This window comes from Harpia harpyja, chromosome 20, assembly GCF_026419915.1.
Source record: "Harpia harpyja isolate bHarHar1 chromosome 20, bHarHar1 primary haplotype, whole genome shotgun sequence".
Classification (NCBI taxonomy): domain Eukaryota; kingdom Metazoa; phylum Chordata; class Aves; order Accipitriformes; family Accipitridae; genus Harpia; species Harpia harpyja.
In genome coordinates, this window is record NC_068959.1 from 6,867,040 (window position 1) to 7,005,212 (window position 138,173).

The 138,173-nt window shown below is 52.0% G+C and overlaps 5 protein-coding genes across 12 annotated transcripts; 3 read left to right on the forward strand and 2 right to left on the reverse strand.

Moving 5' to 3' along the window:
* Positions 1-14,823: 14,823 nt before the first annotated feature.
* On the forward strand, positions 14,824-36,572 carry HMGXB3 (HMG-box containing 3). Of its 5 annotated transcripts, none has more exons than XM_052816296.1 (20): positions 14,824-15,094; positions 15,828-15,975; positions 16,388-16,562; positions 17,009-17,572; positions 18,222-18,320; positions 21,011-21,142; positions 23,225-23,637; positions 23,997-24,172; positions 24,468-24,565; positions 25,110-25,208; positions 25,771-25,920; positions 27,583-27,884; positions 29,359-29,486; positions 30,115-30,246; positions 30,511-30,695; positions 31,291-31,510; positions 32,606-32,739; positions 33,145-33,261; positions 33,692-33,901; positions 34,497-36,572. In XM_052816296.1, exons 1-20 carry the CDS (start codon positions 14,986-14,988, stop codon positions 34,965-34,967), a joined length of 4,062 nt encoding a protein of 1,353 aa, XP_052672256.1. In that variant the 5' UTR covers positions 14,824-14,985; the 3' UTR covers positions 34,968-36,572. The 5 variants fall into 5 exon arrangements, with proteins under 5 accessions (XP_052672256.1, XP_052672257.1, XP_052672258.1 ...); XM_052816300.1 differs by lacking the exon at positions 14,824-15,094 and adding an exon at positions 15,172-15,438; XM_052816297.1 differs by lacking the exon at positions 25,110-25,208.
* A 547-nt stretch (positions 36,573-37,119) lies between these two features.
* CSF1R (colony stimulating factor 1 receptor) lies at positions 37,120-58,417 on the reverse strand. Of its 2 annotated transcripts, XR_008239491.1 has the most exons (22): positions 58,200-58,417; positions 53,001-53,246; positions 51,921-52,205; positions 51,241-51,377; positions 50,317-50,476; positions 49,259-49,448; positions 48,101-48,216; positions 47,711-47,831; positions 46,819-47,009; positions 46,150-46,262; positions 43,955-44,081; positions 43,359-43,463; positions 42,916-43,026; positions 42,485-42,647; positions 41,808-41,908; positions 41,544-41,662; positions 40,671-40,793; positions 40,438-40,549; positions 40,023-40,122; positions 39,291-39,396; positions 37,316-38,740; positions 37,120-37,281 (listed from the first exon to the last, which is right to left on the reverse strand). XR_008239491.1 is itself a non-coding variant. In XM_052816302.1 (21 exons), the coding sequence occupies exons 1-21, from the start codon at positions 58,246-58,248 to the stop codon at positions 38,609-38,611; spliced, it is 2,907 nt and encodes a 968-aa protein (XP_052672262.1). In that variant the 5' UTR covers positions 58,249-58,417; the 3' UTR covers positions 37,120-38,608. The 2 variants fall into 2 exon arrangements, 1 of the variants encoding a protein (XP_052672262.1); XM_052816302.1 differs by having other exon boundaries at positions 37,120-38,740.
* A 4,073-nt stretch (positions 58,418-62,490) lies between these two features.
* On the reverse strand, positions 62,491-97,314 carry PDGFRB (platelet derived growth factor receptor beta). Of its 2 annotated transcripts, XM_052816646.1 has the most exons (24): positions 96,903-97,314; positions 96,578-96,731; positions 82,670-82,747; positions 80,858-81,154; positions 80,166-80,435; positions 79,751-79,878; positions 79,234-79,408; positions 78,470-78,662; positions 78,142-78,257; positions 77,479-77,605; positions 77,112-77,323; positions 76,251-76,345; positions 75,826-75,958; positions 75,310-75,414; positions 75,091-75,201; positions 74,557-74,710; positions 73,011-73,177; positions 72,626-72,744; positions 71,281-71,403; positions 69,739-69,850; positions 69,360-69,459; positions 69,135-69,240; positions 68,400-68,638; positions 62,491-67,895 (listed from the first exon to the last, which is right to left on the reverse strand). In XM_052816646.1, exons 3-24 carry the CDS (start codon positions 82,716-82,718, stop codon positions 67,745-67,747), a joined length of 3,282 nt encoding a protein of 1,093 aa, XP_052672606.1. In that variant the 5' UTR covers positions 82,719-82,747; positions 96,578-96,731; positions 96,903-97,314; the 3' UTR covers positions 62,491-67,744. The 2 variants fall into 2 exon arrangements, with proteins under 2 accessions (XP_052672606.1, XP_052672605.1); XM_052816645.1 differs by having other exon boundaries at positions 96,578-97,314.
* An 8,093-nt stretch (positions 97,315-105,407) lies between these two features.
* CDX1 (caudal type homeobox 1) lies at positions 105,408-118,131 on the forward strand. Its single transcript, XM_052772060.1, has 3 exons — positions 105,408-105,834; positions 117,554-117,699; positions 117,925-118,131. The coding sequence occupies exons 1-3, from the start codon at positions 105,408-105,410 to the stop codon at positions 118,129-118,131; spliced, it is 780 nt and encodes a 259-aa protein (XP_052628020.1).
* Positions 118,132-124,635: 6,504 nt separating this feature from the next.
* On the forward strand, positions 124,636-138,068 carry SLC6A7 (solute carrier family 6 member 7). 2 transcript variants are annotated; one of them, XM_052816515.1, is made up of 14 exons: positions 124,639-124,970; positions 130,642-130,822; positions 131,519-131,650; positions 132,223-132,457; positions 132,897-133,035; positions 133,316-133,450; positions 134,132-134,235; positions 134,818-134,942; positions 135,329-135,441; positions 135,523-135,654; positions 136,022-136,121; positions 136,479-136,579; positions 136,720-136,887; positions 137,846-138,068. In XM_052816515.1, the coding sequence occupies exons 1-14, from the start codon at positions 124,938-124,940 to the stop codon at positions 138,056-138,058; spliced, it is 1,911 nt and encodes a 636-aa protein (XP_052672475.1). In that variant the 5' UTR covers positions 124,639-124,937; the 3' UTR covers positions 138,059-138,068. The 2 variants fall into 2 exon arrangements, with proteins under 2 accessions (XP_052672474.1, XP_052672475.1); XM_052816514.1 differs by having other exon boundaries at positions 124,636-124,970; positions 135,329-135,654.
* The last annotated feature ends 105 nt before the right edge of the window (positions 138,069-138,173 follow it).

The window sequence follows — 138,173 nt, forward strand, 5'->3', positions numbered from 1 at the left end:
ATAATTATTGTTCCCTATTACAGGCTGCTCTAAGAGATCTCAAGAGTCCCAGAGTCTCTTACAAACTTCCAAGCTTGACAAAGCACATTGAAATTTGCAGAGCAAAGGTTGTGTGTGCTTTGGACACAGGAGGCTCTCCAAGCAGTAGAAATTTTGCCTCTAAAACACTTAGTTTGCTCTGAAAATTCCTTTGCATTTGATTTCCAAAGCATGAATGTCTGTAACAAGCTAATGCGTGTAAAGAGAGCAAAGGTTTGGGCTTTTTACTTTTCCTTGTCTTAAGGCAATACATACAGCCAGCATTTAGATCAATGCTGGGTCCTTCGGTCAGGGCTCTGTTAGAATCAAAGACGTGACACACTCCTGTGTACGCCTGTTCTTCATCCTGCTCCTATAAAGGCCAGATCCATCCCCTCGCGGCCCTCTGCCCTGCAGTAACATGTGCCCTCTCCCATTACCCACGGCAGCCCAAGTGAACAACATCAAATGGCACATGTTTTATTCAATATGCCCACAAATGTATCGGCAGAAACATTGCTCCGAGCTTTTCACAAAGGCTCTGTAGGGAAATACCTACTAGACCAGGAAAGAAGCGGTTCCTCTAACATATGCTAATACAAGAGGGGCTGGAGTGCTATTCTGCTGAAGGAGGTCACAGACAGCTCAGCGTTTCCTTTGATATCAGGTGTTAATCTTATCATTGTTACAGCTAACATGGTCTGAAACCAAATTAGGCTTTGTTTGGGCAGGAGCTGTGGACTTGGCGTTTTCTTTGTGTGTCTTTGTCTTTCGGCTCATTTATTGGGTGATTTTACCAGCGTCTCTGAATGTGCTGGGTTTTAAATAAGGCCTCAGGATCAGCTAACCTGGTGAAAATCAGGAATTACTGCAATAATCCAGAAAAAAGAAAGGATTCTGGGTTCATATGGGTGAGCAGAATTTGGTCCCTTGCAGTTGAAAAAACAGAGCTTTGTCTTCCTTTCAGTTTTCCCTTATCTAGCTTGAGATTCTTCAAGTGCCAAAAATAATATTGCATATTACTGCCAGAACATTTATCTTCTCTTTGAGCTCATTTCAGAGAACGGATTTGTTCAGGAGGGCCTGGGAGGGGAAGAAGCCTAGGTTTTTAAAGCTCATCGTTATCTCTAGTCTCAGTGTTTTGTAAGTTAAAAGACAAATCAGAAAAAGACAAAGTCACTCACACATGCCAAGGGAGGTACCAATTTATCTTCAGACAACAGATTTAATTTTCTACCCAGACACCCCAGCACCCTTTGCTAAAGTGTTGTATGTATATGGGGCTGAATGAGGTTGTGGGAGGAAAGCATTTTTCTGCTGCTAATAGCAATACCTTAGTGTCACTCATGATTTATAGCCAGCAAAGAATGCTTTTTCTGGTCTATGTTCTGCTCAGTGTAATGAGTACAGAAGGAATAGTGTGGATGCCTCATGGAGCTCACAGGAGGAGATCTTCATTAGTTCAGTCCTCTCCAGTGTGGCAGCAAAGACCGTGAACATTAGAGGAGAAACACTTTTGTTTATAACTAGCTTATTGAAGTGCACAAGCATGGAGTTGTCACCGTGTCACTCTGCTAATCTGTCACAAACTTCCAGACACTGTTTGTCTTCAGGATGCGCGGGCAGCTCAGCTACAAGGTGATTCTCCTTGCTGCTGTGTGGAAGGAAGAATGAAAACAGGTCACAGAACAAGATTTCAAGATATTCGGGACAGGATGAGCCCCTGGATGAAATCTGGAGGTTAATACGGTCCTTTATGGAACGTGGGGTAGATTGTTGGCTCTATTGGGAGCAGGATGAGTAACATCAAAAGGGGAATGAACTCTGCCATGGTGCAGGAAGAACAGAGCCTCTATCAGACTAGAGACAAATAAGAAATAACAGCAAACCTGGAGCCATCATGGCCAGTATTCTGCCTTAGATAGAAGCAATAAAAGATACTGTTTAGGGAAAGTATGCTAACTTGGCCACTTTAGTGGTCCATTCCTCTCATACCCCTAGCAGCAGCCACAACTGTTATATTAGAGATGTCTAGACCATTTAGTATCCATTTCTAGACTTTTTGTTTGTGATTTTGTCTAATCCCTCCCTGATTCTGACAATTCTGACTGCTTCCACAGCCTCCTGTGGCAGCCAGTTCGAGAAGTTCTCTCCCCATGGTGTAAAAAAGTACTTTTATCTGTTAAAACCAATCCCCTACTAGTTTCAGCAAATGCCCTCCGGTTCCGGTACTGTGGGACTTGCTGAATAGCAGCTGAACCAGTGCTTACCCAGTGCCTTCTTCATTTTGTAAATCTTGATGCCTGCTCCTTCTCCAGCTTTCTCCTCTCCTAGCTCAAGTCACATCTTCTCCTAAGGCAGCTTCTTCATCCCTGATCATCTTACTTTCTCTTCTGTGGACCTCCTCTAGTTCCACATATATCACAATGGGCTGAATTTTGCTCATAATTCCTGTGAAGGAGTGGGATCTATCTATCAGCTTTGTTCCAACCTTGCTTGAGATCAACCATATGAGTGCTTTTAAGTATGTGTGGGGGAAGGACACCTCTTGATAAAATGTCAGGCTGCCTCTCCCTGGCTGCAGCATCATTGTATTCTTAACGAAATCTCATTACACTGGTCACTGAGTCAGTTCAGTGAATCACAAAATGCGTCCCCAGTTTTGTTTTTGAAGACGAGAGCCACAAGGGCAGTCAGATCCCTACCTCACCTTGAACTCTGTATCTGGCAGATTTATCCAGAGGCAGGACTGGAGTCCAAATGATCCTGATCCCGGACTAGCGTCCTAAATCACAGCTTCATCTGCCCATTCTACAAAACAGAAAAACAAAGAATTGTACATTTCAGGAAAAGAGTGATGAGTTTTTGTTACTTGGCAACTGTCGCTCCCACATATTTTGGAAGAATTTGAGAACACCCTGCGCCTCTCAGAAATTAACCAGCTTAGGTGAGGAGGAAGGGAACTGGCAGCAGGTCCCCAAAACTTTGAGCTGGGAAGATCTCTTGGGGCTCGTGGAAGCAAAAAGTGCTTTATGTCTGCATGCTCCTCAGCTTGTCTCCTCAACGTGACTGTCTGCATCAGTTTCTGGGCTCTTCATGGTGAAATAATCCATTGTTCTGCCATTTCTGTCTCGCAGAAGCATTTCACAGCCATCTGAATGTGCTCTAATCCACCTGCCAGCTGCAATCAGCACACAGCACGGTTGCATTCCTGTCAGCCAAGATTTGAGCACCAGAAACAAAAACCTTCAAAAGAGGAATCAGCAAGAGATCTGTGTGTGAAAACTGTGGAGGGGGCAGTCAAACCTGAGGGCTTGGTGAAAGTACACACAGTGATAGCAAACCAAGGCAATGAGGCCAGAGTAAAATTTGACTTGCTTTCTGCAGTGGCAATTGACTTCAGACAGGAATTCAGACATGATTATTAAAACAATAATTTAGGGCTTCAGTTGCTGGGAGCTAATCTCCAAGGTTGAACTCAGCAGATGGCTGTGTAAGTAGACCCCAGCTAATGCATTTATGCAGTGGTTCAGCATTTTTGGTCCAGTTTTGTTACTGACAACTTTGCTATGTGAAATCCCATTTCTTCTTCCTAGGTTAGATAAAAGAATCTAGTGGTTTCAAAGTGCAGATCTCAACTCTCCGAGACAACCCTGCAGTACCCAATTAAGTAAAGCTAAGAGAGCAAAACTAGCATGGCAAGAACTGATTGAAATTGTCTGTTGCTTCAAGGAGTGCAATAACATGAGATTGCTATGGTGGCAAAGAGGTCTTACTAAAGCATAGGGTTCACTGGTCTTTGTAAGGTCTGCCTGGCACCGCAGTCCTTCGTTGTGTGAAATTCCAATTGGCCTCATGGAAAATCAGTGAGAGTTGGGTCATTAATGCCCAACAGTTTGTTTGGAATCCTGGTCTTTGTAATTATGTCATTAAAAGGACATGAGCTAATCTCACTGCAACCCAAGCAGCTAGAACAGCCTGGCAAGCACTCTCTTTGAAATGCAGCTATTAAAGTACTTCTCATAGATTTCCCAGACAGCAGGGAGATGTTCTGGGTATTTTAATCATATACATGCTGTAAGAATAGTATAAGAAAAGATCATAGGAAATAAATGGGAGTTTATTTATTTGGCTCTGGCTAAACCATTCCTGATTGCAGAGTGTCTCACCTCTTCCAAGGCTCCTGCAATGGAGATTTCATCCGCTCCCTGCAGAGTCTATTCTGAGCCCTTCCTAATGTTTAACCAATAAATCTCTCTTACTGCAATCTCTTACTTCTTGTCTCCTGGCAGACACAGATAATAGTTTATTACCTTCTATACAGCACCTTTACATTTTTAAAGGATATTATTATGCACCTCTTCCCTCCCCTCCAGACTAAGACAAGTCATTTTTTTCTGTCCTTCCTCAAAGGTCTCATTTGCTGTACCTCTGTTTGTTCTTGCTGTTCTCCTCTGGACTTTCTGTGTTCAACAGCCAGTAGTTCTGCAGGTAAACAAAAGGACTGAAGGAGGTAAAAAGGTTCTGCAGAAATGTTAGATTCTCTGAGCAATCACTCCATATATTGGAATACATAATGGGGAACTGCTCTTTTCCAAACACAGTCACTGCCTCTACACTATGGCAGGAGACCAGGGTCTTTGTTTCGCTGTCAGCAGAGCTATTTCCATGTTCTGACTCATTAACAGCTGTTTCTACACGGGTAAAAGCAGCAGCACTTTGCAGTGTTATTCAAGCCCTCACAGGTGAAAACTATAAGGGAAAAGTTTCCCTACAAGTTGCATCAGTCAAGTGGAGTTTCGCACCTCGTGGGTGTTGCCTCGTGTTTGCAGCTCTGGCTGTGTCTATAGCATGACCATGCACGTGGCCCTGTTCTCCAGGACACAGGGACACAAGTGACAGGAGGTCACAGTCATCATGTCCAAACTTGCCTTTCCCAAGGAACCTGGTGCCTCGCAAATGTGTCTCCCTCTGAGTCAACCTCAGAACTATTTCTTGTGCTACTTGGCAGCTGTCTGCACTCCCCATCCCTGCTGTGAGCGCAGCAGTCTCTTCCTTACCCCTTCTAATTTACAAACAGGCCCAGGGAACCTTCAGGCTGTGGCTGGACCTCCAGTCTTGGATCCAGTGGCACTGGTGGAAGAGGTTGCAGTCCCCAGCCCCACCGAGGTGCCTGAGCAAACAGCTTGGCCAGCAGACCAGCAACACAGGGGCAGTGCCGACATCTCACTGTCCCTGGTATCCCCCATTCAGGGGACCTTGAATTGCTACTTCTTCCACTTTGCCTCGAAGAACACCACTTATATCATATTTCCTTGTATTGTGGATAGAAAGTAATATTCTTTTCAGTTAGTTCTCTCTTCCAGCTTTGTCAAATCCTAGATCTTAAACTGCTGAGCCGTGCTTTCCTCTTCTGTGAAACAGGACAAGTGCAGCACCCAGAGGCTTGTAAAACATGTCGTATGTGCCAGCTGAATAGCGCTACTGCAGTAAAAAGCATTATAATTGAACACATCTTACAATAATTATGTTTCCATCAGTCGTGTATTAAGGAGGCAGACCTTACTTGGAAAGTGCTTTAAATACTCAGGGAAAAACAACTTTTGAATTCTCAGGGGTAAATATTTATTCCAGGCTCTCAAAAAAGTAATGATTTGTGAATCCAGGTGTGGGAGGGTTTTTTAATGGCGACAGTGCCTGGAATTTTTAGTAGCAGCATCTACTACTTTCAATGTGGAGTATGAGTATTGACTGAAGGATGACCACAGGCTTTGCTCTACTGCTCATAAGCATTTCTGAATTGTTTGGACAAGAATGATTCTAAAGAAATACCAACACAGTTGTTTTCTGTTCCAAGGAAGCTAATTAAAAAAAGCAATTTTTAGCCAGTTCTTGTTGTCTTGTGCTGTCTCGTGCTTCCCTCCCTGACGATTGCTAAGATGTGCAATTAGAAGAAGGAGCTTCCTCTGCTGAAACCACTTTGGAAGAGTACAAGCTCTGGGCTGCAGCATCAGTGAACAGCCTGAAGAGGAGGATGGGGCACCCTCGCTACAAAGCAAATTTACAACGTTGTGTGCATACCCCAGGAATCAGCAAGACAAAAAATTAAATTTAGGAGCAGCATGGAGGTGACCTCCTGAGGCAGAACATCTATCACAGCCAGACTGGGAAGGTAGAAAGCAACCTGCTGTCATGGCTTTTATGATCAGGTCATTTCTTCATTAATCTGTGATCCATGTTGCATCAATTATTAATGGAGACATTTATTTCTCCTTTTTTTAACATAATACTTCCCCCCCCCCCCCACTTGCAACCCTTTTATTCAGGGGTCTCAAAGTGGCTCACGATCACCAGAGGCTGGAGTCTACCCTGGGAAGTGTTTGAACTGCTCCTTGTGGAAGTGTGAGTTGCACAAATATATTTGCAAGTAGTTCAGTGAGCCACAAAACAAGGACAGCCAGGTTTCCTAATGGCCTTATGCCTGCTGCCTGTCTTTCTGGTGTCTAATAATGTGTCAGCTCACACAAGTGGCACTCTCTACCTGCTGTGTTCTTGCACAAAACTTTTCAAATACAACATTGTGGAGACCTTGACTCCCCTGTCAAGTATTGTTGAAATTCATCAAGTGGTTTAAAAGTTCAATGGGGCTTTCTACCCCATTGGCACTTCATGAATTTTGGAGCCATGGGGCATGAGGGTAATTGGCTTTCTAGGGAACTGTATCTTAAAGTTACCGTTCATCACAGGACACCCCAAAAGATGTCAGTTTTTATGTGAGTGTTAGCAGCCCCTTCTTGTCTTTTTCCTTAGAGGCTCTTGTGTGTACCCCCCTGGAATTTTTAACCTACTTCTCCACTATTAAAGAAAAATCACAAGTCTGAGCTCTGGCTGAGCCTTTTCATTATCAAGCACTAATAGGCATGGCACCAGCCGCACGAGAGTCCTGTCAAATGGAAGAGCTGGGGCAGAATCTCCTTGTTCCCTCCAGTGCACTCGTTACTGTTTTGTCTCTTCAAGTTCTGTTTCAAGTCATGGGTTCCCCTCGGTTCCTTATAGAGCCATTCCATAGATGAATGCATCCTGCTCTGAGAAGGTGCTTGCTATTTCTCAGCATATATCTCCCCTTTGTTACAGTCTTTGTATCAGGTCTGGTCATGCCCCCATGTATTCTGGTATTTCTGGTACCCTGCACCGTCTTAGAAATAAACGAATAATCTCCTTCCTCACATGCGCACCTTTCACTGTGCCCACCCAAAAACCAGAATGCCAGTTCTGTGGCAAGAATTCTTCACTTATGCATTCAGATGACCAGTGATCTATAAAAGCAAGTTAAAAATGAGGTTCCTAAACAGAATTTAATAGATCCTTGTTGTTGCTGTGGTCGTAACTCAGTGCAGATTTGATGTTTTCAATCCAGAGTTGCAAGGATATGCACTCTTTTATCAGTCCATTTTGATTTAAAAATTCTTATCTCTGTTAGGCATTAGGTTAGCTCAACCTGCTGTATTAATAAACTGTCTCTTGGATGTTTGTAGCCCTTTTAGGACTTCTTGAGTTTCATGGTTAGCAGAATGCTATACAGAGCTCATTCCTTCTATTCCCATGTGGTTGTGCTAATAAATGGGAGATAGATGCCTTCTGGCATGAACAAACAGGTGCAGCCCCTACAGTGTGACAAAGAAATGATTTTGGCTGGGACTTTCCTGCGGTATATTATCAGAGGGGATCGTATAAACAAGCCAGCACTTGTTAGAAGGAAGCATGGGGATGTGACTTCATTCCTGGATATCATCCTACTTCACAGTCCACAAAACCTCTGTAAGACACCGGAGCTCTGAAGGCTGGAGGCAGCTTGACTGTGTCTCTGCATGTGAACTGTGCTGCTAAGGGTCTGTTCAGGGACCCTCCAGAGTGATAAATATGCCAAGTCACTCCAAGGTATTATATGAAAAGAGACCCTGGCACCGGGTTCTGCTTGCCAGAGACTTGCAGACATTTAGAAATGCTCTGTCGTGCAAGCTGAGCCACAGCTCAAAGTTCTTTTAATTCTTGTAAACAATAGACAACTGCTAAATGTGATAAGGCAAGGGTTTCAGCTCAAAATGGACTAGGGAACAGGGAAGGGAGGGGCGAGAGACAGTAGCCAGATACCAGGTAGGACGTGCAGATGTTAAAGCTTTGATGTTCTCCCCTTCAGTGGAAAGAGTGGAGACAAGATTAACAGTATTGCACTCACTAATGGTATTATCCTGTTCAAAACACCAGGAGATGCCGTTGTTCTGAATGTCACTGCGAAAACATGAACTATCAGTGTACTTGATTCTCCACTCAGTTGCTCTGTTTGAAACCAGATTAACATCACAGAGTCCAGGATTGCACCTTTTGTATTTGACAGTTGGAGCTGTTTTTTATATTCAAGAAAACTGCCTCCTTGCTGGGGTGTGTGGCACTTCAGTACTTGTCACAGTGTGGTGTAAGCCCTCAGCTACCACTGAAGGGGAAGCTGGAGGATTTCTTTCCTAGTCATGCTGCTGAAGGTCCAGCAGTGGTACACACTGTCAGCACCCCAGACGTACCTCAAACGTAACATGAGAGCAAACCAGATCCTTGTTTTTTCACACACACTGCAGAGCAGGAGAATGAGCAAGAGTCTGGACGGATTCACATGTACTCTACATATCCCAGACTGGCTGTACCACTATCTGAGCTCTTTCCAATATAGCACTAAGTGATTCACATCTCTCCTGTTGTTCTTTCTCCCACTGTATCTCCAGGGGAAGATGTGAGTGCAAGGAGCGTGTTGTTCTGGTGGCTATCTTTTAAAAAAATGTGTATTTAATTATCTTCCAGGAGGCAAGATTAAAAAAAGAGCCTCATTGCTTTGGGACCAGGAATTAGTGCAGTTTATTCCTGAGGGAGCTCATTTTGCAACCCCAGCTCTGCTGTCTCCCACCCAGTCAAGCTTTACTCTTTATTGCAGTCAACCAGCTGTGCCGTGCCAGGAGAGAAGCTGTTGGCTCTTGCTTTCACTCCCGGCACTGTGCTGCCTTTTACTGTATGTCCACGCTTCAGTGAAAAGTGTGGCCATAACTTCTGTCAACCTTTCTGAGTAAGCTTTAATCTAGAAGAGGTGAGGACTGTGACAGTGAGGCTCAGTCTTCCTGAGGAATCTTACCCAGCTCCTTCAGAGGAGCTTGCTGCTGCAGCTACACAGCTACCAAATCCTTACCCATGCCGGCTAATTTACAGCCGTGTGCATGATGTGGGTCTTTTGTCTGCATTGTAGACAAAGACTTTAGATAGTCTCAGCCAGAAAATATGGGCCAAGACCTTGACTCGAAGATTCCCTTTCCTCGCTGGCTGTGCATTTCTGAGAAAGAATTAAGTTACGGTGCTGGGCCACTCTGGAGTCCTGCTGGCTTGGTGACAGCTGTGGTTATGGGCAGCGGTGGTGAGAGGTGCAGTTTCACAGGGATAGGAATAGACATTTTTCTGAATCCAGTTCACTGGTCTTGGGCCAGGAATATTTTAGGGCATCCCAAAAGTCACGCATGGCTGTTCTGAACTCTCAGGGATGCAGGTGTGCAGAAAGACATAGGATACAGGTGGAGAAAGACTACAAATTTCATTATTGTATGGTCATTCCCTGTTTGTTAACCTGGGACTGCTTTTTTTTTCCCCCCAAACTGACTGAGGTGGGGTTAGAGTCAATGATCTGTGTCAACCAGTGAGTGACTTCAGTGGGTTTGTGAGATATCAATCTTCAGGTATTCTTTTCCATCTCTTTGCACTTCAGTTTTTTCATCATTAAAATGGTGAGTGAAAAGCAGTGTTTACCCACCTCACCTCACATACCTAATTACTGCCATCGAGTAGGTTTCACTACTGTTGCTGGTAAAGTGTCATATTAGAGCTGCAACCCCAAATGCCAAGTCTTTGAGTAGCTTTTCCTTCACGAACCACATAGACCAAGTCAAACTTGTCATATTTAACAGGCTTGACACAGAGGACACTAATTTCATAAGGCAATGCTTTCATAAGGGGCAGCTCCTTCCTAGTGAACATATTTACCACTCAGCGAAACACATTTCTGTACTTCACAATCTGTGAAAGGGCCTGAGCAAACACACTGCTTTGGAAACAACAGAAATACCCAACATGGATCAAAATCATTAACATGCTCGTTAAAGAAAGGAGGCAGTTATCTTGATTGATTTCAGAAAAATGTTACATGCTACTTAACAAAACTGTAACAAAATAGAGCAATACATCCTGTTGGAGAGAGCAGCACAGCAGAAATGCTGGAAAAGAATAATACTTCCGCAGCTGCAAACAGCAGGAAGGACAGCATTCATGTGTCTTCTGGGGATGAGCTGTCAGGCTCAGCACACAGCCCTGTGCTGGCTCCATCTTGTACTCTCATTTACTACCACGAAGATAATGACTCCTTCCTCTCATGCAGGCGCTGCTCTTGTCAGAGCGCAGACCCACCATGCCGGCACGGCCTGCCCCTGCGCTAGCTGGCAGTCTTGCCTGCTCTGGAAGGGACTGCAGAGCCGCTGCACATCAGGGACGCCTGCTTTCTGCAAGGCTGGTTCTTCTGCAGCTGCCTCAGGGCCTGGGCACTGTCATGAGTGTGCCACAGAAGGACTGTGCAGCACCTCAGGGCTCCAATGGTTTTTTTCTGCAAGCAAATAGCAAATGCAACTTACACATAGCGGGAAAAAACTCAGAATCTGTTTCTTGAGGCCTCTCTGGGGAAAACTCCTGCAAAAACAGGGACAACGACACATTATTTCTGTTGTTCCTGGGAAAAGAAATGAGTAGGACAGAAATGTTTATTTAAAGAAAATATATTCAGGACCCTATAAAGTGTCAGACCTAGTCAAGACTCTGCCTTTAATAGCCACCAGCACTGTATTCAGCCCTCTCTAATAGACTCTTATGGTTATAAGGGGAGCTTTTCCTAGTCCTTTAGAGAGTGGTGAGTTTGCTCTTTAAACAGGAAGTTGTTTAGCTCCTATTTGTTTATCCTGATGCAGTTTTCTAGATGGGTGCATCATCCATGTGAAGTTTTAGTGGGTTTTGGATACCTGCTGATGTACTGTGCTGGTCTGTGATCAACTGGCAGCAAAACTGGAGGTATTTCTTCCTGTGAGCTTTGAATGGTTATGCTTCAATTTCACTTTCCAAATCTGAATGAAATTAGAATTTTCCATTTCAAAAGCTAACCCCTTTACTTTATCGGCAATAAAGAAGGAATGGGAACGCTTGCCTAGCCTGTTCTGTACTGTTCATTATTTTACACAAATGTATAACTAGGTTTCTCCTCTCCTTCATAAACTCTCTACAGACAGTCTTTTTAACTGTGCCTCTTCTCAAAGCTTTCATTATTTTCATCACATAACATAGAACACTTTTATACCTCATTTAGTAGAAAACCGTGTAGAGATCAAATTTTAGTTTAAAATACGAAGGTCACCTCTAAGCCTTGTTAACAATTTTACTGAAATAACTCGAATAGAGAAGTAATATGAATCATTGCTTCTATTTTATTGTTTAGGAAAAACGGAATAAATATCTTGAAAATGTTTTATGTAACCTTTTTGAAAGAAACGTATTTCACTTACTGTAAAATATGAGCTAGTTTGACTGCTGTTGAATAGATTGTTGGGATGGTTACTCAGAAACCACAGCAATTTCAAAGAGAGGCGGGTTCTGTTTTATAAACACAGAAACCCCAGGTACTAGCTGTGGCTGTAGCAGCCTTGCAGAGAGATTGAAATTTTTATGATCCTGGAAGATTAAATGAGAGGTTGGTACAATAACTCTATTGGTTTAACGGCTGCTTTGTTTTGGATGAAACAAGAAGATACCATTTGCTACCTAAATCAAGTGTATCACTTTTGGTCCCTTTTCTTGTGCGATAATTTCATGCTATGAGTTACCTGTTCAATAAAGATAGCCACATTTAAGAGCCAAAGTTTTGTTGTTTTGTACCCCCCTCACCCCCAGAAACCTGTGTATATAATTAGAAACACTGAAAATGTTAACATTTCAGAGATCCCTGATGTTTGGTCTTGCAAACAGCTCCCAAACATACCAGAATTCATGAGAAATATAACAAATCCCTTCTTGCTTTTCCACTGGTGCCATTTTAAAAATAGTAACATCTTTATTGCAACATTTCTGAGGGAAAAGGGGCTCCTTTACCCTTTTACAGACAGACAGATGCTCCTTCTTTGTCTCCAGTCCTCTGACTGCTGCTCTATCATGCTGTTACAGTTATTATCAGCACAAAGACCACGGATGGCAGGGTGAAATGGGAGCTATAGCAGATGTGTGCAGAGTCACAGAGGAACCAGTTCAGTGTGTTTTTACTCTCAAAGGAAAGCATGACCTCATGATCACCAGTGTAGTGTCCTAGCAAATCTCAGGGAGGTTTAAAATGACTTAGAGGGACTAATTAAAGCTGTCCCTGGTGACTATAGCTGATAATGGGTCCACCTGACTGCTCCTATATCTCCTGCACACCTCCCTCACCAAGGACAAGGCTCTGTAGGTCCCATCGAGGTTTTAAGCCCTCCAGCTTCCCCGTGAAAACGACCCCCCAAAGTTCTTGGCAGTGTTTTCCTCCTTGCTGGTGTGCTGTCTCAATCTCGCATAGCTTTTGTTTCAGGGGCTGGTGTCATGAAAGCCTCTTGGAAACTGGTGCTGTTTGAGGGCTGACACGGGGATGATGTCAAATCACACTCAGAAAAGACGCCTCAGCCCCACGTTACTTGCATGACAACATTGTGTTGATTGAATAGGAGAAGGGATTGCGCCTTGGAAGGCTTTGCAGATGAGGGAGCTGGAGGTGGATGAAACTAGTAATAATCTGCTATGATTTCTCATCTATTTAAGCAGGCTCTGAAGTCAACTCTTCAAAAGAAGACGCTGGTACCTGCTGTAGTTCCGTGTGCCTGGCTGTCTTTTGAACTCCTTCAAAGTTGCCCTTGTACTTTATCAGGGAAATGAAGAGGGAGATCCCTGTGTAATCTCCATCGTTACCTTTCATTTCTTGAGGTAATGATGCATAAAGTGTCCTGGGGGGAGAGTGCCTTTCCCCTCCTGACACAGCAGGTACTCCTTTGTGACTTTCCTCAGGCTTACAATAAGACACCGCTACATAACAGCTTCCCTCATTTCTCAAAGTACTATTACAGCATCGTTAAAATAATTTACATGCTGTTAATATCATTTTTCTGAGATAAAGCCATATGTCCATGGAAGAGTCAAAATGCCCAATTTAGGAAAGAGTTTGAGTTTTTAACGCCATCGACAGCATGCACGCTGTGAGAAACTCCTCCATGAATGACAAGGGAAACACAGCTGCTTTCCTTCAAGTTTTTTTCTTTTGAATTATTTTTTCAGTTGTTCATTAGTCCTGTAAAGCCAATCAGCCTTTTTCTTCCAAATATTTGGCTAGGTAATAAATCCAACAAAATTCTAGCAGTTGTATATTGATCCGAATAAAAGTATGGCGCTTCGGAAAAGTACATGGGTTGCGTGAAGCCGCACAGCGTTTGACACAGAACAGACAGTTTGCCACCAATTATTGCGCATAAACACTAGCAGAGCACATAAATGGCTGCAGGACTTCAGGAGAATAAATAACGGGTTGCAGATTTAATACTGGCTGTCGTATCACTGCTTTGTGGGTTTTATTAATGACTTACTAGACAAGAGGAGCCCTTATTCTGCTCCTCCGAGATCTGAGAAGACACAAGATAGATGTGGTTTACATTTCTCTAAACTTAGAAGTCATGATGTAAAACACAGAAATAGACATGAATAGAAAAAAAAAAAGCCAAAATGTGTAATTTGAAAAACGTGTTAAAGCAATAGCTGCACAATATACCCCTTTCCAAGAGGTTCAAAGGAAGAGGGTTACGGGTAGAGAGCCCTATGGGGCTATTTGTTCCCTCAGGAGCAAAACGCTAATTTTTAGAATTTGTGAAAACTGAGAAAACAATTACTTTGTTGTGTATGGATACCTTTATTCTTCAAAACTCAGAGAGGAATGTTGATAAAGAAATGCTGGGACCCAAAGATCCCATTAATACTTGGCGTGGCTATTTCGCCCGGGGCGATACCATGTTTCCTGACAAAAGGTCTCCGGTGTCTCTCATGCCGAGGTGGTGGCACAGCGCTGGCCTTACAACCAGCTGGCTGTGGAACCACCACCACCTTAGTGGAGTCGCAGTGAGCTTTCTTGCATTTTGAGCTGGATCTGGATTTCAGGCTGCCACTTCATCTGCCTCATCACCGGGAATGGGAAGCAGGACCGACCGCATCAGTGGGCCGACGTTTATCGGAGCAAAGGAGCAAAGCTTCGCCCTGGCGCCTCCGCACTTCATGAGGGGAAGGCCTGTACCTGCGGCTCCGAGGAGACCAGGAGGGAGAAAACCTGTGGAAAGGCAGACCAAAAGTCTGCCTAGCACCCCCGAAGAACGCAAGAATACGGTGCTACTCCTGCAGAGAGCACCCCCCGCTTCCAGCGGCCTGAGCCCTTCGCTAATTGCGCTCTAATTGTGCTGCGCTCCCCCCTGACCAGCTCCCGCCTCCCCGCGCCCCCCTGAGGAGAATTGGCGGGAACAGCGGCCGCGTGCGCCTCCCCGCCCCAACGCGAGGGGACGCCGCCCACACGCAGGAAGCCTGACCCCTCCCGGCCACCGTCCCGCCCCGGCCCCGCCCTTCCCACCGGCGGCGCCCCGCCCCCTCCAGCCGTGACGCCACGACCCGGATGCTGTTGCCGCGAGCACTTCCGGCGGTGGCCGTGGCGGTGGCGGCGGCGGCGAGGGGCCGCCGAGGCGGAGGGTCCGGTGCTGGCCCGTCCCGACCCGCGGCCCGGGCCCGGCCTGGCAGCCGGCCCAGCATGCCGGGGCGGCCCGCCCCGCCTAGCCCGTCCGCCCGCTCTTCTCTATGCGGCTGGCCCGTAGCTCCGGCGCTGCCTCCTCCGCGCCGCTGCCCCCCGGCTGGGACGTGACCACAGCTCGCTGCCTGTCCGGCCGCTCGTCCCCGGTGCTGCCCAGTGAGTGGCCGAGGCGCCAGGGCCTTTCCTCGGGGGGCACCTGGGAGGGGGCCGGGGGGGGGCAGGTTCACCAGGGCACGAAGGGGACCCCTCTCCTCTCCTCCCCGCTCCGCTTCGCCTCGGCCGCTGTGGAGGAGATGGGGCCTCGGTTTAACGGGCTTTGGCGTGCCCGGGATTAGTGACGGCGTGGGGTCGAGGCGCGGGTCATGCGTGGGCTGCCCCTGAGCCCAGATAGCGTTGCCCTTTATCTCCTGAGGCTTCTCGTGTCCTCTCTGCCTCCCAGCGCCCTGGAGGCTGGAGCCATCATCGGTGTTAAGCGAGGAGCCCCGGAGATCTTGTGGTGGGTGAGAGGATTATGAGGCTTCCGTGCTTATGCAGGCTCTGGCCTTGCTTTTTGTGAGCGTGGCCGTGACATCTTGTAGCTGGACACCTGCTTGCTGGGCGTAAGGCTCGTTCTAGGTTACCAAACTTACCCAAGAGGTTCCTGGGGAATTGCAGCTTTTAAGTGCAGGTGCAGTGTGTCTGCGCTGAACTGATGGTATTGAGGTCATAGTGATAGAGGTGTTTTCTTCTAAAAATAGATGAATAGCTAACATGTAGTTATCTTGGTTAATTAAAGTCAAACTTACATGCCAGTGATGCCGTCAGCTTGCAGAGGTGATTAGGAGTGGTTTTTGTTGGGAGAAATGTTGTATACCTTGACAAGTGCATAACATAAAATATGTATTTTTAGCAATGGAGGCTCCATATGATGGCACTGAAGTAACTGTGGTAATGGAGGAAATAGAGGGCACTTACGCTTATGCATCACCAGTGCCGTCTAAGAAGAAAAAGAAATATAAGAGTACTGGTGATCATGGAGAAAAAGCCAAGAAGCCTAGGTAAGTTCTTTCTGTCTTCATCTGTCTAGGGTATGGGAGCAGTTTTCCTTGTTTCTGACAAGAGTGAACTTTGCAGTACTCTTGGAACACTTCATAGTGTAAAACATCATGTGTAAAACATTAGCCTGGCATTTTGGGCCCACTCTGACGTCGTCGTCTTTACGGGTGCTACCATTGCTTGACCTAAAGTTTTTCTACCCCAGAATAATTTACCTTAGGCTGTTTCTCCTTACTGCAGAGATTCTCCTCAGAATCTTAGTTTTCATTTGGTTAAAAAATGCACTTACAAGTAGAATTGAATGTAACATGCTTGTCATTTGACACTGAGACAAACGTAAACCTTGTGGATTTCTTTTTCCAAAGGAATTTATGTAGAATGATGTTAACATTTCAGTCTTTGGTTGTGTTTCAGATCTGCTTACCTTCTCTACTATTATGATATTTACTTGAAAGTACAGCAAGAGCTCCCCCACCTCCCTCAATCTGAAATCAACAAAAAGATCAGTGAGAGCTGGAGGTTGCTCAGTGTGGCTGAAAAAAGCTATTACTTGGAGAAGGCCAAGCTAGAGAAAGAGGGATTGGACCCGGTAAGTCATCTTTCTGGCAGTTCTTTGCCACGTGAAGAGAGAAGCACTTAACTGCTTACACAGTACTGTGTGTGGGAGAATCATTTAACTGCAGATTCCAGTTTGTATTTCTGCTTAGGACAGCCTATAAAGAAGTGGTGTGTGAGGCCACTGTCTCTTGCTTTTGCCTTCTGTTCAGTCAAGGGATAATTTCAAGACAGATATGTCTAGTACCTGCTGACGGGGATGGTAGTTATTTTTGTGTCATGTTGTCAGGGTGATTGATGGTAAAGTGGATGATAAAACCAGGGCTGAGAGGGATTCTGCAGGCTCTGTCATGTGGAGAAATTCCCAGCAAAGTACTTCAGGAAGCCATTTAAACTTTAGGCATTAAAATAGCAGGACTGAGAATTCAATCTTTTTCTTTTCTCATATTCATTTATTCCATACTCTGTTTTTGCCAACAGAACTCCAAGGTGTCCACTCGAACTGCAGTAGTTCCAGACATTCCAGGTTTCCGTAAGATTCTTCCTCGCTCAGATTATATAATTATTCCTAAAACCACTCTTCAAGAAGACAGGAGCAGGCAGTCGCTGGAACTGTGTGTGACACAGGGTCAGGCACCGTCCGAAGGGTTAACGGCTTCCACTAATATCACAAATGTCTCCCGTGATGCTGTGCAAAACATCCTTTCTGTGGACTCCAGCCATGTTGGCATTGCTGAGCAGTGCATTGCCATTGAAGGACTAGCAGAAGAGACTGCTTCCTTTGGTCAGTCCGATGCTGTGGAAGAAGTGGTTGCATCAGAGGTCCTCTCTCACTATGTTGGGCCTGTGACAGAGAAAGTGGCTGGAGATATCCTCTTGGATGAGGCTTCCTTGGAAATAGAAGGGCAACCGTATCAGACAGCTCGGGTGGTTATTGAAGAGACTCTAGTTAGCAGCTCCACAGACATCTCCAACGGGAGCATCGCTGTGGCCCGTCCTCAGGTTTCAGATGGTGTGTCTGTGGTGACCGTGGTGACTGGGAGGGTAAGTTGTTCTAGTGACACTTGGACTCCTGCCAGAGTCTCACCTGAAATGTCTGAGTGCTGTTTAACACATTTTTCTTAAGAACCTTGGTGGCTGCAGGAGAACCTGTATTGCCCAGTGTGCTTACACTCAGTGGTGAGGGAAACAGCAACTTTTGTAACTCAGTGATTACAGCGTCTCTGCTTGCAGATTGACTCTGCCATATGCTGATAGCGCTTGTGTCTTAAGATGACTGCTTGAGTTTTTTTAATTGTTTCTTATAACGATACTTGGGGTGGGTTCCGCAGTTGGACTACAAGATTTTGGGGAGAAGAAAATGTTACCTCTGTGCTCCTGGTAGCTGTTTTCTTGGTTGCAGAGAGGTAGAAGGGAGTACTTTTAAGTTGAGGTGTTAGGGATTGGTTATAGAAGATCCAATTCTTCACAGAATAAGGTTTGCTGTTTTCAATTTCAAGCTATGAAGAGTTTGGTAATTTCCAGAGTAGAGCTGGTAAGGCCATTGCTTTTGAAATGATTGCTCTTCTTTCCTGCTTTCTGGTTTCATCAGTCCTTAAGACCTATGTTCAATGGTAGTGTTCATTAGAGGGTGGGACACAGGTCACCATGTCTCTTGTTTTCTGCATGTATCTTCCCTTTGACTTCATTTTAGGATGCTGAAGAGAGTAGCTCCTCCACACCTGCTACACAGTTTATTATGTTACCTTTGCCAGCTCATTCTGTTGTGGAGAACCCAGCGTCAATTAAATTGGTAAGAAATTCAGAGTCTTGTATGGTATTTTAAGGTATGGATATATTACCATAGGTTTGTCTTAAAGGTGTTGGAGTAGGAAGGGTTTGATCATGGTTCAGTTCTTAAAGATAATCCAGTTTGGAGTCATCATGTCAGTTGATACATTTCTTGTCCCTGGTTTTATGCCTTATGCATGTTAATGGGGGTCTCTGACTTCCTAGAGTGTCTTATAGGGGCCTGTTTCTGCGGCCTTCTTCCTCAAGGAGTTCTTGGAAACGGATGGAGTAGATAACACTATCACAACACATCTGGCCAATGGCAGTTTCTGTGTTGCCCTTTTCAGGGTCTGTGTAGCCATCTACGTCTGCTACTTGGATGCATATTTATCTTCATAAAATGCCAGTGTCCATCCCTTTAAGGGCAAGAATCTGCCCTTGTGACAGGAAAACATGAGCTCCTCAGTCTCGTGGATGGCTGTCGCTTTGGCCATGTGACAGGAGAGGAGCAGTGACATAAGGTTTTGAGAACCCATGTAAAAGGTTGTGTGGCCTGTTGCATAAGGAAGAATAGTATTATTTCTCTAATCTAACTACTCCAGCCACCTGTATTTCTGTGATGGGTTGACCCTGCCTGGACACCAGATGCCCACCAAAGCCGCTCTATCACTCCCCTCCTCAGCTAGACAGGGAAGAGAAAATACAGTGAAGGGCTCGTGGGTTGAGATAAGGACAGGGAGCGATCACTCAACCAATTACTGTCATGGGCAAAACAGGCTCGACTTAGGGAAAATTAACTTAATTTGTTGCCAGTCAAACCAGAGTAGGGTAATGAGAAATAAAACCAAATCTTAAAACACCTACCCACCCCCACCGCCCCTTCTTCCGGGTCACAGCTTCACTCCCGAATTCTCTACCTACCCCCCGCAGCAGCGCTGGGGAATGGGGGTTACTGTCAGTTCATCATGCGTTGTCTCTGCTGCTCCTTCCTCTTCAGGGGCAGGACTCCTCACACTCTTCCCCTGCTCCAGTGTGGGGTCCTTCCCATGGGAGACAATCCTCCACAAACTTCTCCAACGTGGGTCCTTCCCATGGGCTGCAGTTCTTCACAAACTTCTCCAGCATGGGTCCCTTCCACGGTGTGCAGTCCTTCAGGAGCACACTGCTCCAGTGTGGGTCCCCCGCAGGGTCACAAGTCCTGCCAGAAAATGTGCTTCATGGGCTCCTCTCTCCACAGATCTGCAGGTCCTGCCAGGAGCCTGCTCCAGTGTGGGCTTCCCACGGGGTCACAGCCTCCTTCGGGCATCCCCCTGCTCTGGCATGGGGTCCTCCCCGGGCTGCAGGTGGATATCTGCTCCACTGTGGACCTCCCTGGGCTGCAGGGGGACAGCCTGCCTCACCATGGTCTTCCCCACGGGCTGCAGGGGAATCTCTGCTCCGGTGCCTGGAGCACCTCCTCCCCCTCCTTCTTCACTGACCTGGGGGTCTGCAGGGTTGTTTCTCTTGCATGTTCTCACTCCTCTCTCTGGCTGCAGTTTCTGTGCCGCAGCAACCTTTTTTCCCTTCTTAAATATGTTATCCCAGAGGCGCTACCACTATTGCTGATGGGCTCAGCCTTGGCCAACAGCGGGTCCGTCTTGGAGCCGGCTGGCATTGGCTCTGTCAGACATAGGGGAAGCTTCTAGCAGCTTCTCACAGAAGCCACCCCTGTAACCTCCCAGCTACCAAAACCTTGCCACGCAGACCTAATACACATTGTAGGACCTCATTGTACAGTCAGCACTGCAGCTCCTGTGTTGTATAAGCTAGCATCAACTCTTTTTTTCCAGGTTCTCTATGCTTCCAGCTGGTGGAACACTGCTGATATTTATAGTGGTGCATGGTGTGATATTCTTCCAGGTGTCTTGGGGGAATGGAAATACCTCAGGTTTTTGTTCCTGAGAAGTACCTAGCTTAAATTGTCTCATTTCTTTGACAGCAACATTTGCATTTCTAGAAAAAAATGTACATAGTTAGGGACTTACGGCACAACAGCTCTCTTGGGAGTGTTGAGTACAGAATATTGAGAAGTGCTGTGCTGATAAAAACTCAACGTGTTGATGCAGTTGTCCTGGCAAAGATGACAGGTTCTGCTTTAGTTGTCTTTATCAATAGTGCCTGGTGGTACTGCTGGAGTTAGTTTATAGCAAGTTACAGTAAAGCACCAGGGAGTACTTGACCACTGCATACAACAACAAATTACTGATGACAACTGCCTCTACATCATGAGTGCTTGTCTTCAAGTCTTGTCACCCTGTTGACACGAGTCTGTTAATCACATCTTGCCTCACTGTGGACTGCTGTTTGAATCATTTTTATACCATCTTATTATGACTTTTTCATATTCATAAGAGAACTGTTACATCACTGTCAATGCAAGGTTAGCTTCTCCAGTAGGTTATAGGCATGGTTCAGCTCTGCTCTGCAGTTTGATCTAAATTCTGGTAATACTGAAGGCTCTTGTATAGACTGAGCATTCAGACTCAGAGTAGTTATGGTGCTGACTCACTCTGATCCAGCTGTGTGGTGGTTGATCAGTAAAAGGAATAATAGTGGAGGGCGGGTGATTTGCTGAATAACGTTTGTAAAGTGCTTAGGAGGAAAAAGGGAGTGATGAGCACAGCTTTGTGTTTTTCAGCTCTGTAAAGAAATTCTTGACAACTCTCGTTTCAGACAACCACCTATACTCGCAGGGGACATGGAAATTGCACCAATCCTGGCTGTTCCTTCACTTACGTCACGAGGCATAAGCCACCAAAATGCCCGACATGTGGGAACTTCCTGGGAGGGAAATGGATCCCAAAGGTAAATTTGCCTTTCCTTCCCTGATTTTCAGACAAAAAGTGCTGTTTTAGTGATGCCTGTGATATTTCTAGACCTGTAGGTCTAGCGCAGGAGGTCAGATATGCCAGAATTGATCCCTGCACTTGTGTTCCAGTGCTTGTGCTGGAGCAAGTCACCATTGCAGAGGACACTTGGCCAAGGTGAGACAGACCTGAAATCAGCACACCTTGGGTAAAGATGCCACTTGTAATGGTGTCAGCTAGAATAGATGGGGCTGCATTTGGTAACTCTCTCTCACTGAGAGGATACACATTCTTCTGGCCCTCTGCCTGCATTATAGTTCCTGGAAGGCATTGCCTGTTCTTCCTGCTACAGCCCTAGCTAAGCTCAGGAATTTGATTGAACCATTTGTTTTGTGGTAACTTATCTGTGTTTGAAGTTCTTTTATGAATTGAGGTTTTCTGTGGTTTTTCAACATCGTTTTTTCAACAGAAAGGAGGAACAAGTCTCAACTATAGTAGGTATATGATCCTTTGGGAGCTAGCTAATAAAGTTGATCTAGTGGAAGCTGAAGTGCTGTTGGGTAGTGTTGACTCATGGCCTTTTGTCTGATCATTCATGATGTTCTGATCTTTGGCTGGAAGGAAATTCATGAGTGTTGGTGGAGTTGAGAAGTTTGAGCGGAAAAGTCTTTCTCCAGGTGATACCTACTCTGCTTAAGTTATTGGCATCTCTACTAGCTATATACAGCAAAAAACACTTGCTCCTTAAACCTTGGCAATGTCATGGTAATTAGTCAGCTCTGAACAGATGTGAGTTCATTAAATTTCTGTCTGAAACAAGGCTCCTCGGGCACAAGTTAAAGGATGTTCTCTGTGAAAATTTGCATTGACATTCAGCGGCTCTATGTGGATTTGTTCTGAACCTCCTTTGTTTTGTGTCTAGATCCATTAAACATTTAGGGGCAAGAACTTTTTTAGGCAGCTTACAAGCTCTGTAGCGTGTGAGCTGATGGCTGGGCTTCCTACGTGGTAGGATACAAATAGTGTTGATGGTGTCTTAGTTTTTGTTCTGTAAACCTGCTGAAGTAGATAGATGGCCAGCTGCAAAAGTGTATTTCTGCCTGAATATGGTGTGCCTGCTTCTGTGAAATCCTACATTGATTAAAACTGAAAGGTTTTAGAGGGAGTTTTCTTCCTGTCTTGCAGTTTTATTCTGCTCTTCTGGGAACATGTTTGCATAAACAGTTCCACCTGTTTTTATGGTGTCATGCCTTGGGAGAAGCATACACCAGCAGGTTTTTTTTACCCGGTAATAACATCAGTAGAACTGAAACTATATATACATACATTCCTGTTCCTTAGAAAGGAAAGGGACTAGGTTGTAAGATGTCTGTTTTTAAAAACCTAGATTATCCTTCCGAGTATGAACTCTGTAGAGAGCTTAGAATTAATGTGTTTATCGTGCCAGAAACTCTTGATTCCATTTCTGATATCTTTTTGCATATTACCAATTCAGTGTTCCATCATACCTTTGTTGACCCCAATACATGGCTCCTGTAGCCTTAGTCTTGAAGGTAATGTTTTTCTTAAAGTCAAAAAACCTTCCTAATTAATTTTCTGTTTCCTGACTTGCTCATATGCATGCTTTTCTGAATACACGTATCCAAAAGATAACAAGTTCTCTATCTAGCTTCTTTTGGTTCCTCAATAGCATGGAAGAACAGACAGTGTCAGAGCGCTGAAGCTAGGAAAGGGGAGCGTAGGAGATGGGTCCTTGTTACAGAGGGTGGTGGGTGAGTTTGTGGTGTTGATGCTAATAGTGATATTTGAGGGAGTTTAAGAAAGATTGATTCTTCAAAGTAAACAGTGTCTAAAAATAATACATGGAGGGCCAGGAGGCTAGATAAAATGTTAACAGGGACTTTGCTGTCGTAGGAGATGATGTCTTTCTGCTCTTGTACAATTCACTGCTTAAACACTTAGGATTTTGCTGTTTTGATCCAGCATTAAATAGGCCATGGAAAACCTGGCATATGTGAAAGGAACTTAGTTATCTGTGAAAGTCTAAAGCTCTGAAGTGTGACTATCTTTTTGTTTCCAGGAAAAGCAACCAAAAAGCAAATCTGAGCCAAATTCAGGCACCTCTGTTAAAACTCCGGCAGCTAAAAGAGGTCAACAGACAGTGTTCACAGAACCGGCAGCTGTTAGTGAGAGTACCTCCAAGTCTGCTTTGGAAAGCTCTGAAGCTGTCAGCCAGCTGCTGAATGCTGTGCCTGTTGGAGGGCAAATGCAGGAGACGGAGTGGGAGGAAGTGATCATCTCTGAGGCTCACATTCTTGCAAACAATGTGCTTGCTGAAGACAGAGGGAGTGCTGTTGGAGTGATGCTGGGTCAAGAGAGCCAACGGCAAGGAGATTCTTCTTCAGAGCAGGCAGAAAAAGATAGCGTAGGGCTGGGGATGCCACTGTCTTCTGAGGTGCCGAGTTCAAGTGCCTCTGCAAAAAAGCCAATGGGGTGAGTCAGTTTTCCATATGTTATGGGAGTATATGATGTCTGTTGTGTGCTGATGGGACGAATCCAAGAAATTGAAGGCTGTTGGCAGTGCTTCCTGTAAGACCTATTGTGTTTGCTGTCTGTTTTGTGCCAGTTCAGGATTGTTCCTTTGAGATTTTGTCCATCAGAGCTAATTTTTTTTTAAAAAGTGACAATTAAATTGTAGTCACAGGGCAGATGTATCCTTAGTGCTATTTCTCCTTTCTACTGCAATAGCTGTGATTATTATGCTAATAAAGCACAGTTCAGGGAAGAGGAGAAAGTTGAGGCTGAGGGGGAATTGATGGAATTTTTTTCCAGTTTTAGCTCTTGTCTTTCAGAATTGATGCTCCAGCTGCTATACACAAAGGACAAGAAGTAAAGAGTAAGCCAAGACCCAAGCCCTCCTTGCTGGCTGCAGCAAGACCCATGCGAGCCATTCTGCCTGCACCAGCCAGTGTGGGGAGAGAAGCCAGCACCGAGCAGCCTAGCAACAGACAAGCCTTTGCAAATACCGGTAAAAGCAGTATTCTCTGGTATGCTTTGGGAGCGGTTGTCTTTCTTCACCACATTGAAGTGGTCTCTGTCAAATAATAAGATATATCTGAAGGGAGATAGTGACCTACACTAGAAAAAACCATTCTCTTTCTCTCTGAGAGTGCAGTAAATGGGCCATGAAACACCTGCTTGGGTCATTTCAAGTTTAGAGGAAAAATCTCACATGACTATGGTGGCATTTACCAAAGATGTCAGAATGAAACAGGACCTGTTTTCTCATATCTAACCTGCTGCAATCCCTTTCCTCCTTCAAGACAACCATTCCCCTGTGAGAACATCAGGCTTGAAGCCAAGTACGCTGAAACAATTGGGCCAGTCAATTCTGCAGCCACCAAGTGCCGAGGAGCGAAAGGTACCTATGGTTTGTTCTTCAAATGCATATTATTTTCCTGCTTTTTTTTTCCTCGGGTGAGGGATATGACCTGAGTGGTGAGAAATAGAACACAAAAATGTAGCAGCCTTATGATGATGAGATCTGTGACTGGCAGTTTTTATGGTTTGGCTTGGAAGCAGCATGAATGCTAGATGGCTGAGTGTAGGAACTGAACTGAGAGATGCTGTTGGACAATCTTTCTATTGGCTGCTTGGAGAACCTCCCAGTTACTTCCAGAAGACGTTTTGAGGATCTGCTAGTGCTTTGATAATCTGACGTGCAATACTGAGTATGGAGTCTTTCACCTGTGAAATGTGACTGAGTATGCCAAGATGCTGGAATACTTCTGTTTGAATTGTAATGCCTTAGTATGCAAAACAGTGTGTTGTAGTCCCCTGATATTAAATGAACGTTAATTGATTTCTTTAGGGGGGAAAAATGCTAATAGGTATTGCTTACAGGATATATGTATTCAGTAGTAGGTGTCTCACGAGTGTGGTTTTTTTCTCCTTTCAATCTCTAGCTCCACAGTGCTTTGACCAGCAGGGCATCTCAGGTTAAGGTAGTGGAGGTTAAACCGGACATATTCCCTTCCTACAAGTACAGCTGCACCGTAACTTTGGTGAGGATTTTTCAGATGGTCTGACTTATACTGTGGGGAGTGTCACCTCTGGGATGAGACCATTCTGTGACTTTTGTTTTACTGACTTGCAGAAATGCCTCTCGTGTTTAATGTGAGACAATCTGTACTTCTTATGTCATGTGTTGACCTAATCCAGGGTGACTGTACTCTGTTGCAGTCGTGTTTGGGATCTTGTTAAGAAATGGATTTTTCTTCATGTCCTAGCATATTCCCCATCCCCTCCTTGAGTTCAGCAGGGAGGATCAGTGGTTTCTGAATGAATTTAATGTGCAAGTGTTTGTGGTCTGGGGAACTGGCCCCAAAATGTTTGAGTGCCAGTTAAAGTATTCTGTGCAAAGTGACAGGGCCTGCTATTTGACCTTTAAACGAGGTGTTATGAAGTGGGGAAAAAACGTATGATATTCAAGCACACTTTTCTAGAATCTTGCTGGCATAGAATCATTTAGGTTGGAAAGGACCTTTAAGGTCATCAAGTCCAAATGCTAAAAGTCTAATGCATCTAAAAGTCAAGGTGAGCAAACATCTTTTTTATGTCATTCAGGATTTGGGATTGGCAACATCACGTGGCAGAGGGAAATGCAAGAACCCCTCTTGTAATTACGTGTATACAAACAGGCACAAACCACGAATCTGTCCAAGCTGTGGATACAATCTTGCCAAAGACAGAGCTGAGAAAACAGCAAAATCCCTGGTAAGGTTCAGAATAGTTTGTCTTATCAAATGGCTATTGTGGGGTGGGCAGGGAAGTACCTTAGTTTGCAGGTGCCCATGGGAACATGTTAATTTTTTTTTCATTATGGTAAGCTTTTCTAACAGAATAATGTCCTATTGAAAATACTTGTGATGATGTTTGTACTGTCCAACTCCTGCAACAATGGTGCTTCAGGCTGAGAATGAGACTGAGTGAACTCAGTTCTACCACTGGATGTCTCTGTAGCTTAAAAATGCTTATGACGTGTTGGTACATGCTGGGGAAATCACCCCTGAAGTCACATTTGTTGTGTCAGCTTTGTTGAACTTCAGACTTCATCAAGAAACTCCCAAGTATGCTCTGCTTTGTGACCAGTTTGTGGCTAATGTCAGTTAAGTTAGTACATCTTGTATTAGAGCTTCCTATTTTTAGGGGTTTGTAGTGCAACTTTACTTCCAGCCTGAATTTATTTCTGGATTTAGTATTTTTTTCTGTTATACATGGATGTAAATAATGAATTCTGGGGTTTGGTTTTTGGGGGTTTTTTTTGCGTTTGAAATTTCAAAGATTAGCTTTTCTTGTACAGAATTGTTTTATTTAAAATAAAAAATAAAAAAAAGGAGCTGCTCTGTTCTTAGCTGAAATGCCTACTCAGCATATAGACAGACTACATTTTAGTCTGTGTGGTAATATGACTCTTCCACATGTTTTTTTTTATTTTGAAGAATATAACTCTGTGTAGTGTTTATTAAAACAACAAACAAACTGATATGGCCTGTGTGAAACTCACACATAAGCAGCTAGCTGTCTGAGGAACAGCAGTGTGCTTAGTTCAGCTTGCATTTTGAGAGGCATGTGGCTTGTCTCTTCCTCATTTAGTTTTTTTTCTTATTTTTTGGATCTCGATGTGTTTAACATTCCTGTCACACAGTTCATTGTTGTCTCTGGGCTTTGGACTGATCATTTATCTCATTGCTAGACTAGACAGAAAAACAGGTTGAAAAGTTGGCAGAAGAGTTTAAGTGATTAAACAGATTAGCCTGTTTGCGTTCTCGCTGTTCTGAGCCACCTAGAGTTTAGTTCTCCTGTGCTTGTGCATTTTGTCTTGATAGTGTATGTGTGTTGGGCGGGTGTGTGTGTCTAAGGACTAAAGTTGATCAATTGTAATTGATTAGTGTATTCTGTATATCACAGCCCCTAGCTCTCATTTAGTGCTTGTCCCCTCTAGCTTCTGGAGTGGTGTGCAGACTGCTGTGGCTCTCTGAGCATGATATACAGGAGAATGTGCCTGATAACCTATGGAGAAAGGCAGTGATGATTGCCAGGATTATTGAAGTGTTTATATACCTCTTGGTGCTTGTCCTTACCCTCTTGATCCTCAATCCCTGCACTAACACTTCAGTTTAATGGCAAATCTGTGATGGTCTAGCAGTATTATAGGAGTTCCTGAAAGGCTGGGCTGTAATAAAGTATTTTTGGTGAAGTAACTTAGGCTTGGAGCTACTGTCTGGAGTCAATGATTGAGCAGTGGAGTAGAAGTCAAGTCTACTGGGTACAAAGGTTACTGTGTTTCTGCTATCTTTTATGACTTCTTTGGGCTTCTTAATATTTCATCCCCATGCTTGCCTAGTTGAATATGTGAGCGTTTGACTTGCTTTCTAGGAGGTCAGTCCAGGTCAGTCTGATGTGCTGAATACCAGTGAGCCCCTAACCCCATCCCAGAAAGAGATCCAGCGTCAATCCACCCTGCAGTTGCTGCGCAAGGTAATGCAGATCCCAGAGAATGAGTCAGAACTGGCTGAGGTCTTCGCGCTGATCCATGAACTCAACAGCTCGCGGCTCATCCTGTCCAACGTGAGTGAGGAGACAGTCACCATAGAGCAGACCTCCTGGTCAAACTACTATGAGTCTCCATCTGCGCAGTGCCTCCTCTGTAACAGCCCATTGTTCAAAGGGGGACAGAAGTAAGATTCTGTTTTAGACTTGTGACTCTTTCAACCTCATGCTGATATTCTATGTTGCAAGCGTGCCTGAAATAATATTTGCTTGAGCCCCTGGTACTGGAGCTGGTGTAAGTGGCGCTGAATAAGCTACAAGTGTGTGGAAAGGCGTTAGGTGGTTAGCAATAAGCTATTTCTGTTTCTCCTGTGCAATGTAGTTTGTCATACTTACCGTTTCCATACAGCAGGAGAGCTTGATCAAAGAGTGACGGCTAAGTGTAGATGTAATTTTTTTCTTCTTGAAACAGAATCTTTTCATTAGTCATCCTTTCTTTGTTTCCCAGTCTGATGTTTTGAGGCTGACAGAGGCAAAATTGTGGGATTATAGATGTGCATTATGTGATTTCCCTTTTCTCTCTCTTCCTGATCTGAATATTTCCTGTGTGGATCTTTTTCCTTATGATGTTTTCATTCTTTTCATGGCTTAGTGTGGTCTTGAGTGAATCCTTTTTTGGAATAAATACCCAAATTGAAACCTGAAGGACTTTCAGAAATTACCAGTGTATAGGCTTACCTTAACTAGATTTGTGTAAAAGCCTGTAAGATATCTCCTCACTGAGTCTGCCAAACATCCTCCTGAAGCTGAAAGCATGAGCCAAAACATTTTGCACAGCAAAATGTTGGGTAGTTTACTGTTGTGTTTCTTCAACCAAAAAGATATTCTTGATACCAGTTAAGGATGTTTGCTTTGGTCAGGCTAGTACTAATTGAGATTTTTCCAGCAGAGGTACTTTTTATACTCGTTAATTTTTGCAGAACAGCGCTATCTTGCACCCTGTCCCTCACCTTGTGACTTTACCAACCTGTGCTTTGTAAATACTTGCTTCAATGCTGGGCTGCTTTGCCAATGCTCTGAAGGCAATGCTCTGAGTGTGGGACTCTCACATGTACCTGTGTAGGCTTTAATTAAACCCCTGCCAGTGGGAGGGAGCCAGCTTTGACTTTGATTCCTATTTTCTTAGGTGGACAGCTGTATTTCTGCCACAAGGGCACAACTGGCATTTTCCTGTCTGAACTTCCTCCTCAGCAGCTGTACTGTAGAGGAGCAGGCCTTTCTGAATCTGTGTGTGCAGGGACAGGCTGTCCAGTAGAGTGTGTTACTAGTCACCATTTGTTGCCCCACAGTAATAGGGCTGATGCTTCTCCCAGGGCAGCTGGGGCCGTAGATTTTCTCCACCTCTCAAATACTGTGCACCCGATGTACGGAGCTGGAGAGATGCTGTAGTGCTGTTAAAAGATTGTGAGCAGTGACCTGACTCTGCCAGGGGAATCCATTTTAAAATGTAACATTTTTTCTTTGCTGGTGTGAAATGATGTGAACTGGCTTAGACTGACATACTAATGAACTGATCTCAACAAGAACATTTTAAGTTACTGCAGGACTGGACTGAAAAACCTGATGGCTTGACTCTGAGTTGTGTTTTGTTGTCTGTTACAGTTCCCTTGCTGGTCCTCAGGAGTGCTGGCTGCTGACAGCTAATAGATTACAGGTGGTTACAGCTCAGGTCAAAGTGTGCTTGAACCTGCAGTGTCTGGCCCTCCATAGCTTCACTGATATTTACACAGGTAGGAAAAATGTAAGCATACCAACTTACAGCATGACTACGGTCTAAACCCTTCAGAAGCCTTGGGAGTGTGTGAGGGCATTGTCTTTGCACAGAAAAGTCTATTCCCTGCCCCAATGTATTAAACTTGAATTATTTTTTACTTGCACTATTCTTCTGCTTCTTCTGCAAGTAAATCTATATTTGTGAGGAAAAACATGTATGAATGCTTTGATGAGGAATACCATGCCTTGCTTCATGGGTGTAGGTCTCCTCTGTGTAAGTGGTAAATGTTGAGTTCTGCAAGGCAACCCCTGAGATCTTAGGCAAAGATATCTCTGCAGAGTGTTGTTTCTCAGTGTTACTGGTGAGACTCAGTGGCAGTCTCTGTGGGCCTCCTGCAAGGCAGCATGGAGCTGAGGAGATGGATAGGCTGCTGTTCCTTGTAGCCTTTTCAATTTAAAGGCAAGTCTGTGAAAGGAGCTAGTCTCACTAATGTGCAAAGGAAACAGTCCCAGAAGCACTATCCATGTTTGCATTATCCTCTGAACCGTACTTGTATGAGTATTTTGCGTATCAGTAAGGCATATATTTCTTTGTGAGGAAGATCTGGAACCCTACAGACAATAACTGTCTTGTTTTAACTGCAGGCCTTTTCAATGTGGGTAACAAGTTGCTAGTGAGCTTGGATCTTCTGTTTGCAATCCGAAACCACATTAAACTTGGAGAGGATCCCAGAGTGGCTGTTGGCAATATTCTGGACTCTGTTCAGGAGCAAACTGGTGGGTTTTCTTACTTGTTTTTTTACTGTAACACTTAGACCAACTGTGATCTGCTGCTGATTGTTAGGTTATAAAAAGACAAAACTCACCTCTTCTGCTGTGGTATGTTTCTATTAAATCACTTCCTAAACCCAACAGTACCTCTGTTCTTTGTAACAATTCTCTGGAGGACAGCTTTGTTTTTATTCTGCATAGCAGAGTTCTACTATCTCTCCACTGACTTCAGGAAGTGAAAGCTGTTACAGTGGCATGTTCTCTTTTCAGAAAAAAGCCTGCGCCCTGATGAGCAGATTCAGCTCCAGGAACTGCTGTGCAATGGCTACTGGGCCTTTGAGTGCCTAACAGTCCGGGATTACAATGATATGATCTGTGGAATCTGTGGCATAACCCCCAAGGTGGAAATAGCCCAGAGGAATGCGGAAAATGTCCTGGCACTGAAAAATATAGAGGTAGGCTTTTCACAAACTTCACATCCTGTTCGTGTTCAAAGCAGATCATAATAACTTTTGCTGACTCTGGTCTTTGTAATGCACGATAATTACATGAGACCTTTGTGAGCAGTTTTCTGCTGATGCCTGGCAAGAGGATGTGGCTGGAGTGGTGATGCCTGCACTTCCTCTTAGAGGTGTTGATGTATTGTTTGGGGAAAACAAGATCCTCTGTCCCTGGACCACAGCTTTTGTCCAGTGGCCACTGACAGTAGGGACCTTGGATGAAAGTTGCTGAACTTGGCCTTCTTCCTTTGACATGAAGGCATTCTTTTTTTTCCCTAACAGCAGTTTCCTTGAGGTGCTGTCTTCTCCAATGGGGAAAAAAGCCCTACTAGTAGTATGCAGCATGTTTGGCTTTTATGTCAAATAAATGGTTTTGACTCTCCCCCAATGAAAAGTGATTGTGGGGAGCTCTATAGCCTGAAGTCATCTTATTATATTTGGGCTGAGCACTCTCCTGGGTAGTCCTCATGCCTTGAGTGAGGCTGACACAAAACTGTCAAATGAACTACGGTTATTTGTATTTGACCAGTGTGTTTCTTGCTCTTTCTAGTTTACTTGGCCAGAATTCTTGCCATCAAGTGAAGTGAATGTAGAAGACTTCTGGTCCACGATGGAGACAGAGGTGATTGAGCAGGTGGCTTTTCCTTCTAGCATCCCCATCACAAAGTTTGATGCCTCTATTGTTGCTCCTTTCTTCCCTCCACTGATGAGAGGAGCGATGGTGATCAATACTGAGAAGGACAAGAACCTGGATGCACAACCAGTGCCAGGTAACTGCTGAGGTTGTGCTTATTAATGGAGTGCTTTACGTGGCGGTGACTTCAGTCTTTTGGTGACATTTAGAGTTGAGAATTGATGATTGCATGACTCTAAAAGTTACATCTGCTGAGAGAAGGCAAGAATGCTGGGGTGAGTTCAGCTGTTCTCAGGATACTTAGCAGCTTGAGCTTTGGCCTGTCCAGTGAAGCTTGAATGCACTGGTGTGCTCTGATGCATCTGAGGCATGGGGGACATGAGAGCACTGCACACCAAATGAGATACGGTCTGATTGCAGAGGGTTGCATGCACAACTTGAATGCCAGTCAGTATTTGTTTCATGTTAGACTGATGCTTGGATTTTGAAAGCTGCAGGCAGTGCTTGGTGTCTCGTTATCATGATGTCAATAAAGGGTGAGTAAGTTTTTACAGAACTTGAAAAAAGACTAGGAGATGGATGTGCTAGTCCTGATCAGTGTTGTCAGCATTCAGTATATTGAGGGCATTGACTGCATGTAACAAGAAACCATGAGATGAATAAGCTCAGATGTATGAGAGCTAAATTTAGTTAGCACCTGTTTCCCATAACAGTTTAGGTATTAGGTGTAAGAAGGAAAACTGGCTTTGCAAGCTTAACAGGTATATGAGTTGGCTTTGCACACAGTGCTGCAGCTGTTTTAGAGAGCTGAGCTGCAGAAGGGCTACATGGGCTTTTGTAGGAGTGGAGCTCCAGAGAAAGAACCAGGGAGGAGATGTGAAGGGTGAGCCTGGAGCTGCTCAGTCCAAAGGCTGCAATCACATTTCTCTGTGCTCTTCTGTCACTTGTTTATCCTCATGTCAGTCCAACCAGGCATTTAAAGGTTGCAAGCGACACGATAGACAAGTGCTTAAGGAGTCTGCAACTCTGCTGGGCTCAGTCTGGTGACCTCACTCGCAAAGGGTTCAAGAGAAGTGTGGGCTGTGACATGCTTTGGAAATAGGACTATTCGTGGGTTTTGCTTGCTGGCAGATGGTTGTGCAGTCTCCACTTCTGTAGTCTTCAGAAGAAATTTTTTTGGTGACTTCCCTTCCTGAGAATGAGTGCTGAGACTTGTTTCCTGCCTTTGCAGGTAATGGGAGTGCCTTGGTGAGGCTCCTTCAGGAAGAAGTCTTCAGGCTTGAGCTGATAAGCTCTTACAGTGAGGAAGAGCTGCAGAGCTTTCTGACACAGTGTGGCATCCCCTGGGAGGCTTCCGATACAAAGGTAATGGCTTGTTTGCCAACATACAAGCTTCCAGGAGTGGAGCTGTTCTTCACTGTCTTTGCCTCATTCACACTTGCCATCCTAGATAATTAACTTCTCATCTGACTGCACTAAGGGCAGGGGTGGTTTAGAAGTGAGTGCCTGCAGATTATAGGATAACTTACACATGGTGAAATAAATTGAACCTTTGTGGGCTAGAAGAAAGGAAGCCTGTAATTACCTTGTCACAGGCTCAGCGTTGTGTAATTGCTTGTCTTCCTCCCAGTGCTGAGTGTGGGATTAGGAAGTTACTGGATGAAGTGCAAATTAAGATTTGGGAGACCTTGCCTGCAGCCTTCTCCCTCTCTGGAGGAGTCCTTTAATTTTAGCCACATACAGACTTTCTCTGGGGCCTGTCTTTTCTAGGAGCAGCTCTGCTACTCCCTCCTGGCTCTCTATGAGTTTGTACAGAATGGGACAAGCGTCGCACAAGCCTCTGCTCATCACACGGGAGGGAAAATCTACAAAGTGTGTCCACATCAGGTAAGGAAGGCTGGAGTCAGCAATGTTTTTTCTTACCTTGCTATTCACTATTATCTGACTTACCAGTGTGGAACTCCCTCATTAAATAGAAGCAATGGAGTGGGCCTCTTTGTGCCTTGGGAATGAAATACAGTGCCTCAGGGGCTTGGAGTATGAGCAGTCTTGCAGGAGATTTCAAGATTGACTAGTGATCTGAAGACTGGTTTTGATTTTGCTGCTGAGGTGGAGTTGAAAATCACCTCTTCCTGAACAAGATGAAGTGAATGTGTATGAGGAGGAAACAGAATATCTTTAGAGAAAGTAGCTGTCTGGTTACTGTATTGTCTGGAATACCTGAAAGGAATCTTAATTTTTTTTAAGACTATATCTTTTTTTTCCATAAGTTTTCAGGTTTTTTTGTGCTGTTTGGTGTTAATCCTTTTCTTTCCAGGTTGTATGTGGCTCAAAGTACATAGTAAGAGGAGAAAATGCCCGGGATCATGTGGACTTGTTGGTTTCCTCACGTCACTGGCCTCCAGTGTATGTCGTTGATACAGCCTCTTCAGTGGCGCTGTGTGCAGACGTCTGCTGTCCTGGCCTGACTTCCCAGATGTGGGGGAAAAAACAGGGCTGCTTCTCTGACCCCATGGATCCTCCAACGGTTAGTTGTGTCCACCTTTGCACTCTGCTATGCCACTCCAATGTGGAAAAGTTTCAAGTGAGATTTAAAATTAAAAAAAAAAAAAAAATTTCAAAAAGTATATGTAGCCTGCATTGTGCCTCAAGATAATTTGACCTGATAAGTGTCTCCTGACTCACAGCTTTGCAAGCGCATAGCTTCTGAGCATAGCAGAAAGCATTACATGTTGCTTTGGGCATTGTGTTAGGTCCATGCTCCTTAATAGGAAGAGCTGTGCTGAAAGTGCATTGTAACAGTTCAAATCATGAACTTTGGAGCATGTTGGTTATTTTGACGTGGCAACTCATTTTTCCCAAACTACTGCGATTACTTGAGAAATGGGAGAGGAAGAGGGTTGCTAGTGCCTTGGGATTATCTCTGTGGCCATATGAGTGAGGAGGGAGCGTACAGAACCACCTTTGTGGCATTTAGGGGAAGCCTGAATTAGTTAGCCCTCCCTCTGTCCTGGGTCATAGTGCTGGCTGGAGTTCAGCCAAATGGTACTTTTGTCTTGTTCCTCTTAGCTGTGGGGAAGTTACTTCTTGTTCTACCTGATGCATGTCTCTCTCTTTCCCAGTATGTGTCCTGCCCTGAACTGCTAGACCAGCACTACAGCGTAGACATGACTGTGGCTGAGCACTCTGTTCAGCACCCAATCACCAAGTCGTCGGCACGCCGAATTGTTCACACGGGTTCAGAGCAGAACAGCAACCAAGATCCAACGGCTCGGCATCACTGCATCTCCCTGTGCCGAGAGCTGGAGCCATACAGCGCCATCATCGCTGCTATCAACGACAGCAAAACTAGCAACATCCGCCAAAGGCCCATCACCTTCGAGAACGCCACGCACTATTACCTCTACAACCGCCTCATGGACTTCCTCACCAGCAGGGAAATTGTGAATCGGCAGATCCAGGAGATCGTACAGAGCTGCCAGCCTGGGGAGGTGGTAATTCGCGATGCTCTCTACCGGCTCGGAGTGGCCCAGATTAAAACAGAAACAGAAGAGGATGAAGAGGGGAAGCAGGAGGATGATAGAGGTTGCTGAGTAACAAAACAGCTTGTTGGTTTCTCTCTCTGGTTGTGTGGATGGGTGGGCTGGGCCAGCTTCTGCGAGGTTTGGGCAGCTGTCTGGCTTGAGAGTTTATTTTTGCGGGTTGGAGATGTGATGCCAGTGGCTTTGACTGCTGTTAATGACCAAAGAGCTGTGTGCTTCCATAGTGTCATGGTAGCTGCTGCAAGCATGGGTCTGTCACCCCCCTTGCTGAAGGCTGCAACTGCCTCCCGAGGTGTGCGATGGACCTGCTGTTCAGTGCCGTGAAATGTTGCCCTCCCTGCAGTTGGCAAGTGGAGAAGGGAGAGGCATTTCTGGTAGTGGGGAGTATGCATGGTCAAGCACACAGGTTTTTTAATTCTGAATCTTGCTTGCTGACTTCTTTGTGCATACTGGTGGCAGGGCTGGGGGTGTGGGAGCAGGCATGAAAGGCAGACAGCTAAGATGATTTCCCCCCAAATATTTTGAATAGATTAGTTTAGGACACTGACTCCTGCTTGGAAATCCTGCATAGCTCTCATGCATTGGCTGCAAGGAGTCTTTAGACAAGGAGGAGGAGGAGCCATGTGGCTTTAACACTCTGTATCTGGGGAGCTTCCCTGGAGGCTGCACTCCTGGGTCCAGGACTGTGGGTGCTTTGGCTGCAGAAAGTTTCTAGAATTGTTTGTCCCCTCACATGAGCACTAATAATTTAGAATCTGAAACATACAGTGAGTGAAAAGTGTTCTGTATGTTAAGATAAGAATTGACTGGGTGAGCCCCAGGGGAATCAAGCTCGTTGGAGGGCTGTATGAGCGCTCTGTAGGGTGGTGGCTGTGGAAAGGGGAAGGACACTCAAAATTTTTGTGCTGTCCCTCTGGACGCTTTTTTTTTTTTTTTTTAGCAGTTTCATTCTGTTCAACGACTTGCATTTCTGTTGTCCTGCCCTTAGAACAGAATCACAGAGACTGTCTGTGGGATCAAGGAGAAACGATGAGCGCAGTGTCACCAGGGGGAGCAGGGTTCGGTATTCCACCCTCAGAGGAAGCGCTGGGAGAGCTGCATCCATGCGTGCAATCTCAGCACTCTGTCAGGTGTCATATTTGCCCTGCCCATGTCCAGACAGCGCTGTGTGGGTTAGAGAAGTCTCACGCTGCCCAGGTTGCTTTATCAGCTCCTTGAGGGGAGTGGGGCTGAGACCTCTGCCCCTACAGCATGTCTGGAGAACACCTTGGGCTGTGGTTGTAAAGCTGTATGCGCTGTCTGCTGCCAGCTCCCTCTGCTATTGCTGGTGGTGAAGGTGGATAGGTGTTGCTGTGACCTGCAGAGGAGAGGAGCGGGATGCTAGACTGCTAAGTTGCCATCCAGGAAGTTTTTTGTCTGAGTGAGCAGTGGGGAAGATTCAGAGGCTTGCGGTGTGGTTGAAAACTCCCTTCTGTGAAGGGGAACCTATTGAGTACCATACTGTTAAAGTAAATGTATTAAGTCTGAGCAAATGCAGTAATTATGGCTTGGGGTTTTTCTGTTAAGAACATTAACTTATTATAATGAGACATTAGTGACTTTTTTCAGTCAGTGATAAAGTTTAATAAATTGTCTCCAATTTTGGGGGTGAAACTGCAGGCAAGTGACTTGTTTTTTGTGTATAAGACCTGGAGGACTGCAGTGGGAAAGGGCACAAACACTATGTGCACATATACCATGTGTCAAATAAAATTATCCTGCTAAATATAGCTAAGGTATAGTTCTTAAAAGTGGCAAGAAAGTAGCTTCTGCAGATGGCTGACTTCTGTAGTCTACCTGCTCTTGTTCTGCATTCCCCTGCACAGGGCAGCAGCTTGTGAGGTGACTTACTTTCATAGGAGAGAGTCTGCAGCAGGTGACAGTAACTTCTCTTCAGGGAGTGTTTAATAGCCTGGGCTGGAGCTATTGCTAGAGGAGGTTCTGCTGCAGTAAGCTCAAGTCTCTGGTCACCAGGGTCCTTCTGCCTCGACCCTGCCCTTGCACTGCCTTTCCCATGCAGACTGCTGCTGTGTGCCTGTCTCAAACACAGTGACTGTTGTCAGGCATCCCATCATCACAATTGAAATTACTCATTCCCCCATTATATCCATGCATGGATACTACTTAATTTTTCCCAATTACAGACAGGCCAGTCAGAGCAAAGTGCTTTAAAACCTTGCTTTTAATAAGTTTTTGCAATTACACAAGATTGAATGGTTTTGAAAACTGGTAATGAGGAACTGGAGCAGAGTTGCAGGGTGTGAGAGGATGAGCCAGTGCATCACCCATGTTCTGATCCATTCCCCTCTGAGAACAGTCCTTAAACCTCTGGAGGAGACTTGTTTTCTTAAACATCTTACTTTATTCTTTATAATGCTGACAGATAGAAATACATTAGCTTTTTCTTTAGTAAGAAGAATTAATCACTTTTGGTGTTAGCATAAAACCAGGTTTAATATAATCAATCAGAAGTAGCCCACAACATAATTGCTCACAGTATGACAAAGGGCACCTGCTATACAGTAGCTTGCCTGAGCCCTGTCAGTGCTTGTACCTGGGATACTGATCCTTTACCCACTGAGTCAGGTGAAGCCAAGAAGGTACTTTAGCTACTTCCAGCTACACAGGACTGGGTGGCTGTGGCATTAGTAATGCTGAACAAGAGCTAGATGAGAAATAAGTTTAAGGGCATTAGGCCCTAGCTTATGAAAAAAATTCTCAGCTGTACTATTAAAAATACACTCAGGAAAATACATACAAGAGCATATCTTTAATCATAACAAAGGCAGTGATTGCTACATGTTTAAGTCAGAAGTTTTGTAGGATATGTGTTATGATCATTTCCGGATGTGTTTAAGCTGCCATTCTTTCCTGGATTGGAGTTGTGTTCAGTGCTCACATGGAAGAGCACTGGTTACCTCTGTATTTTAACTGAGGAATAACTGCCCCTCTGTCCTGTTACTGGGGCACAAGTTCACATAACCCTGGGGTTGTCTCCTTAGCTTGCTTCACCCAAACCCTCCCTGCATAAGCATCAGCTGCAGAGAGGTAGATTACATAAGGAAATGTAGAGGTTAATGCATTAATTAATTAATGCTAAGTAGAGGCTTTACCTATATCTAAACACTCACTCTGCAACATCCAGGGTCAGACTGACAAAAGGAAGAGAGCAGGACCACCAAGAAGAGAGGGCTGTTTCTGGTGTGTGGAGCAGTTCTGGCTTCAGGACTTAGTTCAAGATGTGCTCATAAAACACAAGGGTTCAGTCATGTGAGTGACTTTTGGAAATGTCTTACATGGCTGCAACTTGTATTTAAAAAAAACTACAACCCCCACCCCCCACCCCACAGCCTTCTCCAGGGGGTGGGGAATCAGGTAACAAGGACCTCTCTGTACCTTGTAGAGATGGAGCATGTTATCATCCCAACAACTCTATGCTATGATTGAGATAAGACCTTAGGGACCCCATGGTGAGTCTTGGTTTTGAGTCACTCCAGCACTATCCTTTCAGTGAGAGAGTCAGTAACACTCATACTTCAGAAAGCACAGAGAGGAGAGCCAAAGCAGAAGGCGCCTGTGTCCTAGGGCAGAGCAGAACCATGTGCTCTGCAAAGCAGGGAGGACAGGGATCTACCCCGGGGCAATGGTACCAGCTAACAGAACTGATAGTTGTTGCTCTTGAGAAGGGGCTGGCCACTCTCCTCTTGCTCGCAGGACTCCTCACAGCAGCCAGAGGTATCACAGCCACTGTCTTCCTCAGCAGTGGAGGGGAGGTTGGTGTAGTCCTTGAAAGCAAAAAAAAAAAAAACAAACAACCTCAACCAACCCCACCCCAAGTGTATTTTCAGTCCCTTCAATGGTGTACGACATCTGTTTCTGCACAGATGACCAGCTGGGGATGCTAACTCAACACTACCCTTTGCTGTGCCCACAAGGCAGGGCTAGCTGGCAGGACAGGCATACCCATGCTTTTGTGGAGCTGCAGGACAGCTAATCACAAGGCAGCACGCCTTTTGTCCAGCTGCACACCAAATCCAGGGGAATGGGGCAGGGCTGCTGCTGCATTGGTAGTTGTATCACTACCTGTATTGCTGCCCATAGAGGTTGCTGCAAGGCAGCTGTATTTCTTTGTCCAACTTCCTTTGGTCATGGTAGGGAGTGACTTAACCCTTCAGCATGGGGAAATCTGGATGCCTCTCTGCACTTTCCACCAACACTAAACCGCTCCCATCAGTTAAAGGTAAGGGACATCATCAGGAAAGTTGTCCAGGAGCTAGGCTTCTGTAGGGGGAAAGCACATCTCCCTTCCCCCTTCTCCTCTCCAAAGGTCCTCACCTGTTCCTTATGCACCTCCAGCTCTTTCTGGATGAAGCAGACGATCTGGTCAAAGGTAGGTCTCTGTGTGGGCTCCAGGCTCCAGCATGCCTGCATGATGCTGTACCTGCAGAGCCGGACAGGGTGGTTGCACTGTGCTGCTGCAAAGCTGCTGGAGGGTCTGCACCCCCAGGCTCTTCCCTGCAGCACTTTGTATTTCAGGTACAAGTACTGAGCAGTCCCTTGCCTTCCTGACTATAAAACCTGTGGTCAGTGCATGTGCAGTGCTCTAGGGAAAATGAGCACAAAAGTGGATAGAGCAAAGTTCTAGTCTATCAACAAGGGGCTTTATGCCTCCAGTACATTTTTCTTTAGGCTTAAACTCATCCCTCTCCTGTAACCTACTCAGGCTTGCCTTCTCACAATCCTAGGGTCAAAAGTAGCTGACAAAAAAGAAAAATCCACCAAGTTCAGGAATGTAGACCTATAACATAAGCTCTCCCTTCTTCCTGTCCATAAACAGGGGAAATACTGGATGGAACATCATAACTGACTGCCCCAGGTCTTGCTTTCCTACAGAGGCAAGGAGCAGCCTAGTAGGAATCCAACTTGAACCTCAAGGGCAGACACACCTGGGAGCAGCAGGCAGACCTATGACCAAGGTTCCTGTGCCATCATCTCCCAGCCCACTCCCCATGAAGCAGCTCCAGCCACCCTGTCACCCATTGTGTGCATCTCAGCACATCCACTCACATTTCCAAGGGAGCGAAGTCGGGCCTGGCCATCTGGTATCCCTGCTTCACCATGCTATAGAACTTGCTGTTCACCACCATACCAGGATATGGACTTTTACCTATGACAGTAACAGGAGCAGAGGTGGCTCTCAGATCAGAGGCTTTAACACTCCAGCCTTGTGGCATGGGAAGAGGCAGCCTGGAGCATTGCCTGAGCCAGCGCTACACATTCTCAGGGAGTTCTCAGCTAGAGCAAATCATCCAGGATCCATTGTTTTTAATGGTCCCTCTGGAAGCATAATACAGTGTTTTATAGCCCTGATAAAACCTAGATTTTTGTCAACCTTCTTTCTTGGAAACTTTTCTGCAGAGACATTAGGGCAGTGGTAAGCCATGGAAAACAAAAGAGGTTTGCAAGCTCACTTCTTTCTTACCAAGGGAGAAGATCTCCCAGAGAAGGATGCCGTAAGACCACACATCGCTCTGCACTGTGTAAATGCAGTCAAAGATGCTCTCTGGGGCCATCCATTTCACGGGCAGGCGGGCCTGGAAGAGCAGAGAGTCCTGCAGACTGGGACAAGCTGGCAGCTTACACTACACCCTGTCCTTTGTGCTCCAGCTGCACCCTACCCTTGTACTTTCTCTTGTCCCCATTTTAATTACTTACATTGCCTTTTACAACATAGTTTGAGTCATTCATGATATCGCGGGCCAGGCCGAAGTCACAGATCTTGGCTACCCGTCCATCTGATATGAGCACATTCCTGGCTGCTAAGTCACGGTGGATGCACTGGGGAGAAGAGAGCACAACTGAGACCCAGCCAACATCCCCAACTAATTCCCTACAGGCCAGGCCTGTCACCGAAACAGCACTTGTAGGGGCAAGGGGAACATGCACTGCTTGAAAAGCCCCTGTAAGAGGCACTGTGTCACATACAAGGACCCAACCACTTCATTTGCAGTGCTAAGACATTGTGACATTTCATGCCATGTCCTTTAATCACTCATGGAGCAGTCATCTTCCCATGGGAGGAGGCTCAGAGCCAGGGGCTGTTGCCCCTGTGTCCTCATCTCTGAAACAGTCATACAGTTACTCTCTAATGCTCTAAATGAGCCAGCTCTGGCAGACAGCTCAACGGCCACTTTCAGTTCCTTGTCCCTGGGGCAGCAGTGAAGCTGCCAATATGAGAAAGCTTCACATCAGAGTTCCTGACCTCATGTAAAAGCTGGGGAGAAAACATTGAGATTAGCACGATGCACAGCCCTGGGTTCCCACCCTCCCCATAACACTGCCCTGCTGTGATGGCCTGCCCAGAGCCCATGGGAGACAAAGGCTTTGAAGGAAACACCAGTCACCATAGCCCAGCATGTCTGGACCCAACAAATGGAGCAGAGGCCCATTTCCAGCAGCACCTTGCTGAGCTTGGCCACCCCATCCAAAAACATCCTGAGCCTTGTGCAGACAGGATGGCTGGTGCCTGCTGGCTGGACTGGTGTTTCCCAGTTGGGGTGTGGTGGCAGTTTTCCTCTTGGCACTCACATTCTTTGATGAAAGGAATGCCATGCCCTGGGCCACCTGGCTGGAGAACTGTAGCAGGTCAGAGAGATTGAGGGGACGGAGGTCCTCCCTGGTTTCATCTTCTTCCCCTGAGCTTTTCCCTGAAATTCGAAGCAAAGTTTTAGAGATGCTGCAAACCTGGTGAATAATGCAAGCTATGGTGCATCCTGGTTCCCTGGGGATAAACCAGACAGGATCACCAGAATAAAGAAATCATAAAAATACAGAAATGACCCTTTAACTCACCCCTGGCTTGCGCAGAATCTGATGACGCTGAAGATGATGATGACGACACAGGCCTCATTTCAACATATGTTTCCAAACCCTGGCTCGAAAAGCCACTGTCACTGAGTCAGAAGCAAGAGATGGAGGCAGGCTGTTAGCAACCCTCCAGCAGTACCTTCTGCCCTTCTCCACATCCACTGAGAGAAGAAACCACATCCCTGCCTGCAGGAAGTGGCTTAGCTAGAGGCTTAAGGGCAAAAGGAAAGTCAACATTGAAGCTGATTTGGAAAGGGGACCTAGGTGCCCTGTGGTATTGGGCTCCAAGTACTGCTCCTCTTTTGTCAAGGGACTGCCCTTGGCTGATGGGGAACAGTCAGCCTCTTGTCCTACAAAACCCACGTGCTCAATAGTGCAAGAAGCAAAAAAGTTTTGATTCCAGATTGTGGGAGGGCAGACTGGATCGAAACCTGGATTTGTTGTGGGATATTCAACAACTGCTGTCAAATACTTTGGAAAACTTGGAACAGTAACCAAGTCTAAGCACACACAACCCCAGTGGGTTTTACATCCTGGTATTCTGCAAGTCCCCAAACCTTTGGCCTTAATCTCTCCCTAGCACAGCTCTCTGCACACTTCTTCCAGCAAGCATCCAGGCCCTGCATTGCTCAGCCCCGCAGCCACCTAAGCTCTGCTCTTACCTCCGGATGTATTTCTTCTCTAGATCAATGTTTTTGTAATCAGCAGCACTATCTAAAGAGGTGTCCAGGGCAGAATCCTGGATAATTATGGTTTCAGCCTTCTTCCTCAGGAAATTCAGCAGATCTCCATAGCGACAGTACTCAGTGATGACAAGGATTGGGCCTGGGAGAGAGGCAGAAAGGGTTCATTAAGAAATGACATTACTGTGACCTGTCCTGAGGATTGCTTTCCCTGGGAGGGGCAGCAGAACCCATACTGCACATCAGCATGTCTGGAAACAGCCAGTCCACAGGCCCTTGCAAAGTTACAGGTCCAAAAAAGACCGCCAAGCTCATCAGCTGTCTCTGTTGTGAGACTGAGGAGAATAAGAGCCTCAGAGAAGCAGGCTATGGGAGGGCTCCATGGGGGAAGAAGGGGCATGGGGTCCTACCTCCATAGGTACATGCTCCCAGCAGGTTAACAATATTCTCGTGGTGTCCCAAGTGACTCATGATCTTCAGCTCAGACATGAGAGCCTCCTGCTCATCTGTGTCTGCCGATGCTGCAAGATGAGAGGAGAAAGGCTGTGTGAAGGAGCAAGGGAGGGACAAGGAAGAGATTAAGGGGGAAGACAGAAAAAGGTGTAGACACAGATATGGAACAAAAGGAAGAGACACACTCAGAGAGGAAGTTGTGTCCTCTGTCTGGGCCTCCAGCCATGCGTGTCCACAAAAATGATGGCAGTGTAATTCCAGCACCCAGTACTTGTCACAGAAACAACTAAAAAAGCAGGTGTTGCAGCCTGGGAGCACCAACACACATGGTGAACACGCACTGCATCCTGCCCAAAGGAGCTTGGGGGATTTCAGCCTTTGCAAGTTGCTCTGGGCTTACACTTTAGCATCTTCACAGCCACTTTGAGGACTGAATCTTCTTTGCCCAGACCAAAAGCAGTGGCTTCTACCACTTTTCCAAAGGCTCCTGCTCCAAGAGTTTTTCCTGCAGAGGGGAAAAAAAAAAAGTGCTTATAAGATGTTTTATAGAAAAAGATTGAGCAGTTGTCCTGCACACAACCTTGAGGAGAATGTCTGGTGGGTGGGGATTCCTGCTGAGCCCAGACAATGACACATCTCTTAGTCAGGAGCTGGTTAACATCTGAGGGGAACTCTACTGTGAGCAAAGATAGCATGAAAGAGGCCACATCCAAACGTGGACTCACCAGCTTTATGCATTAGGAATGACCCCAGATGCGAGAGGAGGGACATGATCCTGTCAACCTTCCTCGGAGCAATGGAGGGCTAGGGGGAGGTTGTACCCTAACATTTGCCACCCTGTGTGGACAAGGGCAGCAAGGCCTGGTTAGGGATGTTGCTGTAATGTCTGGATGCAGCTTTGGATGTTGCCTAGTTGCTTTGGCTCAGTCCCTTGGAGCATTTCAGCTCTGTGGTGAGCTGCATGCCACCAGGCAAGCAGCAAGGAAGGTTTCTTACCAAACTGGAGGTTATTCCTAGGAAACTCCCATTTTTCATTGTATGGCAGCTGAGTGGGATCGATGAAAATGTAGTTATTCCCTTCACAGGCCTCAATGATCTTCCACCGCACCTGGTACTTGGGTTTCTGCAAGGAAGAGACTCCAGTTACTCAATGTTCCTCAAGTCCTGAGGGTTCCCCAGTCCCAGCATGCACTCTAGCTCTCATCCTGCAGGCATAGAGGGAAGACTTAGGTTTCACCCCATCAAATATTTCTTGCTTTGAACCTGGACTGAGTGAAAGACTCTTTGTCTGGACAGCCTGGTCCCTTTGCTGTTACAAAGTCCCTCCAAGTCATCACCCATGACTGAGGGAGGCTCTCTTGCCTCTTTCACTTAAAGTAGCCTGTTGCCCTCACATGAGATGGCAGAGCTGGGAGAGCCAGCATGTCCCACCAGACCAGTGGCTGACAGTGCCCAGCTGGTGCTGGAGGGAGGTGTCCCCACTGTGTCCCCTTTCATGGTACCCTGGGTTGCTGAGTACAGCAGAACAGTGGAGCTGGCCCAGCCCTGCTTCCCTTACAGGGGAAAAAAAAGAAATGGAGAAAGAGAAGTAAGAATTTATTCTTTTTTCCATGAATCTCATGGCAGAAGTAACCAGGCAAGGCAGAGAGCAGCAGTGCTGGAGCCCATGGGCAGAGGCAGTTGCCAGCTTGTGCTGGGTGTTGTCACTCATGTTGAGAGGGCTAGGGAGTCAGGCTGGAGGCACAGATACAGAGAAAGGCAGTGAAATAGCTTGGCATGAGAGTACCATGTGCAGCCTTTTCTCCTGTACAAAGAAACAGGCAAGGACCTGCATCCTAGTGTGGCAAAGGTAGTCTCAGTTCCATCAAGGCAGGCACAAGGAAGCATGGGTGGAGTGACCATGTCCGCAATGAATGAGATCTCATGTCCCAGCTACTGGAAGGTGTGTGCTGAAATGCTTCCCCTCACCATTTCACCTGGGTAGTTGCTGAGAAGGATGGAGCATATGGGTAGATGCTCAAAGCTAGGTTGAGGCATGAGGGACAAAAACTGAGGCAAACAGATCTGCAGTTTTGATGCAAAAGCATCTGTTTGTTTTCTCCCCCACACTGCTTCTATTTCCTTTGCCTAAGAGTTGAACATCCATGCCCATGCAGGCTGTTCAAAAAGGCCCAGACAGGATGCTCCAAGAAGCACAGTTTCTCATGGAGGTCCCTCATAAAGAGTGCACATGAACTTGGTGTGTTTGCTGTTGCCTGCTTTCTGCTCCATGATTCACCTAGCACTGCAGCAATCAGCCATGACTCAAGAAGCCCATGGCTGAGATAAATAAGATTTATAAACATGTCCTGCTTCTCTTGGGCTTGCAAGGCCTTCCTAAAAGCTATTTCTTCAGAGCTGTGCTTACACATCCATCCACCTCTCTCTTTCTGGACTACTAGCCAAAGACAGCTCTGCCTGCAAAGCTGTAGGTGCTTGTTTGGGAGAAGGCTCTGTTGGATCTTCTGACAACCAGCACCAGAACTCTGCTGCAAAATTTGCATTCTTGATGGGCTGTCAAAGGAAGAGTGCCAAAGGGAGAGCTGAAAACCAGGAGATTTTCACCCACTAATGAAGCAGAGGTGGCTATTGATTGGTACAGTTTATGGAAACAACTGTGAAGGAATCCAAATGCTGAAAATGAGTCTTGCAGAGAAAATGGGGCAAGTTCTTATATAAAAATAGTGACCAAGTCTTCCTGGAGACAAACGCCTTCTAATATCATCCTGTTTCCCCATAAAGACAGCTTTTTATAAAGCATGGAGGAGAATATAAAGTAGATGCAAGTTGTGGATCACTTTTTTTTCTCTCCTTAATTTGGTCTGTGGATTCATGGTGACCAGAGCAAAACCAGCTGCAACTGACAGCACAGAACGAGCACCTTTGGCACCAAGGAATATCCACATTGACCTCTAGGCTACAAGACTGAAGGACCAGGGTGGGAGAGGTGTTAACACACTGGGTTTGGTGCACGAGGTTTGCCCTGCAGCAGGAAACTCCTGGGGGAAGTTGGGAGGCAGTGGAGATGAGGGAGGTATCTTGCCTGGTACATCCAAGCTGAATGCTCCCTGCCTGCAGCTGCCAGCAGAGGCCATGTGGTCTCTGAGGCTGGGCAGGCCCTGCAGCCCTTGCTATGCAACAGGGAATCTGACCTGGTTGTACTTGTAGAGGAGGAAGAGGAGCAGGAGGAACAGCAGGACCGATGTGCCTATGCAGGCGGAGAGAATGGGGCTGAAGAGCTTGTTTGGGGGGGCCATGACACTTCCTGCAGGAGCAAAAAAACCAGGGATGAGTAAACCACTCCTGTTTCAATCCCATCTCTGGGAGCATTTTGCCCAGCTGTTCACTTAGGCTTCGCCTGTATGCAATGCAACCCAGAGCTGGTCTCAGAGACACCCAAAAGAGCTGCTGGGAACTGAGGGAAGTTCTTGATGCCAAACTCAAGGCTGTAATGGTTCCCCCAGGCACCCCAATTTCCACACAAACAGCACCAGGTGCAGGTCAGACTGACTGGGGACCAAGATCTGTGCAGCAAGAAGCAGCCCATCAAAAGATGCAACCCCTGGACTCCAGTGGGCTGAGCAACAGCTGGCTGTACTGCACCCTGGAGCTAGGTCCTGCAGTTATAAGGTGTTCATGCTATGGCTCAGCCTTTGGCACCAGACTATACCCAGCCATCCTGTGAGGAGAGAGGGCTTGTAGAATCTATTCCACCTCTCTTGCAAGACAATAGGGACATACATATAGGAAGACGGGCCCCCAAAAGCCCCCAAATTCTCCCCCACTTGTTTTCACTGCCAAGCTACCAGTTTGTATCTTACTGGTGATGGTGAGCGAGTGAAACATGTCAAAAGCATTCCCCTCTCTGTTAATGGCCACACAGCAGAAGGTGAAATTGGCACCCAGCTCCTGGAACGGGACAACGCTCTCCACCTCCACCTCTCGGAAGGGCAACATGTTCACCAACTGGGGACTGGAGTCATTCAGCAGCAACCTATAGTCCTTGTTGTATCTGCAGAGACACCAAGCAGGAGAGAATGAGTGTTCCTCTGCAGCACAGTTGCTCATAAATGAATTGGTGCCTGTATCAGGCTAGAGAGGAGACACTGGGAATTAGGATAGCAGCTCTATGAGACATGTTACTCACTGCCCAGTTAAAAGACCTCTCCCTGAACATCAAAGCCCTGTATAGACAGGGCCTTAACTGCCTTTATGTGGCTACAGCTGTGGCAGCAGTTCCCTCCTTGAATGGGACTGGTACTGAGACACAACCACCCCTGTCCAGGCAGCTGCAGTTGCCTCCCATCACACTGCAGCTCAGTCAGCCTGTGCTCTGCAGAGGCTCAGTCTAGTGGAGGTCCCAGAAAGATGACTTGGATCAGCCAGGATGCAGCTCTACAGCAACCTATGTCAAGGCACTTCTCCAAAGGACCCACATGTTGTTCCTCAGAAAAGCATTGGGAGAACATGAATCACAGATGGCTGAACTCTTCAAGCTCAGGACTTTGGGAATAGTACCTGCCCCCTCTCCTCAGACAGTCCCCAAGAACTTTTTTTTTTTTTTTTAATCAGGGCAACTTCCCTGTTGCTGTTACTGAACAGGCTCTGCTGTATTGCCTGTGAGCAAGCCCACGTGGTGCTGCTCAGCAGATGCCAGCATAGCAAGGGCAAATGCACACCTTGGAGGTGCTCTATCTCCTGGGCATTTCTTACCTGTCAGAGTGAATGGGGCACTGGTACCACTCAATGCGTGGGGCAGGGTAGCCGATGGCTGTGCACTGAAGGATGCTGGAGTCATTGGCTGGCACCTTAATTCTGCAGACCCTTGGAGGAGCTGTTGTGGAAGGCAGATAAACAATGAGTGCTATGATCAGAGGAAGAGCACATTCCTTGTGCTCTGATTTACTTTCCATGTGTGTAACAATAAAACATGAGGAACCCCTGTGCTATGCATAGGTTTGGGCTGGGTCCCACATGCAGTCTGGCTGTGTGTCCTGTGGGCTTTGGGCTGAAAGCACCCTGGTACCGCACCCTACTTGCTGCCAGCTGGGCAGCAGCCCCAGGGCAAGCAGGGTGAAAGAACAGGCAATGCCAAGCACTTACATTTCACAGAAATACTGAAGGTAACCGATGCATTGGTCTCATTGTTGAAGGCGTAAAAGGTATAGAGACCTCCCTCTCCTTCCTGCAGGCGGTTCAGGAAGAACGTGTTGTTATACCTGCTCACACAGAGAGAGTAAACACCATGAAGAAAGCTGTGCTGAGGAAACTCAAGCACTCACACAGTCTTTGCTCAGCGAGATGCAGCTGCTTCCTGTGCCTGGGAATGGGCGAACACTTCCCAGCACTAATCCCAGTCCATGAGGGGAACCTGATAATTGCTTCTTCAGGGGAAGCAAGGAGGGTCTGGTCTTGTTAAGAGGAAAGACCTTTTGCCACCAAGTGCATAGCACTTCTGAAAGCCTATGGGTGGGTGAAAGCTCAGAAAGAAGAGTTTAACATCTAAATCATTGCCTTTGAAGGGCCAGAGGATGCTGGTCCTCCTGCCTTTGACAGAATGAGTTATTCCTCCCATTTCTTAGCCTATCAAGTCACAGTCCCTATTGCCCAGTACCCTCTGCCCCCAGCCCATTTCCTAGATCCTGATGCAAGAAAGTTTGCCCTAAAGCCATCATGCTTGCTGAGTGGCATAGTTCCTCTCGTGGATTATTTTGGGTTTCTAAGAAAATGAAAGGGGAATTGCCAAAACTCCCCAACAAATGGAATGATTCTTTCAGTCCCCTTTTGGTCTCAGTTGGCTGTAAGCTTTGGAAGAGCAGGCCTGTACCCTCCTTTAGATCTTATCCACATAACAATGTTTCTGGCTTCTTTTGACATTGGGCATACAGTGCTGCTCAGTACATACACTCTCCAGACCACGGGACAGGTCTGAGGAGCAGCGAGGGAATTCAGTTTTTTGTACTGTTCATCCACCCCTGCAATTTCTTCCTGCAAGGAGAGTGTAAACTTGAACAACCAGACCACAAACGTGATACTGACTTCCACAAGGTTTTCTAAAAAGAAGGCTGCCAAGTTAGACAGAGGTGGTGTCCTCCTTGACCCGGTCAGACCTGCTCACTGTGGTTTGCTAATAATACTGGAAAGAGAAGACAGAAAGGCAGAGAGTTTTCTGTCAGCCAGTAGCATGGGGTCTGCCTGTCTCGCAAGGAAAGCATTGTTGGAAACATGCCATGGCCAGTGTAGAAGAGAACAAGCACATACCAGTTGTTTCCAGGGATCATTTGGCCCTCGAATGTGGTGGTCCCAGAGTTCTTCAAGGGGTTTGTGTGCTCCCAGCCCCAGTGGAGAAGTTTTGGGTAAGCCTCAATGAGGACCTGTAGCTTCAGACTCTCTCCCAAAGCAACCTCTTGGCTGGTGGCTTGCACCGGGGTCAGGAACACATAACCTCTCTCTGCAGGATGGAGGAGAGCATGGCCATCAGCAGGCATGTCCAGAGACCCCAGACAAGCTTATACCAGCTTCATAAATGGATCATTATTGGAAAGAGCAGCCTCAGCTGGGAGACTGCAGGAGGGAATGAGGCATTACACAAATTATGTTGCCAAAGGAGTACTTCTAAGTTGCTGCTTTGTCATGGCAGCTTGGATTACACTCTGCCTGAGGAGAGCTAGAAAATCTTAGTGAACCCACATGGGGAAGGGGGTTTCACATGCTGTACCCTAATAAGTGAGGAGGCTAAAAGTGTATCTCCTGATTGCCTATAGAAGGCAGGCCCCTTAGCTAAACTCCCGGCTTCTCACTTGGAAACAGCTCAGATCAAGCCCTCTTTCTGAACCATGGTATGCAGCAGTTTGGGTCATCAGCAAAGCCCAGCCTACGAGCTGGGAGGATGAATTTTCCATCTTGAGATACAAAAAAGTGTATAATAGACCTGAATCCTTTTATGTTACTGGTAGAGACAAAGATCCATACTCTGCTCATGTGGCTTGCCCTTGCTTCCAGCCAGCCTTTCCTGGTCTTCAGCATAACCTTGCCCCATTCTTTTTTTGTTTTAAAGTTGTTTATAAACACACAAACTGAGAAGAGCTTCCCAATTTTTCATCCAGAATCCAAAAAATTTTCTCCTGCCCCTCAAGACATGAAGGGAACACCACTTCCTTTCCTAGCAGCTCCACGGTTCTCATGTGAGCCTTCAGGCACAAGCAAGAATGATGTTTCTAACAACCAAACTAGGAACAAGGTGGAGGCAGAAGTGGCAAATACTCAAGGCTAGGTGTGATTCAGTCCACACCTTCCTGGTCTTTTGGGGAAGCACTCACCTACTACCTGAAGCATTGTCGAGGCATTCCTGAATCCTGCTGAATTATTAGCTATACAAGTGTATTTCCCACTATCCTCCATGGTCACTGCTGGAACGGACAGGATATCGCTGATGACGTAGTTCTCATCTTCAAAGCCAGAGTTTTTAGTTCTCCTGACCTGTTAGGCAGGGAGGAAACATCAGGCACTTTCTTGGAAGAGCAAAATATGGAACTGAATGATATTTACGATAAACATACCCACTACCTCCTGTTCTGGGCTACTGAGCTTTGTTATAGAGCCCCTGTCACTGAAAGCCATCTGTGTGGAGAGGCATATTAAACCCAAGTATTCAGGACAGATATTCCACAACAGTTAGGGTTATAGCTATTGTCAACCTTCTGACTGCAAGTTGTCCTTACATTGTGTGATCCAAACATATCCTGTATGTTTTTTCAACTCCTTAATAAAGGCATCAGATATAATAAGAACTTCTAGCAAATCTTATCTAACCATCTAGCAGTTAAAAGTCAGCACAACAGAGATTTTGAAATGCATTCCCTTTCTTCACCCATATCTTTTCTCTGCAGAACTGTTGTGTCCTGAACATGTTTGCTGCTTTCTAAGCCCTGGCAGGGCTGGGTGGAAGAATGTTGCCTTAGTAGGTACTGTGGCTCCTGCTCAATGAACTCAGCTGAAACAATGTACTTTCCTTCTCTCTCGCAGCAAGATCCTAACAATGGGCAGGTGTTTCTTAACCCTGTGTCACCCCAAGGAAAGGATAGCCACATTCAGATTTCTACAGCTTGTTTGAATAGCTGCTTTAGTTAGGCAGTTCAAGGCTTTGCTGCAAGTGACTTGGGTCTGGGCAGTTCTTACCACCCTTTGCCTCCCAGTTTCCAGGAAAGCCTGATACCCCCTTGAGGCTGCACACTTCAACTTACATTCTTTGCTGCTGTCACCCATCTGATGTCATATTTATGGGAAGGTGCAATTACTCTGCAAGTGACTTTGAAAGGTTCGCCCACGATTCGCACATGGTCTATGGGGTCCATCATCACTTCTACAGGCTTCTCCTGTGCTACATAAAGGCAAGCAGGGAAAGAGTCAACATCAGCTGTCCCAGTGACCCTGTGTGCTTTGGAGACTCCCCAGGGCCTGACTACCATCTCCTTTCCATCCTCTTCAGTCTCTTTACCCTGTCATTCTTCCCTAGGGATCACCACTCCTTTCTGTGCACATGTCTATGGGAAGTAGTACTGGTGGGGGAGAGCAGAGCAGTCAGCACTGTGGGTTGAAAGGGAAGGGGAACCTTCTGCCATGGTTATGTCCTGAGCATCAGGGCCTGAGGACCTGCAGAACATCAAGGAGATAGATGGACTTTTTTCTCTGTTCTGTGATAGTGCCTGCAAAGATTTGAACACTGCTGAGCCCACGGAGACCCACCTGAAGGGGCCAATTTGCCAGAAGCTGGTGGAATTTTGCCTCCATTAAAAACCCTTTAAAGATTACAGGTTCAGAAGGTCTTTCCTACCACTGGCGAGGAGCTTTTCCTTAACTATCTGCTGTGGTCAGCTTAGCTATTGCTGTTTCCCTGAGGGCAGCAGCAACCCCAATCCTTTACCTTCTTCCACAAACAGTCTTATTCTTGATGATCTCTCTATTTTTCCATTTATCACTGCTTGGCATCGGTAAGAGCCCTTCTGCTTGCTTTGCACATTGTACAGTGTTATTCCTTTCTCGGCACTGAAAGAATAGTTGGTCCCGGGTGAGAGATGAAAGGTGTCATCCATTATCAGAGTCACACTGGATCCATACTCAGGGGCCGTGATGAGACAGGGGAGCTCAGCATTACCGCCTTTGGTCACAAAGATCCGGAAAGTCGGAACATACCACACATTATTGGGATCTGCGGAGGAGACAAGGTAGGCCAGAGAATGGGATCAGAAAATGCATCAAAGCTGAGAAACACATTCCAGCAACGGCAAGTCTCCAGCATTACTGCCCAGTGGGAGTTCGATGCTGGGGCAGCCCTGCTCAACGCCTGCCTGACTCAGCTTCCAAAAACTCACACAACAAGCCCAATTCCAGCTAAGGCATTTGAGGAGAGCACAACAATCAACCACAAATGTACATAGGCAAGAGACTAAGAAGTATACTTACCTCTAATTAAACTTTTCACTAACATGGTGTTAGTCTTATTTATCAGACCTCCAGCTTCCCTGTCCAGGACAGTATCTCTGGTACAAGGGAAGGGGTTAACTCAAGTGGTGGAGCTACCACAGTGTAACTTTTTCTGGGGTAAAAGAATATTTGGGGTTCAGGTCATGTTGTGAGGATGCAATTAGTGTGATTCTCTCCCTTATCTGGGGTACTCATAATACAGTTCTGATTTCCAGATCTCACTACTCATTACAACACCCAACAGACTTTCATCCCTGTTTTTTCAGGAAGGGAAGCCAAGGTAAATGGAGGGAGAGGTCCAGGCCATTCCCACATATGCATGAGATGCAGCTCTGTACTCTACCCCAGTGCTTCAGCCATGGGCCCCATTTATGTGGGTGAGCCACTGCCCCACTAGGAGACTGCACTGCTTCCCAAACACACACACAACCACAGCCATAGAGAGGACCTGTGTAATGGCTGTGCTATCTGAAAGGAGGCCATTCTGCCAGTGTATGTGGGAAGAGAGAAGCATGGTTACCTCGCACGAACAGATGTACTGTTGCAATGCCCTTGTCACTGCTGTCGACGTAAGCACAATTATAGGTGCCTGTATCCCTGTAAGTGGCCTTGGGAATACTGAGCGTGCTGCTAGTGTGGTTGCCGAATGTATCCTTTCTGCCTTCCCATTCAACTTCAGACTCTCCTGAGCAGTGCAAGATGACTGGATCACCCGTGTTGACAACCAGAGCAGGGAGGTCAGGGCTGATCACTGGGGATGCCGAGCCTACAAAAGAAAGAGAAAGAGTGAGGATGGAAAAATGATCCTTAAAGATGCTCTGTTGGAGTTCACACTGCTGAGCATGGAGTAACTCAGCATCAGGAAGAGGCTGAGCTTGGGATTAAGACAGGCTTTTTGGTTCACATTACTCCAACCATTCTCCCTCCCACCAGACCGATATGGCCTGATACTCCAAGGAATGAATTTCAGGGAAGAGACAAAACCCCACATGTGAACATTTATAGCACTGGCACAGGAAAAACAATCATCTGGAGCTGATTAGGTCAGATGCTAGCTTGGAAATTGCTCCTGACAGATTTTCCCTTTTCTTGCAACAGTTTTCCTTTTGTGGCAGAGCTGGAGCTACTATATGAACTTGGTTAGCCCGTAACACCACTTGACGAAGTTTAAGTCAAGTCTAGTGGATGGGGCTCTCTTTGTTGCACTGGTGCTGCGATAAGCTAGAACAGACCTCGAAAGATCTGCAGAGCAGGAGGTCAGTGGATGCCCTTTGGGAAGACTGGCTTTTTGGTTGCCAGGTACTAGATTTTGAAGGACATCTACTTATGCCTTATCATAGAGTCACACAGTGCATTCTCCTTGCAGATACCATCAACACGTTATGAAGTGAGTTAGCATTATTATTCATATTTGGGGTTGGGAAACAAACACAGAAAAGCTAAATGGCTCATGAAAGCCCATAGCTGCAGTTGTACATACAGCACACCAGGCCATGCTGACACTGGCATTGCAACTCAGCCTTGAAGACGGCTTCTCTGCTGGCTAATAAAGGGGAACCAGGGTCCCACTCCAGCCCTTAGTGTCAGAGGGAAATATTTTTTCCCTGTGTTGCCACGTCAGCGAGTTCTTTGAGTCACCACCTATATTTAGGGTGGGGGGGAAGTGAGAAATGAATCAGTGCCGCAGGGCTAGGGAAGCAGCAGTGCTGCCACCCCCACACCAGGCCTTCGGGGAGGACAGGAAACACATTGCAAATGGCTATCTGTGCTTGGGGGGCTCTGCACCCCCCTCCAGCCCCTATCCAGGGTTATTCTCCCACTTCTGCTTTCCTTCCCAGTTGCTAACCCATCCTCACATCTTAAAGGAACACACACCCAGGTTCAAATACTAAGTATAAAGGTACCTGCCCAATTGATAAATTCATTGCTTTTTGTACAGGAAGTCAGTGCAGGCAGGTAGCAGCAGAAACAAGGGCTGAGTTTGGTCTTGTGATGCCTCAAACGCTGCAGAAGACTGCTCTGGACTTGCAGGAGCTCTTTAGTTGAAAGATTTGTTGTCCAAATGAATATAAAAACCATAACTCATCAGGAAGTGGGAGAGGGCAAAGCACCCTATAATGGCACCATTAGTCCAGCTGCACTTACATATCCTTCAGGGGAAAGGGGAATAGTGGCCAGATGTTACAGCCCTTGTTGCAGGGAGGAGAGGAGAGAAGGCTGCTTATGGTCATGGGTAGCAAAGACAGTTTAAAGCAAATCTGTTTCCAGGCACTGCCTCAGACACTGTCCCTGAAACACAGCCAGCAAAAGAAGCACGCACCCGTCCTCATCCACGCATTCTCACAGCTCATTTGGTGAGGCAGACTATGTCCAAGGTACAAATGTGTGTCCTGTGCTACCAGCTGTGCTCAGGGCTGTAACACCAGAGCCCATCCATCAGAGCGCAAAGAGAATCATTTAAGCAGTCTTGGGCTGATGCATCCCTCTGTGCAGTGAAGGGTCAAGAATACAAGACTCAAGGCCCTGGAGAGCATTGCTGGTGCATGACAATGATGCAGTTGCCCAGGGGAAACCCAAACAAGGCCTGGATCAAACTTGCTGGCCCTGCAGGAAGAAGCAGAGGACAGGGAGCTTTGGAGCATGGAATATTTGACATTTTATCTCCCTGGTTTTTTTGGTTTTTTTTTTTTTTTTTTTTTTTTCTTCAGTGATGCTTTCATCTTTCTGTGGAAAGAAGAAAAACCTCATTTATTCCCAAAGTGGAGAGAAAAAACATACCCCAGAATCCCTTGCAAAGCCACATTTTCCACGTGTGAGGTACAATGTTCCTCCCTTTTTGCTAAGCTGTGTTTTCTAGTGGGGCTTGACACATCTCTGTTGCTTTTACTCTCTATCACTGGATGCTTTTCCCCTCACCTACTCTCCTCTTTAGCTATTCCTCCACATCTAACGCTTCAGCACCATTGAATGGGGGAGCCATGCTCTTTGACTCAGAGCTGCGTTCAAACTGTCTCAGGGAAAAACCATGTTGTAATTGGTCCTTGGTTTGGCTATAGCAGGAGGACAAGAAAAACAAGAGTCATGTCACTCTGCATCCATGTTGTCATCAACCTCCAGTTACTACTGAGATGCTATGGCCAGAAAAGGCTCAGGGTAGGTGCTCTCCATAACAGCAAGGAAGAAGCCAGCAGCCTTCAGCCTGTCACTGGAGACTCCTGTCAACAGCACAACCACCACACAAGTGGAGTGAGGACAGATGGGGCAGAGGCACTAAATGCAGGACAAGGCAGGTGAAGGCCACCCAAGCGTCCACTCCATGTGTGCTGGGGGATGAGTTAGACCAGCAGGTCCTTTTCCAGAATGGGGAAGCAAGGCTGCTGGGGGAGGATTTCTCCCTGCTGACCAGTATGCAATCTTGCACGAAGCCCAAGGATGTCTCTCTGCTGCTCTCCAGCAGCTTCCGCAGCATTACCAGTAACTGCTGGCCAAAGGTTTTACCACACTTGGGTTGTGCAACCATGACCTCTAGTTACAGCTGCAGGCTCTGTCCTTGCCTCTCCCATGCCAGTCAAAACATTACTTTCCTCTGCTGAGGCTTTGGAAATGGTGAGGAAGGAGAATTAAAGACTGGTAAGACAGAGATGCTTAAGAACCTTACCGCAGAAACCAGTCATCAGGACCTTGACTTGGTCCTGGGGGATAACCAGGCTAAGGTCTGGCCCTGGAAGGGACCCATACGAGGCTTGAGCTCCCCTGCCAATGATGGCAAGAAAAAGCTTGGTTTCTGAGGACACCTTCCCCAGAGTCACCTACAGTATTTGGGGAGCAGGGGGTGGGGAAAAGGCTGCTCATCACATCTCTGCTTAGGGCTTCTACCTCAGAGGTTTAGATTCATCCACAACAAGAAAACAAAAGAAACTCCAGGAAGACCTCTCAAGATGGCCAAGAACACAGACGTGAGCTGATCAGGTTTCAAATCTTTACTCTGCTTGATCTGAAGCTGGGATTGGAGCCCCTGACACTCTGCCAACAAGAGCCCAGATCACAATGGTCATACTACATCAGCCCTGGGTACTCTCAGAAGATGCACTTGCAGTCCAAGAGGTAGGAGAAGGAAGTCAGGCTCTGGCTCCAGCTTGAGGCTATTGCTTTGGCCAGCCTTGGCATACTACAGCTTTGTGCTGCAGATGGCCAACAGTGCTGGTACTCAGACAAATGTGTGTCTAACACCCTGACATAGCAGACATTGCCTGATGAAGACGTCACAGCTGGTGACCTGCATTGCCCAGTGCCTCAAAGAACCTTTGGAGAGATCCTGACAGATATTGTTATGTTCTCTCGCGAATCTATATCAGGTCTGCTTAGTCCCTATTATCTTAAAAAAAAATAATTATGAAATTAAAACCCCTGCAGCCTTCGTAACCTAATTCCCAGCACAGCAGACCTGGAAAAAGCCTGCTCAGCATGTCAAATACGTGACTTGAAGTGAAACACCATGCAGTACAACAGCAAGGGGGTGCAAATTTCCTGGGCTGAAAATATGAACACAGCAGTAGCTCAAGAGGGATACACTGCCTCCCCATTACATGCTGAATGCTTTCCCCCCTAGATTGCCCCCTTTCAGGGGGAACTTCACACCAGAGTCTCATTGTGTGGGAAGCAAGCTCAAGAGGAAAAAGAAGGAAAGTGCCACGCAAGACCCGAGAGCCAGCACTTAAGACATAAGATTAGTAATACTGTTTTTTGTCTGTTTGGTTGCAAACCTCAGAACAGGCTTAGTGACTTTTTCTTGAGGTTATTGCCTCCTGGCCATCTCCAAAACCTCAGAAACCAGGCATATTCACCTTTCCCTTCTTGGCTGCCCAAGTTCTGTTTCCATCACATCCTGGCTCTACAGCCCTGTTGTATATGCCAGTGCCACCAGAAAACAGCAACCCTCAGGCATCTCCAGCCAGGCATGAGGTGCATTGGAAGGTTCCGATGCAGCCAACTTTCCCGACTCCTTCACCTGCAGGCCATGCATCTCCAGTTCTTGCCTCATTTGGGCAAAGGGTAATTCCAGAGACAGCTTCCCTCAGGACACTTTCTGCTGACCCTCTCCTTCCTCCTAACCCCTGCCCAGACCCAAACAGCAGGAAGTTTCCCTTTCCTATCTCCTCACTGCTGAGGCTCTTCCTATGCCACATGCACCTTTCCATACCCCTTGACCTTACCTCAGCAGTGCTGCAGGCAGCTAAGAGCAAGCCCTCAGCACAGCCGGCTCCAGAGCCAACACAGACTAGCAACACACTCTCTTTCCACCACTGTCCTCCCTCTGTAATGACAGCCAGTTCTGGATGGTCTTCAGGAAGCTGCTACAGCCTAGTCTGCGCTAAATGTCAAGCTAGTGTCTCTTCCCTGCTGTGCCAGGGAGCAGACATGTTCTCTTGCCTGCTCCCTGCCCGTGCTGAGGCTCCTTGAACCTGCCCGTAGCAGCATCGGCTGCCTTACGCAGCAGTCTGCAGAAGCGGGGACTGTCCCAGCCCACAGCAGGCTTTTGGTAGACAGGACTGGGAGCCAAGCGGCCCTTAGTCCAACTTCATCATTGCCAAGGCTGTCACCCCTCCTCGCCCCAGGAGCGATGGAGCACTTATACCAGACACCCAGGAAATCCTTACCGCATCCCAAAACCGCCCCAGAATGACATGGAGACACAGCTTTGGGGCGCTGGTGGACCTACCATGCCAGGTGCCAGTTGCGATGAGCAGCAGGAGGAGAGCAGGACCCATGTCCTCAGGGACCACCGTGCCTCCAGCGCGGAGCGGGGACACAGCCGAAGGATCCTCTCAAGCAGCGGGTGCCTCTCCTCACAGGCACTGTCCCCAGCACTCCCTCGGCAGGAGCTTCTCCTTTCTGAGTTGACCACAAGTTAAGAAATTCCCTTTTTTTTGTTTGTTTGTTTTTGAAACAGGAGGGGGGGGGGGAAAAGAGCGATGCTTTGAGACGTCAGTGGTGACAAACCCCCTTGGCAGAGGTGGGGCCGCGCACGTACCCTGCCGCAGGGCCTCCCCTCGCTGCTGGGGCCACCCTCCTGCCGCTGCAGACCTCTCCCCAGGGCTCAGGACAATCTCAGTCTGCCCCGGCTCCTGCCACCCAAACCCCCGGGGACTGCTGCACGCTTGCTTGGGGACAGAAAGAGCCAGGCTGGAACGCACCTTGGTGGCGGGGGACTCCATTTTACCTCAGGCCCAGTGGCTTTTGCTGGCTTCGGGTCTTGAGGGCCCATGCATGGCCAACTCCCCCACGACAGGCCTGCAAAGGCGATTCAGCCCAGGGCAGCTCCCAGGTGGGAAAAAGACCATGAAGATGATAAATTATTTTGTTTTGACCAAGAGCACGATCCCTGGTGCAGGGAGGGGTCCTGTAGCTACACAGGATCACCCCCAAGTCCCACTCCAGCACTGCGCAGAGCCAGCTGCAGGCTTGCCTTCACCACCCTCCCCAGCAGGGACAGCCATTGGGGTCCAGCCAGCAGACCCTTCCCTGTCCCCAGCTGGGCTGGGGGACACACAGGGACCCCAACTCTCCTCCTCTCCCAGTACCTCCAAGCCTGGGGCTCACAGCAATCCCATCACCATCAGGCAGCCACAGGGCTCAAGCAAGAACCCCTCCTCTCCAGGAGCCCATCTCACCCAGTCCTCCTGCCTTGCTGGTGGGGAGGCTTTTTGAAGCTGTTTTCTAATTGACAACATGGCAGGCACCTGGGAGCAGTAATGAGGCACTTCATTAACCCTCCAGTGAACTGTGCCTCTTCCAAAACAGGGAGTGAGGGTAGGCTAGAAGCAAAACAGCTGTCCTAGGGATGCTCAATTCAGCAAGATGTTAGGAGGTCAAGTCAGACACAGGGTGCCCCTTGCTCTCTGCTCTATCTCTGTGAGGATAACCTCACGCTGCAGCAGAAGTTCATGACAGTTCACGGCAGCTCTGGGGTGAGAAGTTAAGGCCGCCACCTGACAGCGCTGGGAAGCACAGGGGAGGAAGGTCCTGCCTGGGGCAAGCTGGAGGGCTCTGCCTTAGCTGTACCCAGCTGCAGCCCCATCAGCGGGCAGGTGGCAGGGATACTGGCTGCAAAATGTGGGCAGAAGGAGATGCGTGTTTCCAAAATGTCTGCACAGCGGTGGCTGTTGAATCTGCACTTGCAATGCAAAGGTGCCAGGCAGAGGAGTGCCCCTCATGTGTCCACAGACTGGAGGGGAATGGGCTTCTCCAGAGGGGGCAATTAGCAAGGTACCAGCAAGACAAGGTCTTGGGGCCAAGAGATGAGAGCACGGCTGACTGTGCTGAAGATGACTAAGAGTCATGGGAACATGGCGAGAGCTCTTGCTTTTGGCCAGAAGGGTGGCTGGAGAGCATGAGGGAGTCAGTCCAGAGAGAAGGAAAGGCAGCTTTTGGCCGGAGAAGATTTCCTCTCAGCAGTTTTTCCTGGCAGGATGTGGGGAAGAAGAACATGAACTAGAGGCAGTGTGGTGCACTGGGGGGCTCCTGCCCAGAGCTGGGGGGCTGTCAAGTGGCTGTGCCACAGGAGACATCTGCCTGATTATTCTTTCCTCCTTTTGAGCCAAAGGGGCTTTTTAAAGGATGTTTGTTTCCCTCCTTCTTCTTTTTAAGTTGTTTTTTTTTTTTGGTTGTTTTTTTTTTCCAGGAACAAATGCCAGCTCAGAGAGAACTGACTCACCAGTGTGAACAAGTATTAAATCAGACAGGTTCAATACAGAGAAGGGAAACAATCTCTCAGCCTCCCTTCTTTTTGAGGAGGCCACTTGCACAGCATCTCTGATGGCAGTGGTCCACAGGTGACAAGTCACCACCTCTACACATGGGTCCCCAAGCTGGGCTGGGCACACCTGGGGATGCTCAGTGGGACAAGCTGTCTGCTGGGGTTCCTCCCTCGTTGGTGGCCATCTCTTCCTGTTGGCAGGCTGCACCCCAAATCCTGTGGTTGCAAGCAAGCAGCTCAGCCACAGGAGTGCTGCTGGGGCTCACATGCCCAAGCAGCTCTGAGCAGGGATGCTCTCAGAGGAGCTGCAGCCTTACTTTGAGTCACTTGAAGCCCAGAGATGTCTGTGGAGACCCCGATGGCCAGGAATGCGTGCTGAGAGATGGCACGAGACTTGCTGAGTGCCTGGCTGGCTGCAGGCTGGCTGTGGAGGGGAGAGTGGAGGCTGCTGTGAGTCCTGGTTGGGAGCACTGGGAGCTCAGACTTGTTTCCCAGGCTGGGAGTGGGGCTGGGCCATTCCACCCCTACAGGACCCCTGCAATGACTACAGCTGGCCATGGTGTCATGCTTGCCTGAACTGCCCTGCAGCAGCCTGGGGACACATGTGAAACACCCATGTCCCAAGTGAGCTGTTGGTACTCAAACTGGTTGCAGCAGGCCAGGGTTTGTCTCTGCAGTCTGAGTTTCTTTACTTCCCTGAGCTCTTCCATGAGGTGCCTGTCTCATCACTGGAGACGAAACTTGTCTTCAGGTGGGGAAAATGCCCTGCCAGGAGTCCCCATATCTACCTACTTGTTCCCAGGCCCATGACTCCTCCTCAGGGCATCCCAACATGCAAAAGGTCTGCCAGGCAGGGATTAGGCAGTGGGACCCAGCTGGGTTCAGGGCTGAGGTCTACCAATTCCCTCTCCCTGCTTCCCCCCAAGCCTTTGCTGCAGCCTCTCTGGAGATGAAGTGATTTTTTTTCCTTGCTGATTCAGCTCCTGGAGAAAAATGCCCTGTCTGCCTGTCATGCCTGAGCCATGCCAGGTGACTCAGAGCATATCTAGGGAGAATCAGTCTGAGCTGGTGAGGGAGCCTGCAAACCTCCTCTCTGGCAAACTGAGCAAAGATAGCAGCACAGGACAGGTCGTGCTGAGAAGGGGAGCATTGCTGGGACTTGGACCTGTCTCCTGCTGCAGCCGGTGCCTTGGTCCTTTGGGTACACACGGGGTTCCCAGGAGCTGAGGCAGGGCTGCATCATGCAGCCTGAAGACAGGGTCAACACTGATATATTTGAACGTCATTTCAAAATCCCCTCTTTGCAGCAACCCCAGGCTTTCCAAACATGTGGCTCAGAGCTGGCTGCTAGAGCCACTGTGGCTCAGAGCTCCACTCTAGCAGCCTGGGGTCATTTTCAGGAGGAGCAGTTTCACTGGAGCCAGAGAGAGGAGAAAACTTTGGGCTGGACTCAGGAGGTGCCTGTCTCTCATGGGGCTGGGGGATCCCAGCACTTCTGGAGAGGTGACTGGGGAAAGATGAGGGGAGGAGGAAAGCAGGGGGACATGTGGACCTGAGGGATGGTAATGTGGGGAGCCAGTATTTTGGGGTTGCATCTTTAAAGGGTATCAGTGAATTCCTCATCCCAGAGGGAGGGGAGGACAACCCAGCTCAGAGGAGAGCCAGACATGGGGAGCCCTGTGCATTGCAGTGTGGCTCTTTCTGGTGCCCTGCCCCATTGCTACCTCCAGTCTCTCCCGCCACCCTGAGCTATTAAACTATGTGGAAAAATCAACAGCGCTGTGGTGTCTCCCATCTCCTTCAGCCCAGCACTGTTCAGTCTGGCATCTCCCACATCCCTACCATGATCTTAGCACAGACCCAGCAATGCTCCCAAGGAGCACATCAAGCTCTTGTTTGGGGCTGCTGGTCCAAACCTCAGGCACTGGGGATACATATGGGAACTGTTCCCAGTGTCCTTCCCTCTGCCCACCTCCTCCCAGTGCAACATGACCCACAAGCTGGCCTGTTACCAGAGAGACAGGGCAGATCCTGCCCTGCTCACAGCCCCTTTTCCTTACCATGTATCTGGGCTCAGCTGTTGCCTTGCTGTGCTTCTCTCTGCCTGGCTCCCAGCTTGGCTTTTGCTAAGCGTTGGGGTCATGCACAGCGTATTAACATGCTTAGCCCTTGCTCACGGCATGGTTAAGCTGTATTCCCAGCCCCATCTGTGTGGGAGCAACCAAAACCAGGCAAACAAAGGAAGAGATGGAACTTTGCAAAAAGAAAAACACCTTTATTTTTAAACTCTTTCTTTAAAAACATATTTGTAAAAGTTTACAGCATAAAAATAATATCTCATGGCTATAGATGTGACATAGTACAAATCCTACAAATACATCTGTAAACCTAGGAAAATGTTAACTCTTTGGTACCTTAGTCTGAACTCTGTTTTTTCCTTTGCCCTCAGGATGGTTTCTGACAAACAGCGTGGAGGCAGGTGCTGCTTCTGTTCCAAGATGCTGCAGGGTAACAGCATGATGCCAGCAAGCCAGCACAGCAGGAGGGGGAGAGGACAGAGGGCATGCTTTGGGCAAGCTTTGCAGTTCTGGTGCAATCCGTGAAGGAGGAAAGGACAGGAACGATGGGACGCTGCAAGCCTCCCAGCACAAGTTGGCTTCCCTGCCTCCTCCCACCTCTACAAGGGTCATCTCTCCAAAGTGCCACTGGAGCTACACTGGAGCAGTTCCCCTGCTTTTGCCAAAGCCGACTGGGTCCATCTTGGCATGTCCCAGAGACTTCAGCCCTCCAGGTGAAACAATGGGAATTATGCTGGGAGCCCAGCAACCCGTGTGCTGGGCCATGAAATCTGATTTTTTAAGAATACCCGGCCTGCTCTGGGTAAGTCCTGCAGACAACATGGTGCCTCCACCGTTACAGTTAGTGCTGGCTGCTCAGCATCTGGGCAGGGCTGGGGTCTGCTGCAGGAAGGACCTGTGCATGGCCCAGGAGCTGCCTGGTGTCCAGTGAGGACTGCAGCTGCCCTGGCTGCTCTCTGCCTGTGCAACCACCTGGGGCAAAGGCTGCCAAAAGGCTGCCGAGGGCTGCCAAAGGGCAACCTTCATGTCCTCCATGTGGGAGCACAGCCAGGCTGCGTCCAGGCTCCCTGGGGCTGGCTTGGCAGCCCACTGCTCTCCTGTGTGAGAGATCCCACGGTTTGCATTGTGAACTGGCCACCACTGACCCTGGGACCTGAGCTAAGCACTGAGCCCGACCAGAGCCCTTCCTTGTGCCTGTGCATTGGAGCACGGGGTTTGCCTCCTTAGCACATTAGCTGACATCTCATTTTAGAAAAAGCCCCCAAAAGGAGACATCTGTGAAATCCCCTTCTCCGGATCTGCACAGCTTTACACAGGCAGACCTTGGGCTTCCTCACAGCCAAAACCTAACCCACCACCCAGTACCCTGTATTTGTGGTGCTGTCTCTACCCCAGCCCAGAGCCCTGACTTGGAAGAAGGGGAAGAGCTGTTTCTCACTTCTGTCTGACTACCTCCTGGCTGCACATCTGCACTGCACTTCTGCCTCCCGTCCGCATGGGACTCCACCACAGTCCCCTTGGCAGGTGAACAGAGACAATTTAGTTACGTGTAAAGTCCACTGTGCTCTAGATTTCTTAACACGACACAAACAAACACTAAACGTGACACTCTCGCTTAAAAAAATAATAACACGCTCAAACCGAGAAAGACAAAAGGATTAAAATCTGCGCACACATCAGTCTGAGAAGCATCTTAAATGTGGAAAGAGACACTGGAGTGTCACATTAGTTTCTGGGATACACTTAGGTATGCATGAAATAGTGACTGGCAGTAGGATTATGCATATACTGGTGCTGATAACGATGTAACAGCTGTAGAGTAACATATAATCTACAAATAAAAGATATTGCACTAGAGATGGGCCCAAGCTGTGGCATGTATCCCTTTTTGGGGGGCTCAGTTTGGGTCCACCTCTAAACACAAAACCACACCCAAACAAAAATACTGATCATCAAAACTAAAAACCCGGAGGAACTGGTTCCCTTCAGAGTCTCACCAGAGAAATTATGGCTACAAAATTGATGGGCCCATAACAGCCAACCATTTCTCCTGGCCCTCACCTGCCAGGCCATGCAGGGACTGGAATGTTGGCAGCAGAGAGAGAGGGAGCGGGGGGCTGGAGCTGGCTCCCCGAGCGGCGAGAGCTTGCCTGGGGGACTGCTGGAAGCCTCAGCCCTGCCAAGCCCTCTCTTTGAGGAGAGTTGCAAGGATGCTTAGCAAAAAATGTTTGCTTTGCCCAGCTGCCAGCCTGCCCCTGGCTGAGAAGATCTGCTCGCTGCAGCAGGTGTGCATGCCCTCACTAAGTGGTGATGGGAATAGTTAAGGACAGGAAAGTACTACAAAGTGCAAGACTTGGCCCTTGCAATCACAGGGCCAAAGGCAAATATTTGGTCATATGTCTCTGGAATGGAGAATGGTACCATTTTGCAAAGAGTCTGGCGTACCTACTTTAAGAATGAAGAGGGAGGTGGGGTTAGCACCCCATCAGCAGCCAGAACAGGTTTTGATGCAAAGAATAATTGCAATAAATCTACAAATGGGACAAAATGCAATAGACATCCAAGTGTAGTTAATGCCCAGCTAGAAGGACAGGATACCTGATTTCCCCCAGCAGGGAGAAGAAATAGATCTCTTTCAGGACTGTCAAAACTATTTGATAGTGGGAAATTAGTAATTTCGTTAGTAATTAGCCTGTACAAGACGGAGTTTAGTACAGGATTTGTGAAGTAAATAAGCGAATCGCCAAAGGGAGGGTGAGAAGGGGTTAATTGATGGGGAAATCTTTGGGCTGGACGGAGGTAGTAAAAGTAGCTCTCTAGGGTTGCTCTTGATGCTGGAAGTATTTAGTATTTTTATTAGTCAGTCTAGCCCAAAAATAACAGTTTGTTAACAAAATGTGCTGATGACCCAATGTCTGGGACAGCAGGGAGTATCTTCTTTAGAAATGCTGGAAGAGTAGAAAGACGTAGGTGCTTAGATTGGTCAGAGGATGACTCCAAACTACCAGTATGTTGTGGCTGGGAAAAGGCCAACATTATCCAAAGCTACACCAGGCAAGTCAAATCCAGTACAGACCAGAACTATTAATGCCCTATGCGAGGTCGAGATTTGACCTCACCTGGAGTACTGGGTACTTCTGGTCACCTTTGATAGAGAAGGACAAATTAAAAATGAAGCTGGTACAGACAGCGGCTATTAGGATGATCTGATGTGCCATCCTATGGGCTCAAGTGCAGTGACACAAATCCTACAAAGCACCTTACATGTTAGAAAAATAAAGTGGTCTGACCCCAAGGATCTCGTGAGTTACTGCTTCTCTGCGGTTAGGATCATTTCATGAACTGTGGCCACAGAAGATGGCTCCTTCATTACAAACAGGAGGAACAGAGCATGGAAAAACAGTTGTCATTCACAGTGTGTTTCCTATGGATGGTGGGGAATCTGACCACATGGGCTGAAAATACACTCCACCGGCTGCCAATAAAAGTGCTATTTCTTATGTTCACATTTTACCGAGGACATCAGCCCACAAAACACCTACTCCTCTTTTAGCTGCATTAATGGCAGCATTGCAACAATAGACAACTTAAAACAGAAGCTGTTTTGCTGTGGATTTCTGGCAGATGTTTCATATTTTGGAAAAAAAAAAAAAAATTCTCAGTGGCTCTGAGGTGGCAAAAGCCCAGCAAGATGCTGATTGAATTTCTGAATTTGTAAACCTGCCTGCGCAGTTTTTGTAGGATGCACAGAGATGTGCATGAGTAGGGCAACAAAGGGGTTAATGGGAGTGGGGTGCATGCAGCGAACAGAGCTCAGTGCAATGGGAAACTTCTTTTAGAAAAACACCCTGCTAGTTTCTATGGTGTCAGACCTGTAGTTTTGGGGGTCTAGCTTTCACCTCTGCAGAGGTGGGGTTCACAACTGATTTAAAAGCCTGGTGTTCCTCCTGCTTTGAGTCTCCTTGTTCAAGTGCCAGCTGAGAGCACAAGAAGTCCCAGGCCTGCCTGCAAGAAGCGAGGAAGGCAGTGAGAAGCAGGAGGAAGATCTCTGCCCTTTTATTCTTCAAAACACTCCAAGAGAGAGGAATCCTCCCTGATTCCTCTTGCTCTGCTTGGTTCCCCATGACACTTCATCCACAGCCCTGGCAGGCTGCGAGTGGCTATGCCTGGCCCCCAGAAAGTGGCAGGGTGTGAGGTACAGTTTAGCTGTGACCCAAACAGCTTCCCAGCCTCTTTCCCTCTCTCTCTTTTGAGATGTCCCTGGGTTGGTGTTCTGGCATCCTTATTGCTCCCCATAGTCTTGCTATGACTCAGGAGGGACTGGTGAGATCTCCCATCCTGAAAAAGGGTGTTCGGGTGAACAGTCTATCAAAAGGGAGCCCTTGCTTCCCAAAGATAAGGCACAAAGATTTTGCAGCTGGCAGGGTTATATGATTTCCCAGCAGATAAGCTGGGCTTAGTGGCAGTAGATTAATGAATAGCCATATTGCTTCCTTATACTGGCCCTGGCTAGTGGATTAATATATTTGTTCCCTTTAAATCTTCAATGGAAAATAATTAGCTTAGTGTCCACGCAGACGACAGGAACAACACTGGACTGCCCTCTTTGCTACTACAACAGAGTCATTGTGAGAGCATTTTGAGTTCCTGGCATGCCCTTGGGGCTCTTGGTGCCATGCTGGGCACAAAAGGGTTCAGGGTGTGACAGCCCCTCTAGCTGGGTGCAGAGCTGTGCCCTAGAACCATGGGTACCTGTAGTGTTTGTGACTCTCTATCTATAGAAGAGCTGTCAAGAAAGGAAAACGGTGATTCAGTATCTCTGAGACGCTGGCTGGTCTCTCCAGGACTTGGCTGTGCTTGGAGGACAATCTACCCAATGTACTCTTGATCTCCAGCAGCTGAAGGTTGGTGTTGCAGGTTCTCTACACCCCAGCAACGGGATCCAAGCAAATCATCTGTCCTGGTGGCATTTCACAGAACCACGGTGTGGCTGGTGCTGAGACCATCAGAGAAGTGCTGGTGCAGAGGAGATGAAACTCATTGCCATGGAGGGGGAAGAGGCTGGAGTATCATCTTAGCCATGAAGAAAGTGGCGTCTCTTGTGGAGATCGAACCCACGTCTTCCACTTGAAAAGAAGATGTTGGTCTGTGAGATGTCTCCCTCCTGCAGTGGTTTGATCACTGAGGAGGATGTGGCAGTGATCTGGAAGGTTGCTGGCACGGAGCCACCTCTTGTAAGGGGGAAGGGGATGGAAATGGGGAAAAGTCTTTAATTCCCCACCCAACACTGGGAGACAGAAGGGAAGGAGGAATGCTGGGACAGGTGGGGATGTCCTGATGTACAAGTGCAAAGCATGGAGCTCTCTGATGTCTGGATCAGCCCCTCAGCTGGCCTCTCCGTAGAGAGATGCAGAGTCAGCCCAGCTCTGACTACAGGAAACTCTCCTCCACCTCTTGGTGCCCTGTGGTCGGCTCCTGGCAGACTGGCTGTGGGTCGGATTCCTGCTCCTCATCCTGCCGGAGGCCCAGAGGGCTGTCACAGGATATCGTAGACGATGTGTTGGCCTCGTTCAGCATAGAGCTGAAGGAAGACAAGAGGGAGAGAGAAATGAGAGCATTGTCCCAAGTCTCCTGGTGGGAGAGGATTCCCAACAGCTGAGAAGCGTGTCAAGCTCCCAGCAGCCCCACTCTATCTGAGTAGCTTTCCGCAGGGGAACAGACAATATCGGTTGGGTCTATTCAGCCCTCAAACACGACATACAGCAGGTTGGATTCTGCAGACCGTGGGCCCCCGTGGGCCTTCCTCGTGAGTGGGGTCACTTGTCCCCAGCTGTGCTGGCTGATGTACAGGGATGTGACATGGCAGCCTATCTTAGCTCATGTCCCAGCTCCTCTGGTTCATCTCCATCCCTGCACGCTCATGCAAGGTCACAGCACCTCAGATGGGGGTGACACTGCCCTCCTCTCCCGGTAAACCCATCCCTGGTCTATCCCTCAGCACAGCATCCCCATCTCCTCCTGAGGCCCCCGTTTTCAGATTTGCATAGTCAGGGGAAAGGACAACATTCAGAAGCAATGTTTTTACCTGGCCCGGCTGATGGAGGCTTCCTGAGGGAGATCGCAGATTGCGTCGGGTTTGGGGTCAGGAAGAGGGATGATATAATCATTCTCACCCCCATTTTGGTGCACGGCTGTGTAGAGAATGCTGCCGGTGGGGGAGCTGGCTGTGAGCCTGGAGTTGTTCAACCCAGGGATTGTGGGTCTTGTGCGGACAACAGCGGGGTGGTCACTCTTCATGAACTCTTCATCCACCTGCTGGTACCTCTGCTCTCGCAGGGCAGGTTACCAAAGAAACAAGGTCTTGTGAGTGGAGAAAATGCACTTGTGTTGTGTTTGCCTTCCCTGTCTGCTAGGCTTTTTCTAGAGGGGCTCGCATCTTCTAGCTGGGTTCAGCTACCCTGACTCTACCAAAGATCATGAACGTTTCCTAAGGGAGAGATCAGGGCACAACTCCACAGCTCCAAAATACCAAACAGTTGGAGGCAGGTTTTTGATCTCCTGCCAGTTCTGATTTCCGCAGTTGCTGAGATACCAGTTGCCTGGCTGGCGATGCCAGTTGTCTCAGCAATGTCCCCAGGATGCCCAAACCACCTTCATCGGCTGTTCAAACTAATGCAGCTTTAGTCACTGCAAAATCCTCTGGCACGGCAGCAGTAAACACTGGTGTCCAAACCCTGATTGAGGGCCCTAACCAAGGCAGCATCTTCCACAGAACACTGACCCTCTTCTGTCCATCCAGCACTGGGTCCTTTGAACATACCTTTCTGTAGCAATCCACCAAGAGGTTTCCCATAAGCACCACCAGCTGTGAGAAGGATGGTCTGATCTCAAACTTCTCCTCCCAGCACTTCTGCATGATATCGTAGCTAACAAGAGGAAAGAGAAAGCACTCTGGTGAGTTAGCGGGTGGGGAAAACAGTGGCAGAAATACTTCTGTAGTTTGTGTAGGGCAGGCCCAGGGCAAACACGTATGGGCAGCACTTACATTTCATCAGAGGCGTGGGTGGGTTTGGACATCCGATAGCCACGTTTGATGGCGTTGTAGAACTGTTCATTCATAGGCAGTTCAGGATATGGAGTCCCCCCTGGGTGTAAAGGGAGAGCAGGAATTCAGGCTGGTGGATTGCCTGCCACCCCCATGCCAACATGCATTTCACACCAAGGCTTCCTTTTTTTCTTTACCTTTCCTGCTTCATTTCACTTCCAAATGGCAACATCAGCATGCGAAAGGAGGAGACGGGGAATGAAGTGCTACTCTGACTGGTAAGGTTGGGACTCGGGGATTAGAAATGGATTTCTATTGTCTCTGGGAAGGGACGTGCTGACATGCTATCAGACACCACCATGATCTCCAGGGCACTTACCTAGAGTGAATATCTCCCAGAGAAGAATCCCGAAGGACCACACATCGCTCAGAGTGGTGTAGAGGTTGTTGAAGATGCTCTCTGGAGCCATCCACTTAAGGGGCAAGAAGGTCTAAGAGGAAAAAAATGGAACAAGAACAGTCAGCTGCATCTACAGCACTTGTTTCAACAGGTGAGAGCCTGACACCGGATTTACAAGCAGAGAAGACCTTTCAGAGCTACCCATCAGCCCAACACATCTGCTGTCATCTGCTGTCAGCCGCTTCTTGGAGGGACCAGTTTCCTCTTTCCTTGTGCAGGATGAACTCATCAGGCAGAAGGAAAGAGTGGGTGTACTACATCCATTTCCATCACTGTCTGCCATGATGAGCTGTCATGGTGTGAATTCTCTGTGCCCTAGTTCTTGGGTAGTCCACTGACTTGCACAACATGACCACAGCACTCCTGAAGGGAGTCCGGGCCTATCTGGACTTTGGAAACCTAAGACCAGGCTGGAGAGGACTATGGGATGACAAGAAAAGAGCCGATGGACACATCCAGCTTTTTCCTGCTCTTACTCACTCAGAGTGATACATGAAAAGGAGCCTCACTTGACCAGCTTTTACGCAGCACTGGCTGTGCTGTTCCTGGGATTTGCTTGCACAATGAATACCAAAATAATCTCCAGGAAGGATTGCAAAGGGGGCCAGTTTCATTTCCTGTTTTGGAAGGAAAAGCAGCTATGCCAAGCCTGGACTAGAAAACCCCAGCCCCTCTGCAGGAGGGTCTCCCTGCCCAGGCACTGAGTGCCTGTCTGCCATCCCATGCAAATGGGAGAAAGCACGAGAGAAGTTACGTAGTTCATAGAGTAGATAAAGATTGGGGTTTGAGAGGCCTGGCTCCACTCTCAGCTCCCCCAGCCATCAGTTTCTCTGGGAATTACATGGCCTGCTTTGCTTGGGGTTGCACGTTCCCAAATGCCCCAGGGCTGGAGAGGAGATGCTGTTGTTGAAGTCACAGAGGAGGTTCTGGGGAAGCTCAATTACAGCCTCATCCTCTCCTGCCTCGAAAGATTGGAGATGTCTTTCTGGAAAGTAGCTGCTCGCAGGAAAACACTTCCTCTTATCCTGTGGTCTAGTGGTTAGAGCAGAAGTCTGTGAACCTCTTCCCAGAGTGGCCAGTGACTCACTGCGGCAATGTCAAGTTGCCTAACCTTGGACTCCTCCTGCCTGCAGCTCAGGACCGTACTCAGTGCCATGCAGGGAAGGGATGCAGCACTGCTGCCAGTGATGGGCTGTACAGGGCACAATCCTTAGTTTTGCTGCTGCTACCCAGGTTCTTCTGTAAGAGCCTAGAGATACGGGCATGCAATTCTGCTACTCCACAGTGTGCAGAGCACATCAGGTGCAGGATGGTTGGCTGTTGATACCATCTCCTGGGAGTCCTGCCCTGTCACCACCCCTGGGCACAGTGATGGACAGGCAACTCACAGAGGGGAGCATACAGGGGGTGCCAGGCCCAGAGCCCTGGGAAGAAGGGGCTTGCATGGCTCCTGGTACTTACGCTGCCTTTGGAGATATAGTTGGAATCCCTCATGATGTCCCTTGCCAGGCCAAAGTCACAGATCTTCACCAGCTTCCCCTCACAGATGAGGACATTCCTGGCAGCCAGGTCACGATGCACACACTGTAGGGGGGGAAGGCAGGGCACTGTCACTGCGAGGGGACCCCAGACAGCCCAAGGAAGCAGCCCAGCTCCAGCACTAGTCCATTTCTGGGGCTGCAGGGACACATTATTTGAGGCATCTCCTCCTCCTGAAGGGACAACCATGGCTCAAAGCCACTAGCAGAGCTACCACATTTTTGCTGCTCGTCTGGACTGCTACCCCCCATGACAGCAACAGGCATCCAAATCTGGCAAGGGCAATTTGAACAACCCAGCAGAGAGGGGATTGCCAGGGCCTGACCAAGCAAGGGGGCTGGTGGGCTAGCAGGCTGGCAAGGAGGGGATGTCTCCATCTCTGTTTGGACAATCCAGCCCAGCAGACTGAAGACATCAGAGTTACACCAGCCTAGCTTGTGCCTCCTGGTTTGCCAGCATGTTGGATGTTTTCCATATGAACAGCCCCAAGGTTTGCTCAAGACCCTGCCAGATGCTACTAGTGAGCATGGTGATATTACGCCACTTTAAAGCGTGACTGTGGGAAGCTGTGGGAAGCTGGGAGCTCCTCTTCTGTGCTCCATGGGGGAGCACTGACCATGCACTTCTGGGGATCAGCCTGGCTGGCTGGAGGCAGAGCGCCAGGAATTTCTCTCCGCACGTCATTGATGCCATCCCTACCCCTTCTCTTAGCCCTGCCCTGTGTGGTGTTTCACATGGTCCAACTATATTACTGCCTGCCTTGCACTACGGCAGACCTTAGGATATCCCAGAGCCTAGTCCTCTGTGGTGGCCTAATTTCCACTAAATAAGGACTTCTGATGAGGCCTAGGGGGCTCAGAGCATGAGGTGCAATAGGGGTGTCCATGGAGAGTAGTAGCTCTGCTGCGGAGTGCCTTGTGCTTTAGCACAGGGAGGTTATCACTGTTTGGTCATCCCGGTAAATAGGGATGATATAACACCACAGCTGTGCTGCACATGGCTTGGGAGGAGCTCAGAGTTAGGGAATTTGAGGTCTGAAGCTCGATCTAAGCCAGGGTTAGCTATCACGTGCAAATGTAGTCATGCTGATCCCCAGGGCTGTGTTTCCAAAGAGAAGTGGTCAGCAGCTCTTCAATTGCATGGCCACTTCTCCCACGAGGAGGTTGGCATGGACAGAGGGACAGTGAGCGGAAGCTGACCACAGAACACAGCAGAGCGTTGTTGGCCTCCACCGCTGCAGGCAGCACGGACCAGCCAGCATACGTACGTTTTTGGAAGCCAGGAACTCCATCCCATTGGCCACCTGGAAGCTGAAGCCCACCAAGTCCATGTAGCTGAGGAGCGGAGACTCGTTTATCAGCGTCACCCGGTCTGTTCTTTCAGGAGCTGGAGGGCAAGCAGAGATGAGTGTTGGTGTGCGTTACTCAGCACACTTGTGGGCTGCCTGCCAGCGGAAGGACCCACTGGGGATTGCTCTCCCTCCAGTAACAAAGGGACAGAGCCGGGAGTTCCAACTGTGAGGGCATCTGCCACTATTGCTGGACTCATCCCAAAGGTGACCTTTGCAATATGGACCATCTGTCTCTGCAAGCAAAGGCACCCAGCACCCACACTGCAAGCACCTCTCCCTCCCACTGTGGCTGAGCTGTTACCTGATGGGGAATAGCTGTCCAGCTCGTACGGGGTGCCATAGTTAGAGGATTCAATGTCAGCGTACTTGACTTCACCCTTCATGTCGGACATGGGCACATAATCCAGGGAGTCATCCTTGCTCATGTCCATGTAGCCCCCGTCACTCTCGACAGACAAGGAGAGGTGACTATGGGGGGAAGCAAAGAGGCTGTTCAGATCCAGAGGAGAGGAGGAGACGCGAGGGATGAGGGCAATGATTTGTGTGACTGCAATTCCTGAACCCTCAGCCCCAGCACTGAAATGTCCCACACAGCAGGGAAAGGAGCCCTGCATCATGCATGCAGAGAAGTGCAAATGGCACTGGAGACTTCCTTCCACCACCTAACATCTCAGTGTCCTCAGTGCTAGCTTTAAACAGCCCTGCCATATTCCTCTACAGGTCTCCAGGTGTCCTTTCCCACAGGCTGAAACTTCTCGTGCTCACCTTGCCTGGCAGAGCACAGGTTTGGTCAGCACACGAGCTCAGCACTGGGGAGGGCAGGAAGGGGACCCAGGGCCACACAGCTCCACAGGCACCCACAGGGCAGGAAGGTGCGAGACCCAAGCCAGAGTGGGCAGGGAAAACCCTCTACCTTGGCTGTGCATGTTCTCGGACTGGCCTGGAGAAGGCTGAACTGAGCGGGCAGGACACAACCCTCTGTCCACAGTTAAACCTTCCCAGTTTGAATCAGCAAACATCTGCAACCTTGAGCACCTCTCCCTTGAGTGAGCAACAACTGCATCTGGGAAGCAGCATCCTGAGGCCTTCCACGTGCTGGTGCTGGGCAAGGGAATCCTGTTGCATCGCCAGAGCTGTGGGGCATGTCCCCAGGGGCTTGGGAGACTGTGCTTAGTGCTTAGGAGGATCTCAGCTGCCTTCAAGCAGAAAGCGCAGGGGGCAGCTCTGCTGATGTCCTAACACTGCTCTATTTTACTATTGTTTTGGTGTGCTGGAAGGAAATGCTGCTTTCTAACTTCCCATGGGACTGTTTCTTTGTGCTCATGTGCCTGCATCCCTTATAGCTGGCAACTGGACAAAGAACTGTTCCCCTTTCCTTGTAGCACCTCTTGTGCAACTGCACTCCTTCTAGCACTTCTCCCTTAAGCTTGGTAGCAGTGCAACCTGCCCTGAAAATGCAGACCTGAGATCTCCAAGGGTTAAGACATGCTGGGAAACCTTCATCTCTGTACTCAATGCATAGCTATGGTTATGCCAATAAAGTTAACGATGCCAGGGAATACTCCCAGCTGGCATGGAGCAGCCGGTGTGTGTGCTAGCTAACCAGGACACACAGATTGCCTCTGCTAACTCCCCATCTGCCAGGAGCTGTTTGGAGGTCGCTGGTTGTCACATGGGCTGGTCTCACAAGGTAACAGAGTGGCCAGCTGTGTCCCAGTGCTGGGCCAGCGTTTATTGTACTGGTCTGGAGGAAATGTAGGTATCCTTCCTGGCAGTACCAGCCTCCCTCATCGGTGGGGGCTAGGATGGGGTAGGCACCAGGGAGGAGAGTGCTGCTTTCCAGGTACCTCTGCACGTGGTCCTCCTTGGCAGTGTTCCCGTACAACTCTGCCTCTCGCCGTGCCTTCTCGCCGTAGGACTGCAGAAAGGTGTGCTTGTTGCGGTGCAGGTAGTCCACCAGGTCCCCATAGCGGCAGTACTCGGTGATGATGTAGATGGGCCCTGGTGGGAGAGAGCACCCGTGTCAGCCCTGCCTCGACCTCCCTTGCTCCCTGGGGCAGTGAATTTCATCCCACAGGGACATTATCAGATTGCAGGATATGTAGGCAGGGCCAGGGGGAAAAGCCATCTTTCTGGTACCGAGCATTTTTGGAATTTGAAATTTGTGTTTGGGGAGGAAGGCGGGGGTTAACAGAAACATGCCTTCTCAGTTTCAGTCAGGTTGGAAAGAAAGGATTTCAGAGCCCCAGGAGGCTTTCCTAGGGGAAGGGTGAATCATTCTGAACCAGAAAACAGGAGTTATTCTCTCTGAGGACAGTTCTCCTCCTCAGCACAGCTCAAGGCAGCAGGGAGAGGAGACAAGGCACCCGGGGCTCAGCTACCTCCTTTGGTGCAAGCCCCCAGCAAGTTGACGATGTTGAGGTGAGGTCCCAAGTGGCTCATGATCTTCAGCTCGGACATAAGGGCTTGCTTCTCGCTGCTCCGGGCAGTGGCTGTTGGGGAGAGCTGGTGTGAGCGGCAGGGCAAGGATGGGAGTGCATTCGCACCATTCGGCCTCACAGCTTTGGGACGGGGGAAGGTATGATGGGAGGACAACTCACACTTGAGCATTTTGACCGCCACTTTCATGGTGGACTGCGAATGGCTCAGGCCATGAGCCGTTGCCTCCACCACACGTCCAAAGGCACCGGAGCCGAGAGTACGTCCTGCAAAGAAACAGTGAGGAGATAAAGTTGGTGATGGTCCTCAAGGAGGGGTGAGGAAAGGAGCTTGGAAAAGACAAGTCCCCTGTCTGAAACTACACCAGCCTTGCTGAGGTCATCCTTGTGGGCATGGAGGTGATCATGAGCTATGGTGTTTGGGGTTGGGGCTGGTTTTCATCTGGCTGGGAAAGGAAGGAGCTGCCAGCTGCAAGAAAGGATAGCCAGGAATAACCCAGTGCCTCATGCCAAAGGGGCAGCTGGCCTCCCACCATGGTCCCCCATCCCAGGACCACCACATCATATCTCCAGGGATCTCTGTGCCTTTTCTGGGTTGGTCTCTTTTGGAGATCCCAAACCCAAACCTATCACCCCCAGACCCCGAGGGTCCATCAGTGGGACCTGCAGAGCCTTTACCTAACACCAGTTTGTCCCTGGGCACTTCCCAGCTGGAGTCATAAGGGAGCTGCATGGGATCCACGTAGATATACTCGTGCCCATCGGAGCTGACTGACTCAATCACCTTCCAGCGGATTTCATAACGAGGTTTCTGGAAAGGGGAACAAAGGGAAAAGAGAGATCGAAGAGGCTGAGGGTCAGAAAGGGCATGAGGGACGTGGATAGGCTTTGTCAGGGAGCATTTAGTCCCTGCAGCCATTGCCTCATTCTCTGTCTAGCCTACAGATGCCAGGGGCACGCAGAGGCTGATAGAGGCCCATGGTCCCTGGCACAGGTGGGACATCGTCAAGCCCATGCCAGCAGGAGCTCACAGCTTTGCTCTTCCCAGCCACCCTAACATGGGGGTACCACTGCGGTAGCCTGGGGACACTCTCCTCTTTTACCTTCTGCCACAGGATGATCAGGATGATCAGGGAGATGACGGTGAGGACCAGCAAAGCCAGGATGACAGAGATGATGACCACCTTGAACGGCAAGGCTACAACGATAACAGGGACAGCAGTCAGACTCCTCCACCTCTGCATGGCCTGAGTACCCTGGGGAAAGGAGGGGACAGCAGCGCAGAGGGGTCCCTGCAGCCTTCCCTTTCCCTCCTCTAGCCACTGTTCCCCTCCTGCTACACGCCTCCCCCCAAGACATCGACCCTGAGCTCTCCTCTGGGTGTGGGCAGTCCCTGACCTCTCCTCCTGGGCAGACCTGCCCAACGCTTGCAGGGCCAGCACGCCAGTGATAATGGGGTGATGGGTTGTTACAGCCTGTTGAAGGGCTTGCTGCCTTGGGAGAGGTTTGACCATGGGACTGTGTAAGGAGCTAAAGGGGCTGGTTTGCTTGGGGGAGAGCTGGCAGCTCCGGGCCTGGGCTTAGACCATCCTTCCTCATATTTGGGATGCTCAACGCGTGGATGTTCGAGTCCGTGGCACCATCTAGTGACCCGCGGGCTAATAACAAGACACCAGGGACCTGCTCAGGCACTCTCATCTTGCCTCCCTGGAGGAATTAACCTGCCAGTGGTGGGAAGAGGATGTCCATGGCCAGTGGACATAAGGGCTTCAGACTCCTCCTGGAGCAGCCTTTCCTGCCAACCCAAAGGAGGCTTCGTTTTGGGCAGAAATACCCAGGTTTCCTGCCTCCGAGGACTGCAGTCATCAGAGGACAGTCCTGGCTCCCAGCACCTCCAGGCTGGAGACACAGAGAGAAAAGTCTAACTCCCCACCACTGGCTCAAACACTTCCCTCAGTGCTCACCATGTGGGACCAGAGTGATGTCCTGGGAGTTGGTGCCCAGGAAGTTTTGCACGGTGCATCTCAGGAGCAGGGGCTCATCCACCCTGTGCAGCTGCAGGGTACTGTTCACGCGGTACACCTGCAGCTCCGCGTGGTATGTGGCATTGGTCTGCAGACCGATCTCTGCGGACTCGTTCCCCAGCAGCCGGGTGGGCTGCCCCTTGGTGCTGCACCTGGTCCGGGGGAGGATAAAGGCACTTGAGAGGCATCTGGGGCCATGCACCACCATGGGATGCCCAGGCATGTGGGCCAGCAGAATACAATAAAATAATAGTCTATTATTCCAATAAATGTGAAAGTCCAGCCATTCCCATGGGCATCCACTTACCATTTGATGTCACTGCAAGTAGACCAGCTGATCTCTGGCTGGGGCATGCCTTCAGCAGAGCATGTTACTGTCTGCTCCCCACTGCTGGTACTGCTGTTCTCCTTGAGATCCACCACTTTGGCTGGCACTGAAACCAAGAGACAGTGACGGGAATTAATCTTCCTTTCTGACTGCATGATGGAAGGGGAACATGATTCCACTGTACCCCTGACATGGCCTGGGGGTGAGGAGACAGTGAGGTAGGACTCATCACACCAATCTTGTTTTATTTTTGAAAGCTAAAAGCAAAAAAAGGTTTGAGGGGGTTATGAAGGAGACCTGCCCCCATCTAGTTTGCTTGGAGAGCACAGGCGAGCACAGGGCAAAGTCCTGGACATCAGAGCTGCACGATCACTTCTGCATTTACTACCTTGGGCCAGGGCATGAAGGCCAGGCTGCGGGTGTCTGCACTGCCTCCCTGTCCCCCTTGCTCTGAGACCAAGTGTGTGATATTTCAAATGAGCACGTTTCTTGCTTGAATGCTCTTCCTTTAACCAAAACCGCTTTGGAGCTGTAGTCCGAAGACTAAGGGCTTCAACCTGAGGGTCCTGCAGCAAAGGATGGAGCCGTCCCCTGAGACTGCCCCCACGCTCCTCAGCCCCATGTCTGCATGCCCATCCTCACCATTTATCTGCAGATGGAAGGACAGCTCCTGCTCATCATCCTCATTGAAAGCCCGGATGGTGTAAAATCCTCCTTCTTCCTGCTTCACCCGCACAAGCACCAGAGCCGTCTGGTACCTGGAGGAGACACAGTCCCGGAGTGATGGGTGTGGGAAGGCACCTGGGGACTCACACTGCTCAGAGGCAACCAGCTCCCACCCATGCGAGGCATGCTCGAGATCCACTCACGGAAAGGCATTCAACCACCAACCATGTCCAACCAGCAATTTGGAGGTTGCTTTGTGAATTATCCCCTCCCAGCAACCCAGTGAAGAATGATGGGCCCTCACCTGGTTTCTGACAGGTTCCTGCTGGTGATGGTGAACTCACTGCTGCTTTCCATGGTCAACGTCTTGTTGTTCTTCAGCCACACAATGCTGGGTTGTGGGTAGGCCTCCACCTCCACCTGGATGGTGCGGCTCTTGTGGACCTCGGCATACACCGTGCTGGGCAGGTGGGTGTGGAAGCGCACAAAGCCACGCTCTGAGAGGGGGCAGGAAGGATGGGGGGGGGTCAGAGAGAGAAATAACCCTCTCTCCAGCCCTCTGGACAAACACGGATCTGGAACAAAACACTCCGAGCACCCAGAAGTGGTGGGGCAGCTCCAGATCCATCCCCCAAGGCTTCAGGCTTGTGCCCGAGGGGAGTGCGGGTGCAGAGCCACACTGGAGCAGAGGGGCTCGTGGGGCAGGCAGCATGTGGGGGAAATGCGCTATCTTGTGGAGATGGTGCAGGTTCCCTTGAATTACACGGAAGAAGGACAGATGCGGATGGGAGGTGACAATATGACTTCACATCGCCTTGGCACTGTGCAGTGCAGAAGAGCTCTTACCCGTACCCTCAAGTGTCTTAAAGGGTCACAAGGCTTGGGATGTTTTGAAGCCAAGAAGTGGGCAGGGGTGACATGGGGTGAGGGTTGGCTTTTTGCCATGGTTACTTAGGGCGGAGGGGAGAGAGCTGGAGGCTGTGCAGAGAGAAGAGGGTGTCACTCTGGGGCATCCTGCCTGGACGCCCACATCATTTGCTGGCTTTGGGTGCGTGGGAAGCAACGCACCGATCACGTGGACTGTGATGTCTTTTCGGTCCGTTTTCTCATGGTAGCCCTCAGAGACGTTGCAGACGTAAGTCCCACTGTCCTCCAGCTCCGCATTCTGGATGATGAGGATGGAGCGGATCTCGTGGGTGGATCCGGGCAGGAAGTCGGTCACCGGCTCCACAGTCTTCCCTGCCTGCACAACGGGGACAGGAGATAAGGTCTCAGAATTCAAGAGCATGTTCTGCCACTGGAGCTACAAAGCCAGGCTCACAGGGAGGGAGGAGGAGAGGGCAGAGGACCCCAGTCTGGCTGCCACAGGGACAGGGAACATGCACCGATCAGAGGCCACTGAGACAGACAGCCTTAATCCAAGGGTCTCCCCATCAAGCCTCCCTGTGTGGCAGCAGCATCATCCCACAGCTTCTGCCATGGGGTGAAGCTTCCTATAAATAGGGATATTGACAAGTAATTGCCATGGGACATCTGGGCGAAGGCTGGAGCTGCTGCCTGGAGCCTGTGGGGCTGGAGCACTCACTTGCTTGCGGGGATAATCCCAGTTGAAGTTGACTAGCTCATTGCCGCTCACGGTGCACATCAGGGTAACGTTTTCTCCCTGACGGACTATGGTCTGCACTGCGCTGATGGAGACGTTCACAGATGAGACTGGGAAAGGTGAAAGAAAGGAATGAAAAATTAAGGAAGGGATGAGTGGGTACCTGGAACATTTATCCTGGGTGGACTGGTCTAGTGGAAAGTCTCTTCCCTGAGGAGTGGAGCTGACACTTTGGCAGAACCCATTATCTAACGGAAACAGGACTAAATCCAGCCTCCAAACTGATGAGGGGCATCACTAAGGAGACAGAGGGAGAGCTTTGCTCTCCCCTGCCACAGGGCTGAAGGAACAGCCACAGCAGGTGCACAGGTAAGGTGCTAAGACAATGGCACCTCACCCTGGATCCTGTAGACGTAGAAGGTGTCTGAATCCACCTCCTGGTCATCCACGATTGTCCGGCAGAAATAGGTTTTATCCTCAAAGAAGCCTTTGAATCCCTGTTGTGGGTCATAAGCAGCTGGGATGGGGTTCTCCACCTTTTTCTCGTAGAGGGTCACCTGCATCTGTGGGTTGGTCACGCGGCATGGGATGACGGCCTCTGTGTAGCCTGTGATGAAGATGAAGAGCTCTTCGGAGGTGATTGTGGGGAGGAAGACTAGGGAAGGATCTGCGGGAGAGAGGGAACACTGGTTGCAGAAAGCTGCTTGAAGCTGAAGCAGGGCTGCTCTGTGCTCCTCCAGGACTGCTCCAACACAGTCCTCTGTCTCCAGACTGGTGGGATGCTTCTTCACTTACTCCCCATGGTGTAGGATCACCACACCACTCCCAGGAGGGTGAGACCCAGATGCTGCCGCTTAGCACCATTGCCTCCCCCACCACTTGTCCCAACACACCACACGTGGGTCTCTCCCATGACCTGGCGTACCAGAGATGCCACAGCCAGATGACCTGCCATGAGGGCTCTCCTGCAGTGGGAGAAAGGATTTTGGGAGTCCAGGTTCTTGGAGATAGAATGATAATTCAAAGCCCTCTTTCTCCTGGTTGCTAAACCCCATGGAAATGCAGAGACAAGGATGTGCTGTCCCCTACCTGGAACGTAGATGTACAGGGCTTTCCTCTCTGCTGGCTCTGGAGCCTGGTCAGGGCTGTAGGTGCACACATACTCCCCAGTGTGACGGCCTGTCACGTTCCTGAGGGTGAGGTTGCTGACAAAGACACCATCTCTCTGCTCCAGCGAGGCGGCGAGGGGCTGACCCTCCCGTTCCCAGACCAGCGTGCTGTCCCCATAGCACAAGAGGGAGAAGGTGCTGTGGAGGCCAAGGACAAGCTCAGCATCTCTGGGTTCAATATGCAGCCTGCTGCCCCCAGACGTTACCTCCAGCAGACCTGGGAGAGAAGGGAGATGAGACCTCTGAAATCCAAGGAGAAGCACACTGGAGCACAATGTCATGCCAATGTACTTGGTTTGTAGTGTCAGCCTTTACACTGAAAAATAACCTTCCTGGATTTGTCCTCCTTGGTGTAGCCACCCACCACTGACAAACACGTGCTCTCCTCAGAAGTGTCCTGTCAACCAAGGCCTTGGTGGGTCACCCTTCATTCCCTGTACCTCCTGAAACCCTTATTGGAGAGGAAAGAAGACATCACGGGGTTTAGCAATGTTCAAAGTTGCCCATGTTGTCTGTGGCAATGCTGGGTGGAGAAACCCCCATTTTGTGCTTTAACTACGTCTGCCCCCATCCAACCTTTCTGCAAGGTAACGGCACCCTCAGTGCCACCCAATGCTGCCCAGTGTCATCAGGCAGTGAGGAGCAGAAGGCTGGCTCAGGAGGGATTTGGGGCAGCCATTTAAACTGTGGGTGTGAACAGGGCTGTGCTGGGAGGCAGCCATGCCGTGATGCTGTTGCCCCAGCCCAAGGGGCACCCTTGGTGAGGACGGGGCTGGAAATGGGGGTGACCTGGGCCTCCCCCGCATGTTTGCTCAGTTCCTTGGCTTTTATACATCCTGTGAGTGGTCTAGATAACCTGGGAGCTGACGGTATAGATAGTACTGCTGGTCCCAAAATGAGCCTGTCTCCGTAAAGGCAGAGATAGGTCTTGGATGCACCTTCAAAGGCTTGGAAAGGCCATGCATTTAGCAGGCAAGGGGGAGAGGAGGAGATGAAGCAATTCACTGCTCTGCTGGCTGCCTCTCCACAGGGACAGTGTCAGACAGGACACAGACTAGGCTGAAACAATGTCGGTTTACAAGAAAGTGAAAAAGGAATGAAAGCAAAACCTTGCAGGAAATCCTTTGGAAGCAATAGAGCAGGCAAGGTCTTCCTGAATGGCTCCCCGTGTCTCTCCCAGCTTCCTCGCTTCACCCTTTGCCTAGATGTCCCAGTGGGGCTGGGACATGTGCTCTTCTCTGGTGTCCCCATGGGTGGGCAGGACAGCTGGGGACAGCCCCCAGGGACTCACAGCAATGCTGTAAATAGCCCAGATGCGGCCACGTGCCCCGTTGCCTTGCTGTGGGTGGTTATTGTATATATGGGGTCTGACCGAATCCTTCCCGCTGTGGGGGTGTCCGTAATGCCCAGCTAATGTGGGTTCTCGGGTGTCTGCTAAGGGCTGAGCGCCCGTGGCAGCGCTCCCTCTGCAAAGGTCTCCTCCTTCCACCCAGCTGTGCATCAGCATGAAGCAGGTGAGGACTTTACATCCACCCAGCCATAGGATGGGGTCGGCATGAGCCATGGACCCGAGTCATTAGGAGGGACAGATGTGCCTGGAGCGCGCTGTGCACTCCTGTGCCTCCCCGCGGCATTGCTCCTTTCCTCCCCCTTGCCCCGCAGTAAGCATCCCAGGGCAGCATCCCCACGCAGGACCCAATCCTGCACACACCTCCCCAGCCACAGCACTCACCGGTGAGGATGAGGAGCCAGAGAGATGTCTTCAGAGAGGGGCGCAGCATGGCGGGCTCCGTGGCTCAGTGACTGAATCCTGCCAAGAGCAAAGCGAGATGAGCGCAGCACTGCCGGCAGAGGAGGGGTCCCTCGGCCACCCTAGGCAAGGGGGGTCCCTGAGCCCTCACTCGAGCCCCGGGCTCCTTTCTCCACCTCAGAAACCTCCCGTCTCTTTCCAGTTTTCAGCCTTTCCCTCCCGGTGGGGTGGTTGGTTCCCTCTCACGCTGGATCTGCAGAAGGAGCTGTTTCTAAGGCACCTCCCGCTGGTAAACAGGGATTTTGCTGGAGGCTCCAGCAGTTGTGTCAACTCTTGCTCATCTCTGCTCGAAATGCCGCTCCCCCCCCCGCCGCTGCAGAGCCCTGCCTTCCTCCCTCCCTCTGCTCTACCACTTGCCTTTTTTCCCCTCAGTTTTTGCTTCCCTCAGTCCCAGTGAGATAAAACTTGCTAGAAAACAGATCTCCCTCCAACCCTCCCACATTTTCTGCTCCTTCTGATGAAATAGAACAAGCCCAAAGAAACCCCACAAAACCCTGAGTTCTTTGTATTTAACTTTTAAATATATATATATTTAAAGGGAATATTTAAGAGGCTTTTTAGTTAAAAATCCCTTTTATTGACATTTCTCAAGAAATCTTTTCCCACAGAGCATTTTCAGCCCTCCCTGGTGCAAACCAACAGCCCAGAAGAGATGAGGCCAGAGGTCCCTAAGAGCAGCGGGGTCTGTCCCCCGTGTAATGGGGTGACAGGTAACCCTCCCCATCGCACCTGCAGGGAGGGGGATAAGTATTTTGGAAAAGCAAAATGAGGATGCTAACGAGGGGAAGAGTAAGGAGAAAAGGTTTCCTCTGTGCCTGGACAAAGCTGGGGGAAATGAGCTCAGTAGTCCTGAACTTGGGGATGCTCCCGCATGGAGCTGAACTTCACGGCTCAGCCATGCTGCAATCAGTGGCCCTGCCACTGGGCCACCTCCTCTCTCCCAGTGCCAGAGGCATTTTGAACCTGCTCCCAAGGCAGACCCTGAGGAGAAGCCCCTGTGATGCCGGCACAGTGCTCTGAGGAGCTGCTTGCCAGGCACGAGAACGGCTAGTGGCAATCTGGACTTGCTGACCTGGCCCCAGGCACTGTCTCTTACTGAGCGGCTCTGCTGCCTCTTGGCTCTGGAGTGGCCTCCTGGTCTGCTTGATGTTAAGGAGGAAATGGTTTGTAAATGACGTGTGCTTGTCAGATGTTTTTATTATTCTCTTGCTTTGGCTCAACAAAAGTCTGATCTACCAGCAAATCCTTCCAGGTCTCCAGCTTATTCAGCAGCTTCTCTCTCCCCCCTCCAGAAAAACTCTCTGTGACTCCTTCTCTCTTCTGCATTTGCCAGGGGGGATGAGAGCATTTACGGGGAAGAGCTGGGGGTGGGTAGGATGAAAGGACCAAGGTGAAATTCAGGCTGTAAATGAATGTGGCCTCACTGCACACACCCTCAGAGAGCACCAACCTGCAGGAGAGAGGAGGATGGACAACCTAATCTCGCTGCCCCCCAAGGCACTGCCATGAGAACAATTAGCTTTGTTTCCCAATTCTCCTTTACAAAGGTGTGTGATTCATCCATTATTCAATGTTCAAGATTGTAAGCAACAACTGGGATCCTCTCCTTTCACCCATCCCTGCCTGCATGCACAAGCCAGGCTGTATTCACCGCCCCCCACCCCAATATCTGCCTGCCAGCAGCTAAGGTCTTCCCAAGCTCATGCTCAGCTTTTAGCTGCCTGTCCAGCTTCACGGCTCTCACTGTTAGTCCTGTTGCAGGTGAGATAGTGGCTTCCTCTACCCACACAGATAGGTCCCTCACTCCACCAGTGATCTCTGCAGGATCCACCACTCCACCACTGCTCTGCTGGAGCCAGGGAGCTGGGTGCGGGTGCATGCTGGTGCTGGGCTAGCATGGGTGTTGCTTCAGTGAGCAGTGAGAGCCCTGCAGCCTCCGCCTGCTGCCTCTGGCCGCCTCCCCTGTGTTCATAGCTGGTTTTAATAAAGCTGCTGGTTTTGCAGAAAGGCATTTCTCTTGGAGATGCTTCCCAAGCAGAGTGGGAGGGTGGCAACGTCTCGTAAAGAGTGGTGACCTCTCCCTTGTTTGTCTGCTCTAGCCAGGGTGAGAGGCATGCGTGGAGATGCTGAGCTCTGCCTGTCTTGCAGGATGCACACTGAGCCTGGCTAGCAGAAGGACAAACCTTTCTCACCCTGTCACAGGGACATGTGTGCTTGCACATGTGGGTGCACACAGGCATTTCATAAGGGATGCAAATGCATCCAGCTCACTGCCAGCCTTGAGAGCACTTGCTGTTTCCCTCCTCAATCTCAGCTTTTGTTCTCAGCAAGAGCAGTAAGATGCACCCTATGAGTGCCAGACAAGGAGAAGTTGAGGTGGGTGCAGCCCCACTCAGTGATCCAAAAGCAGGTGCCCAGACGTTATCCCACCCAGGGACCCAAACAAGGCACCTACACGATGCACAGCTGCCTTGGATTGTCTCCTCCCATCCCTATGGGTGAGCAGGGTGCCATGGATCCCTCGGACTGCTTCATCCTTCCCACAGGCTAGGACCTGAGCATTTTCAAGCCCTGGCACCATTTGCCTCCACCCATCCTGGCACATGGCAGGAGGCCAGGGAGGTCCTGCAGCAATGCCGCGTCCAGTGCCCTTCACTCAGCCCTGCAGCTCCGCAGCAGCCTCCCACTTGCAGCCACCGAGTTGAAGTCCCAGCTCTCCATCCCCACGTTACACCCCTCACCATACTCTCCTCCCCACCAGCACGGGTACAGACCTTCCCTCTGTCCCTCTCCAGCACCGTCACGCGAGGGCAAGACGTCCCTGGCCCAACAGGGCAGGGAGCTTTTCTCTTGAGCTGCACTGTTTATTATTCTAAAAGAGGAATTTGGCTGGAAGAGGAGACAGGAGGTCAGCTGGCTTGCAGGGAGGCCAGGCTGGCTGGGCGATGCAGCCCCGCGCCCACACTCAGCCCCACGAGCCTGTGGGGTGGCTGCACTCTCCCCGGAGCTCGGGTCCCCGGGGCCACGCTGGGGCTCCTCCGAGTGCCGCGGGGGGGGACGGCTCCCCGCCAGCCTGCACGACGTGTCTCTGCTCGCCTCCGCGCTGCCGCCCAGCAAGGCTGGGAGCTGGGCACCACAGGACCGTGAATGTCTGGGAGGGTTTTGAGTCCAAATGAGACACAGATACAGGCGACCGTCCCTGCCTGGTGACACAACCGCATTGTCCTTATCTCTCCTCTGTAATCACATCAGCCTGGCCAGCATGCTGCACGCGTGGCTGCAGGAATGCACTCGGCGGTCGCTCCTCCTCCGGACATGGAGAGCGGCAAGCCGTGTTTGCAGGCGAGATGAGGGAGAGCTGAGCCAGCTCCAGGGCTGTTGGGTTTCCCAGCCCACTGCCGCACTGGTGTAAGGAAAGTGTCCTATAGCTGGCTGGGGCCAGGCACTGCTGAAAGCCTCTTTGAGCATCTCTAGCCTCGTGTTTTTGCAGTGTGTTGCATGGGGCGATGGGATAAACGGGGGCACCTCGACATCCCTGAGCGGCAGCAGCACTGTGCAGAGGACACCCCGGGCTCTGACGGCCCACGGAGCCGTGCTTTCACAGGCAGAACATGGGCGAGAGGGCCAGAGCAGAGAGGTCAAACGGCACGGCCAAGGCCACGAGGCACGGCCACGGCTGCGCCAGGACTGGGATTCAAGTCTCGTGATTCCCCATCTCATGACTTTGCAACTTCTCCAGAGCAGCCCGCTCCCGTTTCTCCTGCATCCCAAATCTGATGACAGCTGAGCTTTCTCCTCCGCCTCCTCTCCCACTCCCCCACTCACTGCTGTGAGCGACGGCCGGGGGCTGATGCCTCTGTGGCTGATGAACTTGGACAGGAATTTCTGCAGCGGGAGCAGGGCTACGCCCAGGGTTTTGGATACAAGCAAGAGCCACATCCAGCCTCTGCTGGAGATGGTCCCACCTTTATTTAGGGAGGACCATCCTTCAGCCATCTCTGCCACTCCTCCCTACCCCGCAGTGCCTTGCTAAGGAGCTCAAGCATCACCGGACCTTCTTGATTTATTACTGTTCCCCCGCTCCAGACCTACCTCTAGTTCAAGGGTGCTAGTAAGCCAAAGATGCCTTTGCTAATGCCCAAAATATGTTGTGTGGGCTCAGTCTTGATTATTCTTGGGTAGCGAGACAAGAATTTCCTTTGACTTCACTCAGCGTGCCCTGCCACACGTCTGAGCCCCCTTCCCTCTGTGCTTGCTCCCAGCGTGTGTGCAGTGCAGTGCTCATGGCAGAGCACCTCAGCATGTGTGGCAGCCACTGCTGGCACGAGCATCACACGATGCTGCCCATCCCCAAGCACTGATCACATAGGACAGGACCATTTCTAGCCCTGCAACTGCCTTAAACCATGAGAGATCTACACAGATGGGCATCCACACCAAGGAGACCCTCCTGATCCACTGCCCTCCTCCCGAGCATGCCTAGACCACGTTTCTCACCTTTCCTCCACAACCACTAATGCCCTGCAGAGAACCAGTCTGGGTGTCCCGCAAGCACCCCCAGAGCTGTGGGAGGTGGGAACCAGCCTGCAAAGCTGGTGCACAGGGAAGGGAAGAGCAGCCATGGCTGCCCTGACAGCCACCTTGGAAGGAGCTCTGGTCCCTACAGACCATCGACCACCGGCAAGGGGATGTGCCGTCTTCTGGAAATCAGGGCACACAGCCCCCTCTCAGCAAATACCATTTGCATTTCCAGGGGCAATTCCTGCATCCATTGCCCCGTGTTGCTTTTCTCCCCTGGCTGTGTTCCCCTTGCCTGAGCCTCCCCACTCCGGCGATGCTGGGCAGAGGTGCTGGCCGCTGGCCCAGCCCGCGAGAGCATCTCGGCTGGCGGCAGCACGACCATGGCAAAGGAAGGAGCGGAGAAGCGAAGCCAGGCCTCTCACACAGCCGCCGGTCCTTTCTCTTCCTCTGTCTTTCTATTTCTAGCCCCTTTTCTTGCTGGGGCTGCGCTTCCAGGCGCTCCCACAATGCTCACTGGTCCTGCCGTCTTGCCAAGCAGGCCAGGGACATCTGGTGCAAATTAGCGGGAAGTAAAATATACTTTATTTCTTCTTTGTCTAAGCGCATCTGAGTCATTAAGTGAGATCATGGGTGCCCGTATGCAATAAAAAAAGCCCCGTATGGATCCCATGATCAGTGCCCTTACAGCCAGGGAGTGAGGGCTTCTCCTGGCTGGGGGGGCACCATCCCCCGCTTTTGAAGGCAAACAGCTCCTCGAGCAAAGGCTGGTGACCCCTGAAACCCAAGCCTTGCTTGTCCAGCAATGAAACTCCTTGGCTTGTCCTGTTTTCCTCTGCCACCCTCCCCTCATCCTCCGCAACTGCTTCTTTCCCACCCTTTAATCTAAATAAAACTGAGCGGGTTTTTTTTTCTTCCTTTGGCTGGAACCGTCTGGAGTTGCAACATCTCTCCTCTGGGGTCCCTCGGCTCCCATGACACCATGTTTACTCACAGGCCAGATTATCATCACAGAGCCCTTTTTCTTTTTCCCAGCACATGGCTAGAATTAGGCAGGGCACACACATGGGGAGCCTGTCGTCCCAAGGCTCATAAACAGCTGCTGATAAAACACAGAGGTAGGAAATCTGAAACCAGGCTGAGGAGCAGAGGGGCTGGGGAGTCCCCGGGGTCCCACAGGCCATCCCTGCCCAAGGGATGAACATCTAGGGGCAAAACCCTCCTCGCCCAGCCACCTGCCAGCGCCAAGGGGGTCCTGAGGCTTTACCCAGGCGCTGGTGAGACCAAGGGGTGCTGAGAGCCCTGGGTGCCAGTTTGCAGCACGCCTGGGTTTGGGGTTTTCTTTTAGTCACGCAGAGGTGAGGTTTTACAAGCACTCACAGGCAGCGTTGCGAATGCCTGAACCCTCTGAGTGGTTTTGCCAGAGCTCCTTGGTCTGTGAAGACGTGATTAAAGCCACAACCCTGGTGTGGACCAAGCTCTATAGGAGATGGTCAAAGCAGGGGCAGATGCCACCTCTGGGGCAGTTCGAGCGCAGGGCCACCATGCCCATAGGCAGGGACGGCTCTCCTGCCTGCCTTTGCTGCAGATAACGGGGCTGGTGCAACCGGGGCCCCGGCCCAGGACCCCAGATCCTGGTCCCCAGCTTTGGTGGCACCTGGAGGAGGTGGCTGTGTGGTCATGAGGGTGCTGGTCCTGCAGCAGACGGCAGGACACGAGCTACCACAGCCAGCCTCCTCTGGGCCAGCCTGCCACGGGCTATCGCAGGCTTTGATAACATCTGTCAGAAAGCTGAAAATGAGGACCGTGACTCCAGAGCAGGGGGGGGAGGCTGCCGGGGAGGATGACGAGTCCATGTTGAGCCCCGGCGGCGTGATTCAGCAGCCCTGGGGTCAGCCACGTGAGGAATGGGGTGGGGTGGCGAGCCCTACGCAGCCCCGCTTTGGCTGCGGCCATCCTCCCTCTCCGAGCGCGGGGCGACTGCGACGTGCATGCAAGCGATCCAGCAAACCTCCAGCCGCGGGCTATCTATCTGCAACACGTCGCTGTGAGGAGCTGGCACAGGGGGACGTGGGACCACGGCGAGCCCTGCTCTCTCACCCCTAATCCCTCCCGCTTTCCCCCTCCGTTTTAAGCCCATGGGAGACGGACGAAACGAGTGACCTGTTTAGTGCAAGTTCAAAATAAAATGAAACATCTGTTTGGAGAGGTGCCAGCGTTATAAATAATCCCCCAGCCCCGAGTGTTGGTATTCGTGGCCCTTTCGGCTGCGCATGTTCCCCCGCTTCCGCTTTCGGAGGAAAGGCCGGGCCCTGGGGGCCGGGGGGGCTGCTCCCCGGAGCCTGCAATCTTGGCCCGGGCTGTGGGAAAACCCTGGGCGAGGACCAGGGCTCACCTGGGGCCGAGGAAGGAGGGATGGGGGTGTCGGGAGGAACGGCTGCCACGTGCCGGGCAAGGCTGATGTGATGCCTGGCTGTCCCTTGCTGCGTACCCCGCTCCTCGCCCCGGCTGGATCCTGCCCCCCCTTGGTCTCCCTAGGGCAGCCGGTGGGTGCCAGGGTCATGGTGATGCTGGGGCTGGTCCGTGGTGGTGCTGGGACTGGTCTGTGGCAGTGCTGGGACTGGTCCATGGTGGTGCTGGGGGCTCGCCAGCATTTTGGAGCACAGCCCTGAAGTCTGGCGTGCACGACCGGGGGTGGTCACGCCGGGTGTGGGGAGTAGGGCTGTGTTCAGCCTCGGGGCTCACCCCTTGCAGTGCGATGACCCCCCAGGGGAGGCACAAACGTGCCCCTTGGGAGCGTTTCAGCCTTTCCCACTGCCCTTCACCAGCAGGATGCCCTAAAGGATGCAACAGAGCCCAGCCGGGGCTTTCTGTGACCATCCCCCAACTTGTCCATTGCCCCCGACAGCAAAGACATTTTCAGGAGAACACACCACGCTGCTTCACAAGCATGTGAGCAATGCGAGTTATGAGCGTGGCTGCAGGGCACCTAAACCACGGGCCAGGACCCACGCAGCTCCCTGCATCGCTTCACCGCTGGCCTCTCTGGCCGGCTAGCAAAGCCTCAGGGCTGGCTGGCAGCAGTGACTGAAAGAACTCTCTGGCCCCTCCAACCCCCAAACTGGCATATTCGGGGGTCCCAGTTCCCAAGCACGAGGGGCTGGATGGGGCTTGCCTCTGAGCAGAGCCCATCCGCTCGCCTGCTGCTTTTTTCCACCACTGGCAGAACAGAGAGGGGAAGCAGGGCACGTCGGACCAAGGGTCAGGCACCATCCTGGCTGCTCATCCCGTGTCCTGGCACCCCCAGAGCTTTCCTCGCTCTTCTGCCGTGGCTGCCAGAAAGCGGTGGCTGCCTTCCCGCAGCGATTCAAGGGAAGCACTCTGCTAAGGTATACATGAGGAGGAAAACAGTCCCCAGCACATCAGCATCTCCATCACCTGCTCACAGTCACTGTTTGAGGGTGGCTGCTATAATGGGGCCAGGGCTGGAGCCAAAGGTCCCGGCTGGCTCTAATTAACCACTAATCATCAGCTGATGGAGGCAGGAGGAGAAAAAGAGCCATCCTGAGCCCTAGGAGGATGTAGGGGGTTTGCAAAGCCCTAGGAGCAGTCAGAGAGTTGTGATCTTACCAGCCCCACATTCCAGTGAAGGTTGAGCAACCTGATCCTCCTCTGAAAATTTCCCTGAGATGTGGATCTGCCAGGGAGGAGGAGAAAATCTGCATGGATGCGTTGGCTTTTCTGTTCTCGGCTGCCTGCGAGGTACCCGAGCTTAATCGCTTTGTTCTGGGGTTTTAGGCTCTCGTGGCCAGGATTAGGCACTCACCAGTTCTGCGGTCAGGGCACACTTGGCCCATCTGCAGGACCCAGAGAGGAGCCTGAAACTGTGGCCAGGGTAGAAGAGGATGGGGCCAGGTAGTTGTGGGGTGCAAAGGGCAGAGGCTGCTTTTAGCGGGGGTCTGTGTTTCATTTGGCCCTGCTACTTCTGGGTCCCTGAGAGGGAGCAAAACGCAGCTGCTGGTGCAGCTCTTGGTGCCAGGGCCCGATCCTGCCCCCTCCTCCTTAAGCTCACCTGTGGGGTGGGAAGACCAGGGTGGTGGCACCCAGCACCAGGACTGCAGGGACAGCCGAGCTGCAGCGCTGGGGTCAGCCACCCTCCTCCCGTGCCTCCCCCACCCCATGCCTCCCCCTCTGCCGGCTGGCAAGCTGCGCTCAGACCCCCAGCAGGCAATTCCACATGATGAGGGTCTGGCCCCCACCTCCTTATAACAGCAGGACCTGGGGGCAGCGATGGAGCTTTCTGGAGCAGGGGGTGCAGGAAGCTAACGCATTCCCTGTGCATCTGCGGGTTGCACAAGGGATGCCTCCCTTTCACATAACCTCTTCCTATGTGCTTTGGCCACGCAGCATGAGCCGTGCTTGCCATTCTGCATGCAGGGTCCTTAATAACCTCCAGCGGTTCCTCTTCCCTCACAGAGCAAAAATCAGCTCCCTTCTGCACCCATGTTCTGCAAATATCTCCTGCCCCCAAAACTCCATGGATCCTCCAGAAGAGAAGCTGAGGCAGGACTCAGGGCTGGGGCTGGCAGCTGCCAGCACCCTCTGCCCTCCCCTGAGTGCAGCTTTAAAATGGGCACCGAGTCCTGCTCCCCGCACCAGGAATTCCAGAATCAGACTATATTCTCCCAAACAGCTCCCAGGCTGGAGAGGGAAACTTGGCAGCTGCCTGCAGGGAGAGAGGAGGGGACCCCTCTTGCGATGCCGGCAGCGCTCAGCCCCGAGGAAAGCAGGGTTTCTGTTCTGCAACCATTTGCTTGGCAAAGGCTGAAACCGAGGTGACTTCTAGTTTGGGAGCAGAGAATGTGCTTGCAGAGAACAGGGCTCGAAATGGTGTATTTTCTGCTGGCCCCGGTTCAGACAAACCCGCAAGCAAACATATTTTTTTTGTATAAATAAGACAGTGTGTCTCGCCAGTTAAAGCAATTCAAACATGAATGTAGCAATTTAATTGGTGCCAATTACTGTGTCTTGGTAGCATTAAGATTTCAGTCACAGACTCTTTCGCATGGTGGATGGGCCAGAAGGGGGAAGGCAGAGGGACCGGCAGGATGGGGCCTCACACTGAGGGGCAGGTTTGCCTGTCTCCTGCCTGCTTTGGGACCCTCGTCCCTGCGAGCAGCCCTGGTGCTGCCCGTGGGGATGTGCTGAGAAGTCCCCTTCCATAGCGGGGAGAAGGTACCTCCTCTTCCATCTGTCTCCTGCTTTGCAGCCCAGGGTTTGACAGCCAGCACAGCGCCCTGGTTATATCCTTGCGCTCTCCAACCCTTCCCTGTTCCTGCACCCCACAGCCTCCTGCAAGCCCCATCACATACTGGGTCTCGTTGAGCCCGGGGAACGGCATAGGATGGGTGTTAGCAAAGACCCAGATAGATGAGCAGGTGCCCCTGCAGGCACGCTCTAGAGAAGACGAGTCCATCCACGAGTACAGGACATACACCGCTTGCACTACACCAAATTGGCTTTCCTGGCAGCAGCCTTTCTGTGGGAGCTTTTGTGGGCTCCCTGCACGGGCTCTCCACACCACAGTCCTCTGGCCCTGCAGGTTGGTGGTTGCAGGAGAAGGGTACAAACACAGACCAGGGCATGCCACAGCCTGTGTCCCAGGTTTGTGCCCAGGGACGATGAAAAAGCAGGGTGTGAGGGGCAGCGCATCACTGTACGTCTCCTCCTACCAGGCTGTGGGGGGCAATGGACCTGTGGGACCCGCTTGCTCAGCGCATGACCCATCCCAGCACCCTTCTGTGCATCCCCGGCACGTGTCCCTGTCCTGGCAGGGTCTGCTCTGTGTCCCCCGTGGTGCCGGGACAGCGCTGCGCTTCCAGGAGGAGGTGTCCCAGTGGGAGCGGAGCAGGGCAGAGGTGCGCTTGGCTCGGGGAGCCTAATTAGGCAACCGGGGAGAGGAGGAGGGGAAACAGCCACCCCTAAAACAAGCCTCGTTATGTCCAATTTGCCTGGCGGAGCGGAAGGAGCCTCCTGGAGCCGCTCCAGCCTCTCAGGAAACAATACCCAGTCTATACCCTCCCCTTGCAGTTCCTCTCCAGGGGATTTCTTTCCCTCGGTTAAAGTACAAACAAACAAACTCCACGAAGTGTTCGGCCCGGATCCTCCCTCACAGGGATAGGATGCATCCAGCCAGCCCCGAGCCTGCGTGGTCCCCAGCTCTCTTCAGCTCTGGGCCAAAGGCAGCCCCCACTGCCAGCACCAGCAGCTGCGCTCCCGTGGGATTTGGCCACCACACGGCTCCTCTGCTCCCTGCCCTTTGCTGCTGCATCCCGGGAAGACGCTTCGCCGAAGGCTGACCCTATGAACACCACTGCAATCCCATCCTGCTTCAGCATGGCGTCAGACCCCAGGGCCAGAGGGACCTCGGGGACAGCGTGGCCCCAGAGCGGAGCCAGGCGGAGAAGTCCCTGCCCGGACCCTCTGGCAGCGGCCCGTCGTACCTGTCCGTCATTTGGCCAACGCTGCGGCCAGCCAACATGGTCTCTTCTTGCACGGCATTGCTCTCGCAGCTAGAGAGCATTTCTTAACCTCAGCGTTCCTCTGGTGCTCACTAAGACAATTTCATCTTGCCCTAGTCCTGGAGAAGGGCCCAGTGCTCTCCTCTTCCTAACAGTGTTCTGAATGCTTTGGAAATCCTGTCGCAGACCCATCAAAAACGAGGCTGAAAGAGATCACAGCGTCATTCCCCTGCTGCAGTGCCCGCATCTCCCCAGCCAGAGGTTTGCCCGACACGTCCTTTGAAACCTGTGGGGCTGAAGGCACCCAGCCTCATGTCTTTAAACCTACAGACATTTCCCCTAAAAGCTAACTTTTTTCTTTGCAATGACCTTTCCCATGCACGAAGACTGTGTGCTACCACCCCACAACACCCAGTGAGTAGTGAGCCCCATCAACCCCTCTCCCAGTCCTCCGCAGCCTCTCCTGGGCTTCTGATCACCCTCCCTGCTCTCCCTGAGCCTTTCCACTCCATGTGCATCCCTGCTGAAGCGCTCGGCATCACTTGCTGGGAAGGACCTGCTCTCTCCACCCTGCCTGTTCGTGCCGCCTCCAGCTGGGTGCCTTTCAGCACATCCTATGGGAAGAGCTGCGGGTTTCCCTGCACCACGCTGCAATCTGGTTTGTGTCTACTATAGCCCCCAGATCCTTTCCCACTGTACAAGCTGCCTGGGCTATTAGGTCCCAAGATCATGCACAGCCATTTAATATTTCCTTCCTAATGGCAGCATGCTGTCACAGCTTGCTGTTGTCTGGTTGATGCTGGACTCCTCCCGGAGACCGTGGGATCCTCCTGTGCTCCAATCTGCCCGCGCAGCTTGGTGCCAGCCCAGAATTTAGTACGTGCGCTCATCCATCACCCAGGCAGTTAATGTAGAGATTGCAGAGGACCAAGCCCAGGCCACAGCCCTGCGGGACTCCACTAGAAATGCCCAGGACTTTGGACAACAAGCCGTGGCTAACTTCTCCCTGACTGCAGCATTAAGCTGGCCGTGCTTGTGTTCAGACCGTGCTCCCCATTCAGACCGCAGGCACCCTGAACCCCCAGCCCTGTGCGGGGATGCGGGGGATGAGCCGAGGGCAGGTAATCGGGTGGCTGCGGTCCCTCCGCCCGCTCCTTCAGCGAGGACCCTCCGTGCTGTTGAGCTGGAGGAAGGGACAGCTGGTTTTAGGGAGAGAGAAAAGCCCTTTGCATGCTGCAAATGGGTGCCTGTGACTTGATGCTTCTCCAACGCACTGACCCCTCTTGATGCACAGACTGAATTGGGGGTGTTTCCTGAACCCAGGGACGCTGCCCGGGGTTGGCAGCTGCCACCAGGGCCACAGCACACCCGAGCCTGAGTGATATCAATACCAAGGAGTAACTTCAAGCCTCGTATCAGACTGTGATCAGGGCTGGCTGCCAACCGGGGTGGCTACCTGGTGGCTCCCACTCCGAGCCCCCCCGGCACGTGCCCTCTGCCAGGCAAAGCCACGTCTTTGCCACTGGCTCCGGCTGCCTGAATGAAACGTGCCCCTTTCCCGAGAGCATGGGGTGCACAGACACCTTGTCCTGCAGGGTGTTGAGGGGGAAATGACCTTCAGCCAGCCCCTCAATGGCCCCTGGGGAGCACTGGGGGTCAACATTGCTGGTCCTTGTCATCGATGGGAGACCTTCTGAAAAGATTTGAGACTGTCGAGCCCCTGCAAACAGGGTTTGCACTCCAAACCGACTACTTTTAGCTATTTGCCCACTGCTTTAAGAAGCCCCAGGTGCTCTGGGGCAAGGATGGAGCAGCACAACATCCCTTTCCACCACAAGTCCTGCTTTGAATGTCTCCTGGTTGGCAGGTGAGCGCAGGAGCTGGATGCTCTGAGCCCACAGTGGTCCCAGTGTGAGCACCAAAGCCCTGCAGATCACGCAACTCCCTGTCCCTGGCCTGTCGGGGCTGCCTGAGTCAGCACAGCTTTACTCCAGACCAGCTCCAGCCTGTTGGAGGCCCTCAGCTCCTGGGCTCTTGGGACAGCAGAGCAGTTGCCCACATCCATGCCTAGAAGGGTTTTACCCCCCTCCAGTACCCGGCATGCCAGGGCGCAGGCTGAGAGCAGGGCTTGCAGATGTCCCTCTCCACCTTGGCCTGGCCCATGGGGACAGGAGACCTGCCAAGGGCACAGGCTGAAGCGTCGTGGTCCTAGGAGCACCCTGCATTTAGGGATGACCATGGATGCGTTCGGACGGTCTAACGCTTCGGTGATGCTGCTCTGCGGTGGGGCACGCTCACGCCTCTAAAATGTCTCACTGGGAACAGCGAGAAGCCCCTTCCCCACGCACATCCCAGCCCTCCCACAGCTGCCGGGCTGGGAGAGCCAGGGTAACCCCCCAACCCAGGGAAGGACCGAGAGCTCCCCAGGGAGAAGCAGAGATCCCCTGGGCCCTGCTCCCGCTGCAGCGGGGTCCCCTCTCCTGCCCTACAGCCGCAGCATCCGTTGGCTCCCCGCAGCCATCCCAACCCAGGACCTGGCGAGAGTTGACGGGACCGCTTTTCCCGTTGGATGCCGCAGAACTCGGCTGCTCTCCACCAAACACCACCTCCCCAGGGCTTGGCAGGGCATTTTGGGGTGCCAGCCCCTTGCAGGGCAGCAAAGGCCCTTCCAGAGCAACCAGTCTGGCTTGGGGAGAGGGTACCTGGGGTCCGTACCACCTCCAGCGTGAGGTTTCCCATCCGGAGAGCGGGAGGGTGAGCCGGCACCCGGGTGGGCGACGCGAGGGCTTACCTTGGGCAGGGTCCCACCGGGCGAGCGCCTGCGCCGCACGTCCCACGGGCGCTGGCCGCCCCGAAATTCTTTCCTCTCCTCCGCGCTCTTTATCTGCTGCCTGCCGAGGCTCTCCCTGCCCTCCCAGCCTTCCCCAGCTGGCAAGGCTTTTCCACTTAAAGGAGAAAGAGAGGGAAGGGAAGCAATGAAGTGGAGGGGAGGAGGGGAAAAAAAATAAAATAAAATCAAAAGGAGAGGCAAGGCTGTGCCAGGGCTGGGCTGCAGCCAAGCCCTCGCTCTGCTCTCCGGTGCATCTCAGCAGCACCCTGAGCAGCCCCCAGCCCACCTGGGAGAGGGTCCGGCCGCCTCGGCCCTCAGCGTGGAGTAAAGCCCCGAGCCGAGGGATGTGCACGCGTGTGTGTGTGCGTGTATAAATAAAAGAGACCTCGGGAGGAGGAGAAGGGGGGAGGTTGCCTCGCCAATGAGGAGCGGAGTCCCTCCGACTTCCTCCCTCCACCCTCTGCGGGGACCCTCTGCAGAGCAAAACTTGCGATTAAAGCCCGGCAGACGAGCGCGATGGGGGGACAAAAATCTTTAAAAAGGAGGAGAAGCCGAAGTGGCTGCAAGGAGAGGGGAGTTTTGCCGCAGGCTGCCGATGAGGGGGAGCGGCGAGGGCCCAGCTAACGGGAAACAAAAGGAGCCCGGACCAGCCCGGCTCTCGCCTCCTTAAACCGGAGGGAAGGAGCTGCTCTCTCCCTGTGTCTGCTTTCAATTCTGGCCTTTTTCCCTGTTTTCTTTTTCTTTTCTTTTCTTTTTTTTTTCCCCTCAAGCCCCCCCCTCCCGTTTTCTTTTTTTTTTTTTTTTTTTCCCTTTCTCAGGATATGAGGGGATGTTTAGAAAATCCGCTGCCCACGCCAGCAGCTGACTCATGTTTTTATTAAAGAAGGCCTGTACTGAACCGACTCCGCGTATTCCCCCCGGACGCCTCCCCGGGCCGTGCCGAGCCAGCACTGTGCCTCTCGCCCCGCTGACCCCCGGCTGGCCACGGCCGCTCAGGGACCACCAACGCACCCTCCCAGTCCTTTTTTTTTTTTTTGCAAAGGGGAATAAAATGTCTTGTGCAACTGGGATGTTGCGGCAGAGGGTGGGTTTGTTTGGGGACTCGGGGCCATTTGAGCTGCCAAGGGGCACGGAGCTGGGAGAGGTGGCAGGAGTTTCCACCTCGGCCGTGCCATCATCTCAGATGTTCTGCCCCCCTTCTGCTTTGGGGGGTGGAAGCCAGCTGATGAACCTGCTTTAAATCCTCCCCACACCTTGATGAGTTCAAATAAAGTTTCTGACAATCTCTGAATAGGCAAAATATTACCTTTTGTCCGAAAGAGGATTTTTTTGTAATTTGTTTCAGCACTGTAACAAGGTACAGAAGCTCTTTGGATCAAAACTGTCTTTTGACCCATCAGCTCTTGCCATCATTTCCATCCTGGAGATGTGCTTTTGTCTGATCCAAACAAGAAAAACTGCAAAAATGTACTGGCATCCTGAAAAAGGAGACTCCCCTGAAAAGACACCTTTCTATCTTTCTTTTTTTTTCCTTTCCAAGAATGAAAAAGCCCTTCCCATAAAGACAACACTGCCGAAATCTGAGTTCCTGGTTTGTTTGCAAGGCAGACTCATCCCCTCCTGCCTCACTAACGAACGTCTGCACAATGGGCACAGCTAATGATTCCCCGGCTGGACAAGCCCAAGAGATTGCCGCTTATCACCCGTTATCTCGGCATTTCCTTTGCACCAATGAAAAACCAAAGGGGAAGGTCTTTATTCTGTGCAGCCATGGAGGGTGAGGAGAGGTGGGCTGCAGCACCCATGGTTATCCGCACGCAATGAGCGGCACTTTGCATGGGGCTGGCGTGCTGGCTCTGTGCCCGGCAGGGTCTGGCAGCCGGGCAAGTACAGCTGCGGGCAGGACAGGGGAGATGCGGGTCTGGCAAAGCCCGAGCAGGAGAGGGAGCCCGGGGAAAAGAAGGATGCTGGAGAGGCGGCCCCCCGGGAGCTGGAGGGGCTCTTATGCTGGGCTGCATGGAGGGTGAAATGGTGATGGCTGGGTGAGACCCCGCTGCTCCCCTGCGCTGGGCTGGCTGGATTCCCCAACTCCAGATGAGGTGGTGGCCGCGTACTGGGAGGGCCCTGGCAGCCCCCCCAGAGCCGAGACAGTCTGTCGTGCAGAAGAGGAGCTGGCGAGCGTGAGAGCAGCTCATATGGGGGGCAGGCGGCAGAGGGGACGTGCTGCGCACATGGCTCCTCCGGACACTTTTCCCAAGGGATAAAGATGTGTCTGACAGGTCCCTGCGCAGGGACATGTGGGCTGCTGGGAATAGCTCAGCAGAGCTATTTCCCGGCAGCGTTCCCCCTCCAAGAACAGTATCACTGCTCACAACACAGCAAGAGAGGGAGAAACCCGCTGGTACAATCCTGCTGGGTCCCTTGTACCGGGAATGGGCTACCTGGGGTGAGCAGGGGGTGGAAAAGCTAGCACGGACCACACTTGAGGGCAGAGCATCCTGATCCTGAGGAAGGACATATTCCCCGTTCTTCCCTCTGCAAATGGAGGACCCCAATGCCCACTCCCAGACTGGGAGCAGAGACAACCTGGGCAAACAAAACCCTCCCCCGGGAGAAGTCTGTGAAGGCCAGGGTTCATTGTTTTGGGATGCTGGGAGAGCCCCAGAGAGCCCACAGCATCCCGGCAAGCACATGGTGGCCCGTGCTGTACATCCCCAGGGAGCATCTAGGGCCACGCACTTTGTTTAGGAACAGCACTTTGGGGTTACAGCAGCTCCTGGGAAAGGCCAGCTCGGAGGAAGCACCGAAGCCGGAGGGACTCGCTTGTGCAAGTGCGTGGGCGGAGGGGAGCAGCTCAGCTACCTCTGCCTCATCCCCCTTCATTGCTCACCTCTATTTTTGGCACCTGCACCCCTGTTTGTGGCGCTTGCAGGACTTAGTGATTCCCCCGGGGCTGGGACAGCTGCAGTGTGGGCTGCCAGAGCCGCTCTCGGCTGAGATTTCCAGCCTCAATAAGCATCGTTAAGTGCTGGCAGGGACTTGGGGTCATGCAGCATCTCTGGTGGGGACAGCAGCCACTGAGACAGGGACACTCCAGGGTATTTTGACTGCTCTGGCATCACCTGGACCAAAGCAGCTCTTCAACCTCCTGCCCCATCCCAGGAAGAGCTGGGACCATGGGGAAAAGCCTATATCCTGCGCCTGACGTGGAGAAGAGACACCAGAGCCAGGTGACCCAACACAATGGTGGGAATGGCTGTGCTGGAGTCAGCGACAGATCCCATGTGCCAGCAGGTGAGAGGCAGGTAGGAAAGAAGCAGATGTTGGCCTTTCCCACTTCTCCGAAAGTTTAACAAGGGCCAGATTCGCCCCTGGCTTTGGTTCCTCCGAGCCTCTATCAACCTCAAGTCAGCCCAGGAATTTCAGCATCGCTCTGATGTGGTGTCGAGCCACAGACCACAAGAGAGGAGCAGCGGGTGCTGGGGAGCACGGCACCACATCTGGGCAACCCATCCAGCACGGCAGCTGCCAGCACTTGCTCCTGGCTGGATCCAGCTTTTGGACCCTGGGGACAGTTGCACGGAGGCTTCATCCAGCCCTTTCCAGAGCTCTACCCCAGCCTCTGGAGGAACCGGTACCCTGTGCATGGTCCTGCTTTGCTTGTGTGGCGATGGGTGACAGAAGTGCCCAGGGAGGAAGGGGAGGCAGAAAGTGCTGGGCTCCTTCCAAAGTGACCATATGGCCGAGCACAATACACTGGGGAGCATCCCACAGCACCGTGAGTGCCAGCCACGGATACCACAGGGTGACAGTGGTGTCAGGAGGTAGCACTGAGCCATACGCCATATGGTGCTGTGTCCCTACCAATGCTGGCCTGTCCCCTACATCCCCTGGGTTTGGGCGCTTGGAGGAGGCACTAGCCAGCGGCAGAGGATGCTAGCCCACTGCCTTTCCCGCCTCAGGGCCTTTCCGCCACCGTCCCACGCACTCTTCCTAACCCCCACTACGAGTCTTGGTATTAAATGTGCTCTGTGGAGCCCCGGGAGGCAGCGGCAGGCTCCTGGGTGAATACTAATAGCGATGCCGTCCGGTCGCCCCAGACTTTCCCACACATCTGCAGTCACTTAATGTGGGAATTGTTAACCCTCTGCTTATGCAGTGCCTGAAATGCGGTGAAGGAGCAAAGCGCGGCCAGGATGCTCCCTGCCAGGCCCCAGCCACCTTCGGGACCCCATGTCTCCCATCACAAGCTGGGTGGGCAAGCTGTGCTCAGCACCCATGAGCTGCACGGTGAGCACCCAACTCTGTACCGATGCAGGGAGAAATCGCGTCACCAACCCCATGAGAGCAGGGACCCCGCACATGCTGGAAAGGAATGAGAGGTGCCAGTGTGTGTCCCTGTCCCCAGTGCCCTCTTGAGGATAGTCCCAAGATTTGTGGCATTTGCGTTTTACCAGGAAAGCTGATCCAGATCCTGAAGAGCAACACCGAGCCCTGAGGAGGGGAGTAGGGGGCTGTACGGCAGTCCTGGCAGTACATTGATTTGGGCTATCCCAGTCCAGCACCCATCTCTCTAGGGACCAGCTCTGCAGAGCCCTCCTCAGCTCGGGGACACAGGTGCCAGCAGAGACACAGTTCAGGCATCTGGGAAAAGCCAAAGGACACGCGGGAGTCTGCAGTGGGGCTGATGGAGCTGGGGCAGGGGGTTGTCATCTGCAGAAGGGTTGCACTGATGTCTCCATTGCCAGAGAGGAGGGGATGCTCTTGGGGCATTTGGTGGGGCAGCTGTGCTTGCCCCATCTCTCCCCTGCTCTCTGGGATGCTGCTCCAAAGGTGTGTGGCAGGAATGATGCACAAGAGACGTGCTCTGCTCTCCCTTTCCTCCTGCTGCAGGAATGGTAAGAAGGCGCTTGCTGGGCTGGAGTGCGTGTGGGGCCACGCAGCTCTGGGATGTGCTGGTCTGAGGCCACAGGTTTGCCTTTGGGAGCAACAGCGGCTGGGGGGAGTAGGGAGGCCACGGACCCCTGGGGCTGCCGGGGAGGTGGTGGGGCAGGAGGCTCTGGGGGGGGGGGAAAGGGGAGCGAGGGGAGGCACCTACTCGACCCTCTGCGGGCATCTCCCTGTCCTGCTGAAACCATGGTGGGGGTTCAGAGCAAGCCAGGGGACAAGGCAGGGTTTGGTTTCCCAGGGTGAGTGCTTCCTCCACGAGAGGTGGTGGGGTGGTCTCCCCTGCAAACCTGCTTCATCTGTGATAGCTGCTTGCAGCCTGGCCCTGGGGACCTCCCATCCCTCCCTTCCCCAGCCCTCCTGCTTCCAGGAGATGGCATCACTCGATCACATATAGCAGCACCGAACCCCAGGGAGCGTCGGGGGAACCCTGGCAGCTCTCCCTCTCCGCTGCATCCACCTGGTTTCCACCAGGAATCTCAGGTCTGGAGGACTAGCAGGAGCTCCCCAGGCTGGGTTTGGTGCTGGGGGTCTCTGGGGTGGATGGAGAGGGTACTACCACCTCCTCTCATTCAGCTGGAGACCCCCGGGGGCTCTGGCAGCCCCTGACCTGCTCACCCATGGGACCCTGGTGCAGGTGGCATCCTGGGGCACCGAGGGTCCCCAGCAGCACCCTTCAGCCCCAGTCTAGCAGCTGGGCTGCTCCTCAGGGAAACCACGGAGGGGAGCCCACAGAGGGCTCCTCACCTGGCTCTTCCCCAGCATAAACTTTGCCAACCATAATCCCCACCAGCAATAAACAGGCCAAAGAAAAGGAAAAGAGGGAAGTTATCGTCGCTGGATTTTTATGGCCCAATTGTCTTCCTCTGCCCCCTTCGCCCCGTGCCAAGGGAGCTCATGGCACGGCTGTTAGCAGGCACCTGGCGATGCTGCGCCCTGCCGAGCCCTTCACCTGCTGCAGGGAGGATGCAGGTGTGGGGTGCTGCCCCTGGACCCCTGAACCCCCCCGGTCCCCAGCAGCTGCCTGAGCCCTTAGCGTCTGCTCCGTGGGTTGGGAAAAGGGAAAGTGGGGCCCGGGCCACCCGTCACTGCCTGCGGGAAACAGCCAGCGGCAGGAATAACCCCAGCACCCCCCCGTCCCTGAAATGCAGCCAGCCCTGGGGTGGGACCCAGCAGCCACCTGCATTCCTCTGTACCTCCCACCATCTGCTCAGGGGGGGATTTTCTTCTTTTCTTCTTTTTTTTCCCACTCCCTGAGCCAGCGTCTCTTTGCTGGCAGGAGGAGGAGAAGGAAGAAGGCCTTGTCTTTTTTTTTTAAACAAAGCCATGGCTGTGCTGAGACCTTGGGAAAAATCCAGGATAGATGGGGTTATATGGTGCATCAATCAATCTGCGCTGTGGCATAAATTGAGATTGTCACCGGGTGGGACGGTCATGACAGTCACCTTTGTCACGAGGGAGGGAGCCCAGGCAAGGCCAGGTGAGGGGCTGGGGATGCTGGGGGGCACAGGGAAGGGAGAGGAGGATGCTGCAGATCGCTCACCTCTTGCGGTACCTTTGGCCATGCCAGGTCTCAGGAGGGATAGCCTAGGCGATGCCAGCTCTGGGGTGGTGATTTCCCATCGCTGGGGTTTTACTCTGCTCCTTTCTTGCAAACCAGATCCCTTCCCTCTTACCCCAACTCCCTTCAATCTCGTCCTGGCTCCCACCCCCTTGCAGGGAGTAGAAGTGGCACAGGGGCATCTGTGTAATATTTTCACCCAGTTTCAGCCAGAATTGGGGCTGAAGCAATGGGGCAAGGTGCCCGGGACTGATGCAGAGCCACTGTGGGTCCACAGCTCTAGGACTGGGGGTGCTGCCCTGTTATGGCTCCAGCGCGGCGTGCTTGATTGCAGGGTGGGAATGGCAGCAGCCTGGTCTGGCTGTGGCTGGAAGGGCTGCGAGGTGGGTATGGTGAGATCTCACAAAGTCCACCTTGAACAAACAGATGACAGCAGTGCTGCGGGGGCTCGGGGACGCGCCGATCCCTCCACGAACATGGGAGAGCTCAGGATGCTGTGGGGAGGAAGGGCTGGTGTGGGACAGAGTGAAGCCCCGGGGGACACCGCTGGCCGGGTGCTGTCCCCTACCCACCGGCTAACGCTGGGGACATCTGCCACCGGCTGCAGGAGGGAAAAGCAAGAAATGGCCGTGCATCAAATGCACTGAGCTCCTCAAGTCAGAGAGGCTTTGCAGGTTTTGTTACCATTTTCCTTTTAACCCCACAAATCCGGGAGGCAATCCCACACTGGAAACACTTCCCACAGTCATATGTGTGATCAGGAAAAGCTCTGAAAGTCTCTTGTTTTATCTCTTCCTCCCAATTTCATCCTAAATCTCTTTTTTTTCCCTGTTTTGCTTTGGGTTTTTTCTGTTCCTTACTGTCAAATTCCAGGCTGTTTCTGTCCCAGGAGGGTGAGGACTGACCAGTCCTTGCCCTGCTCATGTTTCCAGCAGGGGAAGGGGCTGGTGCAGAGGAAAGGGCAGAGGTGGTCTTGGGGAGGGGACAAAACGCCCTCCTGGAGCCTCTGCTGGGCTGTGCTTTGGTTTGAGGAGAAAAAGCCAGCCTGCAAATGACGACTGTGACTACGTGGTGGTGGCCAGCGCAGCTGGAGTGTGACGCTGGCGGGGAGGGGGACGTCGGCGGGGAGGGGGACGTCAGTGGGGAGGAGGCTCCCAGCTGCAGATGATGGGGATTGCTGGCCTGGATGGCACAGAGCTGGTCCTTGGTCCCTCGTCCCCCTCCGGAGGTGTGTCTGGCGTGATGGGTGACAAGTGGGTGATCTTCCACCTCCTGCCTTGCAGGCAGACATGGCTTCATGAGTGTTTTGTTTCTGCTTGGTTTTCCCTATCAGAAAACATACAGGGATGTTTTTGCTTCTTTAAGAGAGAAACCAGACAAGAAACTTCTCTTCCTGCAGGGTTGCGAGCCCCTCTGAGCCATGTCTGAACCCAGGGACTCCCTGTTGGGTCCGTGGTGGGGGCTTTCCCCCTGCACAGAGCTGACTCTGCCTGTCCGTCTGTCCCGCTCTCCGGGGCCAAGCTGAGCTTTGCTATTGGCGTTGGGGGGCTGAGTTTGCCCCCAGATGGAGTAAACGCAGGGGGACCCAGAGCATTCCCTTCCCTCCAGCCCCCCCTTTTCTGAATCAGGCGGATGCTGGCGTCGGGCATGGGAAAGCATCACCCCAGAGCAATGGGAAAGCATCACCCCAGAGCAATGGGTTGGTGTCTCCCAACGTGGGGACAGGGCTGATGGCAGGCACAGCCCAGCTTGTCCCCTGCTTGCGGCCGGTCTTTAATACGAGGGCTCAGCCCAAGGCACCCTGCTCCTGGGGTACAGATGGCTGCAGGGATGGGGTGGGCTCACTTGGGGCATCCTCGTGGGTGACACCCGTGATGCCCTAGTGTCCCCAAAGCCGGTTGCTACCAAGGGACCATGGCTGGTTGCATGGGGACAGCTGTGAGGAGGGGACAGCGGAGGGGACATGGGGTCCTCGGGTGCTCCCCGGGGTCACCCACCACCTCGACCCCCCTGCAGCCGGGGTGGGAGGTTTGAATTCGCCCCCCTCACCCGCTGGGGTTCCTGCACTTTGAAATGCAAACCTGCCTTTCAATGCAAATGCTGCGAGAGGTTGGGCCCAATAAAAGCCTGTGGGCAGGGAGGTGCCTGGCCCCGGGACACAGCTCCCCAAGGCGCCCAGGTGAGCAGCGGCGAAGGAGGGGCGGCCGCCTCCCCGCCAAACCAAACCCGGCCCGCAGCCGGCGGCACGGTGGAGCAGCATGTGCGCGGAGCCGGCCGGGGAAGATGTATGTAGGTTATCTTTTGGATAAGGACACCAACATGTATCCCAGCTCCGTCCGGCATCCCAGCCTCAACCTCAACCCCCAGAATTACGTGCCGGGGCCGCCCCAGTACTCGGACTTCGCCAGCTACCACCATGTGCCGGGGATTAACAACGACCCGCACCACGGGCAGCCGGCGGCTGCCTGGGGCTCTCCCTACACCCCTGCCAAGGAGGACTGGCATTCCTACGGGACCACTGCTATGCCTTCCACCGCCAGCCCGGGGCAGTTTGGATTCAGCCCCCCAGATTTTAACCCCATCCAGCCCCCGGGCTCTGGACTCCTGCCTCCGCCCATCAGCAGCTCGGTCCCCCAGCTCTCCCCTAATGCCCAGAGACGCACCCCGTACGAGTGGATGAGGCGCAGCATTCCCAGCACCAGCAGCAGCGGTAAGGAAACCCTCCCAGCTCTGCACCCCTGCGCCTTCCTCGGTGCAGAGGATCCCTGGGCTTGAAGTCCTGCGGGGCCAGATCCTGCTCCGCAGCTCTCCCTGCGTGGGAACTGCCAGGAAGGACAGCGTGCTTGGCCTGTCCTCGGCACGGCGCCTGGTCCCCAAAGAGCAGTGGCAGGGGCCGAGGATGGGCAGGGAGGGTACCGTCCTTCCACGTTGCTGGCAGCCGGGGTTATATGGTTGGAAAATCCTTTTCCCTGGCTGGTCTCTGTCCCCGCACCCCTGCCCTCGCCTGCTGTCACTGGGTAGGATGGACAGAGCCAGAGACCCCTGAGATCCCGGGGTCCTGCCAGCCCCGGGGGGTGTTGGACAGGGTGTCTCATATATGCAAGGGTGAGCGTGCAGGGCTGTGGCTGTGCATGGGGGTGTGAGCTGGCGTGCAGCTGCATGTGAGAGCCTGCGTATGGGGGGGTGTGCATCTGTGTGCACGAGGTGCCTTCTGCTGTGTGCATGTGTAGCGTGTGTGTATACGTGCGCAGGGAAGGTACCATATGTATATATGTGTAGGGAAGGTGCTACATGTGCTGTGTGTATGTATGTAAAGTATATTCAGTGCACATGAGGTGCTATAGGCTCTGCGTGCGTACAGTACCACAAGCTGTATGTGCATATGGGCCTTGCTGTATAGATAGTGTCGCTGAGCGTGTATGGGGCATGCTACGTGCCGAACGCGTGCGTGCAAGGTGCTGCGCGTTGAGGACGGTGCCGTGTGCGGTGCGTGTGCACGCACGGTGTGTGCGCAAAGTGCGGTGCGTTTGGGGACGGTGCCACATGGAGGGTGCGTGTGGGTGCTCCTGGTGCAGCAGGCTGTGGGTGCCATGCACCGCGTGAGCGGGTGCCCCCGCTCCTGTGCCCACCCCCGGCGTGCGCACTGAGCGGTCGTGCTGTCCCAAGGGTCCTGTTGCCATGTCCCCATGTGCCTGGGGTCCTGTCCCCGCTGAACTCCTGACCTGGGGGCGGGCTGGGGGGGGGAAGCGTCTGGGGGACCCCAGCCCCCTGCCCGCGCTGGACGAGGGGGCCCTGCTGCCCACTTCAAAGGCGGTGGGCAGATCCCCCCTTGGGGCCAGCCCAAATTGACAAGGGCTTCGCTTTGTCATGGAGATGGTGGCCGGCTCCTTTGGCAGCGAGGTGAGGTGCGGGGGCCCTTTGTCCTGTCCTGCCCGCGCCCTTTCATCTTCCCCTCCAGGCTGCGATCGCCGCTGCCAGCCCAGCCTGGACCCATCCTGCCCGCAGCAGGACCCTCTGCCTGCTGGGCTTGGCCAGACCCGTCACCCCTCTCCCTCGCCTGTGCTGGCTGTGAGCTCTGCAGAGCCCTGCTGGGGCCAAACTCATTACAGGAGTGGCTCTGGGCATCTCTCAGGGGCAAGTTTGCTTTTGGTTACCACTGCCCCATATCCCCGGGATCGAGGCCAGGGCTCCTCGTGTGCAAAGTGTCTCCAATTTTAGGCTTGTTTCTGGTTCCCCGCTGGCCCTGCTGGCCGAGCCCCATGCACAGACCCTCATGCAAGGGGCTCGTGGAGAGGTCCTTGGGGTCTTCCAGCATGGAAAATAGCTCCTCATGTTGGCCAGATCCACGTGGCAGGGATGGGGTTGTCCCAGTGGAACTAGTGGCTGCAGTGGAGCAGGCAGAACATCCCGATAAATGGAAAAAAACAGCGCCGGTCTGGAAAGAGGAGGGGAGAGGCAGGCTGGTATTTCCTGGCCTATTTTAAGTACTGAATATACCTATTTAGGAAAAATGTCTCCCCCCTTACCCAGCGATGGAGACCCACAGGCATGCTGGGGCTGAGGGCTTCCCTCTGCCTCCGGTTGGAAGGGGGGTGTGATCTTGCAGCCCCCCCCCACAGCTGGGTCCCTGCTACTTCTGCAGGTTTTGTAGGTCCGAACATCTCGGTTTCTTCTGAGGAGAGAGGTGGGAGGGAAAATTAATGGGGGGAGAAAGACATCGGCACACCTCTCCTCTGGATCAAGGGCACAGTTTTACACCCAGCAGTGGGGCTGAGATAAAACAGGGGCTTGAAAGTGCCTCTGATTGAGTTAGATGACAATTGAGTTGATTGAATTCTGGAAAAATATCATTAGTTGCTTAGTTTGTATCTCTTAGATCAAATACACACAAAGGGAGAAATAAATCAGCCTCGCTCCCCTTGCACACAGAGGAGGAGCTGCCCCAGCTCAGCCCCAGCGATGTGGGGATGGGTGCTGCAGTGAAAGCCCCTTCTTATGGTGCTTCCACAGGTCGGAAGACCAGCGAGGTCCCTTTTTAAGGCACTTGCAGATTAAGGACCTGTCCTTGCGTCTCTGCCGGGTCCAAGACCAGTGCTGCTGGTGCCAAGCAGCTGCAGGATTTGGCCACGGTGGGACCATGTGCTGGGAGACGGTGGGATGCAGCCTGTGTTTTCCAGGGCTGCCCTTTAAATAAAAAAAGAGCCTTTCTCCATTAAGCTTGAAAGAGAGCAAGGCAGAGATGGGTTTGACATAGATAAGGTGAAATTCTTAGATGAATCCTTTTATTGAAATCAATAAACTGGACTTTAATCAGTCTGGATTGATTAACTACCCATCTCACCGCAGTGGGAATAGGAAATGAATACGCCGACCTTTTTGCTATAAATATCAACAGTTTCATTGCGAATGCTATAAATCGTAATACTTCAGAGGGTTGTAAATTAAGGTTCCTTCTCTGTCTTGCCTTGTATAAACAGCTCTTGGCCGTAGTTTGAAAGCTTTTGGGAGAGCTGTGCAGTGGTAAGAGAAAATGTTATGCAGGGAATAGGAGTGTGTTGGGGGCTTCTGCAGATGCAATCCAGAGCCCAAGAAAAATCAATGAGAAATCTCCCAGTGACTCACTGCAGAGTCAGGCTTTACAGGGGGATGATTTTATATACTTGTTGCTAAATACGTGTGTGCTTCACCCAGCTGAGCCAAGATAACCCTGCAGCAGAAGGGATTGCGACGCCAGAGGGCCGGTCACTGGAAATCGGGAGTTAAAGGGAACCAAGTTGGAAGATGTCCCCAGGCCTCATTTCTCTCTCCGATGTCACCTCTTTTTCTGCTCATAAAATCTTCACGAGCAGCGTGTCAGAGCCTCATGCTTCCTCCTTATTCACAATTATTTGCAAACTTCCCTGTGAATTGCACCCCAGCTCTATAAAAAGCTCAGGAAGGTGGCTGGAAACAGCGGCTTGCTGAACTTTGAAATTCACCCTCTGCTCGTTAGTTATGCAAATCCTCAGATACTGCCTCGGGTCTGGCTTTTAGGTCACTAATCGAGCTGGGGCTGCAGTGCTAAATATTGCAAGTGAAAGTGCAATTGGGGCATCCCTTGGGGAGGGGAATGCGCTTGGGTCTTCATGTGGTATCAGTGTCCATGGTGCCGGGGTAGGTTTCGGGGTGATGGAGAGCAAACAGTGATGCTCCGAGCGTGGGCGAGCGGCAATCTGCTGGGTATGCAGTTTTCTATCTCAGTTTTCACTATTTGCAGCTCAGTTTTCCAGCTTTTTTTTCAGCCCTAGTGAGGTCCATGAAAGTTGGAGGAAAGACTAAAAACCCTGTTAATGAAATAGTGAAACGTCTTCAATGGACAGGTGGGGTTCATGCCATGCATGGTACCTTTTAGGGTGATGGTGGGGGCTGGAGGACAGTGCATTTCTCTGGTCAGTCCCTGTGTGGGGGACCCCTCTTTAGGACATGGTCGCTCCCTGTGAGACACTTTGCTCCTCCAGGTCACTCTGTGTGTGCGTGCATCGGGCCCCATCAGTATCCCCTTGAATTATTAACCCACAACCTGCTCCTGGCCCCAGCTGGGATTTGTTGACCGCTTAGCCTGCTGGCCAAGGTACAGGCCTTTCAAACTTTCCTAGAATTGACTTTCCTTGAACAAAAAGGGCTTCCCTGGAGCACTGGCGGTACCTACGTGATGGGCTTGGCTGGCTAATACCCTGGGATTAGCAGAGGGACACTTTAAACCTCTGGCCAATGGCAGATGTTTCCTACAGGGGACCCTTCAAGGACGCCCACTGCACTGCTGTTAGCTTTGCGATTGCCCGGATAAGGGGCCAGATCCTTCCCCCGTGCTGCCCCACGGTAAGAACGGGCTGAGCCCTATGGGGCTACGAAGGGGGAGAGGAGTCCCGGTCCTCCGGTCCACCACCGCCTTGCTGTCCTCCTGCTGCAGCCGGGCCAAATCCAGCCAGGTGGCAGATCCGGATGAGCTGGATCCGGGCTCAGTGCCGCGGGGCTGGCATGAAGGCAATGCTCCGAAACGGGCTGTTTCCAGCCTGTGTGCACTCACCAGCCCGTGCGCTGCCCTGGCACTCCTCACCCTCCTGCGCTGGTGCGGTCTTTGACCCAGCGCGGGAGCCTGGCTGGCGGCGCTCAGCCTGGCATTGATAAAACCATGGGAGCAACTGAAGGAATTCGCCAGTAGCCAGAATAAAAGACTGAATCACTGCAGGGCTGGGAAATGCTTGCCCCAATGCCCAGCCTCAGACTGCCGCCCTTGGGGTTGAAGCATCTCCTGGGGTGCTGCTCCGTGTCCAAGAATGCAGGGTTGTGATGGAGAACCACCGGCTCGCTGCAACCGCCCGCAACCTGCTCCTCATCCCCTTGGGGTTTGCACCTCCTGGGAGGAAGATGAACCTTGCAGGAGGGGTGCCTTCGCCCACGTGTGAGGGTGTGAGTGTGGATCTGGCCCCATTCTGCTGTGCCGGCAGTGCAGAGACCAGCCAGGGGCCAGCCTGTGCTCCTGCTCACCGGTCTGTGGTCTCCAGATCCAGCTCTTCCCCAGGGTGTTTCTGCCCCTTCCCAGCAGCCGGGCTGCCCTACGCTCTGGCTCTGCCAGTCCCATAACCTCCAGGCATGCAACTCCCAGCCACGCTCTCACTTATAGCAAAGCTTTTTTGGAAGCACGGAGCTTGATCCTCTGTGTATAGGAGACTAGAAAGCCATCAGGACAAGTGGCATGGTTTTGTAAGTGAAACATTTCCAGTGCATGATGTACAAAGGTGAATCAGATTTTATTGCTAGTGGGTGCCCACGGGAGCATTACCGTTTGCTCTGAAGTCTTTGGCACCAGGAAGAAATCCCCAGGTTGGGTCAATGTCAGGTGAAGTCATGCAAGGAGCTACCCTGGGAGTAGGAGGGTTGCTGGGCTCCTCGGAGGGGCCCCCAGTGCCCTTGGGCACAGATAAGTCCTACCTTCAACCCTGATGGCTGAAATGCCCGTTTTCCAACCCAGAGCGGAGCAGGGGGAGCCTCGGCAGGGGCCATTGGGTGAGGAATCATCCAGCATCCCCTCCCTCCCTCTGCAGTACAGAGACATTAAATATGTACGGGGAGAGGGAGGTGGTGGTTCCTCTCACCCAGTTTTTGACACCCAGCAGTTGTCTAAATCCAACGCCCTTTGGCAGAGGAATGATTTCAGGCAGGGATCTCGGGAAGGATTGCCCTCCGGAGGGGTTCGTTTCTCGCTGGCAGTGATGAATCAAGCCACATGGCTCTGGTCCTTTGCCCCATGTCGGTCGTCCCATCCATCACCCCTCTGCTTCCTGCAGCAGAGGAAAAATAGCTGATGATATTGGAGCATGCACAGGAAGGGGAAGGCTTGTGAAAAGCCTGACCTGCTGGTTCCCAGCGCTCAGGGACGGTGGGGAGTTCGGGTTTGATCCCCCTCCCAGGCCACAGAGGAATGTGGGTGCTTTGGAGCGGTTGCTGCAGCGGGAGGGGAAAGGAGAGGAGCAAGTGTGTGGGGGGCGGGGGGGGGCAGAGGGAGGGTGTCAGGGGGCTCAGCCCCTGCCACCATCAGTGCAGACTTTGGGGTTCCCATTTCCAGTAGGTTTAGGGACAGTGAAATGAGTTGGGCTGTCTGTCCCGAACATCAGCATCATTGCTGCGCAGAGCAGCTGCCATCGCCGCTGCTCGGCAGAGGGAGCATCGACCCCTCTGCACAGAGGCAGCTGGAGCACATCTGGCTGCCAGATGAGGGTGGCTTCAGCCAGCCTGGAGTCTCTTGAGCTTTAGAAGCCGACCCCAGCCCTCTCCCAGGCCTGGGGTCTCTTGTCATGGGGCACTGCTCTGCTGGCTGTCCCTGTCTTTGCAATATGTGGGGGGATTTCCCCCCCATGGAGCTGCAGAAGGACTGGGGGTGAAGCTGTCCAGGGAGCCCATGGCTCTGACCCTGGGACTTCACTCTTGTTTGGAGCTGCTTCTGTGCCTCAGTTTCTCCATCCGTAGCATCGCCTAAGCTATGCCAGGGGTGGGGGTAAGTTTTCCTTGATGCTTTCCCTGGAGAGGAATGGCAAATCCTGAAAAAGCACTGATTCTTCTGGAATGGGAGGATTTTACCCTCTTTGGAAGTAGATACTGCTCGTTCAGAATGAAGCAGCTTTATCATGGAAAGAAAGTACCCACCCTGAGGGGGACAGCCTTGCACCCCATCTTGCTGCACTTTAACTCCAGTGCAGACAAGTTCTTTCCCTGGTGCTCACTGGTGATGGGACTTTCACACCTGATGTTTTCCAGCTACATAATTAAAATATTGTAGTGCCATCAGATAGTGTGGAACCAGGCACCCAGTACAGACAGATGGGTAGACGAGGCTGTACAGATGGAGCCAGTGCATGGCCAAAGCATCACCAGGACGGTGAAACCACACAGGGCAGCTCTGGGAGCACGTTGCCCAGACTTTTCATGCCAGTCATGCAAAGAGCCGCTGCGCAGCGGGGCGTGCAGAGCCACCGAGCAGCCATGGGACCGGCCAGCAACGCCTTTGTCCCCCACGCCAGCATCTCCCATGCAAAGGACCATGCAATGCGCCCATGTCCCCATACCCCGGCTGCCCTGATGGGAGCCCTGATGGCTGTGTAGTGGCTTCCCACAGAGCCAGGGTTTGCAGCTGCTGCAATTTTGAGCTGCTTTGACCTGTGAAATAGAGACCTTTAGAAAAGCACACAGGTTTATGCTCCTCGCTGCTGGCAGCCGTGCTGCTCCTGCTGCAGCTGGGAGGGCTGCGTTCTGTGGATGGGGATCCTCTGTTCGGAGCTGGCCTGATCCCCTCTTAGCCGTGCTGGGCACACCGGGCTGGGTGCATCACTCCGTGGGACTGGGGAAAAGACAAGTTCCAAATAACACATGCAGGCTCTTGCTCCTTTGCTATTTTCTACCTCTTCCCAGGGTGTCACTGCTCTGCAGTCTCTTTCCTCTCTGATTTGAATCAGCCCCTTCGCAGCTGTTCTTAGAGCTGCTCAACACCAGCCACAAAATACCCCATATTGCCTATCTGTTAGGGTGTTTGGGGCACAGTTTCTTATTGAAAGCCATCCTTTGGGCAGGCCAGGGCTGGGTAGGGTGAATACCACCTCCCTGGCAGCCTCCACCATGGCCATGAGGGTGCAGAGCCCAGGATGGTGAGCACAGGGATCTAGTTTGATTTTTCCTTCCCCTGCCAGGCTCCTACCCTGTGTCCAGGGCAGGAGTTCCAGCATCCCCATCCCCAGGGCAGGGCTGCCATGGGGAGCGGATCCGGGCTGGGAGTCAGGACCCCATCCCTCCGCGTGTGTGCGAGTGCGTGTGCGTGAACACTCAGGAGTGTGTCCCTTGGGGTTTGCACAGCACATTAAAGCTATTCCCTTATCTAATCACAGCTCAGGTGAGTGCTATTAGGGTTATACATTAACAGTAGTAACGATACCTTCTCCCCATGCAGCCATTGGCCCTGCCTTGATCCCAAAGCCGAAACCATTCCCACCGGCCCTGCGAATGGCTCCATTTGGCTGCCTGAGCAGTTCCTTTGCCTGGTCTTTTGGGGACAAGCAGGAGGGACTTTAAATGCATAGCAGGGCTGGAAGGGGCTAGCAGCCATGCTAGGAGGTATCACCAGCACGCCCTTTGCACCTCATGCACCCCATCCGCGCTCCCCCCCGGTGCAGCAGCAGCAGATCCGGGCTATCCCAGCCGTGGGACAGCCTGATCCACCTCCATCAGGCTTCCCTGGAAATGCGGGAGCGGCTCCATCCCTCTGCTCGGCCACGCTCCCTGCTGCGGCACCGGGGTTTCCCTGTAGGTATGAGGGCTCCCTGTAAGGAGCTGGGCTGGCTTGTCCCGAATTTCCTCTTTCCTTTCACAGAGCCATAAAAAGTCTCCAGGAGAGAGTTAAGTGTAACCCAGCATTCATATTCAAGGTAGTTGAATTATTCATTGTCAATAGTATTTCTTGCGAATCCTTTTTTTTTTTCCTTGTGAATCACCCACAATACGTTCCCAAATTCAGCAAACATCGCTGAAACCAGCAATTAGTTGAGATGAATAACTTTCTATCTCTGGCTTGGTCATGAGCCCTCTGCTTTGAGTCTTTGCTACCTGATATTGGGCAGCAAGAGACTGGTGCCCAGCTCACATGGCGACAGCTCGCAGGCACGGCTGGGTATCTGCCAGACCTAAGGCAAAGCAGAAGCTTTATCAAGGATGAACACTGAAGAGGGAATAACAAAGAACAAGCTGTGATGGATCTATTTACAGCTGCAGCAGGAAATAATAATTCCTGCTGGAATTCATGGAATATGTGGTATTCACAAACCGCCTTACTTTTTATTCTTTAATTTATATTTTTTATCTGTCAATTCCTTTGCTTTCCAGCTGTTTTTTTCTCCCAGCAGTGGTATTCAAATAGCAATATGGCAGATAAGATCATTTTTAAGTCATTATCTCTTCAGAAAGGTTTTTGCTTTCAAATTAAAAAAAAACAGATACATTTATATGAGAAAGAAAAAAACATGTAGGAGTCCCTGAGCCTGGAGCAGACAGAGGGAGCCCAGTTTCTCATGGAGCTGCTAAACCTTGCATAAATCTCCGCCGGTGCATCTGGTTTATTCTGTAACTCCCCGGGAATCGCTGTGTTTGCAAATTCAGCACAGGTCCTTCCTGGGCCGGGATGCAGAAGTCCTTCTCACGCCGATGAACCTTTCACCTGCGGGGCGGCGAGAGGCGGCAGCGACCCCACGGGAGGGACAGGGGCCCCGTGGGAGAGCGAGGGGAGACCGTGGGGTCCCTCGTGGGCTGGGTGCCCGGCACTGTGCCGCGGTCAGTTCTGTTTCGAGCCACCACAACTGATGTGTGGCAAAGAGGAGACAAACACCCAGCAATGCTGCCGTAGACCCCTCGCACACTAAATCACTGTGTTTCAGCCACGTGTCTGCAGACATCTCTGTCTGCTCAATCAAATCTTGCTCAATCAAATTTACCTTTTTTACCCTGTTTTTACCTGCAGAGTCACCCTATGTGGCCAGAGGCAGGTTTGCCCTCAGTGGTGGTGAGGAGGGATTAGGTGTTCGTTTCTAAACAGCCCCAGGATGAGCTGGGCTCCCCGCTCTCTAAAGCGGTGACTGAATTCATCACATCCCTCAGATAGGAGTTAGTGGCTAAAGCCCAGCCCTGGTGCTGGGAGGTCTGGTTTCAATTCCTGGCCGTGTGGCAGCCTTGCTGTGCTCCTACCCTCCTCTGTGGATCGCTGGAGAGCTTTGGTGCTTCTCGGGGACCGTGCTGAGACCCTCACCCATCACCCCGCTCACGTTGCACTGAGCCCGTGCCAACACCTCCAGGAGCAACAGCAGGAGGACACAGAGGGTGACATAGGCATGGAAATTCGGTGCTAACTTGAATCGCAGGGCTGCTGCTTTTGTGCTTGGGAGCACCGGAGTCAAGTCCCAGCAGGGCGAGACACTTCCCGTGCCCACCCTGGCTCCCACGTGCACCCACGGGTGCACACACACTCAGGCGCTTCCACACGCGGTTTGCTCGGTGGCCAATGGCAGGAGCTGGACCTTTGCTGGCTCTTGCTTATTTAGTAGGAAACCAGCTGCCTTTTTGCATCCTATGGGATGCTGTGAGGGGAATGACCCTGAGGGAGCCCCTCTCCCACTCGCAGTGTACTGCGGCCGTGGGTTGTCCTGTCTCCAACACTCTTGTACATTTATCTTTCAGCATAAGTGGCTTAGGAAAGTCCCCATCTTGCAATGAGGAAGCAGGGAAGAGTCACCCTTAAAAATAAAATTGAGTAGGTTGAGAAACAAATTTGCAGCCTGGGGGTTAGGATTTTGCTCTGTGGAGATTCTCTCATGTCTGGTTAGGGTTGAATCCACTCTGGCACCTCTGAAGCACAGTTTTGCCCTGTGCCACCCACACTTCTGCTCCCACTAGGATGGTCAGAATTTAATATTGCTGTGACTTCTCAATGTCCATCTGATTTGGCCCAAACTGGCTGATGTGCCAAGGACTCATGAGGGGGAACGGATTAACAGGATGGCAGGCACACAAAGATCCCCTTTCCTGGGGAAGCAGGCTGCAAGCAAGGTTATATGGGTTGCTGGGTCACTAGAAATCCCTCCCTGCACATCTGCAGCAGTGATGGGCAGTATCCTGTCTATGCTGGTGCACCCAGGACAGCCCCAGGGAAATCCATGGAAATCCTGCCCCTTCCCATGGCAACATTGCTCTCAGCAGCAGAAATTCAGAAGATGGGCAACCATGTCTGCCAGGCAAACAAATGGCTGGGTTCCCAGTCGGAAGGACAGTGGCTGCTCAGCTGAAAGCACAGCTCCATCCCTCTCAATGCCCTGGAACAGGATTTTGTTATTTTGGGTGGAGAAGCAAATACTTACAGCTGTGTTTATTCCCCACCCATGGGTTCCGCTGCAGAGGAAAGCACCAGGGACTTGTCAGCAAACCGCTGGGCATGGGCATCCTTCCTTGAAGTGCCACCCGCACCCCCAGCCCAGGCAGAGTTCAAGCCGATGGCTCCTGCTCCGCAGCTCACCCCATGTGTGTGTGGATTAACGGAGGAGCTAACGGAGAAGACAGCTGGGCTATTTTTTACCGTATTTTTTTCTGCCAGAAAGCAGCAGGTGCCATTTGCGGTCCCGTGGGACGTGCATCTGTGTGCACAGAGATGTGGGACTTGATGGCCCCGAGCTCTGTCCATATCTGGGGGGGCCCAAGGCGAGATTCGGGCTGGCTTTGGCCAAACACCACTGGCCCATGGAGCCAGTCCTCAGGAGTGCTTGGGCATCATGTGGGCTTTCTCCCGTGCGTCTTTAAAGACTGCACCAGATGAATAAGCACTGCTCTCCACCTTAGCTCAGTACATGGAGAAGGAAAATAACCCTCTTGGTGGCAGAGAAATGCTGTCATCCCTGGGTTTTCCATCTTTCCCCTGTCCTGATCCATGTGCCTTTAAGCGATGGCACCTTGGGTTTGGGCTTCGTGGCAAAGAGCTGGGCTTCCCTCAGCCCTCCCAGGCTGTATTTTTGCAGGCAGCTTGTCCTCAGCCCACCACAGGGCTTGCAGCTCTGCTCGTCTCAGGGACGGTGTGTCATGGCATATGGGATTTATGGTCCATCTTCTCGGGATGCCTCTGCTCTTTCCACCAAAGCCCAGGTACTTTCTAACACGGGGAAACATCCTGGTGCTACCCAGGATGGTCATTAAATCCAATAGGAGCCACACGAGTCTCTTTTCCACTGGTCCCCAGGGCATCGCCATGTTTCTCCTGAGCTCTTCACAGGTGGTTGTGTATCTCCTCTGTGCCCTTGTGGATGCTCCTACCCCTCCACTGCTCCCTTTCATCCCCTCTCGGCTCACCCTGACTCTGTTGTCTCTGCCAGGCAAGACCAGGACAAAAGACAAGTACCGGGTGGTGTACACAGACCACCAGCGCCTGGAGCTGGAGAAGGAGTTTCACTACAGCCGCTACATCACCATCCGCCGCAAGGCCGAGCTGGCCGCTGCCCTCGGGCTCACCGAACGGCAGGTCAGTGCTGCGGTGTCCCGGGAAAACCATGTCCCAGGTGGAGATAGGGCTGGGGAGGGGAAGGGCTGCAGCCCAAGCAGGCAGCAGTGGTCCCACCTTGCTCCATGGATCTCCCTTCTCTTCCAAACTCTGGGATTCCCTCCCGGCTCCAGGGGGACCCTGAGGGTTGTCATCCTTGGCTGCATCCATTGGCATCTCTGCAGCACCGACTTTGTCTTTCTGCAGGTGAAAATCTGGTTTCAAAATCGGAGGGCGAAGGAGAGGAAGGTGAACAAAAAGAAGATGCAGCAGCAAAGCCAGCCCACCAGCACCACCACGCCAACGCCGCCGGCTGTCGGCACACTGGGACCCATCGGAGGCCTCTGCAGCAGCAGTGCCCCGAACCTCATCTCCTCGTCTCCGCTGACGATCAAGGAGGAATTCATGCCTTAATCCCCTTCACCAGCTATAGACACCAAGAGATAAGCACTATGCAGCAGAGCCCAGCCGGTCCGCGCGCTCTGAAGAGTGACAGCCCCTTCCCAAAGACACGATGGTCCCCGGCTGAACCAACGGGGCAGCCAGCGAGGCTGGGCGAGGTGGTACCAGGACCTTCCCAAGGGGCTGGTGGGCTCTCTCCTATGTAAAAACCATAGGTTAGGTAGTATTGCTCTCCTGTAGGAAACATGCACGGGTCTGGTCTCTAGTATTTGTAGCCCAAAGCAAGGTCCTAATGTCAGCAGAAGGAAGGGGGTGGTGGTGGAGGATGGCTTTCCTACGGTGCTTCAGGTGGAGCTGGTAGGATGGTTCCTTTGGTCCTCCTGGTGATCCATCTGCCTGGTGCTTTTGGGGCAGTCTAAAGAAGAACTAGAAAAAAGACCTGGCTGGACTCAAGGCGAGACAAATTTCTGCTGAGCTGGTCTCCTGGATCTGCCGTGCCGGGAAGGGGGCTGCCGAAGGCAGAGTGAATTGGACCGCGGGAGCCAGACAGGACCCTCGGCCGTAGGACCCGAGGGGGGACTCCTTCAAACCACGGCAATGGTGGCGAGCCGGAGCACATCCTTGGTGAGAGTCCCTGCACATCCCCACCCACGTCCCCCAGCCACCCCGGCAGCACCCGCTCCTGCACCCCCAGCTCTGCCCCTGCACCCACAAGGAGCCGGACGGAGATGTGTCTGGCAGCCCTGGTGCCCTTGGCTGTGCCATGGCAAGGCGGCACTGTAGCCATCCTCCACCTGGAGCACAGGGAGAGGAGAGAAGGGAGTCAGGCGCAGGCACACGGGAGGCAGGTCACCCTGCTGAGCCCTGAGACCACCTTCCCATGGGGAAGGGAAGGAGAACAAGAAGGTTTGCCATCGGGACAGGGTGCAGGAACCAGCCCCAGGCCGTCCAGAAGGGCAAATACCGTGAGAGCTTTGGGGTGCTGCTCCAAGGGAGCACAGCTGCTGCAGGCACTGGGAGCTGCTGCCAGGGTGGGCAGGGGCCAGCTCAGGCAAAGGAATGGCTGGCACGTGCCCTCGTGTTAGCTGATAGAGGGGTGGTTTCCAGAAAGACAAAGAAGTGGTTTTTTTCCTATCTTCTTCAAAACCCAAAGGACTCCAGGTTTTTGTTCTCCCTGTCTCCCCCCTCCTCCATGCACTGCACCACCTCCCGCCCACTGTGTGCCCTAGGCCAGTAACTAATAGCCCTCTTTTCCTACTGGTGAACTGCAGCTGAAATGTCCCTTCATCCTGCTGAATCTGGACCACTGTATCGGCCTGGGTTAACTTACAGCCCAGTTTCAGATGTCCCAAAGGCCAGCTGGGCACAGCTGGGGGACAGGAGGGTCTGTGGCTCCTGCTCAGGGCTGCACCAGGTGCTCCTGGGCTGCGGTTTTCCAAGACCAAGACAGGGATGAGGGAGCACAAGCCTCGCATGGCAGCTTGCATGGCCTTTCCCAGCACCATCTCTCCGAGCTCCAGAAAGGTGGAGCAGCAGACACATCCCCTGCTGCCTGCAGAGCCCCCGGCTGAGCCCCTGCATTGCATCCGACACTGCTTGTGCATCACATCCCTCGGCCGCCCTGTCTGCCACCAGGCTCGCACCACTCCCAGCCCCTCCTCGCCCAGAAAACAAGATGCCCAGGCACACTGCGGATTTTCCAAGCGTTTCCCTGCCATCCCACTGCGCCTGCCACCCCACTCCAGCCCTCACAGGATTTGGGTCTCCCTCCTGCGGGGGCCAGTGACACCTCCAACTGTGCTCGGTGGCGAGGATGAATGTTTGCATTGGCTCAGGACTTTGGCTCAGTTTTTGTGTATATAAGGCAGAACTGGTTTTCCTTTTTATTTTTTAGGCATCGGTGAAAATAAAAGCAAGCAGGAATCCCGTGTGCCACGAGTTTGTTGCTGTCTCCTCCCAGCCGGCAGTGCTACGGCAGGGGAGGGATGCCAGCTCCAGGGTCGCACCAAAGCTGATGCCCCTGAACGCAGCCCGGGTCGGGAGCGAGGGGTCCTACGCAGCCCCACTGAAAAGGGTACAGGTGGATGTCTTGATGTAGCAGCCTTGCCCCTGTAGCCTGCGGTGTGCTCATCCCGCAGGGGCGTTGCCGGCAGTGGCATTGCCCACACCGTGGTGCGGCATGACCGCGTCCCATCCCTTTGCCACCAAGAGAGCTGGCCGTGCCGGGCGACCCAGCGGCTGCAAACTCGCAGCCCCGGGGGCAGCCGGGGAAAGGGTGAGGCTGGGCTTGGGCTGGCGGAGGCCAAAGAACAAGGCCAGCTGCCCACGGACGTGGCCGCCTCCCATTGGCGCCTCCCGGCCTCTAATCTCGTTTTATGGCTGTTGATGGGCTGAATATCCTCCTTGTCCAAGAAGAGCAAACAGAGAACGAGGATGTGAGATAGTGCCTGGGACAGCTGGCATCGGTGCCCGACACTCTCCTCTCTCCATCCCAGTCACGTCCCCCTGGTCCTGCAGGGCACTCAGCAAGGGGCTGCCCTCGAATCCCTGCCCAAAACGGCTCCTCCAGCTCCAAAATGTGCTAAGCGTTGCCTGAGAAAAGGTGGGGACCTGTGTGCCAAGGTGTCCAGGCAGGGCAGGTGGCTGTGGAGGGACACCTCATGCGGGATAAAGTCCTTGTGGGTGGAGGAGATGGAGGAGCAGGGGCAGGATGAGGTGGCATTGCAGAGAGAGGGACAGAGCAAAGGGTTTTTTCCTGATCTTGCAACAGCGGCTGCACCTACCACTGCACCCTGGTGACCCTGCGCTCATCAGCACGGCACCTGGGTTGCCCGTGGCATGGGACCATTGCCTCCCTGCACCCCTGCAAGGGGACGTGGGGCATCAGGCGCTAAAACAGGCTGGGAGAGGCAAAGGAAATGCAGCTGGTGCCATATGGGAAAAGGGATGGGACTGGATGGGCTACCTGCCCAAAGAGCTGGGCTGGACTGGGAAAACTGGGGCCACTTCTGCATAGAGTCTCCAGCATGGTCCCCACACCGGGGGCTGGCTCCTCCACATGCATCCTCCTCCCTCACCAGGCTTCGCCTGCCTTTGACATCCAATTTTGTCATTGCCGCATGGGGACCAGCTGGTGGGATCCTGCCCTGGCAGGGGATGGGTGGTGGCAGCCCAGCCCCAGGCATCATCATCGCCTGCAAGGGGGAAGCTTGAAGGGGAACGGAGTCCTGTGCGGGGATGAAATGTGCATCTCCCAAATTCACCCTCTGCATTGCGGTGCCTGTGTATGGGTGAGGGGCCGGGCAGGAGGGAAGATGCTCTGCCGCCCGCCCAGAGAGGCTGCGGGTGCCGTTGACAGGATGAAATTCCAACTGATACCCTAATCTGGCGCCTGCCTGTTTGCACAGCAGGGTAAAAGTCCAGCGAGCCGTGGGCTGTGCCCTTGGGTCCCTGCTGCCCGTGTGTGCACAGGGAGCCAGCACTGGCGGGAAGAGGCAATAAATGCACCCACACACACAGGCACCCCTTCCCCCAACACACACACATGCCCCTTGGCCGCGTGACGAAATGCATCTGCTGCGTCCCTGCTCCCGTGTCCTCCCCTGCCTCCCTCCAGCCGTCATTTGGGCAGGGATGGGTGAGCCCTGTGGGGTCCCCCCCATGCCAGGAAACGGGCTGGTGAACCCCATGTCCCCACCAGCTTTAGGATCTTTGGTCCAAACCTCCTTGGACACATGTCACCTTGCCGGTTGCACCCCTGGCAGGTGACAGGCACCCAGTTTTAGCACCTGCAGCAGCTGCCTCCCGAGTCGCACAGCCCCATATGGAGCCTACTCCTTAAGGGACAGCCTGGCCCCATGGTCAGGGGACCCTGGGGACTGTCCCCAATAAGCCCCCGCAGTTTCTTCCCTTTCCTTCCTCTGTGCTTCCCACCAGCTCCCGCTGCCCGGCTGCACCTCTCCTTGGAGAAGTCTTGAAATTGTCATTAAAATAAAGCCACATGCACCAGGTGGCCGAAAACGCCGCCGGCCTGCCAGCAGCCTCCGGCATGGCACGCTTCCCGGTGGTGACTAACCGGAGCGCCGCTGCCGTTGTCGCCTTCCTCGTGTCTTGCGGAGAGGATCTGGGCACGGTCCCATCTTGCTGTCAGCCACCTTCTCGCCTCTTCCCGGGCGGCTGCCGCCGGGACACGGGTGGGCTGCCTAAGCAGGGTGGGCAAGGGTGTTTCCCCAGCCTGTGTGCTGCCCTCTCTTTTCCTACCGATGGCAGGCAGCGTGGGCAGTGCCGGTGCCCGCTGGGCACTGCATCGGGATGGAGATGAGTGTTTGCTTTCCTGCTGCCCTACCACCCCGCTGCGCCCGGGCTTCAGCCCACGGGAAGGGAAAGGCTTACTTGATGTCCCAGGGATGGCTCAGGGGTGGGGTGGGAGAAGGCAAAGCTTGCTAGAAAATGCTTGCAAGCCCCATGTGCGCTCCTCAGTGCCAGGCCCTTGGGGATCAGGGCACAGGGGCAGCTGTGCAACACTGCTGTCCTCTGCCTGAGCTCTCCTGGGGTTTTTGGGGTCCCTGGACTGCACTGCTGCTCACGGGAACACCCCTCTGGCTCCTACTGCCTCTGGTGGGTGCTGTTCCATGAGGTGGGTCTCTTGCCGGCTCCAGGGCAATGCCAGACAGGAGCCAGCTCTGCAGTGAGATGCTGGAACACCCTGGATGCCCAGGGTGGGATGTCTACTCCCTGGTGGTCCCAGGCAATGGAGAGCTGATGGTGCTACCAGAGCAGCACCAGCCAAACCAGAAAAGGGAGCTCCAGATACAGAGCATCCCACCAGCAGCAGTATCAACATGGACATTTCAGGGTAGTGTCAGCTCTGGATGTCTCTACTGGTAAATACTGCCCTGGAGACAAGAAGATGGGGGCTTGAAGTCCACCCAGGGAAGGCTGGGTGGTTTGTGCAGGGCTTAGTCCATACTGGTGATGCAGCGCTGCGGCAGCTGTAACGAGGTGGCACCAGCCTCTCCCCTCCTATGCTGTGACAGTGGCCGTGGGACACTTCTCTTTAGGTGTATCCCGAGGGAAAAAGCCAAAGGGGTGATTCAGATCACACAGGCATGAAAGGCAAACAAAGGTTCCCTGCCCTGAGCAGGAAGGGTGAGACTGGGACAGTGCCTGACACAGCCCCCGGCCACCAGCCTGGCCAGCTCCGGACTCAGTGTTCCCCGTTAGCGTCCTGGGAGAGGGAGAAGCGATGGGTAAATCCAAGGCTGGTAAAATGTGGATGTGTGAATTCCCAAAGACTTTCCCAAAGACTATTTTTTTTTTGAGGAAGCTCTGACTGTGTGAAAAAAGATGTTTGTTGGGTGATATAGTTTGCTCCTTCCTCCTTTCCTTGCTGGGAAATCCAGGTAAATGTTAGCTCTGAAAGACCCACTGTGCAAACGCTGAGCCACTTCATCACGTTAGGTTCTGCAGAAATGTGTCTTTATGCTCAGCATCCATTTCCTTTCGGGGAAAATTTTCAGAAGTGCTTGAAGGGCTGTAGGAGCACAATTGCCATTAGATGTCAGGGAGATTTGCTCTTACATCTGGCAGGCTGGGTCCTCTCAGTCCCAGCCCTGTCATTGCCCTGCACCTCCCCAGTGCTGCCTGCTCAGCCTTAAACCTGAGAAAAGCAGCTGGGGACAGGTCTGGGGCAGATTGGAGCACTGTAGGGCATTTGCAAGGAAAAGAGACACACATCCTGATGGACTGGGCACAGTCCAGGGAGAAAGTGAAGGACAAGAGGGTATTACCAAGGGAAAGAGGCATTCCTATGGGTCCTGAGGCAGACAGCAGCTCTCCAGGTACCACACTCGCCCTGGGGCATGTGGGGTTGGCCCCTCTCACAGCCCCAGAGGGGACATTTCCCACCATGAAAGAGAGAGAAGAAGCCACAGATCAGCTCTCTGCCACCTCACTGGGGATTTGACTGAGCATGATGGGGAAAAGCCCGCATCTCCCTGGGCCTGCAGCTCCTGGACTTTGGGGATGTAGGATCCCACTGCTGGCTCAGCAGGGACATCTGAACCCTGGAGATGTGACCTGTGCTCCAGCATTGGGTCCACGATATGCTAGACTCAGCTGCTCACCCTGGGGTCTGCCTGAGGATTGCTCTTGCCCCCAGCACAGCGGGATGTGCTGGTCCTACCCAAAGGAACCGATGGCTGTTGATCATCCCCCTCCCCTGGGCTGGGGACTGGGCTCAGGCAGCACGGGGAGAAGTCGGTTCTGACCTGCTCAGGCTCCAACTGTGTCCTGCCATAGGAAAATCAGCTCAGAGCCAGACAGAAAGATGCTGGGAGCTTCTGGCATCTGCACTTGCACTGCTGCCACTGCTGCCTGGGGCACATGGGACCCCCGGAGTGCCCAGTGGCAGGGTGCCTGCAAAGTCAGGTCCATCCCTCGTGAGACCTGACGCATTCACGGCATGAGTAAGGTGGCAGCCGTTCCTCCTCGCTGCCCCGGCGGGGGGCTGAGGTCCCGGACCACCCCCCGCAGGGGTGCGTTTGACAGACAGCCCTTCTCCAGCCTGCTGAGAGCCATCCCCTCCTCCCTCCCTGTTCAGCACGCAGCCATCCTCAACTCCAGGCAAATCTTTCCTCCAGCCCTGCTCCCCCTGTCCCCCCCTGCCTCCCTCCGCCTCGCCAGCCCAGCCAGCAGCAACGTGGCACCCCTCCTTGCCTGTTATCGCTTCGCCTGCCCCCCCTTCTCCCTCCCTATCGCTGGAGAAAGCGAGAGGCAAAAGTGTCGGAGCGAAGAGCGCATAGCAACAGGATTCTGGGATGAAGAACATTCGGCAGCAGCATCTCCGGAAGGTGAGAGCCGGGAAGCGGGGGTGCCCTCCAGGGCTGGGAGCTGGGGAGTGGGGGCAAGGCATGACCCTCACCCCGACACCCCCTGCCCGGGGAACCTCCGTCTGCAGCTGGCAGACTTTTCCCTGGCAGGGATTGCAAACGGGGATAGCGTACATGCGTGGGGCCGAAGCGGGATCGTGGGGAGAGGGATGGGGGGCATTTCATAACCGCCGCTCACGCCTCGCTGCAATTAGCGGACCACGGAGGCCTTGTGCTGCGGGCAGAGCTGCCTGCTGCCCGCTCCGGCTGGATGGATGCTCTCTCCCATCCTTCCTCTGTGAGCAGGTGCTGCCGGCGATGATTCATGTTGTGTCTGGCCGGGCGGCTGTGGGTGGGCACCCGGGGGCAGAGCTGGCTCCCTGCGGTGCAGCACCCCAGGGATGCTGCTCCCATCAGGGGACTGCCTGGTCTCGGGGTGTGGGGGGGTGGTGAGGGGTTCCCCCCCGCTGGGATGAGCACAGGGAGATGGGCAGCGACTTTCCCACCTGCAGCTGGGATTGCCTCCTCTTCTATAGGATTTAAAGGGGTCTGGGTGGTGCTGGGCTCCGAACTCCCCTGGTGCCCTTTGGCAGCTGGCAGAGCTAGAAACCCTTTTTATATCCTGATGGAAACCCTTTTTAAACCCAGCTTGCAGGCTTTCCTTTCCTAGGCTCTCCTCCACTGCCGCTTTGCTCTTACCAGGCTCTCTGAGTCCCCATCTCCTGTCACGTCGGGGACTGAGCCCCTTCTCGTGCCCGTCCCGCACAGGGACAGGGTGAAGCAGGGTGGCAGAGGCTGGCAGCCACAGCTCCCTCGTAGGGATGTGCTGCTGCTGCCAGTGGATCAGCCCTTCCTAGAGCATCCCAGGCAGCGACCCAGGGCTGTGAGCCCCTTGGGGTCTGCCCTCTGCCAAGCCATGTCCATTGACCACAGGGCAGGGCGGTTCCAACCTGTGACAGCCTTCAGATGAATGAAAACCCAGGAGAGTTTCATCCCTGCTAGGAAATTCCTAGGGTATTGGGACGTGATGTAAAAAAGCCAGCAGCGGCCTGGTGAAAGTCAGCAGCTATCTGACAGCCCTGGCAGCCTCAGGGCTGCCTACTTTTCTCCGCTGTTGTTTGGAGGCGTCTGGCTCTTCCCTCTCCTCCTTTTTCCCACAAATTGCTTTTTCAGATGACTTTGTGACTGCAAGATCCATTAAAAGTTGTCTTTGTCCCTTTCAAAGGCTTTCTGAGATACTTGAATTTCTCTGCTGCTGGTGATCCTGTTTAACATTTATTCAGAAATTCATTTAGTCCCACAGCGATCAGCTGGAATGGAAAGCAGATGTCTCCAGAGTTATTTCCCCCATTCCCAGTGCTGTTCAGGGCACTGCTGTCCTTCATTACCCAAAAATACTCTTGCTGAACTCCAGATGGAAAACCTGGTGCTCTCAGCCACCCGGCACCTTGGGACCACCGTGTCCGACACTGGCATCAGGCTTGCCCAGAGCCAGCCAGGGCCAACGGAGGAGTTTGCACAGCCCTGGTTGCAGGTCCTGCCCTGGGACCCTGACAGCCTCCTCTCCCTCTCATTATGATCCTCTTCCCATCAGTGAGCAGGGAGTTTTAAGCCTTCTCACCAGACATGTTTTAGACATATGGAAATTCCTCTTTAGTAGAGAAGAAGATCTTTCACAGGCTCTAAGGATTTCGGGTTGGCTTTTGCTTAATAGTATTTCCAGAAGAACTGAGTGGATGTTTTTTATTTGTTTGAGTATTTGCTTTGAGGGTTATTTGGTAGAAATGGACTAAAGCCCACAGAGGCCAGCAGTGGGAGCCAGGATTTGGGCTCCCCTCACCGTACCCGACCAGGCTGCCGAGCAGCATCCTCCTGCCTGAGCCGCTGCCTTCCTCTGCCTGCCACAAACTGCCTCAAACCTTCCCTGCTCCTTCTTCAGGGTTTTCAGATGAAAGACCATCAGCATTTGCAGCTGTGCATGCTCCCTGCGCTCTGGACATCGCTGTAATGAGTTTGCTTCAGCCTCAGCAATCTCCAGCCCCCAAACCCCCTGTGCTGGCTCCAGCATCACTTGCTCCCTCTCCTGGCATGTGCTGTGATTCTGGGCTGGGGGAAACCCGGGCTAGCACAGCCCCTTAAGGGGCTCTTCCACAGCATAGAGATGCCTTATTTACTTCACTTTCTAAGTGATATTACATTTGAATTAATTTTTAGGCTGGTTTTTTTTTTCTCGAAGAGATTAATAAGCAATTCAAACTAATCTGAAGTGACTCACATTTTACAGACGCACTGTGCTCGCACATGGCTCAGATCCACAGGGGAGAAATCTGGCATTGGGTGGCATTTCTCCCAATCAAAGGCTGCGGTCCACGCACAAAACACTGACAAAATAACCCCACAATGCCAGTTTGAATGGAGAAAAAAATGTGATGAAAAAGTAACTTTAATCTTGCTGGTTTTTCATGGACAAAGCTGAGTTTTGCACTGGTTTAAGTAAATTGGTTTACAGAAAATAATTAGCATAGGGCAATTTCCTTATGGAAGCAGCTCTTATCTTGGCAGAGACTAACGTGCTTTTTCTTCTTGGTGACCTTTGCTTTGCTGAGTTCTTTGGGAGCATCTTCTGGTGAATAATGGAAAGTGATGCCGTGTTCAAAGAGGACGTGGTTGCCAAGGGAGCTGTTAGTCCCCGTCTGTTTATAACTGTGAGACGGGAGCCCAGTTTGAAAGACGGCAGTTGACAGTGGAAAGCACTAGAGCAATATTGTAGCACTATAGCACTTCAGCTGCTGCTGAAAGAGAAAATTCCTGTTATGACAAAGGCTGAAAGGGAGCATTAATCCTAAAAAAAGGGCTGGAATCAAGCCGGTGTGTGAGATTTCCAGCAGCCTGAAGCAGAGAGGTGTGCATCTCTCTGCTATCTGGGACAAAGATGGGCTAGAATCCTTAAATACTGCATTTTGCAATTCATTTTAAGTCAGGCAAATAGCCCAGGTTTTCTGTGATTTCTATGGAAAGGCTATGATTTGGGGCATTTTGGGGCATCGCAGTCATGGAGCACCTACCGTGTGTGTTTTCCAGCAGCATCCCTGGCCTGTGCCTCCCCAGCCTGTCTGGTGGGGACTGCAATGTGTGACATCCTTGGGGACTGCAATGTGTGACGTCCTTGGGGTCTATCTGACTCCTGAACAGTCTCTGCTTTCTGCCCTGGGGTCCCAAATTTAAACTGCAGAGCTCCAGCTAAAGATACTAATAAGGGGGGCAGTCATCACCGAGACACGGGTGACAAACTACATCCCATGGCCTCTGAAAAGAGAGACTGAGATGGGGACCAGGCTGTGTACAGTTTGGAAAAAGTCCTGCCGATTCCTTTTTTTTGTTGCTTCTGTGTTGATTTCCATGCTACATCTGATGGATGGGCACCTGCGTTTAATCAGGTCACACAGCTCCACCTGTGCCCTCTTGCAGGTGTTTAGGATTCAGACAGAGGTGCAGGAATTAGGCAAGAGGATTTAATGATCTTCCAGCATCACTACTTGCTATTTTTCTGTGACACAAACCTGGAAAGTGAGAGCTCCCCAGGCAAGTGTGAGGGACTGGGAAGTATTTTGGGGGGGAAGACCAAACTGTGATGGCCCCATAGCTCCTGTCCCCCCCGGTAGGAACCTTTGTGAATACAGGTTTTAGCCACTGAAACTTTTGGGAAGGATGTTGCAGAGCAGTCTGTCCATCACCCGCAAACACGGGTTGCTGCAGGTCATGCCTGCTGTGTGCGCTGGGTTAATTAGCAGGCATGGCCACAGTTTGGAGAAGTTGCTAAGCCAGAGAGCTGTGTTAAACAGCTGCAGGAGGGCTGCCAGGTAGCAACGGTTTTATAGCAACAGTATTATATTTGACTTTTCAGCCTGTGTTTCTGAAGCTTTTTCTTCTGGCCCTTGCCTTGTGATGGTGGCATCCAGCAGGGATGGGCTTTTAATGGTGGGTTTCAGCGTAACGCCTTTGCTCGAGCTGTGCATTTCAGGTTGGCCTTGGGAAGAGTTCGCCCCGGCTCGTCCTGTCCCTCGAGGGGTTTGCACGCTGGGTGGGGACGGGTTCGCCTCCGCGTTCGGTCCCTTTGGGCTGCAAGCAGCACATGTGCAGTGCCGTCGGCTGGAGGAGCGGGGTGCACCCTGCGAAGGGTGGGAGCCTACAGCCATCACCATCGGCAACACGGCTCCTTGTCTCCATGGGAACCGGCAGCAAGAGCATCCTGCGGTCCGGCCAGAGAGGAAGAGGAGGAGAGGAGATGGCCGCCACCTTCCCCAGGGGCTGTGGCAGGGCAGTGATGGGCTCTGCTCACCAGCCAGCTCTGATCTCCCAGGGGATGGAGGTCTGCTGCGGGCTCCAAGCACATGTGCATACTGGTGCAGGGAGACCCACAACTCCTTCTGGATGATCCCTCCAAATCCAGGCCCCTCTTCCTCAACCGCATCCCATGGGCTTGTTCCCTACAATCCGTGAACTCAGGGACACGGAGATGGCTGCTTTTTACTTTTGAGAGCCCAAGAAGAAGGGAACATTCCCAAATGGGCTCCTCCTGCCCTGGTCCTGGTGCCTTGTCAGCAGGGACCCCAGCATCCTTCTGTCTCTGTGCCTCAATACCAGCCGAACCTGATATACTCCCAGGCAGGGGCACGGCAACACGCAGTGGCACAGGGCCAGGATCCTTATGCCACCCCTTTTTGCTGCCTGGTCTTGCCGAGGGGATATCTGCGATGGGATCTTACCTGGCAGCTGCTGGCTGAGGCTTTCAGCTTTGATGACTGCTGGTGGGATGGGAGCTAGTGGGGATGCCTTCCCCACTCTCCCAAGGTCAGGAGGCTGGGGAAGTTCAGATAGACCAAACATCTCACCGCAGACCTGATGTACATACGCACACAAACACCAAGGAGCCCTCCCAGTGCATCACCCCAACCTAAATGTATTGCAGGACTCCCACCTCCCTCTTGCAGAGCTGAGGCAGCCGCGGAGGAAGGGAATGGGTTAATCCCCTGCCTGCTGAAGAGCTGCCTGTGCCTCACTGATCCAGGGCAGATTAGGAAAGCTGGAAGGAGCTCTCTCAGCAGGGACAAGGACAACTGGGAGCGCGTCACTAAATCCCCACAGTGTAGGCTTTTGGCAGCTGGAAAAGCGTGAAAAACGCACAGAGCATTTAACGGTAGCCAAGTGCCCGGCACAGCAGGGGCACGTGGGGCTGGGGTGTCATACTCCCTGGCACACCAGCAGTGGTTCTTCCCCTGCTGTCCTTACACTTATGCTCTGCAGGAGATCAGGAAAGTTTATTGTGACCCCTTGAAAGGATTTCTTGGGAAACTGGGGTTGCAAGATGGGTCCTGGCCTCCCAGGTTGAACCAGGGCCATCCTGCCTTTTCCAGGGGAGCTCTGGCCATGTGGGATCGCATTTATCCCCTTTCTTTTCTCTGCAGCAGAGCAGGATGTCAGCTGGGGTGGTACACAGAGATCTGCTGGGACGGGGCGTCCCCAAGGGACAAATGTCTTGGGGTCACAAATTCACACCCGAGTTCTCAGCACTCTTTCCCTCTCTCCTGCTCTTCACCCCTGCTTTTATTCCTTCCCTCGGCTGCTCTCTCCCATCCCCTGCTCTCTCGCTCAGCCGGTGACGCCAGAGCTCCTGGTGAGTCCCAGCAGCCAGGATGGAGACCTGGGCTCCGAGTGCCCAGAAGACAGAGGGAACTGGACGGGGCGGCTGGATTTCCTCCTCTCCTGCATCGGATACTGCGTGGGCCTCGGAAACGTCTGGAGGTTCCCCTACAGGGCTTACACCAATGGAGGAGGTATTCGATCATCCTTTGGAGTGGCCACATCTCCCCTTCACTGAGCTGGGCTGGTGGGATGTGTCTCTGAAGAGATGCCCCTTCCCCTTCTCGAGGCTGGGAAGTAGCGTTGTTCATCGCGGTGGGGTGAAGCCTCCTCCTGCCCCCCATGCTTGCTGTAGGGCTTTAACCACCTGTACCCACGTGTGGAAGGGTCTCACCAGCCCATCTCTGCACTCATGGCCTTGGAGACATCCGCAGCTCCATGCTGGACCGAATACCACCTGAGCATATCTCTTGGTTTCCAGTAGCTTCTTGACCTGGTGTCCTTCAGGACTCAGCGGGGTCAGCAAGTGCTTCCCAGGTATCGAAGGAGGGGAGCGAGCCTTTTGCAATGCAAGAGCCTGGTGTGATGGTGCAAAGTGACCAGCTTGTTCAACTACTCCAAGAGTAAATGCTCGTCACATGCAATAATAACTGGAGAATTTCACGGTGTTTGTGAAACATTCAAGGAGAAAAGAGAGTCTGTGTGGAGAGGCAAAGCATGGCACTGGGTAAATCACCCAGTCCCTTCCTCCTGCGCTAATGGTGAGCTGCCGCCCTAGATTTTGGTGTAGATCCCTCAGGGCCACAGGTGTTGAATGAACTTTATTCCTTGTCATAGATGGGCTTTAGGTGTTTGTGTTATTTTTAGGGTGTTTTTCTTGCTTCTTGCAGGAGCTTTCCTGGTTCCTTACTTCATCATGCTGGCCATCTGTGGGATCCCCATCTTCTTCATGGAGCTGTCGCTTGGCCAGTTCTCCAGCCTGGGGCCACTTGCCGTCTGGAAGATAAGCCCTCTCTTTAAAGGTGCGTGAGTGAAGTCCAGAGCCTCTGGGGGTCCTCTGGAAGAGCTGCTTGATGAGGACATGGACCGGCAGCATCGTCCCATGACCCTCAAAGGTCTAGTTAGAATCAAAGGTTAAATCCTGGGGAATCCTGGTGGAGCAGGCTGGACTTCTGGGTTAGCTGTTTTAGTAGCTGCAAGATATATATAACATCTATCAGTCTTCATGATGTCATGATCAGCTCTAGAAATTGTATGAAAATTATTAAGCCAGCTAGTTTACAAAATATAGCATCAAAGCTAAGCAATGACTGTTAAAGGCAAAGGTAAGAATAAAGCGTTCAAAAAAAGGTCAAATCAAATACTTTTACTCTCAACATTAAGTTGGAGTAAAATCACCTGTATGTTGCAGTAGATCATCAATTCAAAGAAGGCATGTCCGGAGGATATAATGGCAATAAGAGGCTTCTCCCACCAGGTGAACCTCTGACTGGTTAAACATTTGGCTGCTGAGATTCATTCTCTGACCCTGGTTTTGGATGTGCTCCGCTCCAGAGAGATGGCTCACTCCTTCTTTACCCTCTCCTTCCTCCAGGCGTTGGCATGGGCACGATCCTCATCGTCTCCCTGGTGGCCATTTACTACAATATGATCATTGCTTACGTTCTCTTCTACCTCTTTGCATCCCTCACAAGCGACTTGCCCTGGCAGCACTGCGGCAACTGGTGGAACACCGACCTGTGCCTGGACCACCATGTCATCAAGGCGGGGAACGCCACCTTCCCTGTCAACATCACCAACACCGTCAGCCCCAGCGAGGAGTACTGGAGGTAAAGGTCTTGGCATGGTGGACACCCATGGTGGGTGTTGTGGGTGCAGTGATGGGCTCTTAGGGTCCGCTGTGGTTGATATCTCAGTTTAGCCATTGGGATCATGTCCTTGGGATGTGGGAGGTGTCCCTGATCTAGTGCTGCTTTGCTGGCCTGGAGATATGTTAGATTGAAATGCATCCCATGCCTGGACCAGCTGGTAATTTGCTCCCAAGCCACTAGGCATCCCCTCTGGGCTCTTTAATGCGTTGTGGAGAAATCACACCAATTGCTCCCCTTTTCCTGGCAAATAGCTGCCAGCACCTTGTTCCTCTCTCATTGCTGGGATTTTTGACAAGGTTATTTTCTGCAGCAGAGGCATTGCTAGGTTCAGAGAGGGTCTCTGGAAGAAGGTGGGGGTGCCCGTGGCTGCTCACTAGCGGTTCTCCTTTTGCCCCAGCCGGTACGTCCTGCACATCCAAGGGAGCTCTGGGATCGGGGATCCTGGGAGGATCCGCTGGAACCTGTGTCTGTGCCTGCTCCTTTCTTGGACTATCGTCTATCTGTGCATCCTAAAGGGAGTCAAATCCTCTGGCAAGGTAAGGGCTGGACAGTCTCTTTTGGGGGGATCTACAGTGATACTTACCAGTGCCTGCGATTCTCTGCACATCTGGGAAAGTGAGACCCATAAACAATGTCAGCTGGACACAGGTCACTTCGGGGATGGCTGACACCGCTGGCCCTGCTGCATCCCAAGGATCCCAGCTCTGCAGGGCGATGCCGGGTGATGCAGTGTCCCATCCCGGGGACGGGGCTGAGGGGGAGCAAGCATGTGTGCTCTCACTCCCAGCTCTCCCAGCTGGCTCTGGTCTCCTGCAGGTCGTGTACTTCACCGCCACCTTCCCGTACCTCATCCTGGTGATGCTGCTTATTCGTGGCGTGACCCTGGAGGGGGCCTGGAAGGGAATCCGGTTTTACCTCACACCCCAGTTTGATCACTTGCTGTCTTCCAAGGTGAGCAGGATTTAGTGCAATTTGTTCAAGACACAAAAATGAACCTTCTCCTGCCACCTCCAGCATGCAACAGAGGCAGTTCCCTTACTGGCCACCCCCTGACCCAAAGTCATCTCACTTGGTTGCTCCTAGACCAAAAGTATTTGCCTTTCAGCAATCTGTCTTTGCTCCACACCTTGTCTATACTGCTCTTCCCACCTGCCCCAGCCCCGTGCCTGCATTTCTGGCTCTCCATGCAGGGGACGGCATGCTCATCACCTCCCCTGGGTACCAGGACCATGGGCAGGATTAGCCCAGCCCCTGTGACAGGCTGGGGGGTGGCGATGGGTGCCCGTGATGGATTTGGCTGTTCTGGTTTTCTCGAGCAATCTCAGTGTGCGGAGCGGGGAGTTTCCTTGGGTCAGCAGTGTTGGTAGCAGAGACCACACAGTTTTACAAGGGTGTTTAATGCCACGCTGCGCTGGCTCTAAACCACTCTCCTTAGCCCTTCCACTATCCAGCTGACCCACTATGAGTGGTGAGCATGTTAGCAAGGAAAAGCAAAGACCCCATGGGTTTTGTGTGCCTGGAGGGCTGGGAAAGATGTGCCAGGGGGTCTGGGGAAGCATATTTCCAACTCTCTCTTCCTCCAGAGGAGGTTTCCAAACCCCTGCTCTCCTCAGACCTGTTTCCTTTCCCCAGGTGTGGATTGAGGCAGCCCTGCAGATTTTCTACTCCCTTGGAGTAGGCTTTGGGGGCCTCCTCACCTTCGCCTCGTACAACACCTTCCATCAGAATATCTACAGGTGGGAGCCGGTTGCTGTCTCATAAAAATCGTGGGCTGAGGGGAACCACAAAAACCTCAGCTGGTGGGTTCAAAGCTAGCAGAAGCATATGGGTGCTGCACACAGTCACCCAGCATTGCTCCTTGCCTGAGCACCTTACAGATACCTGGCAGCTTGCACAGGCTCAAGAGGGACAGAGGGGTCTGTGGAAGAAAATTTTCCTAAGCATCAAGGCACAGCAACTGACCCAGAAGTTTTGGGCTGTAGATGCTGAAGGCTGAGGATATTTGAGGTTAGAGTTATGCAAGTTTGTCCTGTCCCCAGCATCTGTCGCAGGTCACCAGCAGAGAGGGGAGTCTGGATGTTGGACATTTGGGCTGATCCCCTCCACAGGGGAAAGCAAGCTTGGGAGGAACCCCAAAACAACCCCTGTCACTAGATATATGCTCCTTTTGCACCTCGAAAGTACATACCAAGAGAGGCCCTGGAGGAGAATTGCACTGGGTCATCTTACTGTGGCACCCAGGGCTGGCAAAGCCACCATGCACTGCTATGGGCGCTAAGGAGTGGGCATGTTCAGAGCATCTTCTTTCTCCTCTATAGGGACACCTTCATAGTGACCCTGGGCAATGCCATCACCAGCATCCTGGCAGGGTTTGCCATCTTCTCTGTTTTGGGATACATGTCCCAGGAGCTTGGGGTCCCTGTTAACCAGGTGGCAAAAGCAGGTGAGGCCAAACAAAGACCATTTCTCCTTTACCCTCTGTCTGGGGGCACTGAGGAGCATCCCTTCCAGATGGAAGGCATCTAAGGGAGTCAGCATGAGGGATGAAGATGTATGCTCAGCTGGCCAGGGGGAGGGAAGGGGGGAGACCGATTCCTGCTGTGCAAACATTGAGCAACACCAAGTGTTGTCTAATAAAGGTCTGAGCAAGGAGCAGGCTGGTTCTCCTGTACCTCTCCACCCTCTGCTGCAGGACCCTTCCTGCCCATCTTGCAAGAGCCGTGGCAGGTCCCCGCCGTGGTGCCGCTCTCCTGGGCTGTCCTCTCCTCCATCCCCCCATGCCCAGTGCTGTCACCCCCTTTTCACCCTGCTGTCCTTTGCCTCCCCTAGGTCCTGGCCTGGCTTTTGTGGTGTACCCCCAGGCCATGACAATGCTCCCCCTTTCTCCGTTCTGGTCTTTCCTGTTCTTCTTCATGCTGTTAACCTTGGGCCTGGACAGCCAGGTAAGGACAGAGCCCACCGAGCCAGCCGCAGTGCCCAGGCAGCCCGGGGGCTCAGGGGACCCTCTTCTCCTTTGTGTGCAGTTTGCCTTTATGGAGACCATCGTTACAGCAGTGACAGATGAATTTCCCTACTACCTGCGGCCAAAGAAAGCTTCTTTCTCAGCTGTCATCTGCATCGCCCTCTTCCTGATGGGGCTCATCCTCACAACAGAGGTAAGGGTGTGGGGCGGGATGCGTTGTGGGGACAGACTAGGGCCTCATTTTAGGAAGTGCTTAAGGCAGGCAGGGGCCAAGTTTGCAGAGACACGTGTATTCATATCAGCTAACAAGGTGGAAGAGAGACAATCGATGAGCCTGGGCTTCCTGGGGATGTGAGGTCCAAGGGGAGCCAGCCACACAGCATTATTCCTGTCCCTGCACCAACCCCAGAAGGAGAGTCTCTGAGGGTGCCTGACCGCTGTCTTCCCCAGTGCCCATGAAGGGGCTAAAGGGACATGTCCCCAAAAGCGGGAAGACATGGGTCAGGGGTTATTGGGACGATGGTACTGGAGATGCTGGCCACTGTGCTTTGCCTCCACAGGGTGGGATGTACTGGCTGGTCCTACTGGATGACTACAGCGCTGGCTTTGGTCTCATGGTGGTGGTGATCACTACCTGCCTCGTGGTGACGCGTGTCTATGGTAAGACCTGTCCCCACAGGGACACGGGGAAGGGTGGGCTGTCTGTATGAGAGAGGGGCTTAGAGGGTGAGGGAGCCAGCAGCCTCACAATGGGGCATGAAACACCTCTGCTCCAACCACTTGTTTCTTCTTGGCCATCACTGGGTTCACCTCTCCAGAGATATTTAGGGTGCTGAGCCTGGTCCCTCAGTCAGCACCAGCTGGGCTCCCCTTCATGTACCTCCCTGCTAGGAGGGCAGATGCTTCTTTGCTGTAGAGGATGCAAGCCACCACTTTTGGTTAATGCAGGGCAGCCTGGTACAGGCATCTAGCTCTGGGGGACTGATCATGGCTTCTAAGTCCCTCTCCCTCCTCCAGGCATGAAGAGGTTCTGCCGAGATGTCCACATGATGCTGGGCTTCAAACCAGGGCCCTACTTCAGAGCCTGCTGGATGGTCCTGTCCCCAGCAACGATGATGGTAACTGCTCAGCTTGAGGTGCTGGAGAGCTGCAGTGGTGTCAGCATCCCTGGGTGACCTCCTCTTGCAACAAGTCACTCTGCTGGCATCTCCTGCTGGTCTCTGCCTGCCCCAGGGACCACTTTCTTCCATTCCTGTAGGCCTTGCTGGTGTACAACATCATTAAGTACCAGCCCTCCGAGTACGGCAGCTACTGCTTCCCCGCCTGGGCTGAGGTCTTGGGCATCCTCATGGGAGTCCTCTCCTGCCTGATGATTCCCATGGGCATGGTGGTGGCCGTGCTCCGAGAAGAAGGGACGCTATGGGAGGTAGGAGGTGTTGGGGCCTGGCATTGCTGGGGTGCACCCCAGAAATATATGGGGGTGACCACGACCTGCTGCTGAGCCTGTATCCTCCTGCAATTTCTGCATCCTCTCTCCTGGAGGTGTGTGTCCCCATCCCTCCTTGCTGCCCATGGGATGTGAGAGATGGCACGTCCCAGGGCATTCCCATCCAGGCAGGCACTGAGTCACACTGCTTCCCAAGGGGCAGCCCTGTGGGCATCCCCCCCTCCAAAACAAGCCTGCTACACCTTGCCTTGTGGGGAAGTGCATTGTCCCTAGCGTGGGACGGGCACGTGGGACTTTGCACCCATTTTGCAGGAGCAATGACAGAGGAAGGAGGGCAGCTGCAGGGCCGTGCAGGCAGCCCAGGTGGGATCCCTCTGCTGAAAGTTTTTGCTCAGGAGCAGGTTGTGGAGCTGCTGGCCGCTCATGGCCTTCCCAGCCCGGGCTGGGCTTTGCTGCTCTCCCCAGGCTGTTAAAAGCAGAGGGAGCAGAGCTTGCTGCCCTCCCCAGGCAGCAACTTGCTGGCTGGAGCGCTTGCTGGCTGCAACCTGGCTTGGGACAGCTGTGGGCATGGTGGCATGGCCAGGAACCACCTTGTCTGAGCCTAACCCCTTGCCTGGGTGGCTTTAACCGCCCCCCCAGGGTCATAGCCCTACATTAGCCCCTAGCTCCTGCAAGCCCTCCCCGCCAGCACCTGCAGACTTTAACACCTCCCCAGACTACGGCAGCGCGCTTATACAGAGCTGCCTTCCCAAAAAGTTTCAGGACAGGTTTTTGGCCCCATCCCATCCTCATCGGGGGCTCTTCCCGTCCCTCAGGGCTGGCCGGGCACACCGTCCCCTGGGAGGGGTGGGTGGGCTGCTGGGTGGGGGTGCCATCCAGGGAGTGGAGGGGGTGCCAGTGCAGGGTGTCCGTGCTCCCTCCGCCTGTCCCCTCACAGCGAGTCCAGCAAGCCAGCCGGCCCACCATGGACTGGGGCCCATCGCTGGAGGAGAATCGGACCGGCATGTACGTGGCAAGCCTGGCCGGCAGCCAGTCACCCAAGCCGCTGATGGTCCACATGCGGAAATACGGGGGCATCACCAGCTACGAGAACACGGCCATCGAGGTGGACCGGGAGATGGAGGAGGAGGAGGAGGAGTCCATGATGTGAGGGGATCCAGTGCCCCACGGGCTGGGGGGGGCCTCACTCCCCCAATTTGCACAGGTTGCACTGTGGCACTTCAGCTCGGGGGGGGGGTGTCTTTTGGGGAGCAGTCGGGAGCTGC

What these genes read in the sequence shown, in the direction of transcription:
- CSF1R (XM_052816302.1), bottom strand. Translation starts at nt 58,248, where the DNA reads ATGGGTCCTGCTCTCCTCCTGCTGCTCATCGCAACTGGCACCTGGCAT. An exon ending in GGGTGACAGCAGCAAAGAAT is followed by an intron (nt 50,477 to 51,240) that starts GTAAGTTGAAGT and finishes CCTGCCTAACAG; the next exon opens with GTCAGGAGAACTAAAAACTC. An exon ending in CTTCAGTATTTCTGTGAAAT is followed by an intron (nt 47,832 to 48,100) that starts GTAAGTGCTTGG and finishes CTTCCACAACAG; the next exon opens with CTCCTCCAAGGGTCTGCAGA.
- HMGXB3 (XM_052816296.1), top strand. Translation starts at nt 14,986, where the DNA reads ATGCGGCTGGCCCGTAGCTCCGGCGCTGCCTCCTCCGCGCCGCTGCCC. An exon ending in AGAAAGAGGGATTGGACCCG is followed by an intron (nt 16,563 to 17,008) that starts GTAAGTCATCTT and finishes TTTTGCCAACAG; the next exon opens with AACTCCAAGGTGTCCACTCG. An exon ending in GGGAGGCTTCCGATACAAAG is followed by an intron (nt 32,740 to 33,144) that starts GTAATGGCTTGT and finishes TGTCTTTTCTAG; the next exon opens with GAGCAGCTCTGCTACTCCCT.
- PDGFRB (XM_052816646.1), bottom strand. Translation starts at nt 82,718, where the DNA reads ATGCTGCGCCCCTCTCTGAAGACATCTCTCTGGCTCCTCATCCTCACC. An exon ending in CTGGGAGATATTCACTCTAG is followed by an intron (nt 69,460 to 69,738) that starts GTAAGTGCCCTG and finishes CTTTACACCCAG; the next exon opens with GGGGGACTCCATATCCTGAA. An exon ending in ACCCACGCCTCTGATGAAAT is followed by an intron (nt 69,241 to 69,359) that starts GTAAGTGCTGCC and finishes TCCTCTTGTTAG; the next exon opens with CTACGATATCATGCAGAAGT.
- CDX1 (XM_052772060.1), top strand. Translation starts at nt 105,408, where the DNA reads ATGTATGTAGGTTATCTTTTGGATAAGGACACCAACATGTATCCCAGC. An exon ending in TCCCAGCACCAGCAGCAGCG is followed by an intron (nt 105,835 to 117,553) that starts GTAAGGAAACCC and finishes TGTCTCTGCCAG; the next exon opens with GCAAGACCAGGACAAAAGAC. An exon ending in TCGGGCTCACCGAACGGCAG is followed by an intron (nt 117,700 to 117,924) that starts GTCAGTGCTGCG and finishes GTCTTTCTGCAG; the next exon opens with GTGAAAATCTGGTTTCAAAA.
- SLC6A7 (XM_052816514.1), top strand. Translation starts at nt 124,938, where the DNA reads ATGAAGAACATTCGGCAGCAGCATCTCCGGAAG. An exon ending in TAACCAGGTGGCAAAAGCAG is followed by an intron (nt 134,943 to 135,328) that starts GTGAGGCCAAAC and finishes TGCCTCCCCTAG; the next exon opens with GTCCTGGCCTGGCTTTTGTG. An exon ending in GGCTCATCCTCACAACAGAG is followed by an intron (nt 135,655 to 136,021) that starts GTAAGGGTGTGG and finishes TTGCCTCCACAG; the next exon opens with GGTGGGATGTACTGGCTGGT.